At 35.1% G+C, this 142,381-nt stretch overlaps 6 protein-coding genes and 2 long non-coding RNA genes across 23 annotated transcripts in view; 6 read left to right on the top strand and 2 right to left on the bottom strand.

Moving 5' to 3' along the window:
• LOC125646803 (mitochondrial coenzyme A diphosphatase NUDT8-like) overlaps positions 1-17,349 on the bottom strand; it is a 24,357-nt gene extending 7,008 nt beyond the window's left edge. For 2 of the 8 annotated variants that reach the window (XM_048873349.2, XM_056157177.1), the window contains exon 1: positions 5,353-5,408. The gene's annotated coding sequence lies outside the window, so the exon portion shown is untranslated. Of the gene's footprint in view, positions 1-4,916; positions 5,409-16,621; positions 17,081-17,206 lie in introns of those variants that run through there. The other 6 variants (XM_048873365.2, XM_056157184.1, XM_048873358.2 and 3 more) reach the window with 5 other exon arrangements.
• Positions 17,350-20,796: 3,447 nt separating this feature from the next.
• LOC125646830 (proline-rich transmembrane protein 1-like) lies at positions 20,797-57,687 on the top strand. Of its 7 annotated transcripts, none has more exons than XM_056157148.1 (5): positions 20,797-21,009; positions 45,336-45,389; positions 45,549-45,748; positions 49,165-49,542; positions 55,765-55,856. In XM_056157148.1, exons 1-4 carry the CDS (start codon positions 20,979-20,981, stop codon positions 49,540-49,542), a joined length of 663 nt encoding a protein of 220 aa, XP_056013123.1. In that variant the 5' UTR covers positions 20,797-20,978; the 3' UTR covers positions 55,765-55,856. The 7 variants fall into 7 exon arrangements, with proteins under 7 accessions (XP_056013123.1, XP_056013130.1, XP_048729358.2 ...); XM_056157155.1 differs by lacking the exons at positions 45,336-45,389; positions 45,549-45,748; positions 49,165-49,542; positions 55,765-55,856 and adding exons at positions 27,936-27,989; positions 28,139-28,248; positions 32,044-32,169; positions 32,689-33,263 and having other exon boundaries at positions 20,810-21,009; XM_048873401.2 differs by lacking the exon at positions 20,797-21,009 and adding an exon at positions 37,613-37,943.
• A 3,019-nt stretch (positions 57,688-60,706) lies between these two features.
• On the top strand, positions 60,707-70,255 carry LOC125646852 (uncharacterized). The gene is made up of 5 exons (XM_056144111.1): positions 60,707-60,737; positions 64,156-64,168; positions 64,355-64,463; positions 67,481-67,606; positions 69,807-70,255. Exons 1-5 carry the CDS (start codon positions 60,707-60,709, stop codon positions 70,029-70,031), a joined length of 504 nt encoding a protein of 167 aa, XP_056000086.1. The 3' UTR covers positions 70,032-70,255.
• Positions 70,256-77,752: 7,497 nt separating this feature from the next.
• LOC130052376 (uncharacterized) lies at positions 77,753-78,449 on the bottom strand. The gene is made up of 2 exons (XR_008800706.1): positions 78,197-78,449; positions 77,753-78,102 (listed from the first exon to the last, which is right to left on the bottom strand). It is a non-coding gene; the product is annotated as an uncharacterized LOC130052376 (long non-coding RNA).
• Positions 78,450-90,454: 12,005 nt separating this feature from the next.
• On the top strand, positions 90,455-95,026 carry LOC125646858 (uncharacterized). The gene is made up of 4 exons (XM_048873430.2): positions 90,455-90,573; positions 91,805-91,899; positions 92,066-92,191; positions 92,861-95,026. Exons 1-4 carry the CDS (start codon positions 90,534-90,536, stop codon positions 93,002-93,004), a joined length of 405 nt encoding a protein of 134 aa, XP_048729387.1. The 5' UTR covers positions 90,455-90,533; the 3' UTR covers positions 93,005-95,026.
• A 9,796-nt stretch (positions 95,027-104,822) lies between these two features.
• On the top strand, positions 104,823-121,470 carry LOC125646873 (trafficking regulator of GLUT4 1-like). 3 transcript variants are annotated; one of them, XR_008800703.1, is made up of 5 exons: positions 104,823-105,066; positions 105,293-105,360; positions 113,337-113,462; positions 120,357-120,449; positions 121,308-121,470. XR_008800703.1 is itself a non-coding variant. In XM_056157132.1 (4 exons), the coding sequence occupies exons 1-4, from the start codon at positions 105,051-105,053 to the stop codon at positions 120,393-120,395; spliced, it is 249 nt and encodes an 82-aa protein (XP_056013107.1). In that variant the 5' UTR covers positions 104,884-105,050; the 3' UTR covers positions 120,396-121,470. The 3 variants fall into 3 exon arrangements, 2 of the variants coding, with proteins under 2 accessions (XP_056013107.1, XP_048729424.1); XM_056157132.1 differs by having other exon boundaries at positions 104,884-105,066; positions 120,357-121,470; XM_048873467.2 differs by lacking the exons at positions 120,357-120,449; positions 121,308-121,470 and adding an exon at positions 113,629-114,819 and having other exon boundaries at positions 104,946-105,066.
• A 5,245-nt stretch (positions 121,471-126,715) lies between these two features.
• LOC130052370 (uncharacterized) lies at positions 126,716-128,928 on the top strand. The gene is made up of 2 exons (XR_008800695.1): positions 126,716-127,653; positions 127,759-128,928. It is a non-coding gene; the product is annotated as an uncharacterized LOC130052370 (long non-coding RNA).
• A 1,167-nt stretch (positions 128,929-130,095) lies between these two features.
• LOC125646863 (uncharacterized) lies at positions 130,096-134,258 on the top strand. Its single transcript, XM_048873451.2, has 7 exons — positions 130,096-131,729; positions 131,822-131,947; positions 132,808-132,962; positions 133,093-133,205; positions 133,331-133,470; positions 133,614-133,829; positions 133,912-134,258. The coding sequence occupies exons 2-7, from the start codon at positions 131,908-131,910 to the stop codon at positions 134,118-134,120; spliced, it is 873 nt and encodes a 290-aa protein (XP_048729408.2). The 5' UTR covers positions 130,096-131,729; positions 131,822-131,907; the 3' UTR covers positions 134,121-134,258.
• The last annotated feature ends 8,123 nt before the right edge of the window (positions 134,259-142,381 follow it).

The following is a 142,381-nucleotide window of genomic DNA, read 5'->3' as shown; positions in this document are numbered from 1 at the left end:
CAAGAGGAAGCCTTTGACTAAATTTCAGCACGATATCTGTATCCATAATGAAAAAAAAGCCCCGAAAACTGTTTGACCTATTTTTAGCCAAAAAGAAGGTCAAGGATGGACAAATCCACCTGAAATGCAAATTGAACTTATATTCCTCCAAGAGGAAGCCTGTGAATAAATTTGAGGGCAATATTTGTGTCCATAATGATACAAGAGCCCATGGGCCACATCACTCACCTGAATCACTTTAGCTCATATCTAAAGATTTTTCCTAAATATTTGCATGTAAAACTTTGATCCCTATTGTGGCCCCAACCTACTCCCAGGGACCATGAATTTTACAAACTTGAATCTGCACTATGTCAAGATGCTTTCATGTAAACATAAATTTTTCTGGCCCAGTGATTTATCAGAAGATTTTTGATGATTTTCCCTATATATTTGTATGTAAAATTTTGACCCCCTACTTTGGCCCCATCTTACCCCTGGGGACCATGATTTTTACAAACTTGAATCTGAACTATGTCAGGAAGCTTTTATGCAAATGTAAACTTCTTTGGCCAAATGGTTCTTAAGGAGAATTTTTTTTATTTTTTATCTTTTATTTTTTAGTTATGTAAAACTTTGATCACCTATTGTGGCCCCATCCTAGCCCCAGAGGTCATGAGTTTAATAAACTTGAATCTGCACTATGTCAGAAAGCTTTCATGTTAATCTTAGCTTTTCTGACTCAGTGGTTCTTCATCAGAAGATTTTGCCTATATATTTGTAAAACTTTGATCCCCCATTGTCGCCTTAACTTACCTCAAGAGGCCATGATTTTAACAAAATTGAATCTGCACTATATCAAGAAGCTTTCATGTAAATTTCCACTTTCTTGGCCCAGTAGTTTTTGAGAAGATTTTAAAAAGATTTTCCCTATATATTTGTATGTAAAACTTTGATCCCCTGTTGTGGCCCCATCCTACCCCAAGGGGACATGATTTTAACAAACTTGAATCTGCACTATGTCAGGAAGCTTTCATTAACATATCGGCTTTTCTGGCTCAATGGTTCTTGAGAAGGAGATTTTTAAAGATTTTGCCTATATATTTGTAAGTAAAACTTTGATCCCTTATTGTGGCCCCATCCTACCACCAGGGGCCATGATTTTAACAGAATTGAATCTGAACAATGTCAGGGAGCTTTCATGTAAATTTCAGCTCTTCTGGCTCAGTGGTTCTTGAGAAGAAGATATTTAAATGACCCCACCCTAGTTTTGCATTTTTGTGATTATCTCCCGTTTGAAGGGGGCATGGCCCTTCATTTGAAAAAAATTTGAAAGCCCTTCACCCAAGGATGTTTTTAGCCAAGTTTGGTGTCAATTGGCCCAGTGGTTCTGGTGAAGTCGAAAATGTAAAAAGTTTACAGACAGACGGACATACAGATGACGGACAACAGGCGATCAGAAAAGCTCACGAGTTTTCAGCTCAGGTGAGCTAAAAAAAAGGCCTGGAAAACTGTTTGACTTATTATAAGCTGAAAAGTAGGTCAAGTATGGGCTAATCCAGCTTAAAGTTAATTGACTTTCTATTCCTCAAAGAGGAAACCTGTGGCTAAATTTGAGGGCAATATCTGAACCCATAATGAAAAAAGCCAGGAAAACTGTTTGACAGACAGACCAATCCAGCTGAAATACAAACTGAACTTGTATTCCTCTGAAAGGAACCTTATGTGTAAGAGTAATATCTGCATCTGTAAAGAAAAAAAAGTCCGGAAAACTGTTTGACCTACTTATAGACCCTAAAGTAGGTTAAGGATTGTGACCAAATTTCAAAGTTGTACATGCATCTGTTACGGAAAAAAGTCCAAAAAACCTGACCCTGGACGAACGGACAGCCAGCCAGCCAGCCAGATGGACAGTGCCATAACATAATATGTCCCGTCTAATGACAGGCGTATAAAAATGAAACATCCAAAATTAAATCATAATTTTTATGTACTTGTATTTTACTGAAGAAATCTTTTTGTGTAAATGTTATACCAGACATGATGAATTGGAGGTTGGGGCCTGGACTGTCCCCTTTTATTAATTTACTTTTCCTGTTATTTTTACATACAAATCCCATATTTTCTACATGCAAAGTTTGATTGATTTGCTGCCCCTTCCCCTCCTTTTCACTTTTAAAATAGTAGTGACAGGTAGTTGATGTTTGAAGTCCTCAACTGAAGAATACTTGCAATGAACTACCCCCACATACAATTTATAGGATATTGAGATTTGGGCAGAAGTACCCTAAATCTATTTACAATCTTACTTGTCAAGAATTTCATTGCAAGTGAACTCTGGTTTCCCCCTCCCCTACTTCAAAAAAATTATGCTTACGTACTTGTACATCTCAATACTCAGCAAATTTCATAATGAATTCCAAGAAAATCAGACTGCAAAAATAACGAGGAAACCTGTATTTTGTCGTCTTTTCATTTTTCCTTATTTCGCGACAAAAAGTCGCTCATCATTTTGTCGTCTTTTTGTTTTGTTGTCTTTTCGCCTTGTAAAGATGAAAAGACACCAAGCAAAACGACGACAAATTAGGTCGCTAATTTGCGGGTTTTTGTTTATGACCTTTTTGCCTACATTTTGTTGTCTTTTTTTCTTTTTGTAATTTTGGGGTGAAAAGTCGTTAATTGTCGTTTTTTGTCTTTTCGCCTTGTAATAACGAAAAGAAGACAATTGTAAAGTGGCACAAATCAGCCACCATATTCATCTAAAGACAGTCATCATTTCAAATAATACATCATTCCATTGTCAATAATAAACAATGTGTCACCTCATTTTGTAAATTTCTGGACGATTTCCATCAATTTAGCGTGGTATTGAATGGTGCCAGTTATATCTATTTCTGGAAAAATCATATCATGGATTGATTTAGACGAGATTTCTGACACTAACCGGAAATAATATTGAATTGAAGCGCAACTGATGCGGTATACATTTTCTACATAATTTATAGAGGCTTGGACAGAAACTAGGGGGATAAGAGAGGCCGAATATAAATTACCCCCTCGTTTCCACAAAAATTAGTCCCAACCCCATGGACTAGGTAAAAAATATCGTTGACTATTCCAGTTTGCAAACACCACAGGAGTTTGAAATTTTATCAATAAAGTCAATAAAATTCACTTGATTGACCAAGCCATGAGCTATGCGTTAGTAAAGCATAGCTCATGGCTTGTTCAATCAAGTGAATTTTATTGATAAAAGGGGTATAGCGCACTTGGTATGCAATTTCGCCGACATAAATACTTTTTTCTTGAATATACTTTTTTACAAATATTTTGCAATACAATGCTAGTTTATACTTGTGTTTACCTAAATTACTCAATAAAGATATCTATATGTTGATAGTATCTATATTTGATGAGCATAAACATCACTGTGATTATATAGAGTATATAGTAGATGTAACGAAATGGGCCTAAAAATTGCAAACTGTTGCATAAGGCCACCCTAAACCAGAAATAAAACACTGAAATTGTTTTACTTGAGTATGGCTGTGCATAAGTCCATTTGAAGAAATTTGGTTTAAGGTGGTCCTTTTGTTCAAAATGGCAAAAATATGACAAAAATCGTTCTCAAAATTTACCTTGAGATTTAGCAGTCTGTCAAATGTTAAACCTTTAAACTTACATGCCTGGGTGGCCTAGTGGTTTAGGTGTTCGGTAACCTTACACTTAAAGCATACATTCCGAGTTCAAGTCCCAATATTTTCCCTTTCTATTTTTTAAATTTTTTTTGCTTTCAATTTTTGGGGGGGGGGTCGTTTTCTTGAGGGAGAGGGGGGGGGGGTTATAAATGTGATACATGTATATTATAACAAATATTAGTCATTTTTATCATAAATAACTTCCAATATTTGCAAGTTACGACTTAAAGAAAAGGAATTTATTCCGAGATCACTGTAGTTCCGTTTGTTTACACTAGCATGTTCCTGTGTGCACAGGATTTTCAAACCATAATGTGGCTGACGAAAAGCTTTACAAATACTACAAGAAAAGGGGCACAAATTCACAGCATGTAATAAGTAAAAATAGGTCAATTAAGGGAGGAAAAGAACTGTTTAACTTCTCGAAAGTAAACATAAAAACTCGTGTAGCAACTGTCGTATAATATTTAGCCAAAGCTAAACACTCGAATTATCAACCAAAGGCAATTGAACTGATGAAATCTATTAAAGGTGCTGCAACCATGTCAGAAAAAGACAGTGAGCTAAGTATAAATGCCATAATAAAGGGTTGTTGTGTGATATGAATGCACCTTTTCAAATATTGTACTGTTCATTATTCCACATAGGAACGTGGTTTATTGATTAAAGAACGACTCATAGAAATGTCAATAATGCTAAACTGCAGCAGTTATTTATCTTGGTTAACGAAATATTAAAAATGTTGGCCTTATATATATTTAAAAATAACACTCCAGTTTATTATTAGAAACCGGTGTTTTCCTTTTAGATTTCCGAGTCGGCCGTTTCGTCAGTAAAAGCGCTATACCTCTTTACCTGTGATAACACATATTATACCTCAGTATGAGAATTCTATGCAACGCGTAATCTGATTGGTCTAGACAGTCACGTGCCAGGGAAGACAAAACTTCATATCTCCCTCTCAAACATCATATCTCCCTATCATATTTCCCCTTGGGCAGCTTCGTGCATTTTCCATAAATTTAACGTCAAAGTAGACGAAGTGTATTGTGACGTCACAATAAGTCCGAGTCATTCTACTTTCATAGTTCGTAAGGCACAAAATATGCGGGTCTCTGATATACAGTTTTTAAAATCGACTGATTTTGGTTGATATAAAAACATGCAAGTAAATCAGCATTCAAGGAGAATGGAAATACAAAAACTGGTTATCATATCACTGTGTTTCGCTGTTTGTACCTTCTATATATACGTTGACGGCGCGATGTTACTGTTAGGGCGATCTCAGCTACATACATGTAGGCTACGATGTATAGATAAGTAAACGCCAATCTCAAATACAATTTTGTAGTTTTGCTTTGTTTCGGTATAATAAACAATTTATTGCATGAATGTTCGGGAGATATGAAGATTTATTCACCCAAGAAAAATCATATTCCCCTCGGGCGTTGCCCTCGGGGAATATGATTTTTCTTGGGTGAATAAATCTTCATATCTCCCTCACTATCATGCAATAAATGTATATTGTAAACTAGGCTAATCTATTTCAATTAAACCCCTAAAAAGTGACTGCGATCGCTCTAATGACAGCTCCGTTAAAACGTTTTAGGTGTTTCACATTAAAGGACCCCACCTAAGATCCCGGACTGGTTGATCATGATAAATTGATGATTACCTAGGCCTAGTCCTAACCTTTGAATATTTTTTTCTAATCTTGTAGGAAACACTCGCTGCTCCTTAACATTAAAACCATATCGATGTGAGACACAATTTCCGGATAAGTTAAAGCAAATTGAAGTTGGTTTGGATACAGAGGCTTGCTCCCATTTGAAAAAAAAAATATTGTAAATAATACTATATTTCAAATCATATAACGCACTAAAAATGACCAACGATACTAACAATATCAAATTCTTCGGGATTTACATTTCGCGCCACGTCATATGGCTGGAAGCTGAAAATCAAACAAGAGTCCGAGGGTAATTGTTAATTGCTTGCTAAGATACTATGAAGTTAATGAAAATCTATGAAACTGAGCTGAGCTAAACACAGATGGAAGAAGATGGATTAGCTGACGTGGTATACAGTATTTCATTATCCCTTACTTCGTTCGTCCGAATATGAATTAATCAAATGCTGATTACCAAAAAATAAGAAACTCATCTGGTATCAGTAGGATAGCGGCTCGCTAGAACTTCATTATACTTTACAAACGTAAACATATCACACTTTTTCAACAGGAATGATGATTATCAAAAATAAAACAAAAGGTACATAGGTCTCATTAATTACTTAAGATGGAGATTTTAATATATCATAACTCATATGTACATATTCACATATATAAACAAGTCTAAATCAACATTATGTCTCTTCTTTAATTCACACACTGCCCCAAAGAAGCTCAAGAAGAAGTTAAAAATGTTCAATTGTTAACGCAAGATGACGGACGACGACCAATTGCAATACGGTCACCTGAGACCTAAAAATCGTAGAAACGACTTTCTAAATCGTAGAAACGACTTTCTAAATCGTAGAAACGACTTTTTAAATCGTAGAAACGACTTTCTAAATCGTAGAAACGACTTTCTAAATCGTAGAAACGACTTTCTAAATCGTAGAAACGACTTTTTAAATCGTAGAAACGACTTTCTAAATCGTAGAAACGACTTTCTAAATCGTAGAAACGACTTTCTAAATCGTAGAAACGACTTTCTAAATCGTAGAAACGACTTTTTAAATCGTAGAAACGACTTTCTAAATCGTAGAAACGACTTTCTAAATCGTAGAAACGACTTTCTAAATCGTAGAAACGACTTTCTAAATCGTAGAAACGACTTTCTAAATCGTAGAAACGACTTTTTAAATCGTAGAAACGACTTTCTAAATCGTAGAAACGACTTTCTAAATCGTAGAAACGACTTTTTAAATCGTAGAAACGATTTAATAAATCGAAGAAACGATTTATTTTTATTTTTCTGCTAGGTAAATTGGCACGAATACGCCGTCGTACAAAACCATGAAGAACACAACATACAAAAATTTAAAACACATAAAACATCTTTAGTTTTACATTTACAAACAAGAATTTCATTGGCATGTTATTTTTTGCTTATGTTAAATAAAAATACTGAAACCAAAGGACCAAAAATCCACCAAAAAAATGCAAAGGTAAAAAGACTTTAATGTTTTTTAAATGAAACAATGAAATATCTTTGGGCCATGACCATAAAAATATCAATAGATGAAAAGAGATAGGAATATAAACACTTAATACCATAAAAAATATTTCAATATATTACATAATTATAATTATTTAATTAAAATTACCCGTTTTATATAAAAATCATTAAGATTATATATTTCATTACGATATCCTTGTTTGGGAAAAAGAGGATGCCAAAAAGACCATTACAACAAAACGAAAAAGATAAATATTTAGAATTTTAAAAGACCATAATTTATGAGATTCATAATTGAAAAAAAAACCAAAACATTTTTAACATTACATTAGCATAAAAAATAGTTATGCAGCTAAAGGACAGAACATATGAACATTAAAATTACCAAAATGTAAATGGAATGGGTGAGTAATAAGCCTGAAAGTAACCTTACTCTAAAAGTTCTAATCTACACAAGATCAAGCTGTATTCACTGGACACACCCGTCTGGCGGGGGAGGAATAAGCCTGAAAGTAACCTTACTCTAAAAGTTCTAACCTACATAATATCTTAATAATAATAACTTTATTGCGAAAGAAGTACATCTTATAGCATTATAACAAAATCGAACATGGATAATAATTACAAAGCTGAAAATAAACGGCCAATTCTTACAAAGTCATCTAGCATACAATAGTATATACTAAATACAATAGTATAATGATAATACAAAAGAAGAATGACGATACAAATTACATATTATGGACTGTTCTTGGTTCAAGAGCTTTACAAATAAATTTTCCCAAGTTACAGAGTTCTTTAACATTGTTCACACTTAATAGTTGTATAAATTTGAACATGGAGGGTTTACTCCAGTAATACTTTTTCACTAATTTAGCTCTAATCTGGCAATATACAGGGCAGACTAACAAAAAGTGGTATTCATCCTCAATTTCAGTGATACATGTTTTACAAAACCCTTTTTTACGTGGTTCATTTTTATGTCTGCCAGTTTCTATGGATAAATTATGTGATGATAACCTTATTTTAGAGATACCCTTTTTGTACAATATAGGAATAGATTTTTCTAAGTAATATTGCAAGCAAAAATTATCAACCAAATGTTTGTAAATAGTGCATTTTGATTCATATTGCATGTTGCTATGTAAATTTTGAATAAAATGATCCTTCAATCTTTGTTGTATTATTGGCAAACAAACATGGCTATTTAAGTTATGTTGATCATGCCACATATAACTAAGTCCCAAACAATCAAGTTGTTCCTTGATAAAAGTAGCCCAGTTACGACTTGTATGCTTTGTATTTTCACAGATATTGTATAAACATTCATATGCAGCATTAAGTATACAATTTTCAGACTGCAATAGTTTAAACCAAAACTTGAACATTCTCAAAATACGAACATGATACAATGGTAAACGCCCTGTTTCAAAATATACCATGGCTGTATTAGTGTTTTTACGAACACCAAGTGCAAATTTTAAAAAATCCAGATGAACCTTTTCAATGTCAGGTGCTTTATGTAATCCCCACACTTCACATCCGTAATTCAAAATACTACAGACATAGGTATCGAAAAGGGAGAATAAGGTACAATGATTTAAATACAATTGTTTTATAGTTGATTTTAGGGTAAATAATGCTTTGCAACCTTGTGATGCTAACTGTTTCTGCGTTACCAAAATTTACCATTAAAATTAAATAAAACGCCCAAGTAAACAAATTGATCTAATACTTCTATGCTTTCATCTTTTTACAACCATTTTTCATCTGTGCGAATCTTCCCACCATTTCTAAATACAACAATTTTAGTTTTTGCTACATTAACAACTAAATCCCATTCATCTGTATAACTTTGCAGTGTATTTAACATATTTTGTAGTTCAATAACCGATTCTGCAAGCAACACCATGTCATCAACATACATCAAAATATAAAAACTTAATAACTGTAAATCAGTCAGATGATTACCTTTTTTGATAAATTCAATTTCAATGTCATTCACATACAATACAAAAAATAAGGAAGACAACACTTCTCCTTGTAATAGACCAATGTGATTTTCAAAAAATTGTGAAATGTGACCAGAGGATTTTACACAGGTTCTAATTCTACTATACATGGGGCGAACAATATTAAGCAGCTTCCCTTGTATACTGTAGTGTTTTAATTTTCTATACAATTTTCCCCTGTTAACTGAATCGAATGCCTTCTTATTATCAAGCTGTATTCACTGGACACACCCGTCTGGCGGGGGAGGAATAAGCCTGAAAGTAACCCTACTCTAATTTCTAACAATTTACTAAGTGAGGAATATAATACCCTGAAAGGGTCAGGAAATGTAACTGATCTATTGTGATTTAGGTTTTTTGAATTTTGTAGTCCTGTCCACTATTTTACGTTTCGTTTGTCCTATCTTTTTTCCTAATGTTCTTGGTCGAAGTATGGTCATTGTCCCGTCTGTGGAAGTTATTGTACGTTTGTCTTGGGATATATGCTGTTGAAATCTCTTGTGCAGTCTATTTCGTTCATCGTTTGTCTTTGTTACCCATACCAATTTTGAAACACCAAAATGTGTGTACGTTTCCCCCAGTGTAAATTGTCCTACCCCTACCAGTGATTTCTTAAGGTCTTTGAATTGAGACTTTATCAGAGTTGTGAGAATATTTATAAGATCCAGCAGTGGTTTTGATTTTCAATCAATGGGTTGTTTCAAAACATGGTTTAAGGATTCAGAATTATTATTTGTCCATGGTTCATCAATTAAATCCTGTCCGATTGGATTATTTACGACCCGATTATTTACTTTTTCTTTGAGATTTGTTCGTAGTTTTTTGTAATATTTTAAGAACTCCTTAGAGAGGTCTTCGACTTGTTCAGATTTATAATAATCAAAACAAATGCTGTCATCAGCATTGATTAACCCTTCATCACTGAAAATGAGATATAATATTTTTTGTCTATCTGTCTTGTCTACACTATCGTCAATTAGTTTTTGCTTTGTATTTTGATACAAATGGCGTTTACAAAGAATGTGGTTTGACTCAGGAAAACATTCAGTTATTGCTTTAACGAGAGCTTTCTCCTCATCTGAACCAAATATCAAATTCGACTTGTCTTTGTCTGAAAGTTCAGTCCTTAAATGGTGAAAAAATTACTATAAGACTCAAAGTCACTGTTGTCATGAATGAATAAAGGTCCAAGAAATATTGGCGGTGCTTTTGTTCTATCCCTTATCACCCTAACTTGCTTATAACATGTTGCAGTCACGTGCATGTCATATAGATTAGATGTTTTGTCCACACCTAAAATTGTTTTTTGTTTTGAACATATTTTATTGTACATACATGATATACAAAAGGATAAAAAACAAGTTCAAATAACTTACGAGTTCTTCTCCTTAAAAATATAACAATATAATATTGTAGAAAATTAATGTACACAAAATATAAATTGAACATCAATTGAATCGATCTTTTGGTTTCATGAATAAACGACTGAACATAAGAAAAAATACACTTGTTTAACTCAAAAGATAAAGCATCATTACCTCATTTAACCTCAGCAAGCTATCCATTAATTTATATATAGCATTTGAATATTTACTGCAAATAAAGAAGAAATGATAAGCGTCTTCTTTCATACCTAAAATTGTCTGTCCACTACAGCATAAAGTTTTAATGTCAGCAATTTGGTCGTCAGTGTAAAGAACTAAACATGGTGCTTTCCCCTGATCTCTTATAATAGATTTTACTAAAGAATGGCCTGATGCCACTAAGAATGTATAGGAAAAAAAGTCACAGGAAAAAAAGTCACGGATAAAAAGTCACAGGAAAATAAGTCACAGGAAAAAAAGTCACAGGAAAAAAAGTCACAATATACATTTTGTATAAAAATCACATAGACGTAGGAAAAAAAGTCACAATATACATGTATATTATGTTATATGTATAGGGAAAAATTCATAGTATATATTTTGATAGAAAAGGGTCACATATACAAAAGGGAAGAAAGTCACAGTATATATATTTTGAAAGAAAAATACATGTATATATAGAAAAAAGTCAAATATTATATAATGAGAAAAGTTTTACTTAAATTTGATTCAAAGTTAGAAGATTTGCAACAGAGTTCATATATTTTAATGTTAAAACAAACAAATAACCCCAATAAAAAGTAATTAACTTTTAAGTATTTACAACAGGTGTTGACAGGTACTGTTGAGATCAATTAGTGGCTTTACAAGGCACCTTTCCCCTTTTCTAGACAGTGTATTTCCTGTATAAGTAGACAAAATGGCATCTTTACAATCTTTGAAGCCATACATAGGATGAAGGAAAAAATATTGTGACCTTTTTTCCTTGGTATAGGCAAAACAATCAAATAATTTGAACAAAACACATTGTGACTTTTTTCCTAGGTGTGGTCATAGGCACTCTTTATACATATTGTGACTTTTTTTTCCTGTGACTTTTTTTCCTATCCAGATTGAGACTTTTTCCTGTGATTTTTTTCCTGTTTATCAAACAGATAACGCACGCGTAACGTACATTTCACGTTTGCAAAACTCATTTTCCATACTTAATTTTGGTATATATATATATATATATATATATATATATATATATATATATATATGTGTGTGTGTGTGTGTGTGTGTGTGTGTGTGTGTGGAGTTTTGTCATTATTTCCGCTCTGTTGAGCGACATTTTCTGCAAATGTGAATGGAGATAAAATTGTCTATGTGGGGCTATCATAATCATCAAATATTGCCTTAAAGCTGACATGAATTAATACATATAGTATAATTCTATATGTCCACCATATTTCTCTGCTAATCCGCCATATTAGTTGGATATTCTATTGTTATATGTATCAGGGTTCGCATGGCATATAAGGGGACGAGTTTATCTACGCTTCACTTCACATCAGTGTCTTCGATTTACCTGTGCGGGTAGCTTCGACAGGTAAACACGGACATCTCCGATACTAATTTATAGGACATCAAAAAGAAATGAAATCACGTTTTGGAACACCACGCAGTGCTAAAATTTACAATAAACATATCGTACAGTAGTAAATCATTCTAAAAGTTTGGATAAATAAATATAGAATGCCTTTTCTTTACGTGAATGTACGTACATTTGCAGTAAATATGTCAAATTTCATCTATTATCTATTGATAAAATGGAATAAGCAAAGGGTATAAAATCTATACCATTCACACTTACTTCAAGCAAAATGCAAATACATAAATACTACTGCACTTATGCACATGACATGTATGCTCGCCATGAAAATGCATCGAATGCGGACGACTATTTACCTGGGTCTACTCGTAATATCTGTAAAGGATCGCAGATGTACGTGTACACTTGTCGAAAATACTCTAAGTAGTAGTAAAACTCCCTTTATTTGCATAATCCATGAAACAAAACGATAAACTCCATTCGTATTCTAACAGTAAATACCATTGGCCATTGTGCAGACTGCGACACACTTAGCCCGTGCCGATCAGCTATCTTCAATCAGGGGAAGTATCAGAGTATAATATTTACCATGCATTGTGCATGAATCCTTATACCCTATGATTTACTGGTCAGAGTATTGCAGATTTATAAATCAGGAAATCATTTAGGTACATAAATTGTTTATGCATAGATAATTTGCATATACAACACTGTACGAGTGCATGGGATATGAGAGAGAGAGAGAGAGAGAGAGAGAGAGAATTCAACCGATGATCTTGTAATAATCGCGCTCTTATTAAGACAAATGATATCGTTAATTCAATAAAAGAGAACCGTAACTCAATATTGCTCTCATTGATTGATAATACAGATTTATTTGATTCATTTAAAGCACGCAATAATTAAAATTTAAACACATTTTTAAATAATGTTATTTTCAATTACTTCATTTTATGCTTATTTGGCATTCAATAGATCTTTTATATATCTATGCCATTTTGCTTTCTTACATTTTGTGTTGAACTCGACGCAAATTAATTGTACTAATGCAAAATGTAACAATCGAGTTTATCATATTATGCGTCGTTATCAAGCAAATAGAATCAAGGTGAGGGGACATGAGTGGCTATCCCCCACCTTTAATAACAATATCCATTATTTGTTATTTTGTAATGCAAATAAAAGATATACTGGGTGACTTTCAACACGAATTGATATGTTGTTGTTTCAGGCACGTATACAGGGGGTTGGGGTGGGCAGGGAGGCTGGTCTGCTCTCCCCCACGTTTTTGACAATTTACTTTTTCTCGTTATTCTAACATGCAGTCAGTATTTTCTACACGCGCAGTTCAAACTAATCTTTTTTTAAAAAAAAATTGTAATGAATTCAATTATAAGCTTCAACTCCTGTAAGTTTCCAATATATTGTAATTCACAAATTGTTAAATAGCTGAAAATTTTTAATGCTTGTAAGCTTACATTTATATCAGTGATCGATTTGCTTTCCTTCTGTGAAATGATATATTGTACATTGAAGTCTCTCTCCCTCTCTCTGTCTGAATATGGACACACATACACCGTAAATAATTATATGGTTCCCAAAGAGACAATAAAACTATTTTCGTATATATGTTTCCTTTTATATGTGTCTTTGTGTAATCAACTGTTTATTATGGATTGCAAATGCAAAACCCGCATTTTCACAAAGGTGTATATTTCGATCATTATTCCCTTATTTGTATATCCAAGTTTGTATATGATCATCAATAAATTTTTAATCGTGCACGCAATATATCCAACCAGATGCTCAGTGTATATGATTAGATTCCCGATTTCTATAAACTGCAAAACCTCGACCAGACAAGCATTCAATACAGGAAAATTTTTCGACTCTGACATCTCCCCTGATTGAAGACACCCTGTTTGGCACGGGTGAAGTGTGTCGCAGTCTGTACAATGGAACGACAACGTGTGGTCAAGTTCTAACGAGATACAAATGGAGTTTATCATTTTGTTTCGTGGATTTATCAGAATAAAGAGAATCTAATATTTTCGGTAAGTGCACATCTCCGATACCTGTTGAGTAGACGTCCGTATTTGATACGTTTTTTTTTTGGGGCGAATATGCCATGTGCATTATACATTATGCATATGGCATGCACCTGTATTTTGCAAGAATTGATATAAATAATAGATTTTATGCTCTTTGATTATTCCATTCTATCAGTATGTAATTGGCAAATGATTTTTCCGCATTTATTTCATAAGAAACTGCAAATACTTGCATACACTTGCAAGTATGCAAGAAAAGCTCTTTTTTTTTTGTTTGTTTGCATTTTTGTCAAAATTATCTAAACTTTCAGAATGTTGCATTGGAAAACAATAAATATTTTGTAATTTTGAGCAAAGCATAATGTTTTTTAAAATATGATTTTATTTTTTTCTCATTCCCTATACATTACTATCGGAGATGTGCACTGGTCGAGTCCACCTAAAAAAATCACTCAGGTGTGACAATCACATTTGAGGTATATACGGGTAGAGTAAATTAGGCTACCTGAGAGAAATATGGCGGATAATATGAGAAAGGTGTACGTATTAATTCATATCAGCTTTAACAATAAATATCAATTGACCAGGGAGTATCATCGTTTTTCACATGAAAGGGAGTCGGAATTACAAATTGAAAGTTTTGGCTTCTCAAAACATCTTGACAAGCAGAAAAAATGGTGGATAATTTTTTTTATATAAATGCTCTATCGTCTTTATTCAGAACTCTCGAGCTATAAATCGTATTTGTAAAGGATTTGATAGGACCACATTGAAACATATCTAATAGGAAAACCATCATTTACAAATGATATTTCATACAACATTTCACGTTCCTTCAATCTAGCATTGCTAACAGACGTACGTGTATGTTACAAACAAATCTCTGATAATCTAAATCTTGATTATAATCAATGCAAACAATATATATTAATGTTTGGAATATTTGACACTATCATTCTCTGACAGTGGAAATAATGTATCATGATTGACGGAATGTAAAGTTCGATCTTCAATACAATCGAGTAGTTTATGATACTATAAGAAATGTACGTTACAATATATAAGGTGCATCCCCCCCATAATGTCGTAATTATATGTAGTCAGAACCATCATCTACTATTTCAGAAATGGGAACAATATCGTCTAAAAATTGGCATGTCCATGTTAAATTTGTTTACATCACCAGATTTCAAAATCAGTGATCTCGTCAAACTTGCATCTAATTACTGATTTTTGCATTGTTTCTGATTTCCTTCGAATCTTAAACATAAAGAACTTCAAAACCACGCAGTCATATACTTTGTGCAAAGTTAGAAATTTTTTAAACACAATTTCGTATGATTTGGTAACGTATACTATTCAGTAACGTAGGTTTCGAACAATACATTGTTGCTTAAACAAAGGTTAAGGACATTTCATAATTTTTTTTATATTCGATTACAAATACGCAAGATATATTATACTATTTTCACCAGGCATGTATTGCATTGAAAAACTCGTTTTCTCAAAACATGACATAATGTACGTTTCATTCTTATCCATACGCTAAAAGAACACAATAATAAATTTTGGATAAATCAAAGGCTATATTCTCTTTTAAAAATGAAACCTATGGATAGGCGACATGACTTTTTAAGATACACATTTACCAAATTGAAAAATACAAAATAGAACTTATTTTTTAACTCATTCATGCTATCTAACTTCATCAAAAAATCTCACATAATGTTGTTATGCGTACCTTTTATATATCACTGATAATGAAATATAAAATACCTGCTCTGGCTTGTAACGTACGTTTCATTTCTGTACATAACGGCAATCCTTACTACAGTAGTTGGCCATAAGTAAGTTCACAAAGAGAATTTTCTCTATATATTTAATGCAAATCTATCTTTTTTTTCAAAATCTTCTCTTACTTTTTTTTATTCCAAAATTACACATACTTATATAAAGAGTATATACTCTCAAATTAAAATTCGTGTTAAAATCGTCATATCTTTACAATATATCATATATTTATTCTTAAATTATCAGATGATACTGTGAATACTTCTGAAATTAAATTAAATATTAAATAGTGGACATTTTCTTTGGGGACTTGCTTATCGCCCAGTACTGTATATTATGTTTACATATCAATGAATAAATATATGTAAATTTCCAGTTATCAGGTTATGGCAACCATTTCTTTTCAAAATTCTCATGAAACTTCTAAATGGCATAGGTAAGTACTAATAAAACAATTTCGTTTCTTTAAACAAAAATAAGAGAAAACAAATACTACGTTAAAGGAGCCTGCATGTACATGTTTTTTTTAATACTTGCATACCATACTTACTACACTATAATTATACTGATTTGATTACAGTTTTATATGTATTCACGCAACAATATCATTTTCAGCTGTTTCTGAAACAGTTGGGTTAACTTATCTAAAATATCATGTTAATTTAAATCCTGTCTACAATCGGTATTTCATATATACATGTAATTATAGATGTATGCAGTGCAGAGGTGTGAACTTTGCCAGTATTAGTACCTCTGAATGATTGTTATTTATTTTCATTGTTATAATTAATTGCTTGTTTAACCTGTGGTGACAAAATGACAGGTGATGGGGCATCAACTTACATTAAAATATAAATAAATATATATATATTTGAATTTATAAACTTAAAAAACCCACCAACATTTAAACTATTATATCATCGTCTTTAATTTAATCGGGCGTGGTATACCTTATAATACGTCACAAGTAATGGCGCCGGATGTATTGGATTTTTCGATGAATTGGCTGTATAACGGTAACGGTACCAATTCAGTGTACCATTTTTTTTTCCAAATAACCATTTCTCAACCCATCTAAGAGGATTCCGTGGGTATGTGATCGCAGTATTGGGTATAGTGTACTTTTTTCTGCGGATAGCGGTTTTTCGAGTGTATAGCAGAGATTCCTAGCACCGGCCCCTCCTCTTCCAGTCCCGGACTCACAGGTCTCTCACTGAACAACGATACTGGGTAACGCCGACTTCAAACCAATGCCAACACTAGGCCCACAAAATAATTGCCGAGTCCACCACGTGGAACACCCATGTACAGCGCTGTCTCACGTGTTCTGATTCCCACGCCGAGCACCTACTGAAACGCTGAGAGTACTGCTTGATATGGCCCAGATAGCTTCTTAAATTCCCTCTGCACTGAAATAGCAATTACTTAACCTAAAACCTACACACAAAGCGACTTGGTTAACAACAAAATTGAAAACACAATACACGAGAAAATTATCCCGAAACCTCGCAAATATTTCACACAAAAAAGCTTACCGGCTGGAGGAAACCAATGCCCACACAGTAAAATGTTTGTCTCCCTGGCTACCCATTACCCAGACTAACTTCTGGAATTCGTCAAGAAAAGATCCCTGCTGGACAGTATGAAAACGTGGCCGCACGCTTGACAAACAGCCACTACTCTGACTAACCAAACCGGTATCCTAAAAATAGCCTTATCGACCAACACTCACACTACGGAAACACCTTACAAGAATAAACAACTATCTACAGACAACACCACAAAAACTAACTAAAATGAAAATTAACTTCATCACAATGATAAAGAAAGTAAAGAAATCCCCTAAAAAGTCATTATTTTTCCTCAGAATCTCCAGAAGGATTTTGATGAAACTTGATAAGAATCACGCTCTAAAAATTCCCTATAAGTATTTTTTTGGGGTTCGAATTCGTCAAAAGGTATGCCACAGCGGGTACCCTGAATCTGTGTTATTTACAGATGTATAGAAACGGCCAATTGCTCGGAAACGAGTTTGGATGCATATGAGTTTACAAGACTGCTTTAGTATATAGTGATATCATACATGTAGCTCTATTTGTAGAGAGAAAAAAATAATGTAAATTGTCACTGTATAGGCCTATATAGATCTTTTATATATGGATGGCAAATATAAATTGCTGGGCCATGGGCTGTAACCATAAAAAATCTCAAAATTAATACGAAAATCTAAAGAATCTTTAAAAATGAATATTTTTACATACATGTATATTTGTCATAGACGTAAATAAAGCGACCACACGATGCTGAAGAAGAAGTCGACTGAGCCCACACTCTTATTGTAGTCAAGAAGATATGAAGCGCCACAGTTTCCTCGCTTTGCTATGGTTTCTACCACATGTTGCAAACAATTTCTTTAGTAACTACATCAAATATACTGAAGTTGTAAGTAGCAAGCTTTCTGCTGTAGTATAAGTCAATTACTTGAGCTTTAGGAGTGACAAGTACCTTTTGCAAATCAAAGTTGATAGTTTTGATCATCACATTTTCAGTTGATTTGTTTATCTTCTTGTTTTTCCATCCTTGCTTCCTGCTTTAGTTTTTCCAAATACATGTACATCAGAAAATGCGCATATATCATTCTTTGGCCTATGAAACCATACATTGAACTCGGTACCGACTATTTTATCATACAGCCAATATTTCTGTGCCTCTTCTTTACATGGCATCGAGTATCCCTTAATACTCTCTACCTCAATCAATGGATACATTGTCCAAATTGTCACCCCTCAAGGAGTAGAAATGGGGACTCGAAATCTGTTCCGATCCCCGGGAGCCACCTGGTGGTACCACTACAACCCCAAATTGAAAGCGGTAAATGATAGTCCTATGGGTCCTCTACCTTGCCTTGATGTTCCTTCCGCCTTGTCTTCAAAGATTAATACTGGAAAAGCAGTCATAAAACCCCTTCTTTCATTACAGGAGACGAAAAATGTTCAGGTGAGCTAAACAATACTTCCGGGTATCCCAGAGCTCTTCTTTACATGGCAACGAATACCCCTTAGTACTCTCTACTTTAATCAATGGATACATTGTCCTTGTCACCCCTCCTAAAGTAGAAATAGGGATTCGAAATCTGTCCCGAGCCCCGGGAGACACCTGGTGGTACCACTACAGTCCCAAATTGAAAGCGGTAAATGATAGTCCTAGGGGTCCTTTACCTTGCCTTGATGTTCCTTCCGCCTTGTCGTCAAAGAATAATGCTGGAAAAGCAGTCATAAAACCCCATTATTCTCTACGAGAAACGAAAAATCAAAAGTTCAGGTGAGCTAAACAATACTTCCGGGTATCCCAGAGCTCTTCTTTACATGGCATCGAGTACCCCTTAGTACTCTCTACCTTAATAAATGGATACATTGTCCTTGTCACTCCTTCTAGAGTAGAAATGGGGACTCAAAATCTGTCCCAACCCCCGGGATCCACCGGGCGGTACCACTACAGCCCCAAACTGAAGCAGTAAATGATAACCCTAGGGGTCGTCTACCTTGTGTTGATGTTCCTTCCGCCTTGTCTTCAAAGATTAATTCTCTGAAAGCAGTAATAAAAACCCCTCTTTCATTAGAGAAACGAAAAATGTCAAAGTTCAGGTGAACTAAATAATATTTCTGGGTATCCCAGAGCTCTTCTTTACATGGCATCGAGTACCCCTTAGTACTTTCTACCTCAATCAATGGATACATTGTCCTTGTCACCCCTCCTAGAGTAGAAATGGGGACTTGAAATATGTCCCGACCCCCAGGAGCCACCTGGTGGTACCACTACAGCCCCAAACTGAAAGCAGTAAATGATAATCCTAGAGGTCGTCTACCTTGTGTTGATGTTTCTTCCGCCTTATCTTCAAAGATTAGTGCTGGAAGAGCAGTCATAAACCCCCCTCGTCCATTACGAGAAACGAAAAATGTCAAAGTTCAGGTGAGCTAAACAATACTTCTGGGTATCCTAGAGCTTTTCTTTATATGGCATCGAGTACCCCTTAGTAATCTCTACCATAATCAATGGATACATTGTCCATGTCACCCCTGATAAAGTAGAAATATGGGCTCCAAATCTGGCCCGACCCTCTGGAGCCACCAGGTGGTACCACTACAGCCCCAAACTGAAAGCGGTAAAGGATAGTTCTAGGGGTCCTTTGCCTTGCCTTGATGTTCTTTCTGCCGTGTCTTCACAGATTACAGCTCTAAAGCAGTCATAAAACTCGTGTTATACTTTTTTCAGTAGGTTATGAGCAATGTCAAAATCAGGTGAGCTAATGCACAATTTTTGATAACAGTCACCGGATGGAGGTATTATTCCCCAGATATTACAGAGAAAGTGTTTGTTTCGTTATTTAACCCTGCTTCCTTACACCACTTGCTCAAAATATTTCCTTTGTTGATTTCTTTTGTTACAAAGCAATGATTATCACTCTTCAGGTGAGCTAATTTACAGAAAAGATTTTTGCATGCAATATGATTTCAAATGGATTGGCACATGAAAATAGGATCAGTCTTGAGATGATAAAGCACCCCACATCATATAGTTTTCCCTATCATATCAATCTATTCATAGGTATTTAATGACTAAGACTGTAATATTCTGGTGAGCTGAATTATCAATGTGCACTTACTTTCGTGCATGTAAGCTGAGAAATTAATTGTTCAAAAAGATCAGAAAATGAAATGTGTGGTCAATTTTATTTCCTTTCATCTTTTTATTACAAATTACTGATATAAATTCATTTCACCATTGATGTACATTCTCTCATGTGAGCTAAGTTGCCCATGAGTGTTGCGATTGACATTTATTAATTCAAAACATTAATTAAATTAAAAATTTCCTTTAGAATAGGTTACAAATTAAATATTTTTCTATGAGTACTCTCAGTCCTTTGATGATTTTCCTTAGTGGCTGCTAGCTTCTACGTGCTTATTAGCTGGTTAGTGGCTGCTAGCTTCAGCCTGGTTTAACAACAAATGCTATACTTGCAAATTCTGTATCAATAAAGTTACAATAACTTTTATTGATACAGAATTTGCAGTTTTGTCCAAATCAGCAATCCTCGGGTTATTCCACTACAAGCCACGCGATGACATCCGGGTGGTTTTTATTTTATCTACAAAATTTATGGGACATCCCTGATTGGTTGATATATGATTTACAACCACGGCTATAACGTAGTGTGAACGGAGTTTTCGACAAACAATATACTACGTCAGAGTTGATTCGATGACAAGCAAACTGTTTGGGTTTTAGTGAAGCATTTTAGAAAAGATGTCGAGTGGACATAAATACGAAGTGGATGGTGAGTAAATTTGGTGATATAAAATGATATTCTAACATTAAGAAAAAGAATTACTATGTTATTAAAAATTATCCCTTATTACCCAGTAGCTGAGCATAGATTTATTATAGGCTGAAAGTGCAATTCTAAGATGATTCAAAAGCATAATAGAAAAGTGAACTGTCCAGAAATGTTTCTGTGGTCTTGGTGTTGAAGTTTTTGAGATTTGTGCCAAACAACGAACAAAAATGCCTATCCGAGATAAAGCATTAACAATACTCTGCACGTTCCGTCAAACAAGTTGTTTTCATCAGTTATTTAATAAATGAGATGGAATTTGAATATGATAAAATCATAGTTTTTTTTTTCTTTCTCTATTTCTGCTTGTTTGATTTATCGATTTAAAACCAAATTTTAGAAATGCCTAGCATTAATGACATTTACACAAATAAAGGTGTGAAACAAAATCTAATTTAAATCATTTGTTTGGGTTTTGTTTATTACCTGCATGTGAAGTACGTGGTAACAGAACCCGAACAGGATTAAAATTAAATTGGAAACAAGAATTGATTTCGACATTTTGTCATAAAGAAGGAAATTCCGAAGTCTCCCCGTTTTATCAACTGCCAACAAATTGCAGTTTGTAAATCTTATCAATGAGTGTTAGATCAAATAATCCGTTACACTGGGAAAAATATGCATTTTTAAACAACAAAGTTATCGATGAATCTTTCTACCTGCAAAATTTGATCGGTTTTTGAAGCGCGGCCAATTTTGGCCAATAACGTCCTTTGTCCTTAACAAATCAATACCACCAGGTAAATGATGGAGGATTGTTAAATCCCTGTCAAAATTACGAAATGTTCATAAGCCATTACCACCTATCAAATATTTCACCCTATAGAAAAAGCAAATGCATTTAAGACCTTCTTTTCAAACATCTCTACAATGGACCAATAATCTAACTTACCACTGCATGGACCCGGACCACCTACTAATTTTCACCTTGATGATTTTATCATCTCTGATCAGGAAGTACTTGATCAACTTCCCATACTGAATACTAATAAACCCCAGGTCCAGTTGGTATATCCCCATTAATACTAAAAAATATTGCCACTTCCATATACAAATTATATTTATTTGACAGTGATTCCGAAAGTCCGTCGGACCTTTCTTTTTGGTCCGATCAATATCAGTTGTTGGCTGGACCAAGTGTCCGATGATTTAAACACTCAAATATTTATCAAACTTGCAATCATCTTGAGCAATATCCCGTGAAATTACAGACGTCTTTGAAACGTTTGAATTAGGTAATAAATAACAAGTAAATAAAGCGTTTAAACTGATCAAGAAGTACTTGAACAACGTGGACACGTTTGATTTGAGTTACGCGAATTGCTCGAGTTTTAAAAAAACGTGTATTTCATAACACTGGTGTTGAACACGGGTTGGAAAAGTTTACTCCACTGACGAATCTGAAGTGAAATGCTTGGGCTAATAAAGTACGTCGCCGATGCCATTCTGAGACAGAAATTCAAATTTACATGAAAGCTTCCTGACATTTTGTTAAAATCATGGCCCCCAGGGGTAGGGTAGGGTGACAATAGGGGATCAAAGGTTAACATGGGAATATATAGGGGACATCTTTAAAAATCTTCTCAAGAACCACTGGGCCAGAAAGTTCAAATTTACATGAAATATTAAGCTTTCTGATATAGTGTAAATTCAAGTTTGTCAAAACCATGGCCCCAAGGGTAAGGTGGGGCCCCAATAGGGGATTAATTTGCAGATAAAATTTTGGTCTGGTAAAATGTAATGTGGTCCAGTAATAACTCGACCATTACTGGACCAAATGTCCAATAAGTACCAGAAGACCTTGGGAAGCACTGTTAATTTGACATGTCACTTTCTCTTGGCAAACTTCCAATCATGGAAATCAGCTAATATCTCAACAATTTATAAAAACAAAGGTAGTGCACAAGAAGTCAACAACTACAGACCGATTTCAGTTACACCAACCCTGTGTAAAATACTTGAAAGAATCATAGTTAAGCATCTCTACAATTATGTTTTGGATCCTAATATCATCTACAAATATCAATCTGGTTTCCAACCCAATGATTCAAAAACTAATCAACTTATTGAAATTTATAACACAATTATTTCAAATATGGACAAAGGTAAAGATATAAGGTTTATTTTTTGCGACATTTCAAAAGCCTTTGACAGAGTATGGCACAATGGTATTCTTTATCAGTTACAAAACTATGGTATGTCCAGACAAATTATAAAATGGGTTGAAAACTATTTAACAAACAGGTCACAACAAGTAGTCCTGGATGGTTTTACATTTTCTTCACGATCTACAAATTCAGGCGTTCCTCAGGGATCTGTTCTAGGGCCATTTTTGTTCCTATTATATATTAATGACATCTCCAAAAATTACAAAATCCTGTTAGACTATTTGCAGACGACACTTCGCTTTTTGTTATTGTTGATAATGATAATAATAATAAATTCTTTTATTTAGACAGGATAGCACAATTAGTACAAATGACTAGTTTACATTGTGGTCCTGTATAAAACATATTCACAGACAGATAAATGAGAGAATAGAAAAATAGATAACATAATATAAGATATATACATAAAATATACACACAATATCACTGGGGAAAAATAAACATATACATCATATCTATATACATGTATCACCTATTTGAGTAATAATGCTGCAAATATGCTGATTTAAAAGATGTAATAGAACCACAGCTTCTGACAGACTCGGGCAACTGATTCCATAAAATTGTGGAGGATACCTTAAAAGACCGTTTATAATATTCAGTTCGAACTTTTGGTAAATATAAAATGCCACGTTCTGGAACTAACTTGGCTGACAAAACTAAAAACGTTCATATATTCTGGTGTCATGTTATTAAGAACCTTAAAAGCAAGCACAAGTTTTCTATATACAAAATAATCATGAACAGGCATCCATTTAATAACACTAAAAATATCAGCTGTAGAAGTCTGAGTTACTTTCACCTTCAATATAATTCTGGCTGCCCTTTTCTGTAATTTCAAAAGTCTGTCCATAAAAACTCTGTTTTGACTGAGCACCAAACTGCAACAATAATTAAAATGAGGAAATATAACAGTGTCATAAATTTTCAATAATGCTGCATTTGACATAAAAGTTTGCAGACGAGGTAAAATGCCTATTTTCTGTGAAAGTTTCTTGCATAAAAAATCAATATGTACAGACCAGGTTAGACATTCATCTATTTGCACACCAAGAAGTTTTTAACAGTATCTAAAACAATATATCCTACTTTGATACACATTTTTCTACACTTTGAGAGTTTTTGTGCAGTGTCAATCAACATACATTGTGTTTTCTCTAAATTCATCATAAGTTTATTACTTTCCATCCATTTCATAGAGTTTAAAAGATCATCATGTAACCTTTGCTCAATAGCATCAATATATTGATGTGAAACATTCTGAGATGTATCATCTGCATATATAGAGACATTTGAGTGCTTTAGGCATTTAGGATAATCGTTAACAAATAAAATGAAGAACAATGGACCCAATATGGACCCCTGAGGCACTCCTATTGTAACATCTTTTACATCTGACAAAACACCTTTCCATCTAACACACATTGTGATCTTCCGCTAAGATAAGACTGAAACAATTTAAAAGAATTTTGACAAATACCAAATGATAAAAGCTTGTGTAACAATACCTGGTGGTTTACAGTGTCAAAGGCTTTACTAAGATCAATAAAAAGAACACCTGTTAATTTGCCACTATCTATATTACTTAACCATTTATCAATGATGTTATGAAGTGCTGTTTCACAAGAATGCTTTGGTCTTTAAACCGGATTGATGTTCCGTTAAAAGATTGTTTTATCCGAATACTCGTAAAATTAGTTAAAAACATGCCTTTCTATAATTTTGCTCACGATTGCTAAAACTGACACGGGTCGATAATTGTTCACCATAAAATTGTCACCAGATTTAAAAAGAGGGGTAACTCTAACTTTTTTCCATTCGGATGCAACCACACCACTTTTTATAGATATGTTTAACAGATATGTTAAAACCTGAGCTAATTTTCAACAGCTTTACAGAAATAGCATCTAACCCCGTAGCCTACTAATGATATGATTAGTTCGGCAAGAGAAGTCTGCCTTAATAAGATTATGAGTGGGAAAATATGTTATGATTTTTATTATATTTTTAGGGTTTATTCTATTTCATTTTTTCATATATTACATTATTGTAGAATTTTGACCTCCGATGCAATCTTCAGCGATATTTAATTTAAGACCTCAAGGCTCAACTGTAAGCAAAATAATCCTGCGCCGTAAATCGAAGGTTATCATAAGGGGTGGATCTGATTTAGGAAATGTATTGGATTTCCTGGGCCAACCTGAATACAATTTTTTAAAATATATTTTCAATATGTCTGATGTGTTTATCTGTTAGAATGGAGCCGACCGCCGTATACTGCACATGTTGTGCAACTTTGAGTTTGTTGCTACTTTTAAATGACTTACTCGAGAAAATATTTGTATTTGCAATTTTTGAAATATGTGATGTATTCAACGGCAGTGTTAGGAGATAATGGCTAGGCTGTAATGTATTAATAAGCTAATCTATACCATAAAATGTAAATGGGTGCTTTGTATACTCTTTACCGGAAGTCCATATATACCGTCCCACACGAACGATAACTCCTGCATGCGAACATTACGAAAAGAGCCAATACTTCACTCTACAGCTAAATATACATGTACTTCTGAATCCAAAATATTGTATGTATTAATTGTTATATTCTTAACTTAACCGGCACATAGTCATATTCTCCCTTTTTATAATTGTTTAATTTTTCTCTTATTTGTAAATTTCTTTTTCTTCAATCACTTTGTTATATTTTCATGTACTATATTAATTTTATTTTGTCATAACTGATCTTTGACCTATGGGGAGGGCTTATATAGGCATTGTGCCTGCTGCCTAATCCTATTTATGTATGTATTTTCTATATATATATGAATAAAATACTGTTGAAATCAAATCAAAATTATCATGAACACTTACAAATCTAAATCGGATTATACATGTTGGACGTAATGAATGGATTTCAATGATGTCATCATGGTGCCTAGCTTCAGAACTATAGCAGAGAACTCTAGCTCTGCAGCTACTAAGTGACCTATATTTCCACCAAGCATACATTTACTACTATTATATGAACTTTGAATTAAAAAACAATGGAGAGTCTCTGTAATAAGAAACAGTACATTAATTTTGGGTCAGTTCGTAACTTGAGAACAATTTCACCCAGAGTTTATTTTTGAAATTTTGATAATGTAAGTGATGTAATTGATTCTAGAGATTAAATTTCTGCCTGATTTAAATTCTGTTTAAATCTAAATTTGAGATGAAATTATTCAGCTCATTGTGGAGTAGGTTTTATGCAGAATGATGTTAAATAGAGTCGCCACTCACATCATTGATCCTCAGGATTTCTTGCTTGTGGTCCAGGGTTTTTAAGGTTATATTCTTGATTCGATGTTACAACTAGATATAAGAATGAATATTTTCTATCTTAATGTGCATTTAAACTAAATCGGTTTAACACATTCTAATACTAAGTCATCGCGTTCTTGAAATCATGATACGCTCGCAGAAAAACAAATGAAATAAGGAAAGAAGCTTATATCTAGCTGCAAAACTGTAGCTGTCTGAGAAAATATTGGGACTGATCACGCACTGATCTCTGATGTGTCCCAATATTTCGTTAGAGAGCTACAGTTCTGTAGCTAGATTATATATTCTACTTCGACCAATGTCAACCGAACAGATATTATTCATATCCAGCTATAAGACCCGCGTATTTTATTGATGTCATTGCTCAACATTCAATATAATGCTTTTCCATTTACTAAAAATATACAACGCAACCAACACAAAACCATGGGAGCGAGCGGTGTGTGTGTGTGTGGTGGTGGAGGGGGGGGGGGGTATTGTGACTGAAATCCACGCAGTCGAATGATCAAATACAAACAACTCCCTACATGTTTAGTAATTACCCGCTACATGAAAACTGGTCACACAGGTATTTACAAGTGTATAATTACTCAGGTAAAAATATCGTCACAAGTCAAGGTAACGAATCAATAACCTTTGACTTGTGAAGATGAGGTAAAAATAGTAAAACTTGTTTGAAAAGGAAATCGTACTTATAGATTTTCTCAACCTGTAATGCATACATTTTCATTCTACACAGGGAAGTAATGTATGTAAAACCATAGGGGAACCCCAATTCATGTTCTATCACATGCACGCGACGTTTACAGGAAGACAAATTTTTTAATTATAGATATTTAAATCGTCGAGTGCCTGTGTGTTCTATGTAATCCATTGTATCAATCCTGACCTACCCATGTTGACAACCCAGGATGTCAACTTGGTCATATCCCAACTTCCAACTTAAAATCATAGCCAAGTCAAGATGCATCATAGTCATCTCATGATTACAATCATGGCCTGAGCAAGATGTCATCTTGGCCCATTGCCAACATATTAAACCTAGTTCCCATCTTACAACCTTGGCCAGGTCAAGATGCATCTTGTATATCCTAGGATTACAATCATGACATGTCTAAGATGCGATCTTGGTCCCTTGCCAACCTTAAACCAAGATCCCTAGCGCTTGTTGCGCCCCTCCCCCAATAAATGCTAATCAGGTTAATCAGGGATCAATGGTATGTAATAATTGAGCGTAGCAGTGCGATTGAAAATGTCGACGAAATGGATACATCAATTGTCTCTCGTCTAATTGTTTTAATTGTCTGGATACATCAATTGTGTCTCGTCTAATTGTTTTAATTGTTTAAGTAGAACACGAACAATTTTACTTTTCAGCCAATGGTGTACCCCATGGACAACCCCCCGAGCCTACACAGAAGTCAGATGATCGTAAGTATCCTTTTGCAGCCAAATTAATCTGATATAATTTTGTCAAAATTCATCATTGAAAAAGTATGAAGTATTAATTTTCTTAGGAAATAACTACTAGTATATTGTAGATCCGGGAAGATTAAATGTGACTCCATCTTGAATTTTAGCGTACAATGCGGGTTACAACCAGCCCTCGGCCTATGGACAGCAGCCCCCGGCCTATGGACAGCAGCATACAACCTATGGTTATCCGATTTCAACTTCCACGAATGTTGTCGTAAGTCACTGGTCATTATCAGCAAGTACCTTGGACAAGTCCGAGGTTATATCAAGGTTTGAAATTATGATTATAATTTGCAAGTGTAGGAATATTGCATTTGATAATAGAAAAACTGTCGGTTCATTATTGGCCGGTTGCGTATCTCGGGATTAAACCCCCGATCAATGATACCTGGTTTGAATCCAGTTTTACGCGGTGCAGGCAGGTAAATGATGAACCAGGTGTACAGGTGGTTTAAACCCAGCTTCTTGTAATTGGATCCTTTCACGAATTGTAATGATACAGATTTTTAGGTCACCTGAGTTAACTCAGGTGACCTATTGCAATTGGTTGTCGTCCGTCCTCGTGCGTTAACAAGTGAACATTTTTAACTTCTTCTTGATTACTACCATCCCAATTCTTTTCAAATTTAGTATGAAGCATCTTTTGGGCAAGAAGGACATAAATTGTAAATTTCAGGACTCCAGGGGCCCGTTTTACAAAACAACTTACGGCAAAGTCACAATAATTGTATTACACAGTTATTACTTTAAGTGAATAAAGTAAAACTTTTCCGAGGCTTAATTTTCAACATTTTAAAGAAATATTTTGCATTTTTGAGTGAATGATCTTACAATAAACCGAAAAATTCCAGGATGTAAAGTTTGTCGTAAGTCGTAAGTTCTTATGTAAAACGCGCCCCTGGACCCTAGCGCCTTAGGGGCGGGGCAAAAACGGCGAAGAATAAACAAATTTTCAAAAAACTGCACATATGTAAGAAAAACTAAATGCATAGTGATGTAGAGTAATGAGGCCTCTACAAAAATTGTAATTTTCATGATCCCCGGGATAGGGGTTTTAACTCCAGGGTGAGGCTAAACTTAGCATTTAATGTTTATGTGTAAATCACTTAAATAACATCTTATTTAGTGCTATTGATACTAGATTGAAAATAAATGGATATTTAGAAAGAGCTGGTAGTCCTTTATCAAAATTGTAAAATTAATGATTCCAGTGGTAGGGGTTTTGATATCAGGGTAGGGCCAACATGGTCAGTTATTAAATGAGTGAACAATAGAAAATTTTAACTTCATGATAACTACCATTCCAATTCTTTTCAAATTTGATATGAAACATCTTTGGGACAAGGAGGACATAAATTGTAAATTTCAGGACTCCAGCACCCTTGGGGCCTTATGGACGAGCCAAAAATTGACCAATTTTAAAAACTCATCTTCTCTACAACTGCACATGTGTAAGAAAAACTAAATGCATAGTAATGTTGAACAGGAAGGCCTCTAATAAATTGAAATTGAATAGATGTTGAAGAAGAGCAGATAGTCCTTTACCAAAATTATAAATTTGATGATTCCAGGGGGTAGGGTTTTGGTATCAGTGTAAGGCCAAAATGGTCAGTTATTAGAATTATGAACAACAGAAAATTTTAAATTCTTGATAACTGCCATTCCAATTCTTTTCAAATTTGATATGAAGAATCTTTGGCACATTTGGAACATAAATTGTAAATTTCAGGACTCATGCACCCTGGGGCCTCAGGGGTAGGGCAAAAATTGACCAATTCTCAAAAATCTTCTCTACAACTGCATATTGTTATGAAAAACTAAATACAAAATGATATAGAGCAGGAAGACCTCTGTCAAAATTGTACCTTTCAGGATCCCCGGGGTAGTGGTTCTGACTCCAGGGTGGGGGCCAAACTTGGTATATATAGTATATATATGTGCAAAACATATAAATGATATCTGCTTGAACGCCATTGATACCAACTTGAAACTAAATAGATATTTAGAAGGAGTAGATAGTCTTCTATCAAAATTGAAAATTTCATGATCCTAGGGGTAAGGATTTGGTTCAGAATTTGAGGGACCTCTTTAAGTTTGCTGATACTCTATAAATCTAAATGCATATTTAGGAATAACAGAAAAGGATTTACAAAAATGGTGAATTTCGCAGCTCCAGGGTTTCGACTCTAAGGCGGGTCCAAATTAGTCATGAAAGGTGAAGATAACGAACAGTGATCATTCTCATAACTCCTATATGCAATGAAAATAGAGAGTTGGACAAACACGACCCCTGGACAAACCAGACGTGGGATCAGGTGTCTAGGAGGAGTAAGCATCCCCTGTCGACCGGTCACACTCGCCGTGAGCCCTATACCTTGATCAGGTAAACGCAGTTATCTGTAGTCAAAGTCAATGTGATAAGAACCGCTTAACAATCGGTATGAAACACGTCAGACAGCATTTGACCCAATGATAGGTTGTATTGGCAAACTAGATCGTTATAACGACCATAGAATTTGCGAAATATCGTTTAATGTTAGTACATATATTACATTTTGTAAAGCCTTTCATCAGTGTCTGCACTTGTTTTAAGAACACAGCTTGTTTTATACTGTTGCTGAATATCAGAATTTAGCTAGATATTCAGAACAGGATTTTTTCTCTAGATTTCATACCCTTGGTACTAGTGATACTTTTAACTAGTATTCAGGTGGCCGATAAGGCCTGTGACGCTCTTGTATAGATAGATTTCTACTTAGCAAAAAGGCTTTTTGTCTATTAGTATTCTAGACCATATTGATTGCGATTCGGGCAATGGAAATCTGCACAATTCATCAGTCTCTCCATTGAATCAACTTTTTATAACTTTGAGATATTATGCAATTGGACATCTGTTATCAGTAAATGGACGTGTGTTTGGGGTACACAAATGTGCTGGGTCAAGAATCATTAAGAAATTTTCGCGTGCAATAACTTCTTTGGACAATAATCATATAGAATGTTCTGCTGGAAACAGAATTTTATATGTCCAATGAGCGTTATGCAACAAAGTAGCATACATGGTACCAATTATTTCTCCAATAAAACTGACTTTTCTAAATTGCAGTAAAATTTGGAGACTTGCAATTTTTCGACATCCTTCTCTTTGTACAGTCGAAAGTTTGGATCAGGTAAACCTGGTTTAGCTTTGAAGCGAGCAACGGAATTACAGTTCAGGTAACTCCGACTCACCCAGCATTAAACCGGGCTTACGTGATTCGTGGATCAACCGCTGAGTTGTAATTGTGTGAAGTACACATATGCAACCGGTCATATGATTATGTATACATGTACCAGTATACAGACAAAAAGTACTACAATGGCGAGGACTGGATGGGGGATGGACAGGGGTACATGTATTATCTCTTCATTTCGCCTTTTTTCTTCTCTCCTTCTTTCTCTCCTCATTCCTCAGACTAGGATTTTAACTCGAAACAAAATGAATTTACAACTTCGTGAAAATGTATATCGACTTGATGAAGTACGGTGACCGGAACTAACTGCGATGTAAATACGTTTGTAGATTTAGTGCAGTTGTAGTACTAGTTGTATTTATATGTAGATTTAGTGCAGTTGTAGTACTAGTTGTGGTACTAGTTGTCGTACTAGTTGTAGTACTAGTTGTATTTATATGTAGTTTTGTCATTATTCTCTGTTAATATTGGCCACAATTATGTAATTCTTTTCGTTTGAACTGAAGAAGGAACAGGTCGTCCCGAAAATTTGACAATCTGGTTGTTCGTGTCGTTGGTCATTTAAGTGCTTTGCCTATATATATATATATATATATATATATATATATATATATCTGTGTGTGTGTGTGTGTGAGAGAGAGAGAGAGAGAGAGAGAGAGAGAGAGAGAGAGAGAGAGCGTTTGTGCAATTGGGCTCAGAAATAATGGATATTATAGGAGGGACTCTTGTAGCATCAACATTACATTATTGACAAACGGGGAATATTTGTATTTTAGGTAACCAACAACGTAGCTACTCCTGTAGTAATCCACAGAGGGAGTGATTGGCTGGTTCCCGCCGTCTTATCCTGCTTGTTCTGTTTTTGGCCCACTGGAATCTGTGCCATTATGGCAGCAGTCAACGTAAGGATACTCATTTTTCTTGACCATTCCGGAAATTTTAATGTAAATCTTCAAAAAGAGGAGCAGTACTTTCTTTTGTTTTATGGTTTGGGGTTTTTGTGTTACAAAAACATTTATAGATTTATTTATTAATTGGCATTATTCATGCAATTGCTCATGCATAGGAATTACTATTTCATCATATTTTGGAAGTGTTGGAACATCTAATTGATGTAATTACAAGATAATAATCAAACTGATATACTGCATTGAGGTGTGTCAAAGACCTAAACCGAGCGTTCATTACATCATGAGATAAAATGGAGGAAGAAAACTTCTTCGGCATAATTTTCTTTTGATCTACATCATGAAGTTTAGAGTTCACCTGATAATTTCATTGAACAGCACAATCAAACGAACATTTTATGTGAAATCACCTTGATGAAATCACCCGCACAAAAAAACCTTATATTTATAAGATGATTTATTATCATTTAAATGGTCATGCAAAATTCATTGCCAATGCCGATCTTGTTTTAGGCAAGAATTCGTTATGAGGTCGGAGATCACGCTGGTGGACAATCCAGTGCTACAAGGGCTATGATTCTGACGCTGATCTCCCTTGGAGTCGGCCTGGTATATATCAGTCTGTTGGCTGTCATGTACTTCACTGTTTGGCAATCTGAAAAAGATCGCTTTGGCTTCACTACAAGAGACCCATTTAATATCTTAGAATTCACAACAAAGAATCCTTGGGACTTCTAGGAGAAGAAATTGTGGACGAGGACATATCTCCCTTCTAAATGTCAATAGGCAGTCTAAGCAGTGTGTTTCGTCTACACATGTATACATACCAGTTTCAGGATGTCCTTTTCCCACTTGTGTTTCACAATGTGTGATTTTTGTAAATGTACAATAGCTACAGTAACAAAGAATCTGTCCACTATTTTCGTGCAGCGGTATCAATTTGTAGTTGTGTTATGTAATTAATTCGACATGACAAGACAAGTCTTGTATTAGAAGCATTTTTTGTACCTTGACAGCCTAACAACACGTCACTGTCTCTCTGATTTTCATTCTATGTATTCTGGTGATGAATAAACTTTGTTTTTGTGTCCTGGTGTTTACTCATGTTCGATTGTTAAACCCTCAAAGAAGGTACGGTAAAGATTACAAAGCAGTGTTGATATCAATGTCCATGGTCATCTGTACAATTCCTCATTATTCACTTACATGTGATATGTAATACGGCACAGGTAACTGATAAACAATACATTTTTGTAAAACATGTATGCCCTCTACCTCCATTGAAATCAGTACTTCGTTACTAGCTTGAAAATACGGATGTATATTTAATTGCTGTTATAAAATTTAGAAATTCATTTCAAAATTAAGGATTATCTCCCTCGTGCATAGCTCTTATCCTTGGACGAATTTGACTCCACTTTTTTGGCACGCTGTTTTTGGCTATATTTAGCTCTAAAACTTCATAGTTATTTTGGATTTCCAACATTTCGGTTGAGCATCACTGAAGAGACATTATTTGTCGAAATGCGCATCTGGTGCATCAAAATTGGTACCGTATAAGTTTTACATTAAAAGAACTTTTGACCTGAAAACCAATACGAGTCATCTACTTCGGATTAATCAATTTGTCTATGCACTAGTCGTTCATTGTTGCGATCATCCAAAGCCTTCGGATGTTGGACAATATGTCCTCTGCACGTCTAATTTCAGTGACAGCGGAGTTACAGAAATGTCACTTTTGTTGATAGACTGCTTTAGTCGCAACAATGTTTATTAAGCAACAAATAGTGGATCTGTATCCGTATCTGGAATGAAATTTTCCGCTTTCCGGTTTCTGGTATCGATGAGAATCTATCTGAAAGTGTCGACGACGTCCGCGATATGAACTTCTGGGTGTCTTTAATGTATATGAAAGGCTTGTTTTTGGATCTGCCTTTAGAACAGTTTCATGGGTCAGTCAGAGATTTTCTCTGTCAGACTTAATCCTGACAGAATCTTATGGCTGAACTTTAGCTAATGGACTAGAATTATTATGGTCATCATAATTAGATATATAATGTTCCTTGTACTGAAGGTCACTGAAGAAATCATCATCACGGCCAGTCCATCTATTCTAATTCTAGAGTTTCGGAATAGTTGTACGAAATTTACGTCCCATCATGTGTTCTGTTGGACATCGACCTGTCGCTGCTATTGGTGTGTTGCGGTAGGGTGGCAATGTCTTCAAGATGTCACCTTGGAAATCTTGGCTGCGCTTTCTGTCTTTCATTAGATTGCCTAATCGGGATGTGGGGCTCGCGGCGGGTGTGGCCGGTCGACAGGGGATGCTTACTGCTACCAAGCACCTGATCGCACCTCTGGTGTGTCCAGGGGATCCATGTTTGCCCAATTATCTATTTTGTATTGGTTATAGGATTTATGAGATTGATCACTGTTCGTTATCTTCACCTTTAATTGTGGGTGATGAAGAGTCGTAAATATCTGTGAGAATTTGTAGTTTACGGTACATTCTTGAATTATATAATTAAATGCTTCTGATGTAAACTGTGTACCGTTTTCTGAAACGAGATCTTCAGGTATTCCCTATCGTTCAAACATATTCTTCATTTTGCCAAATACATGACACACTGCGATCGGCTGAGGAAAAACAATCTCGATGAATCAAGAGAAATAGTGTATGACTACCAAGAAGTGCTTTAATTTAATTCGCACAGGTTTTCCGCAAATTTCTGTCATGGTCGACTCGGTAATGCGGTGTACTTCAATAGTTCTCTTGGGGGAGATTGGCGGTGAGTTTGGCAAATTTCCCAGAGATTTATAACATTTGAAATATCCTACACGATATCAGGCCACAAAACCAATCCCGAGCTCTTGCTCGGCATTTCGGAAGTCCAAGGTGTCCATCATGGATATTCAACGCAATTTAATTTCTAAGTGAATCTGGGATAAGAATTCGATTTCTGAACAGACTTGGTCCTCTCGACACAGACAGTTCACCGCGCGATACAAAATAGTCTCACAACTCCATTCTGGTGATCTAATTTATGTACATCTGCCATTCATGTCTTGTGTGGTTGAGTGCCTCCTGCGGGATGATGTCTCCAACTGTAGCTTGCTGTATTAGCTTTAGTAATATCTCTGACTGTGGACTCGAAGTCTAGTGAATCAGCATTGTGTTCGACCTCCTCTGTATCGCCTCACTCTGTTCTTGCCTTTCGATTGTACTTTTTCTAAGTGCATCAGGAAGTACGAAGTGTTTCCTGGAACATGTTCTGCATGCAAGCTGTATCCTCAAAGTCACGCGAGCATGCACTGACAGCATAAAATAGCTTTGTCCAAGTCTTGGGTATTGCTCAAAGATACCAGTGGTTTGTAAGTTGTTTAAACGACTTTAGTTCTACTAAGCAGCGCGAAAACTGCTCATATGTTTTAAGCGAAGGTAAGCAGTTTTTTCGATCCGAGCATATTTCAATTCAGCATTGGTCAACTTCCTTGAACAGTATGTCACTTGCTTGAATCCATCATCTTCCGCCTGAAAAAGTGTTGCATGTAAAACTTATACGGTACCAATTTTGATGCACCAGATGCGCATTTCGACAAATATGAATGACTTTTCAATGATGCTCAACCAAAATGTTTGAAATCCGAAATAACAGTAAACCTCCTAGAGCTATTTTAGGGGAAAATAGAGCGCAAAAAAGTGGAGTCAAAATCGTCTAAGGATAAGAGCTATGTATGAGGGAGATAATCCTTAATTTTGAAATGAAGTTCTAAATTTTATCACAGCAATTAAGCCGAAACTGCTAGCATCTGAACTGACAACAATTGGCTTCTGTTGATCATAGAATGCCCACACTGGAGCATCTTTAACACGAGTGTACGTGTTAGCCTGTGCTTGGTCCCAAAACCAAACTCTTTCGGATTTCAGCAGGTCTGTCATTGAACTCATCACCGAGGCTAACTCAGGGATGAATCTTCCTAAATAGTTCACCATTCCAATGAATATTCGCAACTCTGTAATGTTGGTCGGAATTTCCATTTGTCTGATAGTGACGATTTGACAGCTACTTGGTCGAATTCCCTCAGATGATATTGTGACCAATGTACTCATCTCGAGTGTACGGAATTCACACTTTTCCGTTAATTGCAATCCCGATTCATGAATACTGCGCACAACGTGTGGGAATACATAAAACATTGAAGAGTTTCATGTCTCAGCATCCGTGGTGAAAATGCATATGGCGATGTGTTTACATTCCGCTTAGCAAAGACAAGATAAGTAACTGCTCATGCAAAGTCTTGTTCTATTGGGGACAAGCATACTTAAAACTTCCCTAGAATGTTTTAATCATTATAATTAGAGGGATTGAGATCGTTTACGTGAGATGTTGTGTGTACATCTACACGTTAGAAAATTACTTACAAGTACACAAAAATGTGAGACGAGATTAATTATGAGTAAGCATGTAACACCCCTTTTCGAAGCGTTTGTAAATATAATAATATTTATTCAACATTTATCCAGTAAAATAAGGAGAAAGTATTTTTGAAAAAAATATACAATAGGAAAACATGAAGGTGTTCAAGATTTTTAAGCATTAAAATTATATCATATTACATTTTTCTCTTTGATTTCCTATTTTATTTTGTCCGAACAGGCTTCTCTTATAAAAATTCCAAAAAGTCCATTTCTCGCAATCCAGTGTTCCGAAGGAGTTATAACTGTAGGAGTTATGAGATTGATCACTGTTTGTTATCTTCACCTTGCATTTGGACTTCCAAATTGTCAAAATCCCAAAATAGCACGTAGGTTTTGCAAATTAACATGTTTATTTGGTGTTTTAAAGCGCTTGTTTTACGAAATAACGGGCATGGTTTTTTTTATATAACACGCAAATTTTGCGATATAACGAGAATTTTTTCCCTGAAAGTTGCGAAAATGAGCTCAATGGGCTTTCATACGGATGCATATAACAATAGAATGCTCAATGATTTGGCGAATGAAAAGAACAAATAGTGGAAACTTAAGAAATGAACATCACTTTTGAGCTGTTCATGGTCAATATGAACGGATTTGGATTTGAGGCAAAATCTGTGAATCGCGCTAGCGATTCACAGAGAATTTGCCTCAAATCCAAATCCGTTCATATTGACCATGAACAGCTCAAAAGTGATGTTCATTTCTTATATTTATATTCATTTACTTAATCACCATTTCTTTACATTGCTTGTATAAGTAAGGAAATATTTTTTTCCCCATAAAACGAACTCCTAAGATCCACCTTTGTCATACTCGTATTGTGACGTAAGTCATTTACAGACATGGCGTCACACTTCGTCCTATCCTGCCTTTTATCAACATTGCACGGTGCACTGTATTTTGGAGCTAGGAGACCACAAGCTTGGGATGATAATCCACGTAAGTTCGCAATCTTAATCCGAGGTGTGACTTTGCAAGATCTTTGTAACACATGTTGTATTTTTTTCAAATCATTACGCTCTCTCAGTCGCGTGCTTTAAGCTAGTTCATAATCCGTTCATAGTTAATATGAACGGACTGTGTCGCGTGCTGAAAGTGGTTGGTTCAAAGAGGAAAATGCGATTTGTAATGTAAATAGTGAGCTATCAATGCATGTCAGGACTAACTTCCGGGTACATAAACTGTATGTTACGTCAGACCTGATTCGAAACGAGGGAACTAGATTTTGGGTTTTAGTGAAGCATTCTAGATAACAAAATGTCGAATGGACGTAAATATGAAGTGTATGGTGAGTAAATTGGTGATTTAAAACAATGTTATAACTTTAACATAAATAATTTCTATATCAAAAACTATTCCAATAACCCAGTAGCTGAGTGCAGATAAATTTATTTTCTAACCTGAAATTAGGTTGAATTGAAAGTGAACAACTTTAAAATTATTCAGAAAGACCGTCGTTTATAGAAAAGTGATTTTGTATTTTCGATAAGCTGCCCAGGAATTTTCCATTTGCTGCCTCTGTGTGTGTCAAATGAGTGAGAAAAAATTCTGTTTGAAAGATGTTTGGTAAACAATGTATTTCTAAAAAGCTCTGCATTTGTCTCCAAATAAGGTGCATTAATAAGTTAATTCACAACACTAAACGAAGTTGGGGTTTGGATATCATAGAATTAAAGACTGATTTTTTTCTTCATAATAATTTGATCATATTACCTGGTTTTCGAAAAAGGTTCAACATTCATGCCATTCTATTTCATGCGGGTGTTAAACTCCAGAAAAGAAACCACATTTCGTGATAATCAATAACATTCTTTAGGATCCCCGTATCGGCCGCAGATTGACATTGTGAATAATTCGCTCTAACCCCCAGACCAGCACAAATATATTACTCATGATAAGGACAACTTTGTTTTTACAGTGTGTGCATAAAGTTATATCGAGAGAGCAGCTATCGAGCTTAAAAAAACAACTTCAGATGTTTGAATTGAAATTGATGTCTAAAATATATATTTTCAGAATGTTTTACGGTCGGAGATGACAATCTGATTACTTGTAATAAACACAATCACACACTTGTTCGCCGTAGTATATGTTAACATTGTCATTTGAAATTAATAAGTAATTAATTTTCTTATACATTATATGATTTCATACATAGTCGCTATTTCTTCCTACCGTACAATCTTCAATGCACATCCCCTGCTGAACACAACTTTTCTTAACCCTGAAATATCTCTTTAATAATCCTTTCTGCATAAAGACACATTGAACGAACGAGTTAACATTTGTAAAAAAAGAAAAATGAATTTATGTATGTTGAATTTTACAAAACACAGTTATCACTTCGAATAGGTACATACTGTATGTTCAGTGCTCTCATAACACGCTCATTATCTAGATATAACATTTTCACCCTGAAAACAATTATAATAATATCCTTGGTTTTTGATGAGCATGTGTTAAAATATCTTTTTTCATTTGAAATCTCCGAGAAAGGGTTGAACATAGCCACATTCCCAAAAGAAGTCATATACATTGGGACAATGTTATCATTCATTATCATATAATATTTATATTTCCAATGTTTTTACCTTTGATATCTTTACCAATTGAAATGATAGGGTGGGGGTCACCCCCATGGATGTGGACAATGTGCGTATGAATCTTGATAAATGTAGTACGACTATTTTAGATAACGGCTGGGAACATTTCGACAAAAATGAAAGTAAAATGTAAATATAAAAAATAGATTCAGGTTTGAAAATACATGAGGGGATGAACAGCAACGCTTCACGCCAGCATACTTTTCTTGAAGCCTTAGCGCGTATCATGAAGTATGCGTAAAGTGTCGCAATTCATGTTATCGTGTATCTTGAAATTTTTTTTTTTTTTTTTTTTTTTTTTAAATATTTCTCTCTTGTTATGTTATACACCCAAAGTCAATAAAAGCGTGCAATTGAGGGTTTCAAAATCATAGTTTATCGACCATTCAAAATATATATGGTAAATATCTGTTGAACACTCACCTCAAATTGTTTCAAGTTAAGTATGACAGATTTTTTTTTACAGTAGGTCAAAGTATGGTATATTTTTCGAGATTTTTCTCACATGTAACCTTCGTTACTGAGTCCTTGACATGATAATATTTAAGATAAACATTAATTTTCCATGTATTATTCCATAATTTGTATTGGAATTGTCTGAGCATATATTTTTCTAATTTGCGAAAGACAATAAATACAGGTTTTCAAAGAAAATATTTAATCAACACAACAAGAAATTATCTGCTGTAAAAGTCAGCAATAAGATTTTAAGAGCGCAAAATAAACGACTAGATATCACTTTCAATATCTTTGAAATGGCAAAAAAATAAAATTGATTAACAAATATTCTCGAACAGTTGAATATGTATGAAACATGAAAACAAAAGACTAGCAATAGATATAGAACGATAGCTTTTTTGTATGTAAATGAAGTAGCGCTATAATTATGTAATGTATGTTTCAACACTTACACAACAGTACATCCATGAAAATATTGTGCCAAAACGATGCCACCATCAGTTATTCTTTACGATTGATGTTGCAAAATCATAACGACATCACTTAATTCAATGGAAATACCAATTTTAATAGAAATATAACGTAGACAAGGAAAATTTTTTACCAAATGTGTCTTTTCTTCTGAATTTGTTAATTTGCAATAAATGTGCGATTAAAACAAAAGTGATAGATTGATGTTTCGCTATTTAAATGCTCATGATTCTTATAGAAATAACAGACACATGTTTTGAAACCTGGATTGCTCTTTGTTATAATAAACAATGAAAGTAACGTATGTTTCTTATTTTTCCTTTCATTACTATAAACACATCATTTCTATTCAAAAAATGGAAAGAATCATATGTACCCATTTCTAACAATATGTTTACAATAATAATATAAAGAAAATGTTTAATTTCCCAACATTTTAATTAAATGTATACCGAATCTTATGTTTTTGTTGCTTATTTTGGAATACCTTTCCATAGAAACTGTCAGTATAATCCACCACGCAGTGTTATGAATGAATATTTAACGATGTCCCCTATTAATTTTGAGGTCAAAAGGACAACGGTTAAACTACTCTGGACATACGCTATTGTCCGTTGAGAAATCTTTCCTTGATAGACATCAAACTTGAAACACTGGTGCCCCTTATGAATAGATGACCCCCATTGGATTCCAAGTCACAAGGTCAAAGGTCATACAAAATTACTCAAATGACCAGTTGCTTATAAGTATTTTGAGAGACAAAACTTACATGTATCATTATGGTAGCCTTTGACCGGTAGTTAAACCTTTATTTTCACTGTCTATACAGACATTCTACCTTTTCAGTATTGCCACAAGGGGAGCATATAATATTATTTCTAAAACATTTTTTCATGGTTGTTCTTAGGTTTTAATACATTTTTTTTTCATGGTAGTTATTCTGTACTTCTACTCTCACAAGCGCCATTTCTGAAAAAAATAAATAAATAAAAAATTAAAAACAAGCAGAATAATATTACGTAACGGAATTTGTGGTAACATATGTTACACTCAGATAAAATATTTTTGAATGATTTCTCTATAAGATTGCATAGAACAATCATCAGAGATTAGTCCCTTCATTTCTAAGATATATTATGAAAAGATGCTGAATTCTAGCAAATTGATAAATGTAGAGTTGCATAGTTACATGTATCATAAATAGGACAGGAGCAGAGGAAAACATGGCCTGTATTTCTTGCAGAGGATATCTGTATATGCTAGTGAATACGGGAACAATAACACATTTGTTTCTTCATAACATAGTTGATATTCAACAAACATATCATTAATGATGATATTTTGTCAATATGTAGTTCAATATTTGATGTCGAATCAAGCATTTCATTAAGTAGCATACGTTACTTTGAGTAACGTATGTTACCAGCATTCTACTCAATGTAATTCTTACACCAGAAGAATTTCGAGATATTTGGAATACGATATACATTCTTTGATATCAGAAGAACAAATTCAGACCAAAACATTTCATCTGCTTAATCAATATTGTATATCAAACATTGCAGTTGTTGTAACAGTACTTACCGTAAGAGAAAATTAATCCTAATTCTCAAAGTTTAACACGTATTGACTTTCAAACTCAAATGTTCATAGTAGACGTTCATGTCGTATACCACATCGTGCAGAGAGAGAGAGCAAAAATACGCTGGAAATTGTTCTATCATTCCCTTTAATTAATTTCTCGGTAACGAATGTTACATCACGAATGTTACATCTTGACACGTTTGTCAAATTTCAGACCAACCAATGACTTCTGCAAAAGAAATGTGTATATTTTCATTCTCTGTACACTACGAGATTTTCATAAAAGGGGTAACATTTGCTCTGCAAATACGTTTTCATAAAAAAAATTAGTGTATCGTATGTTACATTTCTAAAATCAGAATTCAAAATTTTGAGAATATGATGACTTCTTCTCAATGCCACATCCAAATATCGCTTGATGAATATTTTCACACAGTTTTTGAATATTTTAGCGCCAAAATAGATCAAAAACATAAAGATAATACGAAATCTTTGTCCATACATTGGGTGTTTAATTGACCCTATGATCACATAATATAATCTGGCGACATGGAGTAATATATACACCACTGCTTAAAATCATACGCAAAAGTTGTTAAACTTTTATTGAATGAAAATTTAGGAAATACAAATGATATTAACGCAAAGAAAATTTAAAAACACGCTCTCAGATTTTTATATTTGCTTGTTCAATTTTAAAAATTGAGTCGGCGACAGTCACGTACGTTACAAAATTAGGGTATCTACGCTTCCTACCAAGTTTATAAGTAAAGGGGAAATAAAAAGTATACCATGCCTAGGGAGGCTATGGGTCCATGAATGTATAGCACACAAAATATATGATTTGGTATAGCTTATTTTCTAATAAAGTGCCGGCGACATCGATTGCACGCTTTTATTGACTTTGAGTGTATATCATATCATCTGGTATCTTAAGAAGGCTTTAAAAGGTTGAGCCTGGTATCTAATTCTTACAACAATTCGCGCAATAAGATATAGATGAAGTTAAATTCCTGTAGAATGTTCTTTATTATTTCATGAGGGCATATTATCAGCTTAGCCAGGAATTTAAGTGTTATGATATCATTATGTACGAAACTAATTGAACTGATACATTTTTGTTAGATGAAGGGAAACTTGTTTAGTTCGTTTCATTTCACCTTGTTTTGCTTTATGTTTCTGTTTAAATTTATCAAGAACACTTACAATTCTAAATCGGAATATACATGTAGTATAAATGTTGGACGTAATGAATGGATTTCAATGACGTCATTATGGTGCCTAGCTACAGAATCGTAGCATTCTAGGTATAGATAGATCGTATAGTCTATCCAATACAGAAAGCTCTACCTCTGCTACTACTGCTAGGTGACCTATATTTCCACCAACCATACATTTACTACTATCATAATATCGTCGACTGACCAGTTTCGGTGACTTTTGTGATAAACCGCGATTTTCTCATTAATCACTTGGATTAAATAAATAAAGAATACACCTACCTTTAAAGGTTTTAAAGTAATTAAATTCCTTTACTTTCATCCAAAAATTCCAAATCCATTGGTACGTTAATTGAATATATCTTCGTAATTTAAACATGTCACTTTGTGCTCCTAAAATGTTTACGTCACCTATTTCGGTGACCATTGTTAATATAGGTTTGTCAAAAATTTCTAACAGTAAAACCGTGTATACAGGAGGAATGTGCAACTAATCGTCAATGAATAAAATAACATAGTGTAGAATTCTAGACTTTTTGTATACTTTATATTAGTTTGAAGGTTTGCTTTAAAAAAGTATTAGTAAATGGGGTGGTAGTGTCGATTTTTTGCATACTCTCCTTCTTGTAGTTCATTTTCGGGGGAAAAAAATTGAAGACGTGCTCTATGTGTGTTTGCAAAAATTACGGCGAAATTGATAACATGATAAACACCCGGAAACGACAACGCGCACGCGTAAACAAAAGGTCACCGATTCTGGTCAGTCACCGAAATAGGGCAGTCGACGATAAAATTTGAATTAAAAAACAATGGACTGTCTCTGTAATAAGAAACAGTACATTTATTTTGGGTCAATTCATAACTTAAGAACAATTTCACCCAGAGTTTATTTTCTGAAATTTTGATAATATACGGTAAGTGATGCAATTGATTCTAGAGATTAAATTTCTGCCTTATATAAATTTCTGTTTAATTCTATTTGAGATGGAATTATTCAGCTCATTGTGGAGTAGGTTTTATGCAGAATGATGTTAAATAGAGTCGCCACTCACATCATTAATCCTCAGGATTTCTTGCTTGTGAACCAGGGTTTTTAAGGTTATTTTCTTGATTTGATGTTATAACTAGATATAAGAATGAATATTTTCTATCTTAATGTGCATTTAAACTAAATCGGTTTAACACATTCTAATACTAAATCATCGCATTCTCGAAATCATGATAAAAAGGACCTCAGCCACGCTCGCAGAAAAAACAAATGAAATAAGGAAAGAAGCTTATATCTAGCTGCAAAACTGTAGCTCTCTGCGAAAATATTGTGGCTGATCACGCACTGATCTCTGATGTGTCCCAATATTTTGTCAGAGAGCAACAGTTCTGCAGCTAGATTATATATTCTACTTCGACCAGTCTCAACCGAACATATATTATTTATATCCAGCTATAAGACCTGCGTATTTTATTGATGTCATTGCTCAACACTCAATATAATGCTTTTCCATTTACTAAAAATATACAATGCAACCAACACAAATTCATGAGAGGGAACGGGGTTATTGTGACTGAAATCCACGCAGACGAATGATCAAATACAAACAACTCTCTACATTTTTAGTAATTACCCGCTATATGAAAACTGGTCCCATAGGTATTCATAATTACCCAGGTAAAGCTTGTTTGAAAAAAAAAATCGTACGACTTCTAATTTTATATTTTCTCAACCTCTAATAAATACATTTTCATTCTATCTACACAGGGAAGTTATCAGTTATCAGACGCTGTTCCACAAGAAAAACAAAATGATTAACATTACCAACTTTTTGTTGTTCCCAAAAATTTTCAGGACTCAAGGAATTAAGTTCTTTTCTAACTGCATTCAACCAGCTTTACAGTTTTCCTTTTGCGTATTGTATTAACATAACAATTGTTCATAACATGTTTTTAATTAAACAAGACCCGTGGGGATCCGGGTTAGAATAGGTCATCGGTACCCCCTTGCTTGTCGGAAGAGGCGACTAAATGGGGCAGTCCTTCAGATGAAACCGGAAAAACCGAGGTCCCATGTCGCAGCAGGTGTGGAACGATAAAGATCCCTCCCTGTTCAATGGCCGTAAGCGCCGAACATAGGCTTACATTTTGCAGCCCTTCACCGGCATTGGTAACGTCTCCATATGAGTGAAATATTCTCGAGAGGGACGTTAAACAATATTCAATCAATGAATTAAGCAATTTACAGGAATATTTCAAAATTCTAAGTTTCCTTTGGACGTACATTGGAGAGCTGCCAAATTCAAAATAAACCATTAAAATATTTGTAGATTTGCGAACAATTTTACTTTTCAGTCAATGGTGTACACTATGGACAACCCCCTCAGCCTACACAGAAGTCAGATCATCGTAAGTATACTTTTGCAGCCAAATTAATCTGATATAATTTTGTAAAAAATCATCGTTGAAAAAGTATGAAGTATTAAAATTATGTATATTACTTAGAAAATAACTACTAGTATATTGTAGATCCAGAAAGATTAAATGTTACTACATCTTGAATTTTAGCATACTATGCTGAATACAACCAGCCCCTGGCCTATGGGCAGCAGCTCCCGGCCTATGGACAGCAGTCGCCCCCGGCCTATGGTCAGCAGCAGCCCCCGGCCTATGGACAGCAGTCCCCGACCTATGGACAGCAGTCCCCGACCTATGGAAAGCAGCATACAACCTATGGTTATCCGATGTCAACTTCCACGAATGTTGTCGTAAGTTACTAGTCATTATGAACAAGTCTGAGGTTATATTAATGTGTGAAATTATACTTATAATTTGCAATTGTAGGAATATTGCATTTGAGAATAGAAACTCTCTCGGTTCATTATTGGCCGGTTGCATATCTCGGGATTAAACCCTCGATCAATGATACCTGGTTTGAATCCAGTTTTACGCGTTGCAGATAGGTAGGGCTGAGGTGAGAACGGTAAATGACGAACCAGGTGGATGCAGTGAACAGGTTTGATTATAATCTTGTAGAAAGATTAATCAGAGGAAAACAAATTATTAGAGACAGACTTAATCATTTCACGAATTATAATGATACAATTTTTAGGTCACCTGAGTTATTTCGAAATTCCTAAAACTAAAATTTACCAAGGCACGTGAATAAAGCTGATGTCTACAGATTTCAGCTTAATGGGTACTTTACTTAGTTTAACCACCCGTGACCTGAAAAAAGTACCCAAAAACATATTGGCGGAACTGTCATGGCTTTTTATTTAAAACATTCACCGTTAACATGCCACTCGCATGTTCAAACCCTATGCGCCGATCTTACCACCTGTAGGCTTTTGGCAGCATAGCATTCACAAATATTCAGCAAACCATGTCAGAGCTGGGGGACAATAGTATCCCTCAGCAAATGGTTTTCTGTCAAAATTGCGCCAACTGGAAATCAAACCGCCAACACAGCGGCTGAATTTTGACCATTAGCGTAAAAATTAGCATATATCATTCACAAATAGCAATCAACAAATAAATGCATACTCATCAATCATAGAGCCACAACAGTTCCCATTCATTTCCATATATCACCTCTTTGGATTAAGTAAATTATTACATTGTACCTCGACTAAACTGCCTTAGAGCAGCCTGTATCGCTAACACAAAAACATGATTGCCCAAGGGAGACAAGTGAACTCAATCACTAAGAAATAGTATACTTTGCTCCACACTTATATCCTGATGTTTAATGGAAGCGCCACCTTTTTTAAAAACAAAACTAGCACTAAAACTATTAATCCTACACCTAGATTTCTCTGCAGCAATATTTGATATGGCATGGCGCCAATAAACTCTAGGTAATATATGTAACCATACAACGTAAGTCAACGGTATAGCCAAACTCAACCTGTTGATTACATTTTTCATGAACTTTTGCTGTCTACATAATGTATTATCATGTTTTCAAATGTCATTACCCCTTACATGTATAACCAGAAACCTTGAATGTGGATTCGTGGAGTACATGTCAAAAATAACCTGAAAATATTCAAAACTCAGTCCTGATATTCCCTTCCACGACACTGATATGCTAGGTAAAGCAAGGTCTTTGCCAAACTCAGGTGAATTCAATGCAAATTGTTCCGCTCTTTTAATAAGTGATGATCCTACAATCCATATTGAATCTGCAAGATTTATGAACAATACACAACACACTTAGCAGTGCGAAAAACTATTGTGATATGATTATTTGCATGTTCTAAAATGTGGCCAGCTCAGGTCTGAGGCTATTTTTATATGCATTGGAAAGCCATCCACCCCTTCTCTGTATTTCTTGTTCAGATATACCTGACAAATACATCCGAGTAGCAGCCCCTATTCTAAACGAGTGCGTTTTGAATAGTTTTGTTTCAATACCTAGAAATCTTAATGCTTTGTGCAATATAATCGAGAACTGATATGCTGACAATGGGGAATCATTGATATGATAGAATAAAGGACCATCAATCTGAGATCTAAAATGCAAAAACTTCTTCCAACAAGTCCAAGCATACTGTTGACTCAATCGATTTGCTTATTGTAATCACTAAACCATTCCCATACTGATCTGTTTTAGAAAAACGCAAGTTAAATTTGATTGCGTCTTTAGTCAGTAGTAGGTCAGAAAGGTGCAGTATATTTTTGGGACTGTTATTAAATGTTGCTGCTAGTTCACTTATTCTAAAAAGACTGAAAAATGCAGTTGCAAATGCAGAACTGAATAGAAAATTCTCATATTTTGATTGCGTTACTGTAGGTAAAGTGTCTACAATTTTGAGTAATATCTGATAAGTTACTGGGCTTCTGATGTCTTTGGCAGGTTTAGTTCTTTTGAAACCTGCTAATATCTTTTGTATAATGAAAGACCTAACTGGATGTCTAGGTCATGCACCATTCTCTACCCACAGTTCCGTGCGCTCCTCGCACTAAACCTCTGTCAACGGCTTTTTACAGAAATCTTGTAAAAGTTTCTAATATCCAGCATTTATGTTTTCGACTAAATATTCAGTCATACTATGAAATGTTTTTGGTGCAATTGAATTGATGCTTACTGTAAATTTTTTAAAATCGCCGTTTTCTGATCCTAAATTTAGAACTACTTCGTAATATGCGTATGAATGTAGGACATCCACGTGTTGAAGATTTGAATGTAAACATGGAATCAAAAGTAAGAAAGGTTGTAAAAATACGATAAAAAAAATTTGAAATAAGAGACAAACAGCTAAATGGTAAATATGTATTTATTAAAGTGCCAGTGGGCTATAAAAAGAGCCTGATGTCATCACCTGTTACCAGAACTTTTACCGAGAATTATTGTTTATATCATGTCATTATATTGTCACGTGATTCCAAGCGTTGACAGAGGTGTATGTGAAGCTTGCGTAACGCGCCCTCTAGTGAGAAAATGGGGCATGCACTTGTAGGTTATGACTAAGGGCGGACAAGTACACTTTAGCTGTAGAATGTGCCAGATTTTATGACGATAGAAAAGCTAGATGATCTATTGCAGGAGGCTAAGGCAGTGGCAAATTAAATTGTAATCTAAAGTCATTAAAAACACTAAAGGCTTTGTCATAAGCAACGTTTGTGTTGCTGGAGAGACTAGACTCAATTAAGCGATTTACATGCCCTTCAAAGGGTCCCAAAAGTGAGTAGGTACTTGAAAGGGATGGCAATCTTCCCAAGGTGCCAACTGCCTGAATCTGGTCCACTGAAAACGAGAAATTGCATCTGCTATCTCATTTTTGCAACCTGGTACATGAACTGCTTGAAAGTGAATATTGGACTTTAAAAACAACAATACTAATTCTCTCATCAAAGTCATTACCTGTTTACTCTTGGATGTTTTTTTTTTGTTTGAGATTTGAACCAATGCCAAGTTGTCAACATGTAAAATCAATTTCCTATTTTGCAATATGTTTGACCACAAGTGAAATCCTAGCACAAAAGGGACAAAGTCTAAATATGTTATATCCCTTCTAATATCTATATTCCACTCCTGTGGCCAATAGAGACATGCCCAAGAAGTACCGAAAACTACATATCATGCTGTTTCTGAGCTGTCGGAATTAAATTGTGAATTTTCATCGGATTCCCATTCTAAATCCGGAAAATTTGAAATCCCATTAAATTTACCCTGCAGAAGATCCAGGCATTTTACAACACCTCTCTCAGGCGCATCTTCAACATCCGATGGCCTGAAAAGATTACAAATGAAGAACTATGGAAGAGAGCAGGGCAGGAATCTTTAGACATACAAATCAGACGGAGGATGTGGGGCTGGATTGGACACACTCTAAGGAAGCCACCTTCCACCACCACACGCCAGGCCCTGACCTGGAACCCGCAGGGCAAAAGAAAGAGGGGGCGTCCAAGAAACACCTGGAGGCGGGACTCAGATGCAAAACTAAAAGCGCAGGACATGACCTGGCACGACGCCACAAAAGCAGCCCAAAATCGTGTTCGTTGGAGGACTGTCGTCGATGGCCTATGTTCCTCACAGAACGACAGGCCTAAGTAAGTAAGTAATTAAATTCATCAAGAAATTTTAACCACATCTGGAGGTTACTGCGTATTTCTTTGGAAATCCATATATAGTGATATGGTCTAGAGACACAGGACATTAACCCATACAAGCGACATGTACATGTAAATGCACTACCTGCTGGTAATGCCTTTGTTATGAATGATAGTGAGCCTGCTAATGACTGAAGCTGCTTTAAAGTGCTTATAGATTTGCCTTAAATTTCCTTCTGCAAAGCTTCCACTTTGTCAGTTGGTATAAAGATTGACTGATTAACCGAGTATATACCTAAACCCAAGAACACTATATGTGTAGTTGGACCCTCTGTTTTTTCATCTGACAACGGAACACCTAAATCGCTGCTACGTTGAAAGGTATCCATTAAAATTGTGCAATTGTTTGTACCATGAGGTCCAGCAAATAAGAAATCATCTAAATAATGAACAATATTTTTCAAGTTGGTGCTAGATTCTAATACCCAATGTAAAAAAAACTGGAAAAATTTTCAAATAAAGAACATGTTATAGCGGAACCCATTGGCAAACATTTGTCCACATAGTATTTATACAGAAATTTAAATCCAAGAAGACTAAAATCCTCAGGTCTAATTGGCAATAACCTGAATGCGTTTGAAATATGCATTTTCCTTGATTGAGCCTTTGGACCCAGTTTTTGAATCACGTTAATAATTTGATCAAAAGATGAATAACTGACAGTGCATATTTCAGGGTTAATGAATTCATTAATATTCTTTCCCCGTGGGGCAGATAAATTGGTGATTAGCCTCCAACCACCTTGTTTCTTAGGCAATACACCTATTAGGCTACAATGGAAATTTTTAAACGGTGGGGCATCAAATGGGCCAATTATGCGACCTAAATCAATTTCTTTGTTGATTTTAGCCAGCAATTGATGTTGATGCTCTAATGCTGAAACCATATTTTACAAGATACTGGATTGCGAGGACCCATATACATGTAGTTCAAAGAGAAACCAAATGTAAATCCATGTGAAAGTTGATATGCTATAGTTTTGTCTGGATAATCTGAAACAGAGTCGTCCACTTCTGCTTCATACTTAGATATTTTATTGAAAGTAGACATTAACGGCAAACTGACAACTCAACTGTATGACAAACGGGATGATTTCAGCTTCTCCATCGTCAACTTCCCACATTTATGTAGCAATATTCCATTATCACCTGCATATGGTGTTTATATATCTCAATTAATTCGATATGCAAGAGCTTGTTCTGGGTATAGTCGGTTTTTAAATCGAGGTAAGCTACTGACAAACAAGTTGATGGTACAGGGATTTCAACAGTCTCGATTGAAGTCAGCATTTCGCAAATTCTATGGTCGTTATAACGATCTAGTTCGTCAATACGACCTCGCATTGGGTCAAATGCTGTCTGACGTGTTTCATACCGATTGTTAAGCCGTTCTTGGCACACTGATTTTGACTGCGGATTACTCCGTTTACCTGATCAGGATATGGGGCTCACGGCGGGTGTGACCGGTCAACAGGGGATGCTTACTCCTCCTAGGCACCTGATCCCACCTCTGGTGTGTCCAGGGGTCCGTGTTTGCCCAACTATCTATTTTGTATTGCTTGTAGGAGTTATGAGATTGATCACTGTTCGTTATCTTCACCTTACATTTAACACTTTAACATTGATTGGTGTATAACCTAACTCCCACAGACATGGATGATTATTGCCGAAATGGCCTTGGAAAACATGTTTGGGTCGCATTGGTATTACGACTGACATTCTGAGCAAGTCCTTTGGGTATAATGTGGCTTGTTTGATTGCTGTAACAATTGATGAATGGGTGATTTTTGCCACATTTAAGACAATCATGAGAAAATCTAGTCTTTTTAAAGACAAGAACCCTTCAAATTGAAATCATAACAACGCTTGTGCTGATGAAGACTAGAGGTATGCTTCTGTTCAGCTACAGCGGACTGACCCATATAGATCAACCACAATTCCGCATCAATATTTTACCAACTGATCAAAGCGTTTTCTGAACTCCTAAGCCGAAACTGAACATCATAATCCCTCCACCCCAGAGCAGAAGAGCGTGCTGCCTCCAGTCGTATTGAACTGATATACTTCAAAATGCCTTGAACATGCTGCGGAAACCTTTTTAAGTAAATGGCAGCATAAATCAAGAAGGAATCAGTCCATTCAGAGATTGAAGCATTTTTTTTATCTTTAGATTTGTTTTTAATTTTGATTTCACCATCTTCAAACACAGGAAGTTGTTAGGTTTCAGCTGCAAGATCTAAATGCAGTAGCTTGAGGAGATCTATATATTCATCATTCCATATTTTTTCCTGTACAGACAATGGAATGTTAGCCCCAAGATAATGAAGAAGTCCGAGGTTATATTAATGTTTGAAATTAGAATTTAATTTGCAATTGTTGGAAGATTGCATTTGAGAATAGAAAATCTCTCGGTTCATTATTGGTTGGATGAGTAACTCGGGATTAAACCCCCGATCAATGATACCGGGTTTGAATCCAGTTTTACGCGTTGCAGACAGGTAGGTCTGAGGTGAGAACGGCTCAGAATTACGTTAACAATTGAACATTTTTAACCTCTTCTTGATGACTACCATCCCAATTCTTTTCAAATTTAGGATGAAGCATTTTTTTGGCAAGAGAGACATAAATTGTAAATTTCAGGACTCCAGCACCCCTGGGGCCTTAGGGGCGGGGCAAAAACTGCTAAAAATAGACCAATTTAAAAAAATATTCTTTTCTACAACTGCAGATATGCAAAAAAAACAAAAAACCTCCAAAAAAAACAAAAACAAAAAAAAAAACAAAAAAAAAAAAAAACAAAAAAAAAACAAAAAAAAAAACCCAACAAAAAAAAACAAAACAAAAAAACAACCCCAACTAAATGCATAATGATGTAGAATAGGAAGGCCTCTACCAGAACTGAAATTTTCATGACCCCCAGGGTAAGGATTTTGACTCCAGGGCGAGGCTAAACTTAGCATTTAGTGTTTATGTGTAAAGCACTTCAATACCATCTTCTTTAGTGCTATTGATAGTAGATTGAAAGTAAAAGGATCTTTAGAAAGAGCTGGTAGTCCTTTACCAAAATTGTAAAATTGATGATTCCAGTGGTAGGGGTTTTCTTATCAGGGTAGGGCCAAAATGGTGTTATTAAATGTGTTAACAATATAAATTTTTAACTTCATGATAACTACCATTCCAATTCTTCTCAAATTTGGTATGAAGCATCTTTGGGACAATTGGGACATAAATTGTAAAATTCAGGACTTCTGCACGCCGGGGCCTCAGGGGTAGGGCAAAAATTGACAAATCTTCAAACATCTTCTCTACACCTGCATATATTTATGCAAAACTAAATATAAAGTGATATAGAGCAGGAAGACCTCTGTCAAAATTGTAACTTTCAGGATCCCCGGGGTTGTGGTTCTGACTCCAGGGTTTGGACAAACTTGGTATATATAGTATGTAAGTGCAAAACATATAAATGATATCTGCTTTAATGCCATTGATACTAAATTGAAACTAAATAGATATTTAGAAGAAGTAGGTAGTCTTCTATTAAAATTGTAAATTTCATGATGCTAGGGGTTAAGGGTTTGGTTTCAGAATTTGAAGGACCTCTTTAGGTTTGCTGATACTCTATAAATGTAAATGCATATTTAGGAATAGCAGAAAATGATGTACAAAAAAAGGTGGGTCCAAATTAGTCATGAAAGGTGAAGATAACGAACAGTGATCAATCTCATAACTCCTAAAAGCAATACAAAATAGAGAGTTGGGATGACACGGACCCCTGGACATACAAGAGGTGGGATCAGGTACCTAGGAGGAGTAAGCATCCCCTGTCGACCGGTCACACCCGCCGTGAGACCAATACCTTGATCAGGTAAACGGAGTTATCCGTAGTCAAAATAAATGTGCCAAGAACCGCTTAATTCTCTTGTTGTCTCCATCTCTCATATGTATCTGCGAGATTTTCACATCTAATGGCATTATGATATGCCTGTCTTCTTTCATTAAGGATCTTTCTCCAAATTGTGATATTTTTTTGTTTTTCCCGGTACATTTCATTCACGATATCGGTGTTATATCTACTTTGTAGAATGAAGTCCACATTCGATTTATAATTAATATTTTCTTGTGTACATTCCACACTGTGTAGATTTTCAGCTTCTTCATTGATAATAATATCAAGTTTGGTATTACAGCATTTAATCAGCTTCTCTAATCTGTTAATGCTATTTGCTAGATCCTCAACTCTATTATCTAAGGTAAAAAGTTTACCTGTGATTTCTTCTAGAATCTTTTCCATGTTTTTATTAAGACAGAAATATCTGAAAATTCTCTGATTTAAAGGAGTCCTGAATCAAGCTTGATCTGTGTTTTGAATAAGTTAAATATATGCCAAGTATAGTATCTCAACTTAAATGAAAGTTATTTCTTAATTTATAACATTATTGCGTCATGAGTAAGAGTTTTCCCCGCCTTTTTTCAAAAAGAGCTTGATAACTGTTAAATTTCATCCAGATTATTGCTTAGGAAAAGGTGTGCCCATCCGTCGAGCAAAATGAAATTAATATATATTGTGCATTAAGAGAAGATGAAAAATGTGTTCGAATATAAATTTGCTCGACGCATGGGCTGTATGTTTTCTGAAAGGAAAACACCCTGAATTTATGAAAATTTTCATTGATTTTTGCATTTTTGGGAATTTTATGCCAACTTCACGCTCCTGTCATACAACACAAAGCAATTTTGGATCAAATTAAACGTAGTTTGAATTTGCTTATATATTCCTTATTTGAATGCCAGATTTTGGGACTCCTACTGAAATCATCTATTTTCTGGGCCAAATGACTGTAGAAACTGTCCCTAGTTCATTTAATAGATGCCGCTGTTGAAAAGTCCAAATCCATACCTATCGCAGAACTTCGGAATTCTAGAAGATCAGGAACCCAGGATGAAATTAAAAAAACAAAACAAATTCCCCTTGTCGTAACTCACAATCCCCGTAATATAAATATGTACTCTTCTGTGAAACATTTCTTCCCAATTTTACAATAATCCGAAAATCTAAAGGATCTTTTTGAAATAAAGAACATTGTCTACAGCCGACGTCAACCTCCAAACCTTAAAAAAAAATTACTAACGAAAGCCAGATTTTCATCTGATGAAGAAAAACCTACAGTTTCCAAAGGTATGGATCCCTGTTGTGGCACCTGTCTTTATTTAAAAACAGGAGACTCATTTACTTTTAAATGTGGCAAAACGTTCACTATACATACTAATATGTCGTGCAAATCCAGAAATTTAATATATTGCATGATTTGTACTTCCTGCGGAGAAAACTATATAGGACAGACCGGAACCAAACTAGCCGACCGTGTGAGAGTCCACAAACAACAAATACGGGACCCGTTCGTCAGGAATACACCCTGCAGTGAACATTTCAATTTATGTGCTAATAGAGACTTTTTGATATTTTCGTTTTATAAAGTTTTAGAAAATAATGAACACTTACGGAGAGCAAAAGAGTACTATTTTGTAAAGTTATTCAAACCTAAATTGAATGTAAATTAATTATTATAACTTGGATGTGACATTTCAAGTCATTGCTTTATTTTTGGCACTTTATTGACTTTAACTTGCACCAATTTAGTATGCTGCCTTTGTGACGTCACAATAACGACGTCTTAACTACAATGCCATAACAAGTACATTGTACTCTTTGTAAATCTTGTTACACTCTGAAGAGCCGAACTACACGGCGAAAGCACAAAGTGTAATTAATTAAATTGCTGTTATAAAATTTAGAAATTCATTTCAAAATTAAGGATTATCTCCCTCATGCATAGCTCTTATCCCTGGACGATTTGGCTCCACTTTTTTGGCACGCTGTTTTTGGCTATATTTAGCTCCAAAACTTCATAGTTATTTCGGATTTCAAACATTTCGGTTGAGCATCACTGAAGAGACATTATTTGTCGAAATACGCATCTGGTGCATCAAAATTGGTACCGTATAAGTTTTACATGTAGATCATGTGTACTTAGTCATCGTTGGATATATATATATATATATATATATATATATATATATATATATATAAGAAATAATGGACGTTATAGGAGGGAGTCTTGTAACATCAACATTACATTATTGACAAACGGGGAATATTTGTATTTTAGGTAACCAACACTGTAGCTACTCCTGTAGTAATCCACAGAGGGAAAGATTGGCTGGTTCCCGCCGTCTTATCCTGCTTGTTCTGTTTTTGGCCCACTGGAATCTGTGCCATTATAGCAGCAGTCAACGTAAGGATACTCATTTTTCTTGACCATTCCGGGAATTCTAATTTAAATCTCCAAAAAGAGGAGCAGTAGTTTGTTTTGTTTTATGGTTTGGGTTTTTGTAACTTAACTGGAATTATTCATGTAATTTTGCATAGAAATTACTATTTCATCAAATTTTGGAAGTATCGGGACATCTAATTTATGTAATTACAAGATACTAATCAAACTGATATACTGGATTGAGGTGTGTCACAGATCTAAACCGAGCATTCATTACATAATGAGATGAAATTGAGGAAGAAAAGTTTTTTGGCGTAATTTGCTTTTGATTTACATCATAAAGTTTAGAGTTCACCTGATCATTTCATTGAACAGCACAATCAAACGAACATTTTATATGAAATGCATTATGCCCTAACTGAATAGTTTTCAGGTTCCAGGGGTCCATATAGGCAAGCCAAGCATTTTTTTAATTTAAGGATCTCCATTACTGGCTTGCAAAGTTTCTCATAACTAGATAAAAAGAACTTGAAATCTTTACATCAAACAGTTGCCTAACGATATACAATGAATTGGGCAGTCACAATTATAGAACAATATACATTGTTGCAAGATGACCGGAAGAATAAATTACTAACGTTATACCTTTTTAAAGTAAGGGATATACGGCATTCCCGTGCTTAGGCGTGAAGTTTTTAAAATTTGATTAAGGAATGGTAGTTACATTTAAAAACTAAGTCGGGCTCGTGATTATCATCACTAAAGTATCCCCTTTTAGGTGATACGTGAACCACTTTCAACATCATTTTAAACATTATTTAGTGCCTTATATATTGTTCTTAATTAAGATTCTATTCGAAAAGATCTTACATTTATCGATAAAAATTGTATTGTTTATTTCTCTGGAATCGTTGTTTCAAAGACAACACAAGCCATGACTTTATTGATTATTTACCGATATCCACGTGAATGAATTGATAGCAATATAGAGCATAAACGTTTCCCCGGATAAATGAGTTACAATTATGCTGACGAATAAATATGCAAGGATACTGTATAACTCATTACAAAATTTACATCATCATTTTATTAGGAATAAACTTTTAAAAAATTGTCTTGAAAACTTCAAAAATCACCTTGATGAAATACACACACGCGCAAAGAAATCTTATATTTATAAGATTTTTTATTATCATTTAAATTGTCATGCAAAATTCATTGTCAATGCTGATCTTGTTTTAGGCAAGAACTCGTTATGACGTCGGAGATCACGCTGGTGGAGAATCCCGTGACAGGTGGGCTAAGATTCTGACGCTGACTTCCCTTGGAGTTGGCCTGGTATCTATCATTCAGTTGCTTGTCCTGTACTTCACTGGTTGGTAATCTGAAAAAGATCGCTTTGGCTTCACTACAAGAGACTCATTTAATATCTTGAAATTCACAACAAAGAATTCTTGGGACTTCTAGGAAAATAAATTGTGGACGAGGACATACCACCCTTATAAATGTCAATAGGCAGTCTCAGCAGTGTGTTTCGTCACACATGTATACATACCAGTTTCAGGATTTCCTTTTCCCACTTCTGTTTCACAATGTGTGATTTTTAAAACTACAATAGCTAACAAAGGATCTGTCCACTATTTTCGTCTAGCGATATAAATTTGTAGTTGTGTTATGTGATTAATTCGACATGACAAGACAAGTCTTGTATTAGAAGCATTTTTTGTACCTTGGTAGACTTATCTCAGCCTAACAACACTCACTGTCTCTCTTTTTTCATTCTATGTATTCTGATGATGAATAAACTTTGTTATTGTGTCGTAGTGTTTACTCATGTTCGATTGTTAAACCCTCAAAGAAGGTACGGTAAATATTACAAAGCAGTGTTGATATCAATGTCCATGGTCATCTGTACAATTCCTCATTATTCACTTTCATGTGATATGTAATACGGCACAGGTAACTGATAAACAATACATATTTGTAAAACATGTATGCCCACTACCTCCATTGAAATCAATATTTAAAAAAAGTGACCTGAAAACTAATACGAGTCATCTACTTAGGATTAATTAATTTGTCTATGCACTAGCCGTTCATTGTTGCGATCATCCAAGGCCTTCAGACGTTGGACGATAGGTCCTCTGCTCGTCTGATTTCAGTGAGAGCGGAGTTGCAGGAATGTCACCTGTGTTAATAGACTGCTTTAGTCGCAACAATGTTTCTTAAGCAACAAATAGTGGATCTGTATCCATATCTGGAATGAAATTTTCCGCTTTCCGGTATCGATGAGAATCTATCTGAAAGTGTCGAGGACGTCCGCGACATGAACTTCTGGGTGTCTTTAATGCATATGAAAGGCTTGTTTTTGGATCTGCCTCTAGAACAGTTTCGTGGGTCAGTCAGAGATTTTCCCTTTCAGTCTTAATTAATCCTGACAGAATCTCCTGACTGAAGTTTAGCTAATGGACTAGAATTATTATGGTCATCATAATTAGATAAATAACGTTCCTTGTACTGAAGTTCACAGAAGAAAACATCACGGCCGGTCCATCCATTCTGATTCTAGAGTTTCTGGTAGTTTGGAATAGTTGTACGAAATTTCCGTCCCATGGCATCATGTGTTCTGTTAGACATCGACCTGTCGCTTCTATTGGTGTGTTGCGGTAGGGTAGCAATGTCTTCAAAATGACACTGTGGAAATCTTGGCTCCGCTTTCTGTCTTTCGTTACATTGCCTAATCGGGATGTGGGGCTCGCGGCGGGTGTGGCCGGTCAACAGGGGATGCTTAGTCCTCCTGGGCACCTGATCGCACCTCTGGTGTGTCTAGGGGGTCCATGTTTCCCTTACTATCTATTTTGTATTGGTTATAGGATTTATGAGATTGATCACTGTTCGTTATCTTCACCTTTCATTGTGGGTGATGAAGAGTGGTAAATATCTGTGAGAATTTATAGTTTACGGAACATTCTTGAGTTATATAATTAAATGCTTCTGATATAAACTGTGTACCTTTTTTTGAAACGAGATCTTCAGGTATTCCCTATCGTTCAAACATGTTCTTCATTTTGCCAATTAAATGACACACTGTGATGGACTGAGGAAAAGCAATCTTGATGAAATAAGAGAAATGACTACCAAGAAGTGTTGTAATCTAATTCACACAGGTCTTCCGCAATTTTCTGTCATGGTCGACTAGGTAATGCAGTGTACTTCAGCAGTTCTCTTGGGTGAGATTAGCGGTGAGTTTGGCAAAATTCCCAGGGATTTATAATATTTGAAAATATCCTACACGATATCAGGCCACAAAACGAATCCCGAGCTCTTGTTCGGCATTTCGGAAGTCCAAGGTGTCCATCATGGATATTCAACACACTTTCATTTCTAAGTGAATCTGGAATAAGAATTCGATTTCTGAACACAGACAGTTCACCGCACGATACAAAATAGTCTCACAACTCCATTCTGGTGATCTAATTTATGTACATCTGCCATTCATGTCTTGTGTGGTTGAGTGCCTCCTGCGGGATGATGTCTCCAACTGTAGCTTGCTGTATTAGCTTTAGTAATATCTCTGATAGTGGACTCGAAGTCTCTAGTGAATCAGCATTTTGTTCGACCTCCTCTGTATCGCCTCATTCTGTTCTTGTCTTTTGATTGTACTTTTTCTAAGTGCATCAGGAAGTATGAGGTGTTTTCCTGGAATATGTTCTGCATGCAAGCTGTATCCTCATAGTCACGCGAGCATGCACTGACAGCATAAAGTAGCTTTGTCCAAGTCTTGGGTATTGATCAGAGAGACCAGCGGTTTGTGAGTTGCTTCTACTACGCAGCGCGAAAACTTTTCATATGTCTTAAGGTAGTACTCTACATCGTCATAATGGCTGACTTCCTTTAAAAACATGGATGAAAAAAATCGATAACAGCAATATTTGATTTTTCCTTTTCCATTTAAATACATAGCCGAGTAGCTCAGTAGGTTAGAATGCCGAGTGCTAAAACTGTAGGTCGCAGGTTCGAGTCCAGCAGGGGTTTTAAATATTTTTTTTCAGATTACCTTCTACTAAAACTGTATTTTTTGACAAAATAAAGTAAATTTGAAAATTTTCAATTTCAAAATATTGTTGTACATATCCTTAACTTTTCATCTACATCAAATTTCTCTGGTGTAGCATACCTCCTTAAGCGAAGCTAAGCACTTTTTTTAAAGGTAAGATAAGTAACTGCTCATGCAAAGTCTTGTTCTATTGGGGACAAGCATACTTAAAACTCCCCTAGAATGTTTTAATCATTATAATTAGAGGGATTGAGATCGTTTACGTAAGATGTTGTGTGTACATCTACACGTTAGAAAATTACTTACAAGTACACAAAAATGTGAGACAAGATTTATTATGAGTAAGCATGTAACACCCCTTTTCGAAGCGTTTGTAAATATAATAATATTTATTCAACATTTATCCAGTAAAATAAGAAGAAAGTATTTTTTGAAAAAAATATAGAATTAAAAAACATGAAGGTGTTTGAATTTTTAGGCATTAAAATTGTATTATATTACATTTTTCTCTTTGAGTTTCTCTTTTATTTAATCCAAACAGACTTCTGTTATAAAGTGAAAAATCATTTCTCTAACTTGCGGAAATGAGCTCAATGGGTTTTCATACAGATACATATAACAGAAGAATACTCAATGAATAAAACAATTAGTGGCCACTGAGCTATGAATTCATGTCAGGACTAACTTCCGGGTACATAATTATACTGTATTCTACGTCAGACCTGATTCGGAACGAAGGAACTAGACTGTGGGTTTTATTGAAGTATTCTAGATAACAAAATGTCGAATGGACGAAAATACGAAGTGAATGGTGAGTAAATCTGGTGATATAAAACGATATTCTAACTTTAAAATAAATAATTTCTATGTTAAAAACGATTCCGATGACCCAGTAGCTGAGCGTACATACATTCAATTTGTAGATTTATTTTCTAAACCGAAATGAAGGTAAATGAAAGTGAGAAATTTTAAGATTATTCAGAAAGGACGTCTTTCATAGAAAAGTTAATTCTTATTTTCGAAATGCTGCCCAGGAAGTTTCATTTTCTGTCACTGTGAGAGTATTTTGAATTTGTGCCAAATGACAGATAAAACTGTCTGTTTGAAAGATTTTGGGTGAACAATACATTTCAAAAACTCTGCATTTGTCGCCAAATCGTGAATAAGTTAATTCACAACACAGAAGTTGTGGTTTGGATATTATATTTAAAGGGTCTCAGCCTGATTTTTTCTGATTTCAACTTGATTAAATTATCTGATTTTCGAAAAAGGTTCAACATGCACTTTATGTCACGCAGGTGTTAACCCCCCCCCCCCCCCCCCACCCCCTCCCCCCCGAGAAAAGTATTCATGTATCGTCTGCAGATTGCCATTGTGATTAAGTCGTTCTAAACCCAGAGTTTATTTTCTGAAATTTTGATAATATAAGTGATGTAACCGATTCTAAAGATTAAATTTCTGCCTTATTCAAATTTTCGTTTATTTCTGAAGGTGTTACACGTCTCATGTTAATTTCCCTAAAGGTGATGCATGAAAGATCGAAAAAATTAAGTTATTCAAAGATATGATAAAACCAATTGGAACCTATGTCTTGATTCAATAATTTTTGAAAATAAGTTTAAAAGACGTGTATTGACAAAATTAGCCAAAATATTTTGAGTTTAAATCAAGCAATAAGCGATTTATATGATTTTTAGCGTCAAAATGGAGGGATAACCTCGGATTTCAGAAAAACTGCCTCCGTGAAACAAAATAAAAGCATGAACATGTTCTTCAAGTTTCCCACTAAAAAATTGTCGCTTTGAAATTTTGTTTCACGAGGGCAGTTTTTTGTAAATTTAAAAAAACCCGACTTCACTGATATTATTTTCAACGTCACCTGTACATTAATTTTCGTTAGTAATTTATGATCTACTGCGTGGTTCAGTGGGTAAGGTCGTCGACTCTTATATGTAAAGATGTTTTCTATTTTTAAAACGACAGGGTTCGTCTCCCTCACGAACAGATTTTTTTTCATATTACGTCTTCCATCTAGATTTTTTTCAAAATTGAAACACACTTTTAGTTTTTATAAATGTTTCATGTCGAATCTCTGTTTATTACCATATGCCGAGTTTGAAATAAGCTTCCAACCTGGACACTGTTTAGTTTGTGAATAGGACTCTCAACAAACACGCCGAATACAGCTTGTAATATCTGTGTTTTAAAAGTCAAGGCTGCTAACGAAAACTTGTATGTTTTTCTGAATGAAAGTTGTGACAAAGGCATGGTGCCTTTTCCAAAAATCCGTTGTGAACTATGCAAAGCTTCAGAAGAAAAACTTTAAGGTCAAACAAGGTAAATAACCGTTAACAGTTTGAGTTTACGTATGTATTTCAGTAGCAAATTGCTATGTTGAATCAATTTTTACAGGTGCATATACTTCGAATAATGTTGAACTTTATAAATGCATATTAAACTTCTCATATTTTGTTTTGTGGTCAGAGTAATGTACAGTTGCCAATTGTTGGTTGTAGAAAATAATACATACAGTGTACGAGTATAAGAGCTTCTGGACTGTAGTAGTATAGAATATTAAATATTTGATACATTCTAACATGTAGACCTAACCGTATACATTGTATCTAATACTCAGAAAAAAGAAGACAATTTAATTTTCACGATTTTAAAAATTATCTTCAGACTACATGTATAATATATTGACACATAAAATGTATTAGGCTTGTCCCTAGTACTGGGGAATCCTTCAGGTATTTAAATGGCAAATACGCAATGTGTGTAAATATGAATGAAGGTCAGTTCTACGTCATGAGTGCTGGCACGGAGCTCCGATTAGGGAAAATTCCCGCTTCGGTGCAGCACCCTCAAAGAGATGAAATTATCCAGCTCTTTGTAGAGTAGGTTCTATGCAGAATGATGTTAAATATTTGGTTGACCTGAGTTTCCACTAACATCATTGGTCCTCAGGATTTCTTGGATGTGGACCTTGGTATTTAGAAGGTTATATTCTTTATTTGATGTTATAACTAGATAAGAATGAATAGTTTCTGTCTTAATGAAAGGTGAAGATAACGAACAGTGATCAATCTCATAACTCCAATAAACAATGTGGAATCAAAGTAAATCGGTTTAATGCATTCTAATACTAAGTCATTGTGATCTTGAAATCACGCTCGCAGAAAAAAAAGATTATAGCTAGCTGCAAAAATGTAGCTCTTTGAGAAAATATTGGGACTGATCACGCAGGGATCTCTGATGTGTCCCAATATTTTGTCAGACAGCTACAGTTCTGTAGCTAGATTATATACCAGTCTCAACCGAACATAAATTATTCATATCCAGCTATAAGATTGCGCAACATTCTATAAAGTTCTTTTCCATTTACTAAAAATATAAATGCAACCAACACAAGACGATTGAAGGGAGCGGTGTGTGTGTATGTAGGGGTGGGAGTGGGGTGGGGGGTGGGGGGTATTGTGACTGAAATCCACGCAGTCGAATGATCAAATACAAACAACTATCTACAATTTTAGTAATTACCCGCTACATGAAAACTGGTCACACAGGTATTCATACTTGCCCTGAAAAAAAAAGAAAAAAACTTGTTTAAGAAAGAAGTCGTACTTCTTATTTTAGACTTTCTCAACCTGTAATAAATGCATTTCCATTCTACACAGGGGGAGTTATTAGATTTCATTGAGATCAAGATCCCTAGCGTTTGTTGCCACCCCTCCTCCAAATAAATGCTAATCAGATCACACATTTTCGTGTTATATCTAGTACACAGGTTCATGGTTGTTGTAGAGCGTAGCTTGATCTTTGAATCATGAGTGGAGTGTTTCGTTAATCCTTTTATTTTACGTTTTGTCGAGTATTTAGATCCGAGATGAACATTAAAAGGGATCAATGGCATGTAATAATTGAGAGTAGCATTGCGATTGAAAATGTTGACGAAATAGATGCATGAATTGTCTCTCGTCTAATTGTTTTAATTGTCTGGATACATCAATTGTCTCTCGTCTAATGGTTTTAATTGTCTGGATACATCAATTGTCTCTCGTCTAATTGTTTTAATTGTCTGGATACATCAATTGTCTCTCGTCTAATTGTTTTAATTGTCTGGATACATCAATTGTCTCTCGTCTAATTGTTTTAATTGTCTACATCAATTGTCTCTCGTCTAATTGTTTTAATTGTCTAAGTAGAACATGAATAATCTTACTTTTCAGGCAGTGATGTAAAGTATGGACAACTCCCTCAGTCTGACCGTAAGAATACACTTTTTGCAACCAAGTTAATCTGATATGATTTTGTCAAGATTCATCATTAAAAAAGTATGAAGTATCAGATGATGCATATTGATTTTCTCAGACTTCTAGTATATTGTAGACCCGGAAATTTTAAATGTATTTACATCTTGAATTTTAGCGGACAGTGCAGGATACAACCAACCCCTTGCCTATGGATCACACCTCCGGCCTTTGGGCAGCAGCCTATAACGAATGGATTTCCAATATCTAATTCCACGAATGTTGTCGTGAGTGAATAGTGGATATCAGCAAGTACCTTGAACAAGTCCGCGGTTATAATAGTGTTTGAAATTATAATTATAATTTACAAAACTTCAAATTACTCGCCCTTGATTACAGGTGGCGCACGATCCGTTAACGTCCAAGGCGTTTTTAACCTCAAGTTTAAGAGAGCGTCGGAAGGACACGTTTAGATTAGAAAGTTGTTGAATATTTAGTAATGATGGCGGATTACGGTTCGTAGAACCTCACTGCGCTTAGAGATGAACTTAGAAAACGCATTGCAAGACTCTCTGGGCGGAAAGGAAAGCACGTTGAGAGTTTCAGCTGCAACCGAATGTTCTCTGTCACGTCGATTAAATAAAGACATTCAATACACATTGAACGTTTTTCATTATAAACTTCATAATTAAGTTTACATGCTTAAACAGTAGTTTAGGTTGATTATATAATATACAATACATCAGAATTCTTTATAAGTTGTTGAACTACACATTTTAACAGCTTAATAATAGAGATTCAGAGATATATGGATATATTTAATAATTGATATTCTTAATCCTCGAGAGAGAGAGAGAGAGAGAGAGAGAGAGAGAGAGAGAGAGGGGGGGGTTCCGCATCTTATTGTTTTAAACATATGGTAAACAGTCCTTGCGATTAACTTTTTTATTAGTCCATATTATAAGGCAAGCGAGAGCATAAAAATTGGCAGGTCAAATAAATTTTACTACCCCATATGCTAGGTGTACAATAATGATTCAAAATTTCGAGTTTCTACATTTTAATTGAATATTACAATTTGGATTGCAATAAGACGGAAATTCGAGCTTTCTTTCAACTTCTAAATTCAAGTCTCCATCCATATACTATGATTGATATACTATGAGTTGGTTGTACTCTGCGTGAAAAGCTCGACTGTATCCTGCGTATAGGAATGGTTGTATCCAAATGACGTTTGTCCATGGTGTTGCAGGAAACTGATGTAGGCCTACATAATTTGGCCCGTGTTTACTTTCACGTATAAGGATTTATCATGTTTATATGTACCATGACAGTTCATGATATGAATGATTTAATACTAAAATACATCACTTAACAAATGTAGTACACTTTTCAATTTGAAGGTCAATTAATTTGAATGTTCATACTTCAGATTGAAATCGAAGTTACAAGTGAATATTGAAAAACGTAATGCAATGATTTTTAAAAAAAATAAAAAACCACAATGAACAATAGGACTATGTGTGGCTTTTATTATAAACACAACATTGTATGACAGTGAAATTTGTAATTTGCTTCACTTGGATAAATTTATAGCTTTATGAATTTCCATTTAATTTTGATAAAAAAAGATATGATTCAAATTTTATTTCTAAAAAATTCAGAAATATCTTAATCGCTTGAGATGCATTTTTCTTGTGGTTTACACCAACAGTTAAGATAGGCTAGGACTGTCCGTGGGTCAGTTGATAAACATGACATAACAACATAACTATGATAATGCAAACTTTGATAAGTTATGAAAGTTTGACAATATCATCTCATATTTTGATTAATTCCATACGTATTGACTATTGAAGAATCCAGACTCGTTTTCCCTGAAATTCAAACAATATTTTACAACACTTTTTGAATTATAACAAAATTAACAATGAAAGTAAAGTGTTCAAATTAATTTACAATCCAGTCATCAAAAACGAAAACAAGACCTAGGGATATTCACTGCCTTACAGTTACAGTCTGATTATAGCCACCCCTCCATTACAGTCGCGTCGTCGTACCGAGTGACGGCGGAAGGGGGGGGGGGCGCTGGTAGCAATCGCGTTCATTCATATTTTGACGACCTTGGTTAACTCTAAAATTGATTTTTAAATGACATCTGAAATATATTTTTGTACCATACTTCGTTTATATATTGACTCAAGTTTCCCCTGTTCGATTATAGATCTAGTCTAGTGGGTGGGGTGGGGGGGGGTGGGGGGTGGGGGAGTCATAGAATTATAAGATCATTGATCACTGTATCACTAAGGATAGATACAATTTCAGCATAAAACATTTTTGCAGAATATTACGATCTACAGAGCAAATGTTTAATCCCCCGTAAATACTTTCTGCAATAAAGTCGTCATCAGATATCTGTGTAGTCGGACGTGGACTGGACTGAAGACTGAAGTTTATAGCGCACAACGCTGAGTGGAACTTGAAACGATCGTTGTCCTGTCACATATGATGGCAATGAACCAATTGAATTTTTTAAAAGCTTCATATCTCGGGAATTCTACCCCCGCTCCCTATTTGCACAACAAAAAACTTACAATCTCTCATAAATCTTATGTACACCGGAAGTCAACAAGGACGTAAACGAGTCTTGCGCCACCTATGTTTGAAATAGGGGAAACAACTGAAAAATATTTGCAATTGTAGGAATATAGCATTTTAGTATAGAAAAGCTTTCGGTCTAATATGATTATGCATACCAGTGCATAGACAAAAAATCCTGTAATGGTGAAAAACGGGATGCGGATGGATAGGTGGTAAATGTATAATCTCTTCTCCCTTTCACCCTTTTTCTTCTCTCCTCCTCTCCTTCTTTCTCTCCTCATTCCCCAGACTAAGATTTTTAACTTGAAACAAAATGAATTTATAACTTCTTGCAAAAAGGAATTTATAAAAGTACTGAAAATGCCAAGACAATGTTGGTTTTCAGGAAATATATATTAGACAAACAAATATTGACATTCTACTCACTATGAAAAATGACAAATATTAATAATCTACATTGTTAATGATACACTGAGTGATCTATCTATCTATCTATCTATCTATCTATCTATCTATCTATCTATCTATTTATCTATCTATCGTATCTACCTATCGTTCTATCTGAGAGAGAGAGAGAGAGAGAGAGAGAGAGAGAGAGAGAGAGAGAGAGACCTTCACGATTTGTGCAATTGGGCTCAGAAATAATGCACTCTTGTAACATCAACACTATATTATTGACAAACGGGAAATATTTGTATTTTAGGCATCGAACAACGTAGCTACTCCTGTAGTAATCTACAGAGGGAGAGATTGGCTGGTTCCCGCCGTCTTATCCTGCTTGTTCTGTTTTTGGCCCGCCGGATTATGTGCCATTGTGGCAGCAGTCAACGTAAGGGTACTCATTTTTCTTGACAATCTCGACAATTTTGATTTTAATCCCCCAAAAGAGGAGTAGTATTTTGTTTTGTTGTATGATTTGCTTGTGTTTTTTGTTGCTGTTAGGAAACATTTATATAATTCATTTATTAACTTGCATTACTCAAACAATGTTGTACGCATAGGAATTACTACATGTATTTCATCAAATTTTGGAAGCGTCGGGACATCTAATTTAGGTAATTACAAGATAATAATCAAACTGATATACTGCATTGAGGTGTGTCACAAACCTAAACCGAGCATTCATTACATCATGAGATAAAATGGAGGAAGATTTTTTTCCGGCATAATTTTGTTTTGATCGACATCATAAAGTTTAAAGTTCACCTGATCATTTCTTTAAACAGCACAATCAATCGGACATTTTATGTGAAATGGGTTATGTCCTAGCTGAATAGTTTTCAGGTTCCAGGTGTCAATATAAACAAGCCATCGCATTTTTTAAATATTTGGCAGTTACAATATAGAACAAAATACATTGTTACAAGATGGCCGGAAGAATACATTATCGTGCTTATCCTTGAAGTTTTTAAAATTTGACTACGGAATGGTGGTTACATGTAAATACTAAGTCGAACTTGTGATAACCATTAGTAAAGTGACCTTTGTTAGGCGATACTTGAACCACTTTCAACATCATTTTAAATATTAAATGTATCTATTGCCTTATATATTGTTCTTAATCAAGAGAATAGCCGAAGAGATGTTTCCTTTAATAATCGTATTTATTATTTCTTCAGGATCGTTGTTTCAATGACAATAATAACAATGATTTTATTATTTGCTGATATCCATAGTAAGTAAGTAAGTAAGTAATTTTTATTTAAAGTCGGAACTATATACAGGTAACAATAAACATGAGCTAAGAGCTCTTTAGCCGACTATATAGCATAAAAAACACAAAGCACTAATGATATATAATTGCATGCATAGACATAAAAACAGAAATTTGAAATAAAACAGGACGCATACATGTATACAGACATCACAAGTCATGCATATATATACACAGAGACTAGCTATATTAAGATGCACATGTAGCACTGAAAACAGTTTGCAACACAAACATAAAAATATGGATATATACATAGACTAAATAAATATGCATACCTAAGAGACAGAGTAGAGTAAAAATAATACAGTTAATTTTGTACATGTAAGCTTAGAAGCATAGTTAGAATTTAGATCAAAACTCTAAGATTTAGGCAGGAAAGGCTGGAATCTGCATGAGCTGCATTTACAATTTAATTCCCCACACCAATTTTGAATATAATTTGAAAATAGATTATATGATGTAATATTTCTTGCTTCGTTTGGCAAAGAGTTCCAGAGCTTTGCTGCCTCATATCTAAAAGATTTAATCCCGTACCTGGTTGTTCTAGGTCTTGGTACTTCCGCTGTATTTGTATATCTAAAATTGTATGAATGGTTTTTTATAACAACTAGATCTTGTAAAAAAAAGTGGGGACATTTTGTTGCTAATTTTAAAAGTTTCTAAATCTATTGTTCGCATTCTTCTGGTTTATAGTGAAGGCAATTTAGATTGTTTTAATAAGTTTTCGTAAGTACTTTTATAGTCACCATAGATAAACCTCAGAGCTCTTTCTTGAATCTTTTCAATTTTGCGGGTGTTTTGTTCAGTGCAGAAGTGCAATGTCAACGGGCAATAACTAAAATTTGACATAATAAATGAGTGATATATGGTTAATTTACCTAATTTGCTAAGATGTTTGCCTATTCGTTTAAGAACATTTAATTGCCTTGCTGCCTTTTTACAAATATTGGTAATATGTGTGTTGAAAGAAAGTTTAAAATCAATTGTAATGCCCAACAATTTTATTTCTTCATCACATGAAATCCATGTGATTGAATTGATAGCAATGTAGACCATAAATGTTTTCCTGCATAAATGGGTTACAATTGTGCTGACGTACAAATATGCAATAATACATTTCATTATTTCTATTAGCAATAAACTTTTTAAAAATTACCTAGAATTTCTTTTTAAAAAGACACCTTGATGAAAACACATGCGCACAAAGAAATATTATATTTATAAAATTAAAAGATAAAGCTTAGTAATGATAAAACTACGTGTCGTCTTTTAAATGGTCATGCAATAGTCATTGCCAATGCTTATCTTGTTTTAGGCAAGAAGTCGTTATGAAGTCGGAGATCACGTCGGTGGACAATCTAGTGCCACGACGGCTAAGATTCTGACGCTGATCTCCTTTGGAGTCGGCCTGGTATATCTCATTTTGTTGGCTGTCATGTACTTCACTGTTTGGCGATTTGAAAAAGATCGCTTTGGCTTCACTACAAAAGACCCATTTGATATCTTTGAATTCACTACAAAGAATCCTTGGGACATCTAGCAAAAGAAATTGTGGACGAGAAAAGATCCCCCTTATGAATGTGTGATTTTTGAAAATGTACAATAGCTAACAAAGGATCTGTTTACCATTGTCGTCCAGCAGTATCAATTTGTAGTTGTGTTATGTGATTAATTCGACATGACAAGACAAGTCTTGTATTAGAAGCATTTTGTGTACCTTGACATACTCTCTTTCATTCTATGTATTCTGATGATGAATAAAGTTTCTTGTGTTGTAGAGTTGTAGTGGTTACTCGTGTTCGATTGGTAAACCCTCAAAGCTGTGTTGATATCAATGTCCATGGTCATCTGTACAATTCCTCATTATTCACTTTCATGTGATATGTAATGCAGCACAGGTAGCTGATAAACAAGACATGTTTGTGAAACACGTATGCCCTCTATCTCCATTGAAATCAATATTTAAAAAAACACCTTTGACCTGAAAACCAATACGAGTAATCTACTTAGGAATAATCAATTTGTCTATGCACTAGCTGTTCATTGGTGCGATCATCCAAGGCCTTCGGACGTCTGATTTCAGTGAGAGCAGAGTTACAGGAATATCACTCTCGTTTGTAAGCTGCTTTTGTCCTGACAATGTAAAACTTATACGGTACAAATTTTGATGCACCAGATGCGCATTTCGACAAATAATGTCTCTTCAGTAATGCTCAAGCAGAAATTTTGGAAATTCGAAATGACAAAAGACTTGTAAGAGCTAAAAGGAAAATTAAAGTGCCAAAACTGGAGCCAAATTCGTCCAAGTTTTGCATGAGGAAGATATAATCCTTAATTTTGAAATGTATTTCTAAATTTTATCCTAGCAATTAAATATATCCGTATTTTCAATCTAGTACCTTTAGTAACGACTGGTGGGTCTGTATGCGTGTCTGGAATTCCGCATGTGTTCGTGGTTTCTGTTATCGATCAGAATACACACATCTACCGAGCTTTTCCCTTTTCAGTCTTAATCCTGACAGAATATCCTTGCTTAAGTTCAGCTGATGGACCAGAATTATAACGGTGATCGTTCTTGGAGAAGATAGTTGTTTGGTTGTGAGTTTACTATCAGCAATGGAATTAATGGAATAAAACAAAGATGAGATGACCCTAAAATAACAATCACAACATATTAACATACAAACAACACATACACAATACTAAGACATCATATTTCAACAATAACAAAGACACAGAACATTCAATTAATAGAAATTAATGCTTAGGCCATTAATTTATAATTTACACTATTTCTGCGATTAAAATAAAATAATTAGATTAAGTCAATGATATATACAGTGCATACCGGTTTATGGAACTTAGTTAACCTCTATACAGTTGGTTTAAAACTGGGCTTTATATATTGACCTATTAAAATATTAATTATCACAATAGTCACAAACCCTTCGTATTCAAGGATGTATGAATAAAAACCGGCAGACCTTATATCAGTCTAGAACTTTCTCAGCTTCCTGGGAAGCATACAGTGCAAGCTGTCGTTACAGGCGCTAGAGCACTAACATTCTAACAATATCTTTCACTGTCTATAGCTAGGTAACCCTTTTACACTTGGGTGGAGTGAGGAAATTCATGTAAAGTGCCTTTCCCAAGGACACAACGTCGGTTACTTACAGTTAAAGATGTTGTATGGAACAACCCTAGTACCTTTAGATTTACTAAAATGTAGCAGTCACACCCATGTAAGACAAGCTACTGGTCTAGCAACCGCCAGGGTCTCCCATTGGTCGAAATACCAATAACCATCCAATATAAATATAAAACCAACAAAAGGTACCTGCTCACACCTAGGCTATTCAATACCTGGGACTTGGACTTATCCATTATAAGAAATAGGAGTGTTTAGGTTAACACTTCAGCAGTCAACAGCCAATCTGTATAACAATGGTAAAAAAAGGCATCAGAGAGGGCAAGAGATTTTTAGAGCGTGATTAAAATCGGATCCCTTTAGACACGCTGAATTTCTTGAAAAAGAGAGGGAGAGATAGAAAAAGAGAAAAGAAAACGGAGAACGGCCATCTGTCAAGTCTCTTCCTGAAAGGGATGCCAGGAAAATACACAGACAATGACGAGAAGAAAAAAGATGGCCGAAAAAGAGTAAAATCTTAGAACAATCTCAAAACCTCCTCACCATACCTTTATCTACTGTACAGGTTAAAAGCAACATACTACGAGGAAGAAGACGAATGAAGCGCATGAAAGTCTATCGGAAAAATGAAAAACTGGAAGAAGAATTGAAAAAAGCAAAGAAAGAAGCTGCTGTTAAGAATCGATGGCAACGATTATCAAAAAGATCAAAGCCAAATTAGGGCCAAACTGGTTTGCAGCTAAATATCCCTAAAGCAGAGCTAAAAACAAGTTCTACATACAGAACTAAAAACAAGTTCTACATACAGAACTAAAACCAAATTCTACATACAGAACTAAAACCAAGATCTACATACAGAACTAAAAACAAGTTCTACATGTACATACAGAACTAAAAACAAGTTCTACATACAGAACTAAAAACAAGTTCTACATACAGAATTAAAACCAAGATCTACATACAGAACTAAAAACAAGATCTAAATAGAGAACGTAACAATCCCCGAAATTGTCAGTAAGAAATTATTGTTCAACAATGCAGATGTTTCTGAAATAAAGAGAAGATGTTCGATGAAAAGTAAAAAAAAAAAAAAGAAGAAAGAAGTGAAGCGTATTCTGTCAAATATTTGTCTCAGGAAAGGTTCTGAAAAAAATATCGAGTAATGTCTAGATTCCGGAAGAAGATTAGGCGTGTCTACATGAAAACTAAGAAGAAATACCAACAAAGCAACCAAGCTCTGAAAAGAGGCAATACTAGCATAAGAAGACGTCAAACAGAAGGTTACGGAATTTCTTGAAGATCGATTGATTGTATATTGTTTAACTCGAAAGTGTTTCACTCATATGGAGGCGTCGCCATTGCCGGTGAAGTAATGCAAAATTCAGGCATATGCTCGGTGATAACGGCCTTTGAGCAGGGATGGATCTTTATTGTGTCACACCTGCTGTGACACGGGTTCTCGGTCTTGAAGACAGCAACAGTAAATCAATGCCTGGCAAAAAGGACACGATAACAAGATCCAAAACGATGCTAAAATAGATTACTATGTGACTCTCTTGTTAATTTGCACAAACAATTTCTTTCAAGTTACCCAGAAATGAAAATGTCATACCAATAATTTGTACATTAAAACCCTTTTACATTGTACAACCAAAATGCTCAGGTCGTGACACATGTTCATGTAAATTACATGAAAACATGAAATATATGTCAATTGGTTTGGCAGTGAATGAAATAGTTGAGTCGTGTGACTTGTGTGCAAGTGTATGTTGTAGCATGGATAAAAGAAGTGTATGTTGTAACATGGATAAAAGAAGTGTATGTTGTAGCATCGATAAAAGAAATGTATGTTGTAGCATGGACAAAAGAAGTGTATGTTAAAGCATAGATAAAAGAAGTGTGTGTACGAATATGGTGAGTGTTTAACGTGTAAAGATAGAGAGATTGAGTATCCTATGGATATTGAAGGAAAGGCAAATGCGCAGATAATAATTCCAAAGTCGTTAAACAAAACAGAAGAGAGAAAAACCAATGGTGAGATCCAAATCGATACTGTCCAAGGAGAAGGAAGTACTAACATTGCATCAGTTATCTCAAGAAGCAAACAGACTACTTAAAGGCAAGTTCTGTAGACAGGTATTCAACATCAGTCATCAATACACAGCCGTTAAAGAAATGAAATCAGCATTTGGCACAGATTGCATGGTACATGTAGATTTCTCAGAAAACTACGCTTGCAATCTAATAGACGAAGTTCAAGGTATGCACTTTGGGGCATTAGTTTCTCCACATACAGGTATAATTTATACAGAACCGGAAGCGAAGCCATTCTGTACACTATCATCAAGTACACGCCATGATGCTTCTGTGATTTGAGCTCATCTTAATTCAATCCTTACTCACATCAAACAAACGTATCCATAGATGACAGCAATTCACTTTTTAAGTGATGGCCCAACAACACAATATAGATCGAAGAACTTCTTGTTAAAAAAGTTAACCCATGAAAATTACGGTTTTCAGCATGCTACTTGGAACTTTTCAGAGTCGGGACATGGTAAAGGGGCCCCAGATGGTGTTAGCGTTACAGTAAAAAAGACGGCAGATAGATTACTTAGTCATGGAAGGGACATTTTGATTTGCAATGATCTCTACAAAGCAATTGTTTCAGAGGAAACAAATGTCGTGATGTACCAAATAAAACCCAATGCATTTCAAGAAATGGAACTGGTATTACCTGCCAATATTAAAACTAACCGGTACAATGACATTACACCAGGATAGGTCCAGTGCTCCCACTGGACCAGAATTCCCTTTCGCCACTTTTTCGGGGAGTGGCGCGGCACAAATAATCACATGCTTTACAATTATTTCCATCATATTATATATTATTTTATTCATTACACTTATTTTAGCATTTTGAATCAGTTACATTACTTAATCATATCCAGCTACCATACTTAAACATTTCTTTCTGAAATAATAAGAAGTTGATTTGTTTGATAAATTCTATTATGGAAATCAAAATTCAGATAATAAATCATATAAATATAAACTTCATGATGTTACACCCCTCAGTGAAAACATTGTGTACATTGGCCGAAATGCAGATGTCACAAAACATCAAGCCCAATTTAGAGTCGTATCTCAACCATTCCCTATTAAATTTCCGTTTTTGTATGGAAGATTTTGCAATTTGGAGAGAATCAGATGTTTGAGCAGGTGGGGTTAACTGTAAAGCCAAACATAGATATTTTTTAATTTTAGACTGACTAGGGTCAGAAGCTACAAGTTTAGTGTCAAAATAGAATGGGGTGCATAGTCTTATGAGATTAGCATTTTTATACTGTTGCGCACCGAACTTCAAAGAAAATTATTTATTAAAATTGCTATGTCCATATCAATGGTGACCGACCGCATTGTTTATGAAATATTCGAACTAAAATCAAACACATCAAAATCAAAATCTTGTAATCAACAAGTTTGGCCGCAAAAACAAACATATACACCATAATACGGCCAATTTAATTACCGGTCGGTTCTCTGGTTAAGAATTGACATTAATGTGGAGATGATAACACGATAATGAATACGACTTTAAATGTTAAACAATTGACCACAGCAGGGTAAACAGCTGTCCGATGTACTTTATTACATAATCACCGACTTTTTTGCAGCCATAAATTACCCGAGACTGTGACCAGCTCTGTGTGCACTGGAGCGACGCGAGATTTCCGGTCGCACGCGTTGACTGAATAAACAGATTTTGACTGCATAAACAAACAAGCGATAATGTGTCACTGACAAAGGATTAAAAATACAATTTATTGCAAAAAGGGATTTTCGCCACTTTCAATTTTTTTTCGCCATTTTTGAAAAAAATTCGCCATTGGCGAAAATGGCGAAGCCCAGCTCGAGCACTGGATCATAGGTCGAATGCGAACGAAAGAAGTATGATAACAAGATGTATGTCCTGTGTTTGTGCAGCCAAATGTGCTTGTTTCAATCCTTCTAAACACATGTGTCGTGAAATTATGAAAGAACACAATGAATCAGAGCGGTCCACGGAAACTGGCATAAATTGTAATGGAAATGTGACAGCAACATCAGAGCAGTCCACTGAAACTGTATGGCATAAGTTGTAATGGAAATGTGACAGCAACATCGGATTTTCAAGATAGCAAGGTCATGAAGGTCACAGATGGGGAACTCATAGGGAAGTGGTGCGTTGTGGAGTATGATAGAAAAATCTACCCAGGTACAATTTTGGATGTAGACCATGATTCAGTTGAAATTAAGACCATGCACAGCGTTGGTAAAAATCGTTATTTCTGGCCGTTTCATGAGGATATTATTTGGTGCAAGTTTGAAAGCATTATGAAAGGTGAAGATAACAAACAGTGATTAACCTCATAACTCCTATAAGGAATGCAAAATAGCAACCTTTGAAAAGCAATACAATAAGCACTAATCTTTCAGAGGAACAATTATCTTATGGGTTTCCTGTATCAATGATATAAAGTCTTAATCTCTTTTCAAATTTTACATCATGTGTGAGCATGTAACGCCTCCTTTCCAAACAGTTTATCATACTTTACAGATATAACATTTATTCATCATTTATGCAGTAAAATAAGTAGAGAGTATTTTTTGAAGAAAAAAAAATGCAGTTAAAAACATCAAGGATTTAATTTGTATCATATTACATTTTTCTCTTTCGTTTTCTCTTTTATTTCATCCGAACAAACTTCTCTTACAAAATTCCAAAATGTCCTCTCTCGCAATCCCATGTTTAGATGGAACAGTGTTTGTCATTCAGACTTCCAAATTCATAGTCAACATCGCGAAATAACATGTTGATTTGGTGTTTTAACACGTTGGTTTCACGACATAGCGCATACGTTTTGCGATATAACGATGAAATCTACATTTATAAATATGCAAGACATTAACATGTACATCCAGTTAAGAAATAAATTTCAGTTTTGAAAATACAAATACTGTTAGCGCTTCATGAAAAGTATGCCTGCGTAAAGCATTTCAGTTCATACCCTCATGTAATTTTACTAACCATTCAAAAGTTATGACTAAGGTTATCGATTTTCAAAAGTATGTCTTTCAAAGGTGAAGACTGTCCTGTAAAGAAAAGTCTTGTCACAGGGAATACACATGTGAAATGTGAAAGCCCTATCAACATTCATTCAAAAGTTATGGCGAATTAAGGTTCAAGTTTTTGCTGACAAACAGAAGGACGGATCAAAAACTATATATGCACCCCGAATCTCCGATTGCGGGGGCATAAAAATGAAATTGAACATTTGCTTTTCAAAAGCATTATTCTTGTATTGATACTCAGAATCTTTCTGGGAAGGGGGTGGGGGTGGGAGGAGGGTGTGGACGAGAGTGCAATCGTCATCAACAATAATTATTCATGTTTCAAAAATTATAATAAAATATAAGGATAATTTTTTTTCTTTTTCATTTCACTAATGAACATAATTTTCTGAAGTACTTCATACATTGTGCATTCTGGACTCTCATGTTTTGCACATGCACGCTACTTTGTATTATTCTAATCTACATAGAGGCTTTTCTTAACAACTAATTTGTGACGTCATAATAGAGAGAGAGAACAGTCAGCTGTATACACCAACATTGTATTTGAAAATTTGGTCAGTTGTTTGACCTGAATGAATAAAAATTGTTCATTTATTTTTTAAAATGATATGCAACAATATTTACATTTGCCAATGCACTTCCTTATATGACAGTACTAATGAAATTGATGTTCAATTTCGTGTGACATGAAATTGGTCATGTGATCAGTTTGTTCTTGCGTATGAATACAATCACCGCTTCAAAAGTCAATTCCTGTATTTTCACCCTGGCTTCTTGCTTATGCAATGCAGTGGGGGATTTAGACACACACACACCCCTCTCGCCACAAATTTAAATAATAGAAATAGTGTGAGTAAAATTCCAGATTAGTAAAATTCCAGATTGGCACCCAAAGTTGCTAAGCATTTTGACTAATACTTGACTTTCACACACACCCTTTCGTAAACCCTGGATCCGCCACTGCAATGACATCATAACAGAAATAAACGCAGCAGGATATTTATACAGTTTATTTTGTAAAAAATAAGAATTTCATCAATTTATAAAAGAGAAACATTAAACATATATCCTTCTGTTTTTTCATTTTACACAGTTTTAAATACCGTCTGCAACTTCTGCAGGCGAATTTATAAAATAAAGTTCTATGATATTGGAAGTGAAAACATGTAGGCAGAGTTATAAGCCTACATTTATTTACTTCATGATGATAAGTTAACCTGTTGTTTCCTGGCAACTTCCATCACGGCTATGACTCGGCATGATTATAAGCGAGGCTGGTTTCGAGGCTCGAAAAATTTACATGTTCATATCAGGGTACCGGTGCGAGTCTTCTGACATTAAAATCCTACAACAGAAATCTCTCAAGTGAACAAAAACTACGTCAGTTCATTTTTATTTTATTTTACACACACTGAAGGTAAATAAAAGACGCAACCTACCTGCACTTGGTCTAAATCTGTCCTACTGTCTTGAATCGTCTCCTGCATGGCTACAACCGCGAGTCCTAACGATGAACATACCGTTGTTTATTTCCAAAAACCTGACTAAGAGCTTAACGTTAACTTGACCCATCATATCCACCATCAATTCTCTCAGATCCTTTGAATTTCTGTCGAAATCTGTGATCAACAATTGCGTTTTCAACTTAGTAAGCTAGACCGACGCCAGTTTCTCCATCGCTGATCGCGACCAAATCACACCAAGATGTAGTTTACTCCGCTCTTCTTGTCATTTCAATTAACTTTACCCTTTAAATTACCTTTATTTTTACACATGTTTCGTCTTTTTTACTATTTTCAATTAAATATCTATATCTTATATTCTCTTTGATATTGTTCCTAATTTTTTATTCGATAAAACTCTTACGAACTATATTTTGTGTTCTACGATCGTTATTTTGGTCATCTGCTACATAATCATGGGAGCTCGGTAAGAACACAAATCAAAATAGAAAATATAAATATAAGAAATAAGATATCATTTTTTAATGTTATTGGGATATGACATGAAGTTGGTACGTGATCAAATCTACTATAACGCCCTTCGGGCGTTATAGGATTTGATCACGTGACCAACTTCATGTCATATCCCAACAACATTAAAAAATGATATTTGATTTCTTAAATGAATTACAAACAAATACACCAGGATAAGTACATATATTTTATTTCTCTTCTATATCATTATCTTTTTATGAAAATGTAATGTAAAGTGTTCATTTGGGGGGACAATGTCACATAGCTGAGTTCGATTTTGGCATAGAAATGAAAATTGGAATAAAACACACAATACTCAAATCAGAAACATATGTCGTATATAAAGGAATGTCATTGAGTATCACGTCCTTATCTTTTTTTTTTTTTTATGAAAAGGTAAATTAAAGCGGATAATGAGGGGAAAATGTCGGGACAGGGACAGGCTTTAAGCACTGTTAATTTGTCGGTCCCACCGGTCCCGGAGTGTTCACATCCTATTTTACGAAAGAAGAAAATAATATGATCATGCAAGCATGAGATTTCATATCTGAATTAACGGGAATTGGGGCTCAAATATTCTGTTTTTATCTAATAAAAAAATTTGGGATCGGGACCAAAGACCAGGGTTTAGTCAGGGAACGAAGACCGGGACCGAGACCGGGTTTTAGTCAGTACCTATTTTGGGTCATTTCATAACTTGAGAACAATTTCACCCAGAGTTTATTTCCTGAAATGTTGATAATGTAGGTAATGTAATCGTATCAGATTAAATTGCTGCCTTATCTAAATTTCTGTTTAAATCTAAATTTGAAATGAAATTATTCAGCTCATTGTTTGTGGGGTAGGCTTTATGCAAAATGATGTTAAATATCAGGGTGACCTGAGTCTCCACTAACGTCATTGATCCTCAGGATTTCTTGCATGTGGACCTGGGTTTTTGAAGGTTATACTCTTGTTTTGATGTTATAACAATTAAGAACGAATACTTTCTGTTTTAATGTGGGTTCAAAGTAAATCGGTTTAATGCATTTTAATTCTAAGTCATCGCGTTCTTGAAATCATAATAAAAAGGACCTCCACTCAGGGAGAAAATAAGTGAAATAAGGATAGAAGATAATATCTAGCTGCAAAACTGTAGGTCTATGAGAAAATATTGGAACTGATTAAAGAGCTATAAATCCACCCCTTATAAAAACCTTCCATTCAGGAAGCAGGGAAAAAAGAGCACGGTTAATGCCTTAAAACGCTGCTCCTCATGAATAAAATTAATAATAAAAGATTATATAATTTTTTTTAGTAAAATAAGACACCGTGTTTAAAAGGAAATCGTACGATTTCTAAGGTTAGATTTTCTCAACTTGTAATAAATATATTTCCATTCTACGCAAGGGAGTAGCACAAGCACAAACAGTTCATTGAGATCAACATCTCTAGTGCTTGTTGTCACCATCCACACAATAAATGCTAATAAGGATTACAGATTTTTTAAACATCTGTGCTACATAAATCTTAAGATAAAATATAAGTAATAAAAATTTTGACTTTTAAGTCTATTTTCAGTTTATGGTCTTGGGGCCTGATCACAAATATTCGTGTTATATCAAAATCACAGGTCCATGGTTGTTGTAGAGCGTAGTTTGATCTTTGAATCATGAGTGGAGTGCTTCTTTTATATCACGTTTTGTAGAGTAATTAGATCTGAGATGAACATAAAGGGATCAATGGCATGTAATAATTGAGAGTAGCATTGCGACTGAAAATGTCGACGAAATGGATACATTAATTGTCTCTCGTCTAATGATTTTAATTGTCTGGATACATCAATTGTCTCTCATCTACTTGTTTTAATTGTCTGGATACATTAATTGTCTCTCGTCTAATTGTTTTAATTGTCTGGATACATCAATTGTCTCTCATCTACTTGTTTTAATTGTCTGGATACATCAATTGTCTCTCGTCTAATTGTTTTAATTGTCTGGATATATCAATTGTCTCTCGTCTACTTGTTTTAATTGTCTGGATACATCAATTGTCTCTCGTCTAATTGTTTTAATTGTCTGGATACATCAATTGTCTCTCGTCTAATTGTTTTAATTGTCTGGATACATCAATTGTCTCTCGTCTAATTGTTTTAATTTTCTAAGTAGAACATGGATAATCTTATTTTCAGCCGGTGATGTAAATTATGAACAACCTCCTCAGTCTACACAACAGCCAGCTGATCGTATGTATACTCTTTGCAGCCAAGTTTTAATCTGATATGATTTTGTCAAGATTCATCATTGAAAAAGTATTAAGTATCAGATGATGCATATTAATTTTCTCAGAAAATAACTTTTAGTATATTGTAGATCCGTAAAGGTTAAATGTGTCCTCATGTTGAATTTTAGCATACTGTGCGGGATACAACCAGCCCCCGGCCTATGGACAGCAGCCCCCGGCCTATGGACAGCGGCCCCGGCCTATGAGCAGCAGCCCCCGGTCAATGAACAGCAGCATACAACCTATGGTTATCCGATGTCATCTTTCACGAATGTTGTCGTAAGTTACTGATCATTATCAGCAAGTACCGTGAACAAGTTGGAGATTATATTAATGTTTGAAATAGGAGTACTGTATTTGAGTTGTATATGCAGGCATACATTATAGAACATCTTTCCTTCTACTGCTATATAAATTTTTTTTGACTAGACACAAAATATAAATATGAGAAATAAACCAATTTTGTAAATGGAGCTAATCCAAATTTCCAGTAATTAGAACTGAGACTTAACCGAAAAATCATGAAAATGGATCTGAAAACGCTTACAAAAATAAATAACAACAAAATTGGCGGGGTGGAAGGAGGTAACTCACAAACTTGACAAAACGTCCGTCGTCCCAGGCTGTAGGTAGGAGAAGAGGCAGAGTGACGCGCTCCTCCCAGGCTGTAGGTAGGAGAAGAGGAAGAGTAACGCGCTGCACGGCCGAAATTTTATTGTTAGATTTTGATTGGTCAATCTCTGCCTCTCATGAGACATGAACTGAAATTAGCCTTACCATGCATCACCTAACAATATATCAGACTTTAACATTCAAAGAGGATACTTATTGATTACTATAAAACATTTTAAGTAAACTTAAATTTATTTATATCAATGCAATAAGTCTTTTGATATCCCAATAATCCATTAAATTGCTATTTGTTTCCATAATCCTCTCATCACTAAAAACACCAATTCTTATCCCCTTTAAATAAACAATAAGTCTGTGAAACAGTTTGTCGTGTGTTGCCACCTTTGTGACGGTTGATAATTTGTTTAAAATTATCAAAAGTATTATTAACAATGTCATATAATTTTACTAGACACAAAACATAAATATGAGAAATAAACCAATTTTGTAAATGGATATAATCCAAATTTCCAGTAATTAGAACTTAGACTTAACCGAAAAATCATGAAAATTCGTCTGAAAAGGCCACTGACTTGACCGAAATAGGGAAAGTTCTGACCCATTATATATGGTGTGTAGGCAGACACGTACTGTAATGGTGGTCCACGAGGGACAGAGGCGTATTACTTCTTCTTCCTTTCAATCTTTTTTCTTCTCGCGTTTAATATTATTTGATGAATAATTTTGAAGAAAAATTAATTTTATATAATTCATATTTTAATTTTTTTTTTTTATTCATAATATAATGTGAAACGCGACTTTATAACTTAAATTATAAGAAATGAAAGTAGTTTTGCTCATTCAATACGACATAAAGTAAGTGGAGACATTTTACGCTATTTCACAATCCGCGATTTACAATGCGTAAACTACCCCAACTTACTGTATAGAATTAGCCAAAATTACTTTCATTTCTTGAACGTGTAATCTTTACGTGATAAGCTTCTCGTGACTATATACAATGATAGGGGATGCTTACTCCACCTAGGCACCTATCCCACCTCTAGTGTGTCCAGGAGTCCGTGTTTGCCCTTCTATCTATTTTGTATTGGTTATGGGAGTAATGAGATTGATTAGTGTTCGTTATCTTCACCTACCATGTATATAAAACACAGGTACTCAAATTAACAAACCTTAAGTGTTTGTGCAGTTTGGGTCCTGGAATAAACAAGATTAACTTTTTAATATCAACATTACATTATTGACAGACTGGAAATAATTTGTATTTTAGTTAACCAACAAGGTACCCACTCGTATTGTAGTCCACACAGGGAACGATTGGCTGGTTCCCGCCATATTATCCTGTTTGTTCTGCTTTTGGCCCGTCGGAATCTGTGCCATTGCGGCAGCACTCAGCGTAAGGATACTCATTTTTCTTGACCATTCCGGAAATTTTAATTTAAATCTCCTAAAAGAGGAGCAGTAGTTTGCTTTGTTTTATGGTTTGGGTTTTTGTAACTTAACTGGAATTATTCATGCAATTTTGCATAGGAATTACTATTTCATCCAATTTGGAAGTGTCGGGACATCTACTTTATGTAATTACAAGATAATAATCAAACTGATATATTGCATTGAGGTGTGTCAAAAACCTAAACCGAGCATCCATTACATCATGAGATAAAATGGAGGAAGAAAACTTCTTCGGCATAATTTTCTTTTGATCTACATCATGAAGTTTAGAGTTCACTTGATAATTTCATTGAATTTAATTTCTTTACAATTCCGGAAATTTGAATTTTAATCTCCAAAACGAGGAGCAGTAGGGTATGAACCCGTTTTGTTTGACAATGAATTTGTATGTTGGGTTTTGTTTTGTTTTATTTTTAGAATGTTTTTGTGGTCTTTTTTTGTTATAAAACATTTATATAATTCCTTTATTATCTCATACCAGTCTTGGTGACGTCTCAATAAGTGTGAAAAATTCTCGAGAGGGACGTTAAACAATATACAATCAATCAATCACATTAGTGGATTGCTCTAACATACACGTGGAAAGTGTTGGGGCATCTTATTCGTGTAATTACAATTCATGTACAACCCTGGGTGTTTTTCATATACTTAAACCATTGTTTGGTTGTTCTCAGATTAAAAGAATCTGTTTTGATCAACAACATTAACTATGGCTTCATCTGGTCATTTACCTGTAGTGTTATCAGCATTATCAGAACATTTGAGGTGAAATACTCCATTTAAATGATCTGTTCTCAATGTAGACAAGCCAGAACATTAGTTAAATTCTATGGACCAGTATTATTGGCTTGCTAAACTTCTCGTGACTATAAACAACGAACTTGTAATCCGTGCCTGAAGATAGACAACGGCTTAAGACCAAGGGACACTATTAAAGTTAAGGATATACAGCATTCGTGATTGCCATCTCTTACATTTATGTTATAAATCTTAAAAAACCTTTAAAATGTAACAAATTGAACCGAAACGAATGCACTAAACTATCGCGACCGGTCCTAAATTAAAGGTAAAAGTAGGATGGTCTTTCAAAGTTTTGATACCCACTATATTTGTTATGATACATGAATTGCAAAGTACCGGTCGATTGCAACGGACTTCAATAACTACAATTTCAATTCAACGTTTCCGCGGTCTTCGGTGCTGAATCTTTACTGCCCGTATGTTACTCATTATAGGGTTCCACCATATGACAGGTGCCCTACAGTAATCACTCTGTCTGTCCGTCATCATTTGCACGTGATAACTTATAAATAATTGGGGGATTTTCATTAATTTCATAGTAATATTAAGCAGAAAAATCGACCTATAGCTTTCAATATTCAGATTTATCTCCTTTGTTTATACAGAGTTATGGACGTTTGATATTCATAAGATAATAGCACTGTCTATGAGACGACACGCAATCACTTCAGAAAAATTTCATAAAATTTAAAGATAACGCACGGTTTTCTTTAGTAATCGCTCTGTATGTCCATCCATCAGCACATTCTATGCCACACGATACCGTAAGTTTCTTTGGGAATATTTTCATACATTTTACACATAATATTTGGATTAGGCAGAGGAAGATTTAAGATTTGTCGTGGGATCCTTTCTGACTTGTCTGTTTTCTAGTTTACATTTCGATCTCGCTGAATCGTACCTGCCTTTTCTATTGTGACGTAAATGTTTTAACTGTAACAGGTGGTAATCACGAAAGCTGTATTTTTCAATGTTCCGCGATCTTATTTCCATGCTATTGAAATTGATTGATTGTTTGAATGTTGTTTAACGTCCCTCTCGAGAATTTTTCACTCATATGGAGACATCACCATTGTCGTGAAGGGCTGCAAAATTTAGGCCTATGCTCGGCGCTTACAGCCTTTGAACAGGGAGGGATCTTTATCGTGCCACACCTGCTGGGACTCGAGGCCTCGTTTTTCGCGGTCTCATACAAAGGACCGCCCCATTTAGTCGCCTCTTACGACAAGCAAGGGGGTACTGAGGACCTATTCTAACCCGGATCCCCACGGGATTCCATGCTATCGAGAAAAAAAATAAAAACAGTTACAATATAGGATTAGTTTCGGACTTGATTCCCATTTAGCGTATATATACACAAGTGTACTTACAGTTCCTATTTTGACCGAAGAACGTGATTATTACGTTATTTTTGGCAAAAAGATTTTATATAGATTAGATAAAATAAAAATTAATAGAAAATTCCACATAACGTCAATTAAATGGTCTTGTAATATTCATTGTCAATGCTGATCTTGTTTTAGGCAAGGAGTCGTTATGACATCGGAGATCGCACTGGTGGACAATCCTTTGACAGGTGGGCTAAGATTCTGACGCTGATCCTCGTTGGAGTCGGCCTGATATGGATTATTCTATTGATTGTGCTGTATTTCACTGTTGGGCAATATGAGAGAGATTCGCTTTACTAAAAGGAACCCATTTAATAGCTTAGAATTCTCTACCAAGAGGCCTTTTTTGGGGTTAATTAGCAAACGAAAATGTGGACGGGGACACTACTACATGTAGCAAACGAAACCGTTGGAGTACATATCACTTTAATAAACGTCGGGATATATGTACATGCATCATGCTTTTATTCCGCATAAACTCTAGTATGCGTTTAACCTACATACCTATACAGTCAGTTTCAGAATGACTGTACGTAAGTTAAACGCATGGATAGGGTTGTATACATACTTGTATTTATCTTTTTATTTGGTTTTCATTATTTTACTATTTGTAAATTTGGATGATGTGTATGTACTTTTACAATTTGTAAATTTGGATGATGTGTATGTATATATGATAGTCAACAAACATTTGATGATTTAATTCAATGTTTTATTTATTTAAAGAGGATTGCAAACAGGCTTAGGGCTAGGAATATGCTCTCCTCTTTTGATCTTTCCACTAATTTCGTCAGGCAGTATCAATTTGTAGTTGTGTATGTCATTAAGTAAACATGAGACAAGTCTGGTAGTTGACTTTCGAATTTTATCAAACTACAACGGAATTTGTCTTAACCTAACATGTCACTGCATCTGCCTGTCCGTTTTGATTGCTATTCTCTTTATACTGAACATCAATAAACTTTTCTATAATAATATAGTGTTTACTCGTGTTTCATTGAACCCTCAAAGACAGTACAAGTTTACAAAGCAGTTTTGACATCAAATGAAATGGGTAATTTTAGTAATAAGTTTTTGGTAATAATACTATGTTTACTGGATATTTCTATCATTTGATCTAACAATTATGCAAATTGCACTTGGCCACCAATGCATAACATGGATCATTACAAAAGAAGTTTTGAACGATTTCAATTTTTAAATAACGTTTTTCCATTGAATTTTCAAGTAAAGATTTGTGAATAATGTTAAAATAAAGGTGGTTTCACAGGAAAAATTTGTGGTAAATATTTATGGATTTTTAGTAATATTATAACATAAACAAGTGGCCCATGTTTTACAAATTTCTATAGCAATTCTATGTCTTTAAGGTCTCCTGATAGGATAAGCTGGTAGATGACAAGACATATGGCCCTACCCCCAATTGAAAGTTTTAGAAGACATAGGGACATTTTCTAATTGAAAGTTTTAGAAGACATAGGGACATTTTCTAATTGAAAGTTTCGTCCTGAAAAGCGATAAGGGTCATGTACTGTTGATCATAAGTTTTTCTTTGAAGTTTGATGACTATTTAGAGAGGTTCTTTGAGTTATCGGTCGGTGACAATTGCTATCCATGTACGACCAACCTATCTGTGAAGTTCGATGACCACCTGACAAAGGGTGATCTAGTTATTGGTCGAACAACAAATACTATGCACATGCTAGAAAACTTCATGACATTTAGCTTGTTGACCTGAAAATCAATAGCATAGACTTGTTAGAATTAACCTTTCAATGAAGTTTGAGGAGCACTGAAAATATGGTTGTCTACTTACCGGTCCGACAAATATTTCTTCCCCCGTAATTTGTTTCAAGTTACCCTCAATAATCACGGTGACGGTTGTTAGAATTTTGAACGTCATACCATTATTGATAACATTCGTATAGAGAAGATTTTTAAAGACTTCCTACATATAAACAATGATGAACTTGAACCCATATTGAGCATCACTATAACCTTCAAGGTCATGGTATGGACAAACTGAAATCTTGAATTGCATGAGCAATACCGGTATTTCGACTTTTCTGGTTTCTTGAAAAGAGATTTGAAAACACCATACCCCCTTTTTCTACTTTATTATTTCTTAATTAAGAAGCATGCTCCTTCATTTGAATAAAATTTACTTCCCTTTACTTAAAGATGCTTTGTGGCAAGTTTCATCGAAATTGGCAAAGTGGTGTTTGAGCAAGAAGTAGGAAATGAGCAAGAAGTACATGTAGGAAATGTGGAAAGTTTCTAGACGACAAATGTACGACTGACAAAACTCACTGAAGCCTTGGCTTTGATTCTGGTCAGCTAAAAACACAAACACTAACCAGGAGACTGTCCGGATCCCACGAGATGATTACAAAAATAGCAATACGAAATTAAGTTTTGTACTTTGTTGGCGCTAAACAATCAGCCCCCTGATGAAGAATCAAAATACATTCCAACTCTTCTTTATTATACAGCTGTGAATGTCGTGAAGATCTCAACGGTTGTGTTATGAAATCAATAGGTACCTGAGATTGCAGAAACGTTCTTAAAATTTCGCTTTTCAAATAGCATACATTCTTTAAAAATCACAATCTTCCAGAACTAATGTAACTTCATGTACTGAGAATGAGTATATCAGTGCGTATGCAAGAGAATACCAGGGCTCTGAATTTGAACCTGAAGCAAACAGTGGGTACTCATTGTATTTGTTCTGTACAAACTGGCTTAAATTTCATAAAATAAAAGAGTGGATTACTGCACATACAAGAAACTTTTGAAACAAAATACGCCCCAGCCCCTCTTACTAGTATTCGCCAAAAATATCCCAAAATTATAAAATGTCAGATTAATGACCTTTGAAGTCATCTAAGCGAGTATTCATATCAAGTTCATAAAAAAGGTAATTTAGGATACAATTTTCATGAAATTTAGAAAGATACTATAATTGACAGTATTATTTGCACTGCATTTGCCAAAGTTATTCTTTATCACATACTTTCCCCAAAAGCGCTTAAAATTTTCTAACCAAAAATGAAAAAAACAACAACCTGCCACATGCTTAAGCATTCTATAAGAGTAAAATTTACAGCAGTTTTTATCAAACACCACAAGTAATTGATTGATTGATTGTTGTTTTCCGCCACACTCATCAACCTTTCAGTTATCTGGTGGCGCCCAGATTTTTATTGATGGAAGAGAGAACCCAGATACAAAGTACCTGGAAAGTGACCACCGACCTACTGGGAAACTTTCTCACTTACCGGCGCGAGCGGGATTCTAACCCGCGCCGACCAGAGGTGAGAGGCCGTGTGATTTTGAACACGATGCTCTAACCACTCGGCCACAAGTAATATATATCTTATAGATATTTTAAAACATATTTGTATAATTTATTTTTTTTCTAATTGACATGTTGTTTAAAGATTTTATCTGTAGATCTAAAAAAAAATATTAACAAATAACGTTTTCAATTTTTATAAATATTTTTTTAATAAAAATAAAAATAGAATGTCTATCTGAATCGTTTAGGCATGTCTTATTAGATATTCATATCATGCTCCAAATCACACCAAAATTTGGACTCTATAATCTCTTATTTGCAAACAAAACACCTTTTTTATCATTCCGGGAAAAATCACCAAAAAATCGTATTAAATAATCGAGAGCTTATATTACTTTTTCGATGGTGAAATCATACTTCATACGAGGTGCTTACACGAGTATAATGAGCCACCCTAAGTTTGAGTTAATAGTGAACTTTGTACTTAGCAAACAACGAATCCAGACGTTTTTCTGGCGATTCCTGCAGCTACAGATCTTAAATATTTAACATCAATTGATATCAATGGGTTACAGATGGAGTTTGAGTTTTGGTTTTGTTCCTATTTTTTTTTAAAGAGTTTTATTTTAATCTTCAGATCAGTTGTATCTATATTCAAAAATACATGGTAAACCTCGAAGGACAGCTACAATGGAATAGAAATGTGAATATGTATATGCTTATGTGGTGTTCCACGTATATCCAATCTAGCGTATTTACTTCCTTGTTCATCAACAATTTCTACCCAACAGTCACTGCGAACCCTATGCGGTTCAAAGTATATGTATCATACGGATTTTTTTCTTGTCAAGTTTGTTGCAACATTCGATATATTCCATTAGTTATATTTTTTTAAATTGTATTTTACACCATTTGTACTATATAATTTTTTATTTGAATTCTGTATTGCATATTTTGCATTTTATAATTTTTTATTTGTATTTCATAACTTTCCATTTGTCTGGTATATTTTCTACATGTATCTGTATCATAGGATTTTTCATTTGTATTCCATATCCAATATTTATACGCGTATTGCATAATTTCTAATTGTATTCCATATCCAATATTTATACGCGTATTGCATAATTTCTAATTGTATTCCATATCCAATATTTATACGCGTATTGCATAATTTCTAATTGTATTCCATATCCAATATTTATGCGCGTATTGCATAATTTCTAATTGTATTCCATATCCAATATTTATACCCGTATTGCATAATTTCTAATTGTATTCCATATCCAATATTTATACGCGTATTGTATAATTTCTAATTGTATTTTATATCCGATATTTATACAGGTGTCGCATAATTTCCAATTGTATTCTATATCCGATATTTATACATGTATTGCATAATTTCCATTTGTATTCTATATCCGATATTTATACATGTATTGCATAATTTCCATTTGTATTCTATATCCGATATTTATACATGTATTGCATGATTTCCATTGTATTCTATAATATTTCAAATTATACTATACCTGTTTGTGAATTCCAAAAATATAAATGAAAAAATATAGAATACATATGGAAAAATATATTCTACAAATAGAAAATATACATCACAAATGGACAGTTATATATTACAAATGGAAAATTATAAAATCCAAACCACAATGCAATTTGATAATTATACATTGCAAATAAAAATTACTCAATACAAATAACATAATATATAGTTATAGAACACAAATAGAAAATATCCTATATTTCAACATTTGACAAGCCATGTAGTATGCTATATCGTGAAATAGATTCACGTGAAGGCCGTGTAGCGTTATTTAGTTGATTATTTATTCTATTCAGTTCAGTAACAATGTCCTTGAACTCAAAGTGAAAACCGGGTATTTAAATTTTCAAAAGATTGGGAATTCCCCGTAAATTGACCGAATAGGCGGAAGTAAAACATGCAATGGCTTCCAATATATGTAAAGAAGAAATTGTAGAGTGTCGTAAGTATCACTAAACATTAAATACAGTTTGATTTCATGTGCTGGCATGTTTTTATTTCGTTATTTGTAACAGCTCTGTGACATTTCTAAACCACGCCCACACGGGAAGGATGATGTCTGACGTGAATTCAGAAATTGGAAAGTACTCTTAAAAAAAATTCATCATTGTACTTATCTTCTCTTCGGATAATAGTGACAACTTTCGTTTCCGCTTGGAGCGACGAAACATTTGAATGTTGAAAAAGTCTGCAAAGTTAATCAGAACATGCCATGCTACGAATGTCAAAAGACACATACCATTTGCTTCCTCATTTGCAAAACATATTCATCTGCTAGAAACAGGCGTTTTGAAGAATTACAGTATTGATACGCATTGATACTTTGTGGCAGTGAAAATCTGTCTACAATGTAAAGTGTAGTATTTTTTCTGTCGTCCGCAATTTAACAGATTTTAATGTGTTGTTTACTTTTTAATCTGTTTTATGGTGGCACATTTCTGCCATCAGATGATTATGTCGACCTGTCAGATAATTAGGTCGACTTGTCAGATAGTTATGTTGATTTGCAAGATAATTATGTCAACTTGTCAGATCATTATGACGACTTGTCAGAGGATAAAAAGTTTAAAAAGTAACCGTTGAAAAAATGTGCCATCCACTTACCAACAAAACGATCTGACAAGTCGACATCAGGACATTATCTCGACTCGTCAGATCTTTTCGTCGATATGTCAGATGATTATGTTGACTTATTAGATTTATGTGTCGACTTGTCAGATGATTATTTTAACTTGTCAGATAATTATATTGACTTGCTAGATCGTGATGTTGACTTGTAAGATATTAAGATGGAAAGTAGATGTCAGCAAATGGCATTAGCATATCAAAATTAAAAGAGAATGAGAAAATATGAGCAAGGATTGTTTTCCGACAAGTTGACATAATCATCTGACAAGTCGACACAATTAACTGGCATTTCAACATAAAGATTTGACAAGTGATGACAGAAATATACCACCATACTATTTAGTGGATACTTTTAGTTATATCATAATTATTCTGTGTATATTGGTACATGTGCAATTTTATGATAATTTCTATGAGTACATACATTAGAAAAGAAACTTGCAAGTAGTTATAAATTTCTTATTGCTTTGTGTATTTACACAATGAATTACAGAACGCTTACCTTTAATCATAGAGAAGTCAAAATTAATTTTTTTTTATTGCAGCCCCCAGCACGGAGGGGGAAGGTTTGCATCACACAGACCAAGAGCGGCTGATACCGGAGAACAATCTTTCTCTGCAGCAGCCAGAAATCAAAACGGTAAGTTAGAACCGAACTACGCGTAGTCCACAGCATATACATATGTGTAATGTTTCGGGGGATTTAATTATGCTTCAAACAAAAATTAACTTACATAAACATCATGTTTCTTTAACGAACAGCACGCACTGAAGATTAGTTCAAATATTCAACAATAATTTTGCAGGTTTTAACATACATCGTACCCTACCAGCCTAGAGACATAGATGGCGCTTGTTTCTCAGTGTTTCTGTTTGCATGTTTCTTCTGGAACTTTCCCTTTGCGCTACTGGCGTTCAGAGCAGCATACCTGGTGAGTGCAGTTTTAATTTGAAAGTATTACTCGGTCCGTGTTAGCCTTTAAACAAAACGTTTACTAGCATATTTAACCGATGTAAACAAAAATATGACACGAGCCTTGTTTACATAACAAAGAATTATGAGCTCTGTATCTCTCTTGTAACGCGACAACTGACATTCGAGATTTTGCTGATCATTAGAAATACCTTAGTTAGGCATTGTAAACATCAAAAATGGAAAAATAAAATTTGAAAATTTTTCAGCTCAAATCGTGTCTATGCCCTTGTCACGTTTAAATGTACATGTAATGGGGAAAATACTGTCTTTTATCGGATTAAATCCTTCAAATTCCACCCAAATAAATTTTTCTGGCATATTGGTGTTTTGTTTCAAACTGACATTCTTCAACAATTTTTTTTCAGCATGCATGGCATATATAGCAATCATATGTGAAATTTAAGTAACTTACTTCACCTCGAAACGTTTTCTTGAGGTTCAAAATTGAAATCAAAATTCATACATAGGCGTTTGAACTATGATGGTCCAGACTCTGAAAACGCTATACCATATACGACATCAGTTGTCAATGATTCGGTAAAAAAAGTGTTGGCCATGCACACCTACTTCTTAGAAAGTCTTTATAGAAAGATGAAGGTTATACTTTTTAAAAATTCTATTTCAGGCACTAAGACGATACAAACATGATGACGAGCTCGGAGAATCTCGATACGAATGGTGGGCCCACACATGGACATATATAGCTCTGTTAACCCTGCCCTGTTACTTGTATTTTGCATTGTTTGTCCGTTTACTAATTAATTCATAAATTTGGTTTTGGCTTGAACTTTTAACGTCCTGTGGTGTGATAAAAGATGGAGGGGCGGGGGAGCTATATATTGGGTTTTTCTACCTTTTTTAGTAGTCCGACTCTGCTGTCTGAATTTTTATGGTTCCGCCGAAGTGTAGGTCAGTGATGCAATCCGACGCTAGTCCGTGGAGATCTTTAAATGCGTAAGAAGCAACTTGCATTGACTCGTGAATTTTACTGGGAACCATTGAAGACCAAATAGAATAGAGGTGAAATGGGTTGCCATCGTCCTTGGAATAAGTCGAGCAGAATGACTTGTAAATTCCAAGGAGAATGCTCCAGGTGAAATGATAAGCCTACTTGAATTATCTTCTTCAAACATCATCATACATCAGTGGAAGGCATGTCCATACAGAATAGCGGGGTTTTTTTTCGCGGGTTGCTAAATTTGACTTATTTTAGCGATTAGATAGCTTTCCGCCAAAATTTCACTCGCCAAATATGCACCCCATGGCGACTTCAAAATTTGCAAGAGAAATAACTTTTCCCTGTTCCCTAAAAGTTATTCCGCTAAATTTTTAGCATACCTTGGAGCCAGCAAATCGCTAAAAAAAAAAAAAACCAAAAAAAAAAAAAAAAAAAAAAAAAACCCCGCTACACGGTATTTTGATTGTTTCTTTTTTCACATGAAGGGACATGCAGGTTTATTTTGAAAGTTAAAGACAAAAGCTATTTCACGTCACATTTGTTCCCTGGGCACTTTGGATTGTACATGTAATATTACAACTTTATTAAGTAATTCGTATAGCGCCGGCTTTTGGAGTGAATTTTTTTCTTTTGAACCATGCAACATTTCCACGTGAGGAACGCCCTCGTAAAAGTTGATAGGGAAATATATTGACAAATTTTCTCTTTACATTTCTTTGATGAATGCTGTTCAGGATCCTGAGGGTAGAAAAAGAATCACAAATCCGTATGTACACTTCGACTCGCAAACCAAACATGTAAATCTAAGATGAACTTCATGTTTCACAAACGGGCTTTGTTTATTCATATCATCATCATGTACTACTTTATATTTTCTTTGAAACAATTAATGTATACTTTTAGTACACAATACTTTAACTTATACACATCTTTCAATTTACTACATGCGAATTATTTTAAAAACAAGACGGACAACATTCACTTCTGCACACATATCACATAATTCTACCCCGCTCGTGCCATGGCCGCGTCAAACCTAAGACGTAACACAAGTAGGGATGGCTCCTTCGTCAAACGCTTGGCATTTGCAGGTCTTTTGGATATGACCTTAAAAACTGAACAATAGGACCTCAAGGTCCCGCATCGTGGAAGAGGTTGGCACGTTAAATAACCCTCACTGGTACAGTCGTAAGCGTTAAGCAAGCTGCAGGTCTAAAATGGTACTTCACCTGCCAGTGGTAACGTCTCAATATGAGCGAAAATCGGACTAGGGTATTTACTTGTGTTTTTTGTTTGTTTTCTTTTTGTTAGCTCTCTGGGAAGAATTGGGAGAGACTAAAGTGCTACTGATCCTCAAGTCATAAAACTCCATTTACAATACATCTGTATCTTTCTGGTCTATCTCAAATTATGCATAAAGTAACAGCTCTGCAGTTACATAATGTATACATTCAATGTATACTACGCCGATGTTTTTAAAGCTCAACAAATACTAGCCTTCATGTACAATTTTATATGAGTTTTGTTTGAAAATAATTATTATTCTTCTCTCAGTTTTATTTGGGATGAGGTTAAAGTTCAATACCAATGCACAGGAGCACAGAACACAGTGCAAAACATTTACATGTAGTATACGTTGTTTACTTTTTGACATGAGCTAGTAGTTTGTAACCCTTGCAAGCTATATAAAGCAAAATAACTTTGTCCATTTAATAAAATTTATCTTTTTCACTGTTGTTCTATTTCTACAAATGATCCACGGAGTGAAAACTTAACCCAAGCTGTTTCTTTGCATTGTAACATATTTTACTTGTGATAAATTTCAAAAATCAGTTTTTCACGTTAAATTATTTATTTACGGTTTAAAACATTTAGGATATCGTAGGAGACCTGAGTAACTGTCTATGTATGCCTGGACGTGGAATTTTTCCACTCGTGAAATAGAAATCATATCACAATCAAGGAAAGAGGTTGCTTAAATGTATCCAGAGTATGTCTATTGCTAATGGGGGATTTATTTTAACTTCAATATAACCGACTTCAATATAAGTGTAGTGGACTGTATTTCTATGCATAGTGAGCCAAAGTAAATCAGGTGACCGATAAAATCGTACATGACGGGAAAGACTTTTGGTAAGATCATCATTATAAGCAATACATATTTTATTGATATTAGTAGAAATTCGACAAAAACGAAGACACACTATTATATACAAACAGAACCGTGAAACACAACTCACTTCTGAGTGATTTGTCTCGTGTAACTATATTGTTTATTGGCTCAGAACATTGCAAATCAAGAGCCTGCTATTTCACAATTGTGCCAATAATTCTAATTGATATGAATATACATTTTGTACTGTGTTGCAACAGGAACTACTGTAGAATATTAACAAATATATGTAGATCTGTTCTGTTATACTAGAATAGTAAATGAAGATCCATGCATACTAAGTAGCTAAATTTGCCCTTTACATATAACATTTTCCACATACCGTGGGTATGTATTCAGACTGAAAACCCTGTTATGGGCTCAAGGAATAAGGTTGACTACATTACACAAAGATATCTAAATTGTTGGTTTTCATGCCCCCGAGATCGAAGATCGGGGACATATTGTGTTTGTCCTGTCTGCCATTCTGTCTGAAACTTTAACCTTGCTCATAACTTTTGAACAGTAAGTGCTAGAGCTTTGATATTTCACATGAGTATTTCTTGTGACAAGACCTTTCTGTGGGTATGTTTGACCCTGTGACATTGACCTTGGAGTTTGACCTACTTTTATAAAATTTGACATTGGTCATAACTTCTAAATGGTAAATTTATATCACAGCTTTCATATTGCACATGAGCATTTCTTGTGAAAAGATCTTTCTACTGGTACCAATATATTTGTCCATGTGACCTTGGCCATCTTTGGAATAGGCCATTATCGGGGGCATTTGTGTTTCACAAACACATCTTGTTTAAAGACATAAATCTGTGGTCTCTTTATCACCACTAGTACAGTGACATGAACAAACTTGAAGATATTACGAAACTTGTCATTTAGGTCGTAATTTTTAACCCAGTGATTTTTTTTTTTACATCATCTAGTCCTACAATTCCCTATTATCTTCTAATGACTATTCCCCATCATCTTCTATCTATCTAATGACTATTCCCCCAACATCTTCTATCTATCTAATGACTATTCCCCATCATCTTCTATCTATCTAATGACTAATGACTATTCCCCCAACATCTTCTATCTATCTAATGACTATTCCCCCATCATCTTCTATCTATCTAATGACTATTCCCCCATCATCTTCTGTCTATCTAATGACTATTCCCCCATCATCTATCTATCTAATGACTATTCCCTCAACATCTATCTATCTAATGACTATTCCCCCATCATCTTCTATCTATCTAATGACTATTCCCCCATCATATTCTGTCTATCTAATGACTATTCCCCCATCATCTTCTATCTAATGACTATTCCCCCATCATCTTCTATCTATCTAATGACTATTCCCTCAACATCTATCTATCTAATGACTATTCCCCCATCATCTTCCATCTATCTAATGACTATTCCCCCATCATATTCTGTCTATCTAATGACTATTCCCTCAACATATATCTATCTAATGACTATTCCCACATTATCTTCTGTCTATCTAATTACTATTCTCTCAACATCTATCTATCTAATGACTATTCCCCCATCATCTTCCATCTATTTAATGACTATTCCCTAGCAGCTTCTGTCTATCTAATGACTATTCCCCCAACATCTTCTATCTATCTAATGACTATTCCCCCAACATCTTCTATCTATCTAATGACTATTCCCCCATCATCTTCTATCTATCTAATGGCTATTCCCCCATCATATTCTGTCTATCTAATGACTATTCCCCCATCTTCTTCTATCTAATGACTATTCCCCCATCATCTTCTATCTATCTAATGACTATTCCCTCAACATCTATCTATCTAATGACTATTCCCCCATCATCTTCTATCTATCTAATGACTATTCCCCCATCATATTCTGTCTATCTAATGACTATTCCCTCAACATATATCTATCTAATGACTATTCCCACATTATCTTCTGTCTATCTAATTACTATTCTCTCAACATCTATCTATCTAATGACTATTCCCCCATCATCTTCTATCTATCTAATGACTATTTCCCATCATCTTCCATCTATTTAATGACTATTCCCTAGCAGCTTCTGTCTATCTAATGACTATTCCCCCAACATCTTCTATCTATCTAATGACTATTCCCCCATCATCTTCTATCTATCTAATGACTATTCCCCCATCATATTCTGTCTATCTAATGACTATTCCCCCATCATCTTCTATCTAATGACTATTCCCCCATCATCTTCTATCTATCTAATGACTATTCCCTCAACATCTATCTATCTAATGACTATTCCCCCATCATCTTCTATCTATCTAATGACTATTCCCCCATCATATTCTGTCTATCTAATGACTATTCCCTCAACATATATCTATCTAATGACTATTCCCACATTATCTTCTGTCTATCTAATTACTATTCTCTCAACATCTATCTATCTAATGACTATTCCCCCATCATCTTCTATCTATCTAATGACTATTTCCCATCATCTTCCATCTATTTAATGACTATTCCCTAGCAGCTTCTGTCTATCTAATGACTATTCCCCCAACATCTTCTATCTATCTAATGACTATTCCCCCAACATCTTCTATCTATCTAATGACTATTCCCCCATCATCTTCTATCTTCTATCTATCTAATGACTATTTCCCATCATCTTCCATCTATTTAATGACTATTCCCTAGCAGCTTCTGTCTATCTAATGACTATTCCCCCAACATCTTTTTCTATCTAATTACAATTCCCTCAACATCTTCTATCTATCTATCTATCTATCTAATGACTATTCCCCATCATCTTCTATCTATCTAATGACTATTCCCCATCATCTTCTATCTAATGACTATAATCTATCTTATGGCTATTCCCCATAAGTTTCTATCTATCAATCTTGGTGCCGTCCTTCATAAATCATGATTGGAAATTTACATTCAACTTCAGTCGGTTCTAGCAATTTTTGTTCAGCTAGGTGACATTGCCGCTCGCTTCATATAAGTTATTTGACTATTAAATCAACTCTTTATATTTATCAATGCTGCTTTACTTACCGTTTAGGTAAATGAATTCCACGATAAAAATTATCACTAAATATTCGGTTCAAAGGCTGACTTCCATGGCGTAATATTTTATCTCCCAAAAATGAAGAGTTCATATACATGTAGTCTGTTTTTAATTTAGCGATATACAATAGGTATGTGGAGATACTTGTATATCAGTAATTTAATAAAACAGACTATATGAACTCTTCAATTTTAGGAGATAAGATATTGCGCCATGGAAGTAAGCATTTGAACGGAAAAATTTCATGATAGTTTTTACGCCCCCCCCCCTCTCAAAGAAGAAGAAATTCATATGTTGGCTGGTAATGAGTAGAAGAGGACCCCTATTGATTTTCAGGTCAAAGGTCAGGGGTCAATGCACTCTGGACATAAGAAGATACTGTCCGCTCAATGTCTTGAGAAACCTTTCCTTTACAGACACTAAACTTGGTACACTGATACACTGTGAGGAGTAGATGACCCCTATTGATTTTGAGGTCACATGATCAAAGGTCAAACTGGACATTAGGAATATACAGACCGCTCAATGTCTAGAGAACACTTTGATTGACAGACATTAAACTAATTACACTGATACATCTTCAAGAGAAAATTACTCCTATTAATTTTGAGATCACATTGTCAAGGGTCAAACTGGGCATAGGAAAATGCTGTCCAATCAATATCTTGAGAACCCTTTGCTTGACAGACATCAAATGTGAAACACTGGTGCATTAGAAGAAGTAGATGTTCCTCATAAAATTTGGGTTCATATGCTCAAAGGTCAATGGCTAAACTGGACACAGTAATATGTTGTCTTTAATGATAATTTGCTTGATTGCCACCAAACTTGGTAACACTGGTAAAGCATAAGGAGTAAGTGACCCCTATTGATTTTTAGGTCAATTGGTCAATCCACTCTGGACATAGGAATATATTGTCTGCTCAATATCTTAAAACTGGTTTCGCACTACTATCAATTAAATAATGCATGTGTATAACCTTTTTAAATTTTGCACCATGGGGGCACATATGTTTTACAAACATTTCTTGTTACTATGGAATTTACATACCTAAACGGTAAATAATGCAGCATGAATAAATAGTGCAGCATAAATAGTGCAGCGTCAAATAACTTATACGAAGCAATGTCTCCTAGGTGCACATTAATTGCTAAAACCAACTGAAATTCAATGGAAATTTCCAGACATGAATTATGAAGGACTGCACTGAGATTTGGTGAAGGCGTCAGTCTAAATATCCAGCCGGGCCGAATCTCAACCGACATTACAGAACCCCTTGCTTGTCGTAAGAGGCGATTAGACGAGACCGCAAAAACCGAGGCCCCCGGTCACAGCAGGTGTGGCACGATAAAGATCCCCCATACTCAAAGGCCTTAAGCGCCGAGCATAGACCTAAATGTTGCAGCCCTTCACTGGCAATGGTGACGTCCCCATATGAGTGAAAAATTCTCGAGCGGGACGTTAAATATTATACAACCACCCAAGCATCTATGTATCTAATGACTCTTTCTTATCTTTAATCCGTCCAATGACTAGCATTTTATTCACGAGAACATTAGCAATAGAATATGATTCGCTAAAGTAATGCCTCGTGAATAAATACATCATTGTATCAGCGCAAAAATAAAGCCATCATTTGACCCAGCACGGTGTGTAGCAACGAAACAGTTTGATATACGGCACGGCATGTAACAACGAGACGGTTTGATACATTACGGTATGTAACAACGAGGCGTTGAATAAGGTCATCATTTGATACGTCACGGTACGTAGCAACGAGACAGTTTGATTTACGTTACAGTATGTAACAAAGAGACGGTTTGATACAGCACGGTATGTAACAACGACACGGTTTGATACAGTATTGAACAACGAGAGGGTTAGTAAAAATCTGTTGCATACCGTAGCTCGACCCTATGCAACAACTTGTTTGTTACATAGCGCCACCATTCGTGCTACGTAATGTAAGAAATTGTAACATACCGGGCTGCGGCTGTTACATAGTGTGCGGGGAAAACCAAAGTCTTGTATGTACATGTATTAATCATTGTGTTTGTGAGTAGGTATGTATGTATGTGTGTCTTTCCAGTAAATCCACATTCAACATGTTTAGGTCCATACTAAAACCACAAAACATTTCTAAAGATACCATTTGGATGCGGATGTTTGAGGTATATGCTTAAAAACTACGAAGGAAGTGCTTAACAGGCATCTCGCCTGCTGCACAATAATTATCAGACTTCTCTCTTTTTCTCTTACTTCGTTCTTTTCATCTATATCATTTGGTTGTCCCTTTGCCAGGAAAAAATATCAATGGTGGCGCTCTCACAATCTCTCTCTCTCTCTCTCTCTCTCTCTCTCTCATTCTCTTGGTATATTTGCAGTAAAATAATTCATTCCATTCCCTTCCTCTATATCTAAATGTCAAGGCAACCTAAGAACGTAAACATTTCTTTCTATCTATATCAATCAATCAGATTAACCAATGAATTAATAACGCTAACACGTACTCTTTTTGTATCAACATTATTTCGGTTTGTATTCCAGGTTATGCTTTCAGAAAACTCGTTGACATGATCCGGAAGGAGGTCTGTCACACGACACTCGTTCGTTCCATGTCGTTATCGAACGCCGCGAGGACGAAAAACGGAACGGAAATAATTAATGTAGCTACATGTAAGATAACATCAAAAATCGGAAAAATAAGTTTCATTTTGATCAAAATCAAAATTTTAGGAATTTGTTTACAAGTGGTAAAACAATTATGCACCATAAATTGGTTAAGCTAAGTGTTTGTATAAACGTTTTCAAAGCGATTTACACGAATCTTGTAATTTCGGCATTGACAGACATGTTACATGTAGAGGCAGAGGTTAGAAAATGGAGAGAACACACAGGGTTTATACCCCCCCCCCCCTTCCGTGGCAAACCATCTTTTTAACGTACATGCATTTACACATAAAGCAGTGTATACTTATATGTACATTGTTCATGGACTTTATGAAAGATACATTTTGCATTCAGTAATACGGTCATACAGGGAGTGTGCTATGTATAAAACAACGATGATTCGTGATCTTATTAAGTCAACAAGTTGAATATCTTGTGATTGATTGGTTATTTCTTAACTAACAGAGAGTGAGTGACCACTGCACTCCAATATTCAATAGGTGAGAACTTCTACCAGTCTAATTCTAATCTTACTATTGATATCTTATTATTTAGATTAATAATGAAATGGCTTTTTATTTGAATTCAAACATAAATTATCTGTTAGCCTTTTAGCTATTTCATATAAATCTTTTAATTACTCTTACTAGCGTCATAAACTTAAACTTACTAGTATACATTGATTCTGTTTGAATCGTTTTCTTTCCGCTGTATTTCTTCCGGTTCAACACTAATCCGCAGGGTACCCAGTGGCGTAGCTAAGTTTGAAATATATGTAAGCAGGGGATCTGAGAAGCTGAGGACTTTTTTCGTAATATGTAATAAAAATTTAACGAAAATATTTGTAAGCACGTGCATACAGTGCTACTGTGTAGCTACGGCACTGGTACCGGTATATGTACGAACTCTCACTTTACATAGGTTGATCCCAAATGAGGCAAACCTTTAATACACACCAGACGGTATATGTCGCTTTAAAATTTGATGCGATACATATCATATACATCATACAAGGTGTAGAACTATCAAATTCAAGTTCAATATTATCTTTAAATTTTATAGTTTGGTGATAAATGTTGAGAAAACTATTTATATTTTTCATTTTTTTGTGGGGTGAGTGGGTAGGTGAGTTTGATGCGATACATATAATATACATCATACGAGGTGTAGAACTATCAAATTCAAGTTCAATATTATCTTTAAATTTTATAGTTTGGTGATAAATGTTGAGAAAACTATTTATATTTTTCATTTTTTGTGGGGTGGGTGGGTAGGTGAGTTCTCATTCATTGGTTAGGTTCAAGAAATCGTCTCTTATGGTAGCAGGGAGAAAAAAGTAATAAAATTTGACAGGTTGATTTACAATTCAAGTTTTTATCGTTATATGTGTTGCAATTTTTATTTAGAACATACTGTCACGATCGGTGGGAGAAAAAGGGTGGGTGGGTGGTGGTGTCAGAAAAAGATAAAGCCGGGAAAAGAGGGTGTCACCTACAGACGCTTGCTTAATATTTTCATAATGAATTAGACATAATAATTTTGTAATACTTATGTATTTGCGTGAGGGATATGAAACGAAGGATTCTGAACATGTCTTTCTGCCCTCTCTGTAATTTCGGCTTACCTCGTTGATAAGCCTTTTGATTTTTAAAAACGCCGACCTCCTCTTATTATTATTACACCGGTTCCGCGTTTTAGCAACACCGGACACAGCAGCTCGTGGTTGCATAAACCGGATTTTATTTAAAAAAAAATACAACTGTCATCCCATTCGCCTCTCGTAAAAATGCGTAATCCGTTCCAGAGGGGCCATCTCGTCATTCCCCCTTTTGCATGAAATTGCCTATTCATGTCATAAATTCGCAAGTACACAGCGGGCGAACATAGCATGACGTGTGTGTGTGTGTGTGTGTGTGTGTGCGTGCGTGTGTGTGCGTGCGTGCGTGTGTGTGGTGTGTGTGTGTGCGTGCGTGTGTGTGACTGTCAATTGTCAAATAACTACTGGTTCATAGACTCACTGCAAGGTATTTGTTGCAGGAACTTCCAGAAAAGGACGTCATCTGCCAGATGGATGGTTACTAGTATCTCAGTACCTCAAACATATCGGTACATGTTTACTTCTTTCTATGCCGTTCCCGTGGGGATCCGGGTTAGAATAGGTCCTCAGTACCCCTTGCTTGTCGTAGAAAGTGACTAAATGGGGCGGTCGTTCGGATGAGACCGCAAAAACCGAGGTCCTGTGTCACAGCAGGTGTGGCATGATAAAGATCACTCCCTGCTCAAAGGCCATACATGCCGAGCATAGGACGAAATTTTGCAGCCCTTCACCGGCAGTGGTGAAGTATCCATATGAGTGAAATATTCTTGAGAGGGACGTTAAACAATATTGAATCAATCAATCAATCTTTCTATGCCTTAAATGACAGGCACATTTTGTCGCATCTCTCAAGCATAAAATGTTGGAACCACCTTATTACTTCTGAATAATATCTATAAAGCAACAGTCCACACAAATTCTTGGACAAAAAATGTTTTCTCCATTATCAACAATTTAGGATTCTCATTCATAACTAAACAAGAAAGTTCAATAAAACCATTTCTGGGAAGGATAAAACAAAGGATAACAGATCATGTTTACCAGAAGAATCTGCAAAAATTGATAATTCACCAGAACTAGAATTTTATCGTGTTATCTTTGATAACTATAAACGCTGTGCATACAGTGATCTACTCATTCAAAAAGCAGAAAGGTCGGTCAATAGCAGAATGCGCACATAACCTTGCCATAGAAAAGAGAAGACACACCATACGATAATATGAACGATTTTGTAATATATATAATACTGGGGCAATTGAAGATAAATTTCATTTTCTATCCAACTGTCAAAAATACAACCAGCATAGAGAATTTTTTGAAAGAAACTTGTTATATTTTTCTCAAAGATCAGATATATCTAATTTTCAAAAGTCAAACTCTGTTTTAATAGTTATTCACCAAAAGTACTAAAAAAAAATATTTATCAACAAATGTATGTTATCTAGAAATGCTTTGCAAACATAGATCTAGAATATATATGCATATATAAATGTATGTTTATGTATTATATATATAATCATACCTGTGTATTGTTTACAGTAATTCATATTACTGAGTAAACTCATGTACATTCTTGATATGTTGGGCCTTTGCCAATTACATGTACTGCAATCGTGTTTGTGCCAAAATATATTTGACAGAAGCATGCAGGTTTCTTTCTGTTCGGGTCGGTTCCATCATTCTGGCAGTTTTCCTGAAGTTGCAGTTTCCTGACGTTTGGACGCTCGATAACCTTTGTACTGAGTTCATACATACGCGCTTTGACCGTATCATCTAAATAAATTCTATAAAGAAAATGATGGGACTTGTATTATGTATCACTAAATGCGTATTTGAATTATTGTTACATTGGGTTTGGGTTTTTTTTTTTTTTTTGCGAATAAGACACAAAAAGGTTAAAGAACAGAGATCGCATATTATGTTAAAACGATCGTTTAAAAAAGCATTAGAGAATGTTTTCACTATATACAGTGTTTTACAGTTAATTATGTTCTTTATTGTTTATTATGTAATGTGCAGTTTATTATGTCCATTGTTTATTATGTAACGCTGAATTGCTAGATTTGTTTTGTAACTAAAATAAATCATGTGTTTACCCAAACCATCAATTGGTCTTAATTTTGCTCATACTTGAGGATTTAGAAATTAATCACTACATTGATTTGTTACTTATTTACTTTTGAAAGATGATTATTCAACAAAATTCTCTCTAAAATGACTTCCGAATCTGTCGTGTAACAAATTGTTGGGTGACATTTTAAGGGTAAAACCAGAGGAAACAATTATCACGAGGAAGTAATTGTGTGTACAACGTATATTTAAATCGTCCCGCTTTATTGCAGCGAGTGTTTCGACATTTGAAGAACCATGAGCACACCCATTCGTAAGTCTTTTCCTTTTCAAGCTTTGTTGATTTTTTTCTCATTTTATAGACTTCTGAAGAGACTTGTATTTTTATAAAGAATTTCTTAGTGTGTAAAAGGTGAAAATGATACATGTATGCACTTTCTTTTAAACGCAAACTTTCTTTTCATATAATGCCAGTATCAATAAAATGCATGTACATAAATAATTAATACTGATGATTGATTTTTTGATAACTTGTGCAGAATACAACGCGGAATATATCCAAGTAGATACTGCTCACCATAGCGGTCCAACAGGGTACCAACCATACGTAAGTAGATTGATGCACAGGGTAAAAAAAACAGTACTATAATGACACCATATTTGCTTTAATTCTAAACAGGTTTATATCCAATGTGCAATAGAATATCCATGAAACGCTTGTGAAGATTATCTTGTCCCTATGATGAATTAAATTGCGTCTTTGCACCAAAATGTTTCGATGATAATTTCACACAAAAAGCTTTTCCGATTTAAAAACATCTGCTTGAAATGGTTTTGGTTATTTGGATCTGACCAGAATATATAAAACAAATATTTGAAGTCAGTGTGGTTTTTGGTTTTACTTAGTATATTGTACCATACGTTATGGAACAAGATTGTCAATGGCATTGTATCATACGTTATGGGATAAGATTGTCAATGGCATTGTATCATACGTTATGGGATAAGATTGTCAATGACATTGTATCATACGTTATGGAACAAGATTGTCAATGGCATTGTATCATACGTTATGGGATAAGATTGTCAATGACATTGTATCATACGTTATGGGATAAGATTGTCAATGGCATTGTATCATACGTTATGGGATAATATTGTCAATGGCATTGTATCATACGTTATGGGATAAGATTGTCAATGACATTGTATCATACGTTATGGGATAAGATTGTCAATGGCATTGTATCATACGTTATGGGATAATATTGTCAATGGCATTGTATCATACGTTATGGGATAAGATTGTCAATGACATTGTATCATACGTTATGGGATAAGATTGTCAATGACATTGTATCATACGTTATGGGATAAGATTGTCAATGGCATTGTATCATACGTTATGGGATAATATTGTCAATGGCATTGTATCATACGTTATGGGACAAGATTGTCAATGTCAAACATAATTATGAAGATGAATTATGAAGGACTGCTCCGATATTCGGTGAAGACGTCAGTCCAAATATTTAGCCAGTCGAATCTCAACCGAGATTAACGTATTTCATACTGATTGTTAGACCGTTCTTGACACAGTGATTTTAACTACGGATAATTCCTTTTACCTGACCAAGATATGGGGCTCGCGGTGGGTGTGACCGGTCAACGGGGGATGCTTACTCTTTCTAGGCACCATATCCCACCTCTGATGTGTCCAGGGGCCGTGTTTGTCCGGCTCTATATTTTGTATTACTTGTAGGAGTTTAGAAATACGTCAGGTAGGATTTGACCCAATAATTGGTTGTATTGGCAAACTGAAATAGTTTGCCAATACAACCAATTGTTGGGTCAAATCCTGTCATTTGAATTCTTTGAATTAACTGCACCCAATTTCCTGCATAAAAGGAAGTATTTTAGATAAAACTGTTGGCATTTTACACAGTATTTTATTTGTTCTTTTGTATGTATTACAAAGTTCATTCAAGCATATTTGAATAGATAGCCTGAGTAATGAAGTCGTGCTTTGTTCGATAACTCTATTTAACACAATGTATTTCAAATTATCCTCATTTTGTATAACTTCCTTGCCATACTTTTCCGTTCGAGCTAATGTTATTTACTACTATTTCAATGAATGACGGTATCTCGTTCAAACTGTTTTATCATGACTACGATCAGCGTAAAACGAAACTGAGAGACAAAAAGGTGTTGGGTATTATATGGGGAAAAAAAACCCCAGTTTAGTTATAACATTCCAGTTCTATTATTGTCATTGAATTGCTGTATATATTTAATGAATGGGAATATATATATATATATATATATATATATATAGATAGATAGATAGATAGATAGATAGATAGATAGATAGATATATATAAATATTTGTAGATACGAGGTCAAAGGAAAAAGGAAAAAACGATACAAAAAGCACTAAGATAACCAACGACACGAACATCAGTAAATTGTCCAATTTTCGGGACAACTTGTCCCTTCCTCAGGACGATTGAATATTTATATAGAAAAGAAAACTAATTAGAAAAAGAAACTAAAACTACAACTAAACTACAAAAACTGATAACAAACAAAACGTCTACATATTAAAATTATCGAGTGTAAAATGTGGCAATAGAAAAGTCTGTTTTAATCGAGCATCAACTGAACTGAACTAATCAGTCCTATGCTGGATCAAGTCAAAAACAAAGAACGAGTTAACTAATCATTATACTGTTTAACTCGTTCTAAGGTGGCAGGAGACTGTTCTTTTGGTTCTGAAACATGTGGGTAGGAGGTATATATCAAAGTCCGATTATGACAGACTAATGAAAAATCATATTTCCCTTTTATGTCAATACTTGTATTTCATATTGGTGTAGTTAATAAATTATGACCATAAATTACATGTAATCTATACATACTGGTGCTGGTGCACAGAACATGTTATGGGCAGGTGCCCCTTTTTTCTTTGATTTTCTCTCATTTTGGGCTAATCCGCACCACCCCCACACCATCACAGTACCAAGCGTGGGGATTTAGATACTGTGCAATCAAGAACCCTGTCTACCCTTCTTAAAACTCTAGCTTTCATATGAGGCCATCCACCTTCCCTCTCAGCTACATACCTTTTGCTGGACAATGCATGTTTTCACTGGAATTTCTTCAGCAACTGACCACGTGTTTTAGTTTCGTATTTGCACCCATCTATATGGTAACACCTACATGTTGTATATCAACATTTTTATTAAGCACCCAGCTACATTTGACATGTATCCTAAAATTGTTCTCTACATTTTTACACATATAATATCAATTCAGATATGGGGTATTTCCATTTTTTTTAAAAAAGAAAGTTGCGAAACTGTTCCCTGCTACCTAATGACGGCTTATATTGAGTATTTCGAACCTGGAGGTGTAACGCTGTATAACTAGTTTTGAACTGTGACGGAAAATAAGATATATTATAAAAATTATAAAGTAATATGAAAAGATTAAATCGATAAAAATATCCAATCTGGCAATAGAGTATAGTAAAAATGTGGGGAAAAAATAAATAATTATGGGGACTAAGTAAGGATATTATAAATAATAATGAATAGGTAAATTAAAAAAAAAGAAAAACGTTTTTTGACTGCTAATGATGATGTCGTGACAAGTAGACGGCAAAAGAGAAAGTGTAACCTCAACAAAACAACACTGAGTTATAACTAGGGGAAGGTAGGCCACATTCATTCTGGTGAAGTAATTGGGTTTGTTCATGCCATTGGGGCGGAATGACCTCAATCTATGCATCCAGAATTTCTTCTTTTTTTTCTCTCCATATCGGTCCAGTAAATATTATGGTCAATAACTACTACTGTCATGTCATATCTTCCCATTTGTGTCCTGTGAGATTGAAATGTTCGGCAACGGGTTCTTTGACCCTTTTGATTTTAATGGTAGACCGATGGTTATTGATCCTTCTACGTAGGTCTCCAGTTTCACCTACGTATTGTTGGTCACAGACCTTACATCTTATGAGATAAATGGAGTTGTCCGTGCGACAGAATGTGTCCCCAAGAATTTGGTAGCATCGGCCGGTGACATGGCTCTTAAAACTGTCTGTGTTCGCGCTGTGTTTGCACAATAGCCATCTGCTATCAGAACATGTTTTAAAGCCCCCATTGGGCAAAGAATTATTCTCCAATTTGGTTCGCACCACCATGCCGTACATATTTTGCGGACGTCTGAAGGCAGCCATGGGTGGTTCTTTGAAGACATCCGCCATTCTTGGGTTAATGTGAAGAATGAGAATATGCTTCTTCAGAATTTTGATTAGGTCTTTCAAGACAGGGTGATACTTAGTAACCATTGGGACGCTGTCACCAACCGATTTGCCTTGATATTGTAGTAGAGATTGTCCGTCGTGTTTCGACATCTCATCAATAGGTGCTTGCACTTTTGGGGCTTCATAGTCTCTCTTGCAGAGGTGGGTTTTCAGATGGATGCTTTGTTCATGATAAAGTGCAGGGGTGGAGCAGATACGACGGACTCTGGTGGCTAAACCTTTTGGTACTCCTTTGAACGTATGGGAGGGTGGCAGCTTGAAGGCATGGCATATACATGGGAGTGCGTGGGTTTGGTGTGGAGACTGATTTCGACATTTACGTTACTGGATGCGGAAATATCGACAATGAACTTAATGGAAGCATGAAATGCATTAGCTAGTTCAATGAAGTTCGTGTCATTGGTTATTTTTAGTGCTTTATATATATATATATATATATATATATATATATATATATATATATATTTAAGAAACTGTGCATTATAAAATTTAGAATCATTTTTCTATATTTATTGTTTATATTTATAAAATCTAAAAAGAATCAATAAAGGTGATGTTTTGGAAAAATATCGGATAGTACCCGACTCAGATGCACGGACTTTTACATGGTTAGTGAACACATGTTGTTTATTGAAGTGTTCGTACGCACGAATTTTACTGGCCAATACTGTTTGGAGTAAGAAGTGTAAAAGGTTTGTTTGGACACTATTCGTTAAGAAAAGCACTTTAGTTTTGACAAAATTGACCTTTCTGTCATGCCACGACTCAGCGAAAACCAACGTAATTGTGCTGTTGGGATGCTTCAAGCTGGAATGGCACAAAATATCGTATCAGGACACTTTGGAGTTCATCGGAACACCATCCAGTCATTATGGAGACGTTTCCAACAATCTGGTAACACTCGGGATCGATCACATTCTGGGCGTTCTCGTGTGACATCGCGTCGTCAGAACAAACACAGTAGACTTGTGCACCTGAGAAATCGTTTCCAGAACAGCAAGGTTGACTGCTCGTAGCATTCATGGACTTCGACCAATCAGTTCAAGACCTTGGTGTAATCGTCTGCGCGAGCACAACATCAGACCAAGACGTCCAGCGGTGCGCGGTGCGCCCAATACTGCTTCAACGTCATCGTATCGCTAGACTAGCGTGGTGCATACGACACCTACGATTCAGATTACAGGTCTGGTCCAATATTCTGTTCACTGATGAATCCAGATTTCATTTGGATAGCCGTCACGGCCGTTGTAGAGAGTATCGTCGCGTTGGGGAGCGGTACCAGGACGCTTGTGTTGTGCAACGTTGACAATTTGGTGGGGATAGCGTTATGGTGTAGGGTGGAATAACAGCACGTGGAAGGACCCCTCTACAAATTGTCAATGGAAATCTCACCGGCGTACGCTATCGAGACGAAATTATTTAGCGCCATCTGATACCCTTCATACGGAGAGAGCAAAATCACATCACTCTGCAGCAAGGCAACGCAAGGCCATATATTGCACGTGTAGTCAGGGACTTTTTGTTCAACAGAATGTCGATGTCTTGCCTTGGCCAGCTGTTTCCCTCGATTTATCGCCGATCGAGCACGTCTGGGGGATAAAATGGAACGACGTCTACGGCGTTTACCAAATCATCGAGTGACATTGGCTGATTTAGGCCAGACTTTAACCAACATCTGGAAACAACATTCCTAAAGCATTTCTGAACACTTTAGTGGCATTAATGAGGCGCCGTTGTCAAGCATGCGTGAATGCAAATGGTAGTCACACTCGTTATTAACTTTGTTAATTCATGTTCCAATCTTTCGAGTGTGCTGAAATTGACGTTATTCGACGTTAACATTATTGGATTATGAAATGTTGTAACGAATACATTTGTTAACAGTATTACAAAAAATAAAATTTGTTCATTGTTATTTCTCATTATTTTTTCATGTATTAAATAATGCACATTTTCTTTCTTCCGCTAGTATAGAGAATTTTTTTGATGGTTAATGCACAAATGCACACTTTTCTAATATCTGAAATAATATTTATGACATATATAGATATAGCAGAATAAAAACCACTAAAATACTACCACACGCCGAAAACATGGACAAAAACGCAATTAAGATCCCGATATCAAAGCAATCTTGGCAATGTGTGGGAAAGGTTGATTAATTAAATCACGTGATCTGAATATTACACTTTCATTGAATGAAAAGTGAAGATAACGAACAGTCATCAATCTCATCAATCCCATAAAGAGCACAACATTAAGAGGACCACTGCAAACATCAGAGGTGAGATCAGGTGGCTAGGCATAGTAAGCATTCCCTGTTAACCGATCACACCCGCCTTGAACCTTTTATCTTGATCAGTTAAATGGAGTTACCGTAGTGAAAATCAGTGTGTAAAGAACGAATTAGCAATTGGTTTAAAACACGTCAGACAGCAATCAATTTAACAACAGGTTGTGTTGCCAAATAAGATCTTTACAACGACAAAGAATTTGCAAAATGCTGAAATCAAATGAGACTGATAAAACCCCTGTGACATAAACTTATTTGTCAGGTGCTTGCTTCGATTTAAAAATTGATCATACGCAGAATATGTTCTCGCGTTTCGAATCACAACCATATGCATATACATAACTATGGGAAGTTGACGATAGAGAAGTGAGGTCATCCCGTTTGTCATAACGTAGAGGTGTTAGAAAACAAATGTACACGAAAAGAAAATGCATGCAATGCCCTAAAAGCATTATTAATGATAATTAGTTTTACTTAATGTAATACATTTTCCCAGGATATAAACCCAATTCTCTGTTTTGTCTCCAAGCTTTGTTTTACTCTGGTATAAGTTAAAACAAAACATTTTGAACGAGATATGGCCAATTATCACAAAAGATGATGATGGTGTCCACCGTGAACAATATGGGTTTGAGCCATATAGTACCATGTGGCAATAATGCAACAAATACTATCATGTGGCAATAATGCAACAAATAGTATCACGTGGCAATAATGCAACGGATAGTATCACGTGGCACTAATACAACAGATAGTATCACGTGACAATAATGCAACGAATAGTATCACATGACAATAATGCAACAAATACATGTAGCATCACGTGACAATAATGCAACAAATAGTATCACGTGGCAATAATACAACCAATAGTATCACGTGACAATAATGCAACAAATAGTATCACCTGACAATAATGCAACAAATAGTATCATGTGGCAATAATGCAACAAATACTATCACGTGGGAATAATGCAACAAATAGTATCACTTGGCAATAATACAACAAATAGTATCGCGTGGCAGTAATTCAACAAATAGTATCACATGACAATAATGCAACAAATAGTATCACGTGACAATAATGCGACAAATACATGTAGTATCACGTGACAATAATGTAACAAATAGTATCACGTGGCAATAATGCAACAAATAGTATCACTTGACAATAATACAACAAATAGTATCACGTGACAATAATGCAACAAACAGTATCACTTGGCAATAATACAACAAATAGTATCACGTGGCAATAATGCAACAAATAGTATCATGTGGCAATAATGCAACAAATAGTATCACGTGGCAATAATGCAACAAATAGTATCACTTGGCAATAATACAACAAATAGTATCACGTGGCACTAATACAACAAATAGTATCACGTGAGCGACAAATAGTATCACGTGACTATAACGCAACAAACAGTATCACTTGGCAATAATACAACAAATAGTATCACGTGGCAATAATGCAACAAATAGTATCATGTGGCAATAATGCAACAAATAGTATCACGTGGCAATAATGCAACAAATAGTATCACTTGGCAATAATACAACAAATAGTATCACGTGGCAATAATGCAACAAATAGTATCACGTGGCAATAATACAACAAATAGTATCACTTGGCAATAATGCAACAAATAGTATCACGTGAAAATAATGCAGCAAATACTATCACTTGACAATAATGCAACAAATAGTATCATGTGGCAATAATGTAACTGACATATGATACAGGGTTGGATACTAGTAACAACATAAGTACACAAGATATTCTTGCAAAACAAAATAGTTACTGGATCCAGCCTAAAACAGAGAAAAAAACCAAGCATTAATGAATGACAATTTTCAGTCAAACTATGCTATTCTTTGCTGACGAAAAAAATGGCGGTATGAATATTTGGGAGTATGATAACAAATGATATTGTCTATATGTTTGTGTTTTCTACAGCCTAGTGCTAGGAGGTGTGAATCTACACATACAAAGAAACCAACCAACTGGCTTTGCCCTGCAATATTTTCTTGTCTATGCTGTATTTGGCCATTGGGACTGATAGCAATCTACTATGCTGATAAGGTTTGTTAGACTATATCTTTTTACAAGTCCTTGAAATGCACGCCGTTAAAGTATTCTCTTTTAATTTCACTAAATAAATTACACGTATGATATCACAATTTGTAGAGTTACACCTATACCTAACTTCAGTGTAGGTACTGTGAAGATAACTATCATTTTTATATAGGCCAATCGGAGAGCCGAGATGAACGATCTGCGAGGTGCTGAGACATTTGCAAAATATGCCAGAAAGTTCACGATTTCCTCTATCGTGATTGGGATCATCTCTTTCATTACACTTCTGTTTTTGCGTGTTTTATATCCTTTGTTAGTCGCAAACAACAATCACAGCTCTCCTTGAAATGGTGTGCAGAACTGTGAAACATTTGATGAATAGTTCTAACGGAACGTTTACTAGATATTCATGATAATAACAAAGCAAAAAATACCAGAATATGAATGGGATTTCATATTTTTACTGGTCACCTTGAACACCTTATGTTTTTTTTTTTTATTCATGTTCAGTAAAGGTATAACATTGTTCTATCGCAGATATATCATTTTATTTACATATTGACAATGCACTTATAATAATCACGCTAACAGTCATTTCATCTATAGAAATATGATGGCATACAAAGCTGAAAAACAATCCCCTGAAATCTTGAAAGTGAACAGGCACGAACATCGTGCATTTACAGTGTGTTTAAATTAGTACAAGATCTTTATATAAAAATGTGGTAGCACCAGTGGTATATGGTGATTTAAGAGAATTACTTGTTATCTGAGTTTGATTCATTTGATATTTAACATAAAAAAAAACATTGAAACTTTCTCTTAAACGATGTTTGTCGGAGTTGAATAAAAATATTATGTAATACCTGTTTGCGTTAACACTATATATCTTCCAGAAGAGGAATTGTATAGAAGATTAATCTAGTATAATTTGTAGTAACAAGCACTTTAGAAAATTGCAATTAACATCTGGAGTTTGGATTTCTGACAGCTTTTATTCAACTCGGTGGTCGATTTTTTTTGGTGAAATGTGATTAGTAATTTTCAATTGATATATTTTCTGTAAATAATTGTAAATGAATTGTTAAATCTTAGAATTGCTTGTGATAGATTTCTGCTGATCTTACGTTATTCAGACCCATACTACACTTTAGAAATTGTGTACTGAATTGAAAGACTTTTCCCCAGAAGTAAAAAGTACAAAGAAATATCACAGACAGTACCGATTTTCAATTTTTGTGAACATGAAAATTATCATTATTGTTTATAATGTAATGTGCAGTTTATTATGTCCAGTGTTTATTATGTAACACTGAATTGCTAGAATTGTTCTGCAAGTAAAATAAACCATGTGTTTATTCAATTTGCAGTTTTTTATGTTCATTAGTATAAATTTATTCTATAATGTGCAGTTTAATATGTAACGCTGAATTGATAGCACTGTTGTCATCTTCATAGATTCTTTATCAAAATAATTATTTGGGACGACTGGTCACAAGATATGAAAATTTCCGTGTTCCATAAATGATATGGATATCATTCATTTGAATTCCATGTCAAAAATAAATGAAATACAGCATGACAAAAATGAGTGATAATTGAGGCAATAATTCAACAATGGAATAAAATAAACCCAACGCCAGTGGGAAGAATTACACTTATCTGATTTCACGCACAAGTACGTTGAAGTTGAAATAACAAATATGTTGGAGTTCCTCATTGACAATATCTTTGTAATCTTTGGTGATCAGGTCTTCCATCAGTCTGTTGATGTAACCATTGTGTTCCTTTGTTAACCCACCTGTTTGTATATTCTTACGAGGCAAAATTTATTCAATATATTCTAAATGAGAAGAAAAACTGTGGCTTTCAATTTGACATCGACGACGATATTTTGTAGAATTCGCCAATTTCTTTCATTGTAGATTTAGGTGACACTCCTAGACAATGAATAATTATCAATGTATCATTCACCTATTGTGACATAATATATCATTATCATTCATTTGAATTCCATGGAACATTTGCATTATTTTTTTTTTTAATTTAAAAGATACAATTTCTGCATATCTATTCTCATAAATTAATAAATTTTAACAATAAAATCCAAAAGACTTGCTCCAGAGTTACTCCATGCACCCTTAATATTGTTTCATATGTGAGGTGGAGTCCGTAAACTATTATTACATGCATCTAATTCGCATGTGAATTAGATGGTTTTATTGAAGACAGTACAATACGCAGTTATTCCTCGTTTGTCTAATGCAACGAAGTCCATTCTGATTATTTCCCCTTGCTCTCTATATATAAGCGGCGGCGCTGTGTCTGCCTCTTCCTTTTCCAAAACCGACAGCATTATATCAGGTCGATGATGAAATCAAAGGTTATTTGTCTGTAAAAGTAGGTGAGTTTGTGAAATTCTATCCAAGATAATTGATTGCTGGTTGATTAATTTCAATTTTAAAAGTAGTACAAAGAAATTAACTAAATTCCATCTCGACGTTGATAAAATTTTAATTGAAACATTAGTCCCGTTGAGTCACGAGTGTTGGGGAGGGTAGCCATTTTGATTAAATGATTTAATTTAAATAGGCCACTTAATCGGTTAAATTCCTAATACAATAATTGATAAGGCAATTAGATCATTACATATTTTCATTGCATATGAGTATGCCACCAATTCGGAAAATAAAAAGGTCACAGAGGTCGAAGCCAAAGTCGTCGGCAAGTTCAAAGGCGGCGGTTTACCCCCCCCCCCACCCCCTACAGAGAAACCGAGTCAGGGTCCTGCACTACTCACTATTGCTGAATCGGGCCAGAAAGGAGAGCTTCAGACGTCAGCTACGAACCCGGCTAAGGTAGCCATGACAGATGTACCTCCGAGTGTTGAATTATCCTCAATAGGCCTACATAATTCTCAGGTGGCAATGGATTTACCGGCACCTACACCTTCCATTAACAATATAGGTATGCATATTGTGCAAGCCACTCGACAGAAAATCATTGAGGGTCAGTACGTTGATTTAGTCTATCTATTGCCACCAAAAGTTGGGGCGGGGGGGGGGGGGGCGGGAATCTCGTCATGAACAACCTCGGGGAAATAGTAACTAGGGACTCGACACCTAAACGTATAGAGTCTATAGAAAAATGGACGGATGCCATGTTGATTTCTGCAGCAATCTACTTGCAGGCACACCCTGTTAAACCATTGTCCCCCTAAAGTACATTCAAAAAGTAAGAATGGGAGCCGGAAGGGGTTATAAATGGGGGTATGAGTATGATATTCAGAACCGCCTTCGCAAGGCCAATACTCCCAGTAGCTTTGGGGGGGGGGGGGGGTCGACTCGGAACTTTAGCTTATGTATATGACCCCATTTCTTGTGGAAATTCAAATTCTGAATCTGAAACACGCCCAAGTATTTATGATTTCAACTTCAAAGGATTTTGTTGCAAATTCCCTTGTTTTTATAATCATATGATTGTGACCTTCAATTCGACTTTTAGATATATCGATGACGTTTTGTCTATTAACAATGATAGCTTTCATTCATATGTCGATTTGATATATCCCTTTGAGCTCGAAATAAAGGACACCACAGAGTCGTCCACTTCTGCTTCATACTTAGATATTTTATTGAAAGTAGACATTAACGGCAAACTAACAACTCAACTGTATGACAAACGGGATGATTTCAGCTTCGCCATCGTCAACGTCCCACATTTATGTAGCAGTATTCCATTATCACCTGCATATGGTGTTTATATATCTCAATTAATTCGATATGCAAGAGCTTGTTCTGGGTATAGTCAGTTTTGAAATCGAGGTAAGCTACTGACAAACAAGTTGATGGTACAGGGATTTCAACAGTCTCGATTGAAGTCAGCATTTCGCAAATTCTATGGTCGATATAACGATCTAGTTCGTCAATACAACCTCGCATTGGGTCAAATGCTGTCTGACGTGTTTCATACCGATTGTTAAGCCGTTCTTGGCACACTGATTTTGACTGCGGATAACTCCGTTTACCTGATCAGGATATGGGGCTCACGGTGGGTGTGACCGGTCGACAGGGGATGCTTACTCCTCCTAGGCACCTGATCCCACATCTGGTGTGTCCAGGGTCCGTGTTTGCCCAACTATCTATTTTGTATTGCTTGTAGGAGTTATGAGATTGATCACTGTTCGTTATCTTCACCTTGCATGTGCTCGTGATGTAATGGGCAGCATGCCATGATGCACTGTCCCTGGGTTCATCACCCGCAATAAAATGGACACAAGTCCCTCAACGATTTTCGCTCACCGGGAAAATTACAGTTTTCGGCGTCAATTAGAGTTTCAGTCTAAAAAAATATCTAGATCAATATCCAAATAGAGCAATGGCAAACAAACTGTATCTAGGATTTACCCAGGGAATTCAGTTACATTATTTGGGGCCCATGTTACAAAAACAATCAGATGATTTGATAACAGCATATTATTACCACTGGGAGTTTAAAGAAAAACTTCGTAAGGAAATTGAATTGGGCAGGATTGGCGGTCCATAAAAAGAGTTGCCTATATCCAATCTTCTTATTTCACCAATAGGGGTGGTACCAAAGGGGGATAATTGAAGATGGAGGCTCATATCTCATTTATCCTTCCCTGACCACTGCAGTGTCAATGCATTCATAGACCCCAATGAGACTTCAATTCAATATACTTCATTTGATCAAGTCATCCAAATGATACATGTAGCTCGCTTTGGCAAGGGAGCATTTATTGCTATATGTGACATAAAATCAGCATTTAGACTTGTACCCATATATCCTGAGGATTTCGATCTTTTGGGTTACGAATTTGACAATAGCTATTACATTAATAAATGTCTGCTCATGGAGTGTTCTATATCTTGTGTAAAATTTTTGAGGAATTTTCCACTTTATTTAAATTGGTCGTCAAATAATCAATGCGGCTTTGATTCGGTTGATGACTATCTCGATTATTTTATTTTTGCTGCTCAAAAGGCTCAAGGGTGTAAACGTATTATGTCAACATTTCAAAATATGTGCCATTAACTTGGGTTTGCCCTAACAGATGACAAATCAGTAGGTCCAACAACCTGCTTAACTTTTCTAGGCTTAAAAAATACAGTTCAGATGTCGGTTAAAATCCCAGGCCCCAAATTGCTTGAACTTATCATCATTGGGGATTTCATGTCCAGGAAAAAAACAACTCTGAAACACCTACAGTCATTGTTCGGAAAGTTAAACTTTTTCACTTGAGCTATCCTCCCTGGTCGTGCATTTGTGAGGCGGCTATATGATGCAAGAATAGGGGTAACAAAGCTTCACCACCATATTCGTATTACAAAAGCCCTGCACGGAGATCTTTGGACATGGTAAATATTGTTTAACAGCTTCAATGGTCAAGTTTACTTCTTAGACCAGGAATGGACATTAGATGATTTGTTATAGTTGTTTACAGATAGTTCAGGGTCTTTAAACTTAAGTAATGGGGCCTATTTTCAAGATGAATGGTGCTACGTTGTTTGGTCCCCCTTTTGGGAAGACCAATTAGGTGACATTTTTAGAGCTAATACCGGTCGTATTGGCAGTCTATTTATGGGCCGATAAGCTTGTCAACAAGAAAAGCATATTTCATAAAGACAATCAGGCCCTTGTAGCAATATTGAATAAGCAGTCTTTAAAATCCAAATTGGTTATGGCCCTGGTTCGACACCTTGTTTTGAAATGCATGCAGTATAACATTTTATTCCGTCCAGAATATAATCCCACAAAACTTAACATCATTGCCGATTCTATTTCTCGCAAGCAGTTGGAAAGATTTCGTCATGCAGCACCGGAAGCGGATCCATTTCCATTGACAATCCCCTCCTCCTTCACAAACCTCATCTCAAGTTTGAATTCAACAAATTATTAGACCTTCAATCACTATCATAAAACATACACAGAGATCACAGGCGTATTACAAGTTTTGTTCAGAAAACCGAATCAGTCCAAATTGGCCATCCAACTTAGCTTCAATAGTTCAATTCATGTTAAATTTATCTATGAGGGGTTTAGCTCTTTCCACAACCCGTTCATACATGGCAGCCTTGTCATATCATTGCAAATTGCAAGGAATTTATGATCCTACTTCTGAATTTTTGGTTGTTAAACTTTTGCAAGGTATGAAACGGTTGAGGCATACTCCAGATAGCAGGCGTCCAATAACAAAATATATTTAACTAGAATATTTCAGGTGCTTCCATGTATTTGTAGTAATGTTTATGAATCTGCTTTGTTTCCCGCTGTATTCTCATTAGATTTACACGGGTGCTCAGGGTAGGCGAATTAGTTAGCCATCCCAGTTCACCAGCAAGAGTTATACAAAGAGGTGATGTTAAACTAGACAGAGCAAATGGCTCAATAAGTTTAACCATTACATATTCTCAATCTAATTGAAATTAGATCCTATGATCCACTCATCTACTATCGCTAGTAGTTGAGCGGATGATAGGATCTAATTTTAATTAGATTGTACATATTCTAAGATTGACCAGGTGGGCAAGGGTTCAGTACTTAACATTCCTAGGTTAGGAGACTCGACATCCCCATTTTATCATATGGATGTTTTTCTTAATGTTCGTCCTAATGACTTGGGATCCACTTTTCTGCCATTTCGATTCGTCCACATTGACTAGATACCAACTCACTGCTATTTTGTCCAAAGCAGTTAAACTACTTCAATTACCAGGCAGATATAAGCTCCATTCTTTTAGGATTAGGACGTGAACTGAGCTAGGAATTAAGGGGTTTTCATCCGATGCCATTCAGTAATGTGGTAGATGGCGGTCTAGCTGTTATAAATCATACATCCGTATACCAAAGTTGTAATTTTCAAGTTAATTTATTTTGTAGAGAGTCAAATTGTTTGGTTGGAGGGCTCCTCAACATTAAAGTGGGCACAAACAGAAGCTCTACTTAGGCCTGGTAGTTGCGGTTTGAATCTCGGTAGTGTAAATATATCTTTATGGTGGCAAGGTTACAGCAGTCTAGCTCTTATGCAGGTCATCAATAATTTAAAATAATTAAGATTTGGTCCGCAGCCAAGCGCCATTCTATTACATTGCGGTGGGAACGATTTAGGTCATTCATCCATAAGAAAATTGAGGTTACAGACTAAAAAAGTTACAACATTTATAAAAACAAATTTCCCAATGCTAGGATTATATGGTCTTGCTTTCTACCGCGCAATAAATTGAAATATTCCCAAAATAGTCTCAACATGGAGGAAGCACGTCGGCGCCTTAATTCCTTTGCAAGCGATTTAATCAAGTCGGAAGGGAGGGGGGGGGGCTGTTATTTCATATTCAGACATCAAACCACAACCCAAATTTTTACACAGTGATGGGGTTTATCTATCCAAACTAGGGAATTCCGTTCTATTAATCACACTACAAGGGGGCCTAAAAGATATACTATGCCACAATGTTGTATACTTTCCGCAGTAGTCCCTATGAGTACGGGTTCATTGTAACAAAGTGCCGCTCTTCCCCATCCCCGATGTGGGGGAGTTTCCTGCCATGATTGCCAGTACTGCCATTCAAGGTAGGAAACTTGTGGCGCTTACGAGCGCCACTGTCAGAACTTATGATGAAATGGGTTAATTTACAAACCCTTGACTTCTGTACCTTTCAGGGTCAAGGTCAAGAGATGTTTGACCTCTGCACCTCCCAGGGTGAAACACTCTATATTTTCCTTTGAAATGTGAATGTTCATATTTTTTAACTTTGAATGTTGACTTTGCAAAAGAATATGTTCTATGTTGATGTTGAATTTGCATTTGATGATGCTTTTGTTGTTTGTTAGGGCCTGTCCTTGATCATGCTGGCGACCCATCTCATTTGTGTTGTAAATACAGCCGTATCCATAGACACCGTAATAAAGAAATAAGTATTCATATATTATTATTTCTCTGTTCATTGATACACCGTTCTGAGATAAAGAATTTTACTTGAATAGTAAATGAAAGGCGAATATAACGAACAGTTATCAATCTCATGACTCCTATAAGCAATACAAAATAGACAGTTGGGCAAACACGGGCCCCTGGACACACCAGAGGTGGGATCAGGTGCATAGGAGGAGTACGCATCCCCTGTCGACCGGTTACACCCGCCGTGAGCCCTATATCCTGATCAGGTAAACGAAGTTATCTGTAGTCATCTGTAGTCAAAATCAGTGTGCCAAGAACGGCTTAACAATCGGTATGAAACACGTCAGACAGCATTTGACCCAATGATAGGTTGCATTGATTAACTAGATCGTTATAACGACCACAGAAATGCTGACTTCAATCGAGACTGTTGAAACCCCTGTACCATCAACTTGTTTGTCAGTAGCTTACCGCGATTTAAAAACTGACCGTACGCAGAACAAAATCTTGCGTATCGAATCAGTTGAGAGAAGTAAACACCATGTGCAGGTGATAATGGGATACATAAATATAAATACATAAATACATACATAAATATTGGAAGTTGACGATGCAGAAGCTGAAATCATCCCGTTTGTCATACAGTTGAGTTATCAGTTTGCCATTAAATGTCTACTTTCAATAAAATATCTAAGTACGAAGCAGAAGTGGACGACTCTGTTTTGTCTTTTATTTCGAGCTCACAGGGATATATCGAATCAACATATGAAAGAAAGTTATTACTGTTAATAGACAAAACGTCGTCGATGTATCTAAATGTCGAATTGAAGGCTACAGCAAGAGATTTTTTCTTTCAAATAAATTCTGCTTCATATGAATATAGAAACAGGTCAGCTAACAAATGAGCACAATTTGTGCCCATGGAATTCCAACAGGTTGTTGGAAAACCTGATCACTAAAGACCACGAATATATTGTCAATGAGGAACTCTAGCATATTTTTTATTTCAACTTCAGAGTACTTGTGCGTGGAATCAGAGTGGTGTTTAACAAAGTAATTTTTTGGATGACTGATCACTAGATATGAATATTTCCGTTTTCCATTTTTGTTGAAGAAGCAACCGTCTATGATGTCAAAAAGTCTAATCTATAATTTATCGTGAGGAATTGTCATGTAAAGTGTTGAAAAATCATAGGTTTTGATATTATTGATTTGGAAAAAGTTTTGCGATTTCATGTTTACTGAAAGTTCTTTAGATTTTTATGGATGTTTTAGCTATTTCATATAAATCTGTTGATTTCTCTTACTAGGGTCATAAACTTAATCTTAGTATACATTGATCGTTTTCTTTTCGATCCACTATATCTCTTCGGCTCAACACTAATCTGCAGGATATTGGTATATGTACGAACTTTTACTTTACATAGATCGATCCGAAATGAGGTAACCTTTTTATACACACTGGACTCTTTCGCTTTAAAATTAGATGTGATACATATATATATCATACGAGGTGTAGAACTATCAAATTCAAGTTCAATATTATCTTTAAATTTTATAGTTTGGGGATAAATGTTGAGAAAACTATTTTATGTTTTTCAATTCTTTTTTTTTGGGGGGGGGGGTCTAATTCATTGGTTAAGTTTATGAAATCGTCTCTTATGGTGGCATCTCGAAAAAAAGTAATAAAATTTGACAGGTTGATTTATAATTCAAGCGTTTATCTGTATATTTGTTGCTGTATTATTTTTGTTTTACAACATACTGTCACGATCAGTGGGAGAAAAGGGTGGGGGTGGGGTGGGGGTTCAGAAAAAGATAAAGCCGGGAAAAGAGGGTGTCACCTACAGACGTTTGCTTAATATTTTTCATAATGAATCAAATTAATGATTTTGTATACATATGCATTTACGTCAAGTATATGAAATGTCGGATTCTGAACATGTCAGAGGCCTCCGTGGCCGAGTGGTTAGAGCATTGCGCTCAAAATCACACGGTCTCTCACCTCTGGTCGGCGGGGTTCGAATCCCGCTTGTGCCAGTAAGTGAGAAAGTTTTTCAGTTTACTTTCGGAAGGTCAGTGGTCTCTTCCCAGGTACATCGTATCTGGGTTCTCTCTTCCACCAATAAAAACTGGGTGCCACCAGATAACTGAAAAATTGTTGAGAGTGGCGGAAAACATCAATCAATCAATCAATTGAACATGTCCTCCCGTTCTGTCTGTAATTTCTGCTTACCTCGTTGATGAGCCTTTTGATTTTTAAAATCGCCGACTTCCTCTTATTATTATTACACCCGTTCCTCGTTTTAGCAACACCGGACACCACAGCTCGTGGTTGACTAAACCGGATTTGATAAAAAAAAATACAACTGTCATACCATTCACCTCTCGTAAAAATGCGTAACCCGTTCCAGAGGGGCCATCTCGTTATTCCCCCTTTTGCCTGAAATTGCCTATCCATGTCATAAAATCGCAAGTCCACAGCGGGCGAACATAGCATGACGTGTTTGTGTCCGTGCGTGCGTCTGTGTGTGTGTGCGTCTTTGTGTGTGTGAGTGCGTGCGTGCGTCTGTGTGTGTATGACGGTGAATTGTCAAATGACGACTACTGGTTTATAGACTCGTTGGAAGGTGTTTGTTGCGGGAACCTCCAGAAAAGGACGTCATATGCCAGATTGATGGTTACTAGTATCTCAGTACCTCACACATGTATGTTTGCTTCTTTCTATGCCTTAAATGACAGGCATAGTTTGGCGCATCTCTCAAGCATGACATGTTGGAACCACCTTATTACTTCTGAATAATATCTATAAAGCAACAGTCCACACAACGTCTTGGACAAAAAATGTTTTCTCCATTATTAACAATTTAGGATTCTCATTCATAACTAAACAAGAAAGTTCAATAAACCAATTTCTGGGAAGGATAAAACAAAGGATAACAGATCATGTTTACCAGAGGAATCTGCAAAAATTGATAATTCACCAGAACTAAACTTTCATCGTGGTAATTTTGATAACTTTAAACCCTGTGCATACAGTGATTTACTCATTAATAAAGCAGAGAGGTCGGTTAGTAGCAGAATGCACACATAAGTTTGCCATAGAAAAGAGAAGACACATCATACGAAAATATGAACGATTTTGTAATATATGTAATATTGGGGCAATTGAAGATAAATTTCATTTTCTATCCAACTGTCAAAAATACAACCAGCATAGAGAAATTTTTGAAAGAAACTTGTTACATTTTTCTCAAAGGTCAGATATGTCTAATATTCAAAAGTCAAACTCTGTTTTAATAGTTATTCACCAAAATTACAACAAAAAAAAACCCCAAAGAACCTAAACCATATTTATCAACAAATGTATTTTATCTAGAAATGCTTTGCAAACATAGATCTAGAATATATATGCATATATAAATGTATGTTTATTCATTATATATATAATCATACCTTTGTATTGTTTACAGTAATTCATATTACTGAGTAAACTCATGTACATTCTTGATATGTTGGGCCTTTGCCAATTAAATGTACTGTAATCATGTTTGTGCCAATAAATATTTGTATTTTAACACCCGATTTTTGTTTTTGTTATTAGTGTTGGGGGGGGGGGTATCGGCTCCAAGAATGGTGAAAGACGAATAGTTTGAGCTGCAACGATGAATGTGGAACGTTGTTTTTTTTTTTAAACCACTGCGGTAAGGTTCTTACATGCCAACAAGAAAACAACAGCAACGATGACAATGACACAAAGATCTCCCCCTTCCGGGTCTATGCTAAAAATGTTCCAGTTTTAACTGGACTAGGAAATCAAACACCACACAAACAGGAAATAAGACAGACAGACAGAAAGACATACCGATAGACAGAAGACAGACACACAGTACCAAAACCATATGTTCCCAAGAATAATTGAGGTGATGTAATGATTGCTGTTATAAGAGCTGCAGATTTATCTCCTCATCAAATAAGGTAAAAATGAAAAAATGAGACAAATATTCAATGTGGGTTTACATGAAAATTACACACATATATATATACCCACTCACAAATACAATGATGAAAAGGAATCTACAAGAGTTTTTTCTGGAATCACCCAAAACTGTGTAATCCCCGCACGGTATAAAACAATTTGTTGCATACCGTTGCCATCCGCAGCATGGTATGTTACGATTTGTTACAAGTAGCATTAATGGCGATGCTATGTAACAACAACAACATATGTTAAATAGCGTCGCCATTCGTGCTAAGGTATGTAACAAATCGTAAGATATGGTCTCGCTGTTACATACCGTGCCGTATCAAGGTCTCGCGAAATAGAAGTGATATACCGTATCATCTGAATACACAGACCCGCAAATGATGCATAATGATTGCACTTAGTTTACCTTATACTGTTTGACATAACATTTGTTTATAATATTTTTATAAAGGTTAGACAAATGTTGCATCTTCTTAGACAAGCAAACTAGAGGAATAAAAGGAACCGTCTTCTGGGTGTTAGACGGTTCGCATCTTTGACAGAAGCATGCAGGTTTCTTTCTGTTTGGGTCGGTTCCATCATTCTAGCAGTCTTCCTGGAGTTGCAGTTTCCTGACGTTTGGACGCTCGATAACAAAGTAATTCTCCTTAATTAACCTTTGTACTGAGTTCATACATACGCGCATTGACCGTATCATCTAAATAAATTCTATAAAGAAAATGATAGGACTTGTATTATGCATAACTAAATGCGTATTTGAATTGTTGCTACACCAAGGTTTTGTTGTTGTTGTTTTTTTTATTTTCTATTTTTTACTTTTTTTTTGCGAAAAAGACACAAAAACGTTAAAGAACAGAGCTCGTATATTAAGTTAAAACGATCGTTTAAGGTAGCGACGGATAGCAACCACGTGATCAGTAAAAATTGTGTATTTTCACGTGAATTTATTTTCCGGAATTCCTTACTCCGTCATAGAATAGTCGAAAAACAAAAAGGGGTTCCGAAAGTGTTTTGTTGCTGTGACTGACTCGCCTACAGAAAATATGCACATACCACATAAGTATACGTCAATGTCTGTAATAATGGTAGATCAAATGTTTCATCTGTGTGAAACTTTTTGCTAATCGAAATGTTAAACCAATCACCAATCCATGTACATAGATGCGCTACGTAAACAAAGTTGTTGATTGATGCATCGTAATGTCCGAGTGCTGCATGCTGAGAGATTAAATACTGTTTATACAGTCATTGAGAGACCTAACAAAGTTTCTTGCAAGAAGAGGAAGTTGGTGGATGCATTCAAGTTGGACAACGAAATCATAGTTTCGTTTGGTGAGTGAAAAAAATGCCATAAATTTGTATTCAAATGTTCAACTCACATTTCCTCTGCTATTTCACAACGCAATTTATAATAACATCTGTAAGTTTAAACACACGACATACAGTAGATGTATTATTTTGTATGTATATATGTATTCCATATGTGCATAAAATATAACTCCCACCTGTGCCAGTGATTGTAAACGAACGGATGTCATGTAAATGTATACCACATTTGTAAACATGGGCTCTCACAACTCTTTTATTAAGAAAATAATAATATCGTTATGAAAATAACTGTTACGAAAATAACATACCTTGAACTACATGTATAAAAGTAATGAAAAACAAATATCTGTATAGACCTACTATCTAGGGGTATGAGGGAACCGGATAAAAAGTGGAAGGGGGGGGGGCATGTGTTGAATTATAATTCCTTAGACTATAGTATACATATATTATTACTTTGAAATTTCAGTGACCTAAGAAATATATCAAATCTGAAGTTTTGTGTTTCACACAAACATGTAGGTTGGCAAAACCTTTTTAAATAATGTAAATTAATCACAAGTCTGCATATGCCCTCTCATAGGCAAATGTATGCATTGTATGTATAAGTAAGATATGTATACTACACGTATGCCCTTCTCTTGACCCACATTTTGTAAATAAAACAGATATGATAAGTCTATGGCAGTTTATGAAAACATATATACATGTCATCTCATTGCAATTTATAATTTTGAAACATCAGTATTTAAATTTTAACTGAATATGTGTTGAGACACAGTTTTAAAATTCACATTGTATGACGCAATCTAATTACTCAATGGTATAATATAGACCTAACGGTGCAAATATCAATTATGATGATCTTTTTTCTAGGCATCAGCCTGAAGACCGAGGGAGGTTAGATAGGACCAGTGCAGGTTGAAGTGGATTTCGAGTCAACAAGTATAACAGCAAGAGAGGTACTATATTTTTTTTTTGATAAACATTTGTAAAGACAATTCTGAGTATATCAGATATTCATCTTTTTTGCTATATTTAAATATATTTATCTATATTTTGAACAGGTACTCCATTTACAGTGATGATGACATATCCCCTGGACCCCCACAACTCCACAAATTTAAAAATGTTTGATCAAGTTCCGAAGATTAAAGAACTACTGCAAAATTTGGGACTGGATGAAAAACATTAATTCACTTATATGAGCTCAGAGCAGTGGATGTTATACAACATACTTTAAACTAAATTGTGAATTTAAGGGAAAACAAGTACATGTCATGTACTCGTATATTACAAGTACATGCCTTTTGAAAGACAATAATATTGCATAGATGTAAAGGAAATTTCAATGTTGATTATTTTTTCTTAGATATATTAGTAAAAAATGTGCACATGATAGAATATCAATTTTATTACTTCAATCAATGTGTTTGAATTTTCCTTGTAATTCAAAATTTAGTTGAAACATACATCATAGATACATTAATGTATATAATTTTTTTTAGAAAAGTTTCATAATGGAACTAATTCACACACACACACCCCCCCCCGTATACATACAGTGAACATAGACCTTCACCTGGGGAAAACTTCCGTTAGTTAATGCAATATACATGTACATGCATTTTCAGTTATCCAATAGTTCCATGTGAAACTACAATTAGAAATCTTAAACTTATGAAAGACACACCTATCTGTGAGGGTAAGATGACTCAGGTGGACTTAATTGTAGTGATCCATGGGCAGTCCATGGGTCTCTTTCCATTGATATTAATTATTTATTGAAATATGAAATGGTTATTTAAACATATTTGGTGTATTATACTGTATAGTGATATAAATTTCTATCAAAAAATATGTATAGGTAATAGATTTGGTCTAGTTATTACAAGAAATTGTATGAAAAATAACTAAATATTTAGGCAATCATTGTGAGTGCAAAAAGGTCAACTGCAATAGCACACACTATATATCATTCTTAAATGGCTCATAGAAACTTCTAGTATTGTGAGTTTGAATGCTCAATATGGTAATTTGGGAATGCTTAATCATTTAAGGTCAATAGTTTATCTCTGCTGACTGTATCTCTTAAAATTCATTTCTAGAAGGGAGGGGGTAGGGTTACAAAATCTGACATAGTTTCAGATTAAACCTCATTTGGTATATTTTTTTCTATTCAATATTTTAGATACTACTTGACTTATTGTAAAAATGAAATAAAATCAGAAATTTTATGAGCAGAATTTTGTTGTTGTCAAAAAATGTATGCGTGATAGTATTTGAGAAACGCCATATTTAGGGTAAATTTGGCCAATTGTCAAGTCGAATCATGCCAATGTTTTCCTTTGATGCATTTTGAAAATCTAATCCATGTTGATTTTTTATATGTTTGTGTTTAATTTACATAACTATATATGACAAACAATATTTCTGGTGTCAATAAATTGTTTATTGCCCTTTGTGTTAATTTGCTCAATTTTAGCATTTTTTGCCTTTTGGGGCTGCAAAAGAGGGGATTTCAATCTCGCTTTCCTCGAAAATTAACCTGATTACTTTTGTTGATTTTTTAATATGTTTTAGGATAAAGTCAAAATGTTAAAATAAATAAAATTGAAAAAAATTCAATGAGTGGTTTTTTTGGGGCTAGCTATCAATAGCTACCTTAAATAAAAGCAATAGAGAACGAGTTTTCATGTTTTCACTATATATACAGTGTTCTGCAGTTATTTATGTTCTTTATTGTTTATTATGTAATGTGCAGTTTATTATGTCCATTGTTTATTATGTAACGCCGAATTGCTAGATTTGTTTTGTAACTAAAATAAATCATGTGTTTACCCAAACCATTGGTCTTAATCTTGCTCATACTTGAGGATTTAGAAATTAATCACTACATTGATTCGCTACGTATTTACTTTTGAAAGATGACTATTTAACAACTTCTCTCTAAAATGACTTCTGAATCTGTCGTTTAACAAATTCTTGGGTGACATTTTAAGGGTAAAACCAGAGGAAACAATTATCACGAGGAAGTAATTGTGTGTACAACGTATATTCAAATCGTCTCGCCTTATTGCAGCGAGTGTTTCGATATTTGAAGAACCATGATCACATCCTCTCGTAAGTCTTTTCCTTTAAGAGCTTTGTTAATTTTTTCTCATTTTATTGACTTCGTATTTTTCTCTAAAGAATTTCCAAGTGTATAAAAGGTGAAAATGATACATATGTACACTTTCTTTTAAACGCAAACTTTCTTTTCCTAAAGTAGCAATTTTATGTTTACAAAAATGCCAGTATCAATAAAATACATGTACAGAATACTGCACGATTGATTTTTTTGCTAACTTGTGCAGAATACAACGCGGGATATATCCAAGTAGATCCTGCTCACCATAGCGGTCCAGTAGGGACCCAACCATACGTAAGTAGATTGGTACACAACTTAAAGAAACAGCACTATAATGACACCATATTTGCTATAATTCTAAACCGGTTTATACCCAATGTACAATGGAATATCCATGAAACGCTTGTGAAGATTCTCCTGTCGGCTTTACTTTCTACATTGTACCATACGTTATGGGCAATATTTTCAATGGCAGACATAATTATGTGTCTGACAATGAAAAATTCATAATAAAAATATTTGTTTTCTTATTCTAAGTATACATATTTTTGACTTATCTATACAGCATGGTACACGTATCTCTAGAATGTATGCAATCACTTTTAGGGGATATTTAGTTAGCGATATCAAAAGAAATACACAAGAGAAAATAACATTGTGCAGATTTTAAGTGAATAGAGAGGGTATCCATTGTGTTGTAATGAAATTATGATGGACGCATCTTATTGATACCTAGCTAATTTAAGCCACAGGAACGTACATAGACAAATTCGCCTCCTTATTATGAAAGGTGAAGATAAGCAAACAGTGATCAATCTCTTACAAGTAGTACAAAATAGAGAGCCGGACAAACAAAGGCCCCGGACACATCAGAGCTGGGATATGGTGCCTAGGAGGAGTAAGCATCCCCCGTCGACCGGTAACATCCACCGCGAGTCTCACGTCTTGAACAGGTAAACGGAGTTATCCGTAGTTAAAATCAGTGTGCCAAGAACGCTTTAACAATCAGTATGAAATACGTCAGACAGCATTTGAACCATTGATAGGTTGTATTGGCAAACTATTTCTTTCTTTGAATTAATTGCACCAAATTTCCTTCATGAAAGGAAGTATTTTAGATAAAATTGTTGGCATTTTACACAATGTTTTATTTGTTATTTTGTATGTACTACAACGTTCATCCAAGCATATTTGAATATATATATATTGAGTAATGAAGTCGTGCTTTGTTCGATACCTCTATTTAACACAATTTATTTCAAATTATCCTCATTTTGTATAACTTCCCTGTAAAACTTTTCCGCTCGAGCTATTTCAATGAATGGCGATAAAACTAAGCTGAGAGACAAAGAGGTGATGGGTACTATATGAAAATAATACCATTTTAGTTAGTTGATCAATCAATGTCATTGAATTGCCATATATATTTAATGAATGGGAATAGGGAGAGAAAGCGGAAGTGCGTAATTTGACGAGATTGAACGAGATTTTAGCTACTGGAGATAAACAAATCCACGTGGTAACGGTAAATAGATAACAGGATGTCATTTTCCATCCTATATTGGTTGAATTACGTGTCTGGAACCAAAAAACTTCATCAAAAGTCCGAGTTAGCGGTAAAAGCAGATCATGTACTAAAATTTATGTTCGATCCCGAACTTAATTACGTCTAGGGAAGAGTTCAAGCCAATATGAGAGACAGAAGTTACCACGTCAGTGTAAGTGCACGTTCTGTGTCAATTTCCGCCTCAATATTACTAATTATTTTTTTTAACTTGTCAGAAAGTATTCATTCTGTTCCTTCATTTAGGTCAAATTAGGCGATAACCACACAGTTTCTGACAGCATACGTGATTGTGTGAACGGGCAGGATAAATGTCATCACAAGGCATCTCTCCTTTTATATGGGTATGAAATATTTTCTGAAAAGTTGAAAGTATGCATGCCTTAGATTTTTTTAATATATGAATAGTTGTAAAACTTTATAATATTCTATTTAGTTATAAGAATGTTAGCAAGACGGATGTGAGGGCTTCTTGGATCCAGCATCCTAAGAAAGCACCACCAAAGAAAACAACCACTATGGATGAGCTTTTTCCACCTTCACAAAAAGTGGCCAATTACAGGTATTATCAAAAATATGAAGAAAGTAAACAAATTGGGTAGTTGAACTTCATTTGTATTTATCATTTAGCTTGTTGATAAAATCATTTGCTTATCTTTTTATGCTGGTATTATGGTTATGGAGTAAACTTTAGATGTCCCATGGATATAATAGATGTTCATATTCTAAAATTATTTATTTTTCTTGCATTGTTCTAAAAAGTATTGGGTTCAAGAAACGTAATATGCTATCTACACTTGTAATTCCTTTGTTCTGTTAGGGCTACATCAAGACCAGTTGATGATACAGATGTTGCTTTCCTGTGTGATAAACTTAATGCTCTTGGTCGATTTTCAGGTTTAAGATTATACTCGAAAATATGTTGTTGGTTTTGTTTTTGTCATTTCGTTTTTGTTTTAAAATGTTCAATTGTTTCATATTTGAATACTGAGCCTACAAATACTCAATGCTGGATTTTCTACCCTATAATAGGGACTATTGATATTAAGTAGTTCAGTTTTATGCTGAACAAAAAAGTGTGTTTTACATCATATCAAAACTTTAACAACAATGGGCTTTGAGTGCAGTTGGTACATGCTTTCATTTTTATTGTTATTAACATGTATCATATTCTAAAGTTTGTTTTGAGGTTTATTTTCCTACTAGAAGATTTATTTATGTAATGCAACATTCCATCACTTAAGTTTATCAATAATGGCATAAAACATGAACATGTTGTACATTGTATTAAAATGGAAATCGTTATCTTCTAGCATATATATATAGTTTAAAACTCATATTTCTCTGTTGATATTAAAATTTCATGAATAATTATTTATAAATTTATTGTAAATCATTCATGAGCACAAATTCTACATGTAGCTATGCTGTGGATAGTGTCAAAAGAACCCCCATTCCCTACACAGGATATTCCTTATGTAGAAGATTTATTGCTGGGAGAAGCTTACACTAGTGCTACAGACAAGATACAGTGGTTGAAGACAAATCTTGCTATCCAAAGGGGGAAAATAGAGCAGGTAGATACATGTGCAGTTAGTCATATCCTTAGGTAAAAAAAAAATTGATGAAGTAAGTTCAAAGGGAATAGAAAAAATTATTTTAGTAGAAAAAAATGAAATAACATTAAAATAACTCGTGTAATTTCAGGTTGCCCAATTGACTGTTGGGCAGAGGAACAACCATCTTTGGGCTTTGGTCAGGAAAAACCGCTTAACTGCATCCAACTTTGGTAAAGTGCTTGCTGCTATCCGACGAAATAGGTAAAACGTCATTTTTTTAAAAAATAAATTTAATATCGATTCAGATTGATCATGTTGAAAATAAAACCTAAAGTATGTTTTACACCTTAATATGTATTTAAATCATTTTGGTAATATTGTTTCAGGTTTCCTCCATCATTATTCAAACAGGTTCTGGGCTCTTGTGATTTGTCAACAAAAAATACCATTCTATGGGGTATCAACAATGAGTCAGTTGCCAAAGCAAAGTATTGCTCATACGGTGATGCAGTTGTTGAAGAAACAGGTATAATTTTCTTTTTATGATAGTTATGTTACAGTAAATGATACATTACACCAAGAGTGTATTTCATATTTCTGCTTAAAATACACAGACTCAGTGTACAATTTTATAAGTCAATGTACAACATTGTGTCCAAACCTTTTCAGGGGTGTGGCTACATGAAAGTGGTGTTTTAGGGGCAAGTCCTGATGGGATTATCCGCCGTGCAGCAACCCACAAATATAACCATCAAATAGCTCAACTGACAAACATACTGGAGACAATGAAATTGATGCCAGAGATTTTGGAAGTTAAATGTCCTTTCAGTGCCAGGAATATGACTATTCCTGAGGCCATTGTATCAATCAAAGACTTCTGTTTAGGTATTTCATATTCTTCAATTAGTTATTTTCTATAGCAAATTGAAAAAAATTTCATTGACTCGTATGAATTTTATATTGCTAGACTTCCAGGTTCATGATGGCAGACAGATGTACAAGCTAAAGGAAGATCACATCTATTATGATCAAGTACAGGGACAGCTACATATTCAGTACAAATCCGCTTGTGACTTTGTTGTGTGGACCATCAAGGACATTGCCATAGTTAGGGTTCTTCAAGATAGCGCATGGGACCAGAACATTGCAAAACTTATTGACTTTTACTTCACATAAATAACCCCCATTGTTCAGAAGTAAAATGTCAGTTTATTTAGTTTTTTCTTTATCTTATATTGATAAACTCATGTTGCTGAAACATAACCAAATGCTGGTGAAAGGTTTCAAAATAGACCTATGCTCGAAAGTTATGGCAATTAAACGATGATGGCTCTCTTTTAGTAAACAACACACACTGCAAAATAGATTACCATCTTAACTTGTTGAAAGTAGACATTGAAATAGATAAAAACTAGATCGGTTGAACATTTATGCACATTTGATAAAATGAAGTGCATTCCTTTACATTTCAGTACATGTACTTCATTCATGAACATCAACACAATGTACACCACATTTTACCTGCCAGTTAACCACATAGTATTTTTTTCCCATAGATTGAAAGAGATAAACAACCATATCAATTTACTGATTGGAAGTGTAATTATCTGCAATTTCAGCGATCATTGGATCTTGAAAGTTTACAAGCATAGAACAAACTTGAAAAATCATTGTGCTAATGTGGCGAAATTGCTGGGAAATATGTGAAAGAATCTCAATTTTTTTTATCCTCTCATCCACTCTCTCAACATGGATTCTTGAACGAGCTATCTTTCTGCAAACCTGAACTTCAGCTGGTGTGTATCGTCCCTTATCTTTAAGGAATGGGGGAATATTCAAGTGAACACCTTGAGGAAGAAGTGAATAGATAGTAAAACCTTTATCTGCCAAGATCATGTCCCCGGGCGATAACTTAGCTAACATGTTGCTGTGATCCACTATAGCCACATCTGAGGTACTGCCAGGATAAAGTTTGCTAACGTACACAACTGCTCCATTAGGAGCAACACCTGTTACTGCCTTAACTGTGTGTCGAATTTTGTACGAGCTATATGTCTGTGATTGAACTGTCATGTTCTGACCAGGGACATCCTGCGTCACCTCTGTGGCATCAATTACCAGACGACAGCAACTGAAATCTCCAAAGCTTGATGGCATTGATGACTTGCATTTCAGAAGAGATGGCATATTGTTTTCCATCATGCCTACAAAAAATTCTTCATGCCAAGAAAAAACATGGGTAATGAAGATATTATGTACTGTGGCTTTGCTGGTACAGAATCGTTCGGCAAGGTCAAGGAGGGGACAGTTTAGCTTCAGTTTCATCAGTGTCATAAAAAGTTGGTCCGATCTCGAAAAAGCACTTGTAGTCCACCCATCCACATATACCAGAGGGAACCGCTGTGATGTTGTGTCTATGATGCTAAATATCTCTGGTTTTAAAGAGGTGTACATCATCATCTAAAATAAATAGGTAAACTATAGCTATAAAATGTTCATATAGTGTTTAAGGTAGTACTCTACATCGTCATAATGGCTGACTTCCTTTAAAAACATGGATGAAAAATTCGATATCAGCAATATTTGAGTTTTCTTTTTCCATTTAAAAACCTAGCCGAGTAGCTCAGTAGGTTACAATACCGACTGCTGAACTTTAGGTCGCAGGTTCGAGTCCAGCAGGGGTTTTAAAAAAATTTCAGATTACCTTCTACTAAACTGTATATTTTGACAAAATAAAGTAAATTTGAAAAATTTCAACTTCAAAATATTCTTGTACATTTCCTCCACTTTTCATCTACATCAAATTTCTCTGGTGTAGCATACCTCCTTAAATCTTAATATTGAATAAAACACTTTGGGAACTAAGTAATTTGTAAGGAGAACTATATCAATCATTTTTGGAATTTATTTCTCATACCTTCTTTTCATTTTCCATTATTTTGGCAACTGTTACAGGACGTTTTTTGGACTGGAGGTAACTAATTTCTGTCTGCAACTCTGCAATTTGCTTTTCAAGTCCCTTCAATATAAACCATCATTACTTATTATTTTAAACATACATTTAAGGTGAATTATGATATACATACATCTAAATCTACCAAAAAGATTTACGTTTTTAAAAATTAATCACCTTGATTTCTTGTACAAGAGATGTATAGGACTGCATGTAAGTGTGCTCCAGATAAACAGCCTCATTTGTAGTCAAAGGTTCTCTGTCATTACATGTAACATCTGCCTCGATCTCTTCTTCTGTACAAGGGTCAACTTGTCTGGATTGATGTCTAAAATGAGAAGAAACTGATGTAAATGGTGGAAGACAAATCACTTTATAAAATAGATCAGGTATCAACTGTTTTACTTACCGTGAAATTGTATTCGGATCCTGGAAGTCAAAGTAAGTATCCTGGTTCCAAGCAAACAAGGTTGGGCCGTTCTCCTTCCTTCCATCTTTGAAATGACAGCTACATATTCTGTCCGATGAAGTCACTGTCCTATCTTTTCTCTTGTGGATTAATAAGGTGTATAATAGTTATACTTTTATGTTAACTTTAAATAGAACACATCTTCATATATGGATACATCATGGTGAAAAAGAAATGATATATGATGAGAAGGAGGACCCTTTCTAAAAAGTATATGTACCATTCATTACATATATATTAAACGTATGAGTATTTAAAATCAACAAGTCTAATATACAATGTAAATTATTATGAAACACTAAAACACTTAAGTCATATAATTGAAGACATCTTTAATTATTTGAAGACATCATTAATTTAATTATTGCTTGTAATAATTGTAATTGAATTGATGTGCACATCAAATTAATTATTTTTTGCTCTCATCACTTTAATTGATACATGCATCAATTCAATTACACGTATTAAGCACAATAACTTGATGAAGGAGTTACTCTACATCGTCATAATGGCTGACTTCCTTTCAAAACATGGATGAAAATATGTTAGCACATCGACTGCTGAACTGTAGATTGCATGTTCGAGTCTAGGGTGTTTTAACAAAAATTTCTCAGATTGCTTTCTACTAATGCTGACTAAAACTGCATTTTTTGACTAAATAAAATAAATTTGAAAGATTTCAATTTTAAGATGTTGTACATATCAAATTTCTCTGGTGTAGCATTCCTCATTTATGTGCATATCAATTCAATTATATATCCAATAATAAATGTCAAGAAACACATAACTATATTGTACATGTATGATGTTTTTTTGTATTGAAAATTAGAATTAAATATTGGCATAATAAAACAGCAAACTCAGGATCTTCATTTTGACATAATCCATATAAACAGATCAGTATTGTTAAGCAGTATTTGGTTTGAAAAGGTTTTACATATCTTATTCAAACATTCTCCTCTAAGATTATTATAGAGTCCTAGAATAAAATACAATTCATCCTCTGTTCACACACAAAGCATTAGGCCTAGAGACTGGTAGAGTATGCTTTTAATCTTCAAAGCATATTGTACTTGTATTTTTTATTTTATTTATTTATTCACCAATCAAGGGCCCTCAGGGGGCATATACAAATTAACAATTAAACATTATAACTACATGATACAATTTATACATATGTACCATCCACATGTTAAGGGTTTCTACATTGACATAGGTATTGAATTCTCATCGCAATACTGATTGGAAATGTACTGTTACAATAAGTGTGCTATATGGGAAGTAAAGTAAAACAATATGATGAAATGTTGTCACAAACACAGAGGGTACCAAGGGACGGTGCCTGAGCCAAGTCGATCAGACTGGCAGTCTTGTACCCTAAGTGATGGAGACAAGTTTATAAGCACATAAGAGGTGGGAACCCCAAGGGTATATTTATGATAAAATACGATTGCCAGCCCAGTGCCCCACTTCGTTTAAAAGTAGTAAAAGAAACGTAAAATGGTAGTGAAAGTTGATACATGTACAATATAATACCCCCCCCCTCTTCCAGGCCAAGTAGGATACAACACGCCTGCAATATGATTACGTTACCCGCCTGCACAATTTCTCTCACTGCTTCAAATTCTTCCTAGGAAATCTGTAGAAACTACAAGTTTCTCTCAAATTCTGGTGATTACAGCCAGTAACGAAACACAGCATTCCTAAAAACCTCGTGGCGTCTTTGTTTATCTCAAATGCCTAAACCGGAAGTTACGTATATTCGATACTTTCTCGCCCTATATATATATATATATATATATATATATATATATATATATATATATAAAAGCACAAAAACCCAATATATATATATATAAAACACTAAAGTTCCAACAACACCCGATACCTCAAAGTGTCGGATCCACAACCCGTCCCTTCTTCAGGACAAACGAAAAGAATTACATAATGTGGCCAATATCAACAGAGGATAATAACAAAAACTACATATAAATACATCGAGCACTACAACTACACTAATCTACAAACGTATTTACAACGCAGACATGTTTTTTGGTCTTTAGGCTTGTAATTCTTTTCGTTTGTCTTGAAGAAGGGACGGGATGTCCCGAAAATTTGACAATCTGGTTGTTCGTGCCGTTGGTCATTTTAGTGCTTTGTATACATACATATATATATATATATATATATATATATAGAGAGAGAGAGAGAGAGAGAGAGAGAGAGAGAGAGAGAGAGAGATTGACTGTATCTTGCTTAACGTCTCTCTCGAGAGTCTTTCACTCATATGGAGACGTCACCAAGACCGGTGAAGGGCTTCAAATTTAGGCCTTTGCTTGGGGCTTACGGACTTTGAGCAGTGAGGGTTCTTTAGCGTGCCACACTTACTGCGACACGAGACATCCGTTTTTAAGGTCATATCCAAGGACTCGTGACATTCACATCTGATGCCGAGCGTTTGGCGATGGAACTGTCATTACCTGTTTTAACGACTTAGGTCTGTCGCCGCCGGGATTCGAACCCCAGCCTTCCGCATGCGGGGCGAACGCTCTAACCACTTCGCCACCGTGGCGGTATATCATATATATACTAGCGGAAAAAAAAAACTGTGCATTATTTAATACATGAAAAATTAATAAAAAAATAACAATGAAGACATTTTATTTTTTGTAATACTGTTAACAAATGTATTCGTTACAACATTTCATAATCCATTAATGTTAACGTCGAATAACGCCAATTTCAGCACACTCGAAAGACACTGGTATGCAAAATTGAATTAACAAAGTTAATAACGCGTGTGACCACCATTTGCATTCACGCATGCTTGACAACAGCGCCTCATTAACGCCACTAAAGTGTTCAGAAATGCTTGAGGGATGTTGTTCCAGATGTTGGTTAAAGTCTGACCTAAATCAGCCAATCACACTGGCTGGTTTTGGTAAACGGCGTAGACGTCGTTCCATTTCATCCCCAGACGTGCTCAATCGGCGATAAATCGGGGAGAACAGCTGGCCAAAGGAAGACATCGACATTCTGTTGAACAAAAAAGTCCCCGACTACACGTGTAACATGTGGCCTTGCGTTGTCTTGCTGCAGAGTGATGTGATTTAGCCGTCTCTGTATGAAGGGTATCACATGGCGCTGAATAATTTCGTCTCGATGGTGTAGGCCGGTGAGATTTCCATTGACAATTTGTAGAGGGGTTCTTCTACGTGTTGTTATTCCACCCCACACCATAACGCTACCTCCACCGAATTGTCGACGTTGTACAACAAGCGCCCTGGTACCGCTCCCCAACGCGACGATACACTCTACAATGCCCATCACTGCTATCCAAATGAAATCTGGATTCATAAGTGAACAGAATATTGGCCCAGTCCTTTATTCTGAATTGCAGATGTCGTCTGCACCACGCTAGTCTAGGGATACGATGACGTTGAAACAGTATTGGGCGCACCGCTGGACGTCTTGGTCTGATGTTGTGCTCGCGCAGACGATTACACACAGTTCTTGGACTGATTGATAGAAGTCCAGGAATGCTACGAGCAGTCAAACTTGCTGTCTGGAAACAATTTCTCAGGTGCACAATTATAATGTGGTTGTCCTGTCGACGTGACGTCACACGAAGACGCCCAGAACGTGGTCGATCCCGAGTATTACCAGATTGTTGGAAACGTCTCCTTAATGACTGGTTGGTGTTCCGATGAACTCCAAAGTGTCTTGCTACGATATTTTGTGCCATTCCAGCTTGAAGCATCCCAACAGCACGATTACGTTGGTTTTCGCTGAGTCGTGGCATAACAGAAGGGTTAATTCTGTCAAAACTAAAGTGCTTTCCTTAACGAATAGTGTCAAAACAAACCTTTTACACTTCTTACTCCAAACAGTATTGGCCAGTAAAATTCGTGCGTACGAACACTTCAATAAACAACATGTGTTCACTAACCATGAAAAAGTCCGTGCATTTGAGTAAGGTACTATCCGATATTGTTAAAAACATCACCTCGATCGATTGTTTAGATTTTATAGATATAAACAATGAATATAGAAAAATTATACTAAATTTTATAATGCACAGTTTCTTTTTTTCCGCTAGTATATAAAAGCACTAAATTGCAAGAACACCCGATATTTATATTTATTATATACCCATCAATGTTTGTTTTTTGATACTGTGGATTTCACAGAGTGTGATCCGGTTTTCTGGATCACCACAATGTGGTTTTCTGATTCCGCATCAGTATCCTCTGAAACTGATAACGTCACAATGACGTCATAATACATCAACGCAATGTTTTTTGCGGAAAATATTGACTCCGTCACAAACAAAACTGCGTACAGAAAATATAATTTCATTTTATGTCTGTATTTTTGATAATTTGGATTACATTTAGTATCTCATAAATGTGGATGTAAAATGCTTAAGAGGGTATATAATAAATTGATCATTACTACAGTAACTTGATCCGAACAGTTGGATCATATCTAGTTGACAGGCGCGGATCACCAGGTGAAACTCGACGCTTCGCGTCTTGTGTGATCTGATGATCCGCGCCTGTCAACTCGACGTGATCCGACTCTACGGATCAAGTTACTGTAGTAATAATAATAATAATTATATATATATATATATATATATATAGATAGATAGATAGATAGATAGATAGATAGATAGATAGATAGATAGATATAAATTGCATCGAGAGATCCACTCTTCTTATAAAATATCTTAAACACTGAATGACACAGCGACTGTGTGAGATTGCATCAGTGTGTATAAGTAGCGCTTTAGGAGCATAACAAAACTTCCTTTTTTAGGGAAGTCGTTGTGGCCGAGCGGACTTACGCACTGGTTTGACAATCTTGCTAGGCGGTGGGTGCCGTACGTCGCTGGTTCGACCCCTGGCTGGGGCGAAAATTTTCAGTACATAGTTGTGATTATTTAGTGCTTTATATATATATATATATATATATTTATTTAAAAGTGTCGAATCCGCAACATGGATACAAGGTCAAATGCAAAAAATTATACAAAGCACTAAAATGACAAACGACACGAGCAGCCAGATTGTCAAATTTTCGGGACAACCTGTCGCTTCTTCAGGACAAACGAAAAGAATTACATAATGTGGCCAATATTAACAGAGAATAATAACAAAAATTACATATAAATACATCTAGCACTACAACTACATTAATCTACAAACGTATTTACATCGCAGACTACATGTTTTTTGGTTTCTAGGCTTGCCAATCAATGTTAAAAGCGGATCGAATTAGGATATGCCCTATTCGTCCAATGAGCTGATCCAAAATTATCGAGTGTAATATGTGGCAATAGAAAAGTATATTCCCATCGAGCGTCAAGACTGGTCTGAAATGATCAGTCCTACGCTGGATCAAGTCAAAACCAAAGAACGAGTTAACTAATCATTATCCTATTTAACTCGTTCTAAGGTGGCAGGAGACATTTCTTTTGGTTCTGAAACATGTGAGTAGGAGGTATACATCAAAGTCAGATTATGACAGACTAATGAAAAATCATATTTCCCTTTTATGTCAATACTTGTATTTCATATTGTTGCAGTTAATAAATTATGACCATAAATTGCATGTAATCTTTAAATTTTGGTGCTGGTGCACAAAACATGCTCTGATCAGTTCCCCTTTTTTGCTTTGGTTTTCTCTCATTTGGGCTAATCCGCACCACCCCCACACCATCTCAGTACCAAGCATGGGGATTTAGACACTATGCACAATTAAGAGCCTGATCTGCCCTTCTCACAAATCTACCTTTCATATGGGGCCATCCACCTTCCCTCTCAGGTACAGACCTTTTGCTGGACCATGCATGTTTTCACCGGCATTTCTTCAGCACCTGACTACGTGTCTTAGTTTCGTATTTGCACCCATCTACATGTATATGCTAGGAATCATAGCGATAACTGCATGTTGTACATCAATATTTTTATTAAGCACTCAGCTACATTTGACATGCATCCTAAAATTATT

This window comes from Ostrea edulis, chromosome 1, assembly GCF_947568905.1.
Source record: "Ostrea edulis chromosome 1, xbOstEdul1.1, whole genome shotgun sequence".
NCBI classification, from domain to species: Eukaryota; Metazoa; Mollusca; class Bivalvia; order Ostreida; family Ostreidae; genus Ostrea; species Ostrea edulis.
Note: the sequence above shows the minus strand (reverse complement) of the source record. Positions and strands in the feature narration are given on the sequence as shown.

Excerpts from the sequence above, each read along its gene's own strand:
- LOC125646863 (XM_048873451.2), top strand. The coding sequence starts at position 131,908 with ATGAGCTTTTTCCACCTTCACAAAAAGTGGCCAATTACAG. Across the intron at positions 132,963-133,092 it reads AAAGGGGGAAAATAGAGCAG|GTTGCCCAATTGACTGTTGG; the intron begins GTAGATACATGT and ends GTGTAATTTCAG. Across the intron at positions 133,830-133,911 it reads AATCAAAGACTTCTGTTTAG|ACTTCCAGGTTCATGATGGC; the intron begins GTATTTCATATT and ends TTATATTGCTAG.
- LOC125646873 (XM_048873467.2), top strand. Across the intron at positions 105,361-113,336 it reads CAACAGGGTACCAACCATAC|CCTAGTGCTAGGAGGTGTGA; the intron begins GTAAGTAGATTG and ends TGTTTTCTACAG. Across the intron at positions 113,463-113,628 it reads CAATCTACTATGCTGATAAG|GCCAATCGGAGAGCCGAGAT; the intron begins GTTTGTTAGACT and ends ATTTTTATATAG.
- LOC125646852 (XM_056144111.1), top strand. The coding sequence starts at position 60,707 with ATGTCGAATGGACGAAAATACGAAGTGAATG. Across the intron at positions 64,464-67,480 it reads CTAATTCCACGAATGTTGTC|GCATCGAACAACGTAGCTAC; the intron begins GTGAGTGAATAG and ends TTTGTATTTTAG. Across the intron at positions 67,607-69,806 it reads CCATTGTGGCAGCAGTCAAC|GCAAGAAGTCGTTATGAAGT; the intron begins GTAAGGGTACTC and ends ATCTTGTTTTAG.
- LOC125646830 (XM_048873385.2), top strand. The coding sequence starts at position 45,054 with ATGTCGCAGCAGGTGTGGAACGATAAAGATCCCTCCCTGTTCAATGGC. Across the intron at positions 45,390-45,548 it reads TACACAGAAGTCAGATCATC|CATACTATGCTGAATACAAC; the intron begins GTAAGTATACTT and ends CTTGAATTTTAG. Across the intron at positions 45,749-49,164 it reads CAACTTCCACGAATGTTGTC|AAGATCCAGGCATTTTACAA; the intron begins GTAAGTTACTAG and ends TTTACCCTGCAG.
- LOC125646858 (XM_048873430.2), top strand. The coding sequence starts at position 90,534 with ATGGCTTCCAATATATGTAAAGAAGAAATTGTAGAGTGTC. Across the intron at positions 90,574-91,804 it reads AGAAGAAATTGTAGAGTGTC|CCCCCAGCACGGAGGGGGAA; the intron begins GTAAGTATCACT and ends TTTTTATTGCAG. Across the intron at positions 91,900-92,065 it reads AGCAGCCAGAAATCAAAACG|GTTTTAACATACATCGTACC; the intron begins GTAAGTTAGAAC and ends ATAATTTTGCAG.